The sequence below is a fragment of the Acomys minous genome, assembly GCF_964271855.1.
Source record: "Acomys minous genome assembly, chromosome: 1".
Classification (NCBI taxonomy): domain Eukaryota; kingdom Metazoa; phylum Chordata; class Mammalia; order Rodentia; family Muridae; genus Acomys; species Acomys minous.
This window is the reverse complement of record NC_140483.1, coordinates 111,704,053-111,848,231: the sequence shown is the minus strand read 5'-3', so window position 1 is coordinate 111,848,231 and position 144,179 is coordinate 111,704,053. Positions and strand designations below refer to the sequence as shown.

Here is a 144,179-nt window from a genome sequence, read left to right as displayed (position 1 = left end):
GAATCAAATAAAAAAAAAACCTCAATGCTTTTATTTTAAATATTTCTGAGATATGAAAATAAGTTTTCCTTACAAGTAGTTTTGCAACACTTTGGTTAGTTGTATCAAACTTCTTGTCTCAGGAGGGCTTACATCAGATCAAAGAGAGTGAAAGAGACTTTCCTTTCTTGTGTGTCCTTAATGTTCTTTAATGTTCTTTAATCTTTCTCCTCTGCATCAGTCTATCTTTTGTTCTCGTGAGTTACATCTTTTCACTCCTGTAGTGGCACCATGCTAGACTTTGAAGACAGGAAAGTGATGAATCCATAGCTAGTATGTGACATCAAATTTCTGATTTATTTCTAAATCAGGTTTTAAAGGTTTTAAAGAGCTGGGCATGGTGGCATTTTTAACCCTGTATCTTTTAATCCCAGCTCTGGGGATGAAGAGGGAGCAGTGATGGACCAGTCTGATTCCATTTTGTTATAAGGTCAGTATAAGTTGTTTCTATTTGCTACAAAATTTAAGTTTGACTCACATACTCTACCCTAGTAAGATAAGATGTGTGTCAAAGAAGTTTGTGATAGTGTTCTGTTTCTGGAACGGAGCTTGACTTGCATGGACTCCATCCTGATAAGGTGTTCTGTCAAGGACCCTTGAGAAATTCTTCCCAGATGACCTGGTCAAATAATCAAATCTCTCATGTGCTTCTATAAAATTCACTTGCAAAATCCTTATGGCACAAATTCCCAGTTTATACTCTTTCCCTATAAAGGAGGCCTGAAAAGTTAACTTACAGTATATTCTCAAGTCCTGCTTTAGAGTCAGTCCTATGCATAGTAAATAAGCTTGCTTAACTGACTTTAATTTGGATGGTGATTTTCATTCTCCATCCGTGGGATCTCCATAAATGCAAGGCCAGTCTGTCTGGTTTGCATAAGGAGATCCAGATCAGCCGGTGTTACATAGTGAGATCTTGTCTAGGGGAAGAAAAAAAGATTTTTAAAGAATTTCACATTTGTAGCCTAGTAAAGTACATTCTTAATAATCTAAGAAGCAGACCATTGTATAGGAAACAAACCCTTAAATAAAGGTTTGAGCATGGCAAAGAGCCATTTTTGTATGTAAAGTACTGCAATTGGCAAAGGTGTGTGGAGGGGGGGGGGCAAACCAATTATTTTAATTATACTCCTGAAAAAAACAGTTTGAATTTAATTAAAAGTGACCTCTGCAAGCTGTCATTTTGACATACTGTTTATGACCAAAAGACTTGACACTTGGTGTGGAATATTCTGACTGTTCTTTGACCATTAGGAAGCTAACATTAGCCTGTAGCAACCAAATTTAAAATGTCAATAAATATCATTAAAATTCACAGAGCCAAACTATATGAAACCTCAGACTCATAGAACATTTATAACAAAAAATGATAATATTCTTTATAAGGAAAATGTTTCCCTCTATATATCTCTATATTTAAACAAAAGAACAGTCTAAATAAACAGAAATGAAAACCACAAAATATAGTCACCCATCCATATGTTAAGTACATATGGATTCTCCTTGTTAGGGCTACTATTGCTGTGGTAAAACACCATGACCAAGCCAGGTGCAGTGTCACTCGCCTGTAATCCCAGCAGTCAGAGAGTCAGAGGTGGGAGCATCTCTGTGAGTTCTAGGACACCCAGGGCTGCACAGAGAAAGCCTAACTCTAAAAAAGAAAAGAAAACAAACAAAAAACATGACCAAACAAAGTAGGAAGGAAAGGATTTATTTGGCTTATGTTTCCATAATACTGCACATCAATGAAGGAAGTTAGGACAGAAACTTAAACAGGGCAGGAACCTAGAGGCAGGAGCTGACAGAGGCCATGGAGAGAAGCTGCTTACTGGCTTGCTTCCCATGGCTTATTCAGCCTCCTTTCTTACAGCATCCAGGACCACGAGCCCAGGGGTGGCACCACACACAATGGGCTGGCCCATCCCACATCAATTCCTAAGAAAATTCCCAATAGGCTTACCTACAGCCTGATCTTACAGAATTATTTTCTTAATTGAGGATCCCTTCTCTCTGATGATTCTAGCTTGTCAAGTTCACACAAAATTAGGCAGTACGTAGATTAATACTAGTAGACTCCAAGACATCTTCAACTTTATCTGAGTGGAAGTTTCTGAGGGGCAGGAGAACTCCTCACTCAGGCTGGGGGTAGCAGTGTGGGCTGTGCCTCTTGCTACATTGTGGCTACATCTCTCTGGGATCCAGCATCAGTACTACTGGTGAAATTTTGCTTGGCTGCTGCTTTCTCTCCTCAGCTTTGCTTTTCAGCTTGTTCTTTTTTCATCCCATATAAGTTAGAAAATGCTATAGCTGTGTTTATGCCCATCTGTACGTCAGATAGAAGAGCACACTGTTTGTCCAGGAGGATTTCCTGTAAGAACTGATGTTCCCATATCAGAAGCAACTTTGTTGCTTCCAAAAGAGCTACACTACCCAAGACTCTGCTGAGGTAAGATGACTTTGAGTGACACTTGGAGATACACTATGTGACATAAAAGCAAAGTGTTGGTAAAGGTTCCAGCCAGACTACAGCTGCTTTCAGCCAGCCTTGGAGGCAACAAAGATGGCTCTAGTACCTCTTTCCTAGAGCTGGGTGCAAGTCCATCACATGCAGAAGCAGAAAGGGAATACGCCACACAACAAAGATACACACTGAAGCTGTACGGTGGGGCCTCATGCCTTTAATCTCAGCACTGAGGAGATTGAGGCAGGTGGATGTCTCTGAGCTCAAGATCAGCCTAGTGTATATAGTAAGTTCAAGGACAGCCAGGCTATAGAGAGAAACCCTGTCTTGAAAAAACAAACAAACAAACAAAAGACACACACTAAAAATGTCTAACTCCACCAGGGAAACAAGACTCTATGCCCCAAGCAGATTTGAAAAACAAATTGTTAAGCAACCTCATGAGTCATGACAGCTTAAAATACAGACATTAACTGTGCTAGTGCCTTGTGCCTCTGGGGAAAAGCACTATAGTCAACAACAACAACAAGATAAGGGCCTATTTGCTCTATCTCTGTAAAAACCTAGAATATGAAATCAAGCCGCTGCCTTCCTGTAACCTAGGTGCATTCTGGAAGACATTGACAACTCAGGCTCCTTCACACTACCCTATGAAACCTATAAAGATCTTCTGATGTTTGCTGACACCATCTGGCTGAGTTGAGGCCTACTCCACCCAAACTTAACAGAATTCCATAGGAATTGCACTCTTTAAAACGATAATGTGCTCAACAGTGGCCTCACTTAAATTTCCCCTTAATCTACTCCACCACTGGATTCTCTCTCGAAATTGTTCTCTTTTGCTTTCTGCTTGCCTAGGACCAGTGTCTAACAGTATGTTGTTCTACAGCCCAAGAGATCTCAGTCCTCAACTCAAAAGCTAAGATGGCAAAGGCAGCTGTGTTACAACTGATTGCAATAGGCCTTGCTAGTGTAATCGCAGCACAAGGGCAGCCTGTGTAAGAATTTATACACTCCAAATCAATGCCACATTCTGCCCTACATTTTAAAGATTTACAAACACCACGGCTGTCAGACACCCTGAGATAAATAGTCCCCTCCCCCTATTTTTCCTAATAATCTTGGGATCAAGCTTAACAACTTCTGGTTGCTTTAGTGATTTTATGGTTTTGGGGTCTTAAGGGATAACACCCTCTCGTCCAGATCCCCAGTGAAGGAGAACTCTTTGACCTGTAAGCACAGAGAGGCCAAAACTCATGGTCCCTGAATAGTCAGGGTTTGTGTTTATGTTCAGCAACAAAGCAATTCCAGAAAATGGATCTTCATTCTTTAAAGCCTTAATATTGAGGGGTCAGCCTGTGAATGGAGGAAATTCAGATCAGACAGAAAGAGGGGAAATTGTGGGGATAAAAGAAAGGAGAGGGGACTCTGACTGCAGTGTTTGCCTGAAGCCTCTCTCAGGAGTTCTAGTACAACTAAACACACTCTGCAAAGGCTGCCTACATAGACAGTATTCCTTTTACACAGAAATATTCCAAATAAGAACAAATGGCTCAGGGTGATAGTATGCTCCTTGGCTCCCAGCACTTTGGAGGCAGAAACAGACTGATCTCTATGAGGTCAAAGCCTTCCTTGTCTGCATGATGAAATAGCAAGTTCTAGGCCAGCCAAGGATATATAGCAGGACCTTGTCTCAAAAGAAAAATTAAAATACAAGTTAGAGAGATGACTCAGCAGATAAAAGGGCTTGCCATACAAGCAGGAGCCTCTGAATTTGAAAGTCCAGAAGCTGCAAAAGAGCAGGTGCATGTAAGGAGCATCTACAGGGCACCACACAACTGCAGCTATATTGCTTGCTCCTTTCTGGGGTAGATCCCTCCACTTGCCTGAACTGTACAGTTCTCCCATCACCCTCCCCTTGTGAGCCCTAGTGCTTTTCCACTCTGTATTTGGAATGGAGCCTCCTCTTTGTTACCCTGACTCCTCTCACTCGCTACATCACATGGGTACAGTATCTCATCTGCTTCTAGTATTATGCCTGCAGCTTAGGTTTCATTCACAGGGTTTATCGTGTGAAAGATATATACTCTGGATGACCAGAACTTAAGTATGGTGCTAGAGAGATGGCTCAGCAGTTCAAAGCATTTGCTGCTCCAAAGGCAGTTCTCTATAGCTCTATCTCCCGAGGATCAAACACCCTCTTCTGACCTCTGCAGACCCCTGCACACCTACTAGATATACACATGCACACATATACTCATAAGTCAAAATAAGAATATATCTCTTAAAAATGTTTAACTACAGCGTTTTTTTTTTTAACAAAAGCTTTATCTTAAATATTTAAATGTGGTGGTGTGGCAGTGAGATGGCTTTATGAAACTCAAATGTTCCTGTGCTTTCAATTAACAGCCAGTACTTTTTATTTCCTCAAATGCAAACCAAATAGAAAGCATGTATGGGCAGCGTGCATGTTTTGTGGCTTTCTGTAACTTGAATATCTGCCATGTTTCCCAGCTGAAACCATTCCTTTGCAGTGTCTCTTGAGAGCTTGCTCATATTTCCTCTTTCTCCCCATGAATGTGATCTTTAAGTATAAAGACCTTTACCCTTTATTAAACACCAAAATACCCTTTATGAAATGCTGGACTCAAACCTAATTACACTTTTTAGAAACTCGTATTTCCTGTGAACCCATTCCATTTAAAATTTCTCACTGCTATAATCACTTCCTACCAAGATGACAGAGACAATGAGGTACCTTTAACAGCATCAGTAAAAACCCAACAAGCGTAACGTTCTTAGATCTGGGAAGGCGGTGTGTACTTGCAGTCTTAGACCTTAGGAAGCTGAGGCAGGAGGATGAGAAGTCAGAGGCCAGCATTTTGAATACTCCATTATTTCTCCACATTCATTATCTTCAGACTCCGTTTCCTCTTTATCTTTGGATAAAGAAACCCTCACTTATCTCTGACCTCTGCTTAAGGATCTTTCTTCTGTAAGCGGTTACTGAAACAGCTTTCTAGCATGGTGTCGGTCTGCATCCACTACGCTAAAACAATTCTACTGCTCTGCTGTCTGACTGACGCCTATCTGACCTCAAGCTGATCCCCACTCGCGTCTACAGAGCTGGAATATGGCCAACCTCTTTTCTCTCCATTATTCACGTTGGGTTTTAGTTTTCTTCCCTATCAAGACAAGCCCATCACCGTCTTAGGCGTAGGCTGCACTCAGTCTCATTTCTTTAACCTGTTACTCAGTAAGTCACGCCCTCCTGAAGAATCAGCCAGGCTGAGACTACCCCAAGCCCTCTGGGTCATTATAAACAGTGTGACCCTTTCAGACCCCTGAACACCAGTTACAGGTTAGTTCACACAACTATTGGCTAATTGCTCTTTCATTCTAGATTTAACATCATTAGCTTGTCTTTTCACTCCATTTACAAGCTCGCCAATACAAGCTTCGTTCTTAACAGATAAACATGTAGCAACAACAAATTATAAAGTAGTATAATAAAAGCCGGGAATGGTGGCTCACCCTTTAATCCCAGCACTCGGGAGGCAGAGGCGGGCGGATCGCTGTGAGTTTGAGGCCAGCCTGGTCTACAAAGTGAGTCCAGGACAGCCAAGGCTAACACAGAGAGACCCTGTCTCGAAAAACAAAACAAAACAAAAATGTAGTATAACAAAAAAATTCTCTGCCTACTATATCAGAGTAACAATCTAGACAGGAATCTGTAGAAATCTGTAAGAAAAACCTGAAAACAAAAAAAAAATGTGATATTGCCATTGTAGGAGGTTTTTTTTATTTTAAGAAGTTACAATCCCAAATTAATCTATAAGTGTAAAATAGCTTCTATTCCCCCCTATTTTCACAAGTAGTTTCTAGCTTATTTAGAAAATAAATGCAAGAATGACTCAAATATTTCAGAAAAATAAATAACTGATTAACCTATCACAGCTAATAATAGAACTTTCTGTAAGTATTCAATAATTAATAGAGTGTAGTAACGCTGGAAGAAGAGACACACGGCCCAGCCAGTCACAACCTGGCTCCAGTGTGTAAGTCCATTCTGCAAATCTTGTGCATAACTGTCTAAAGGATACTATTTTGTGTATTATATGTGTCAGTATACATTGCAATCGTATGTAAAATGTGAGATCTGCACATGGATGATGTAACCAACTACCCAAGTGTCATGCCAACGAGAACACCAAATAAACCTTGAACAGTGAAGAAAAAAAAAAAAGAAGAGACACACGGCTTCAGCAATCTGGAGTCAGAGGCAGGTGGATCTCTGAGTTTGAGGCCACTCTGGTATACAGAGCAAGTTACAGGACAGCAAAGGCTACACATAGGACCCTGCATCAAAATCCAAAATCAAACAGATGGGGGGGAGGGAGAGGGAGAGAGAAAAATCTACCTATCTTTATTTTTCTTTAAAGGTGTAGTCTTACTTAAGCAGAATGACATACACCTGTAATATCAGCATTCAGGTATTAGAGGAATCTTGCCTGAGCTCTGTAGGGAGTTCCAGGCTCAAAGAGCCAAGGCTTCATGGTGAACACAATGGTAGAACACTGGTTTAGCATGTGCAAGCTCTTGGTTCAGTCCTCATAACTGCAAAGAATACATAGTGTTACTTAATATAATTTAATGTAAATAAATAAATATCAGATATGTTAAAGTCAGATTAAACACGATAAAATAAAACTAATAACTCTACTTTCTGATTTTTGGGATAAGTAAAGAATTTGGCTATGTCTGTGTGTTTAGTTAGTACAATAGAAATAGTTAAGCATGCTATAATGCACACATTATACAATACTATGTAGCCACTACAAAAAATAGGTAGATTTATTTGCACAGATTTTTTTTTTGCACAAATCTTTAACATCTCTAAGACAGATCATTGCATAGAGAAATTGCAAGTAAGACAAGAAGACCCATATCCAAATCATTTGTGGGTTTTGTAATTCAGTTCATAGATGGATGTGTGCAAACGCACTAGGATGCTAAGGATGAAGCAGATGAATACACAGATGAGTGAGTGTGCAACCAGGGGACAGAGAGCAAAGTCAGTTTCACATGGATCAGAAAGCAAAGAGCTTTCTGTGTAAGAAGCTCAATCCCTGGAACCCATGCACAGATAGAAAGAAAACCAACTCCAGAAAGTTGTCTTCTGACCTCCAGATGGGCACTGTGACACATGCACCTCCCCAATGCACATTCATGTAAACACACAATAATAATTATGCCAATACCAACCTAAATAACTGCGATATTCTCCAAAAATGAAAACACATGTTGTAGCATATTATAGACACAATCAAGGAGCTTGAGACAAAAGGATGCTTTAATTAACAAACTAGGTAAAATTTTAGTAAGATACTTTGGTACAAGTTCCTTAGTTTAATTACATGGAATTGGTCCAGGAATGGTGACATGTTCTCTTATCCTAGTGTTTGGGAGACAGAGGCAGGTATATCTATCTCTGTGAGTTTGAGGCCATTCTGCTCCACATAGTGAGTTCCGGTCTAGTTAGGGCTAACTACATAGTGAGACCTTGTCTCACTTCCATCCCAATTGCATTTATTAGGTGTGTGTGTGTGTGTGTGTGTGTGTGTGTGTGTGTGTGTGTGTATGAGAGAGAGAGAGAGAGAGAGACTTTACTAGTGGAGGTGCCATTGCTGGGTGTGTTAGTTACCTGTCTTGTTGCTTTGAAATAAACCACTTAAGAGCCGGGCATGGTGGCGCATGCCTTTAATCCCAGCACTCAGAAGGCAGAGGCAGGCAGATCGCTATGAGTTCGAGGCCAGCCTGGTCTAAAAAAAAAAAGAACAGAAAAAAAAAAGAAAGAAAGAAAAGAAAAAAGCCACTTGAGGAAGGAAGGGTTGACCAGAGCTCATAGTCCCTCATGGACGAGAAGGCAAGGCAGCAGGCATGTGAGGCAACAGTCATATTGCCTCTCCAGTCAGAAAGAAGACAGCAATAACTGTCCATGCTCAACTTACGGTCTCCTTTCTGTTCAGTCTGATGACCCCAGCCCATGGTATGTTTAAGGCGGGTCTTCCTATCTCAGTTAACCTAATCTAGAAAATCATCCACAGACACAATCAGAGATTTGTGTCCAAGGTGATTCTAGAGCCTGTTTAAAGAACAGTCAGTGTCGACCACCACACTGGACAGGTGACCTGCCTAAATCATCTTGCCTGGATAAAAAAATTTAAAGAATGTCAATTTTGAGCCAATGCAATGGCTCAGTAGGTAAAGGTACTTACCACAGAGCCTAATGATCTGAGTGTAATCCCTGGAACTCATACAGTAGAAGGAGAAAACCAACTTTAGCAAATTGCCTTCTGACCTACACACATGCACAGAAAACACACACACACACACACACACACACACACAAAATAATAATAATAATAAATGCAATTGGGATGGAAGTGAGACAAAGTCTCACTATGTAGTTAGCCCTAACTAGACCAGAACTCACTACGTGGAGCCGAATGGCCTCAAACTCACAGAGATAGATACACCTGCCTCTGCCTCCCAAATGCAAGGATAAGAAGACATGTCACAATTTCTGGTCCAATTCCATGTAACTAAAAAAAAAGTTAAACTTAATTAAGGGCATATATGAACACAAAGATATGGGGGGAGGGTTCGGATATGAAGGGATTTCAATAATAGTTACAGCGAACGCTATGCAGTTAAGAACACACTATTTGCACAGCACAGAGTTCTGTCCCCAGCACCCCATACCTGATGGCTCACAATTGCCTGTAACTCTAGGGAATCTGACGCCTCTTATGTATTCCCTGGGCACAGTACTCAAGTACTCATGTACACACACATACACACACACACACACACACACACACACACACACACACACACACACAAGCCAAATATATTCATGTATTGTCAGAAGCCAGTCAGGAAAAAAAAAAAAGGTTCAGGAGTCATGTGGCTTTCTGGATGATAATCCAATATTTTTTGAGGTCTGTACCAGAAGCCCCAGAATTGCTTCTAGCCTCTGACACCCTTTCTTTCTGTGCTGCTATATCTATCAAAAATCTGGCATAAAGTGAACCCTCACTTTCTGAGTATTTACCCACTCTGGTTGAACAAAACTTCTACAGGATCTTTATGAAGATGTGCTGCTGTTCAGATGAATTAACTCCTGTTTTGATTCAAACAATTTTAGAAGTTAAAAAGTTAAGTAGCTTATATAAAGTTTATAGCTGAAATATATACTTTTGTAGACCTCTAGAGGCCTCACTAGCAGACAGGCTGGAGACAGATTTGTGGCTTCAGACAAGCTTTCACCCTAGAAATGGAACCAGGAATCTTGGTATGTACCTTAAGATTATACAAGTTGGTCTGAACTTTCCTTGAGCCGAGAAAATGGACTACCAAGAAATGTATAAATTAAGTACAAACCTTAATGTCGAAAAATACAAACTATTTCATTGTAATTCTGTATGCTTTGTCAGTTTATGGCATAAAATACTGTCATTTTAAATCTATTTTGTATCTTGGAACATAAACTAGATATAGAAATGTTTAGCTTAGTACCAAAACATGTAATCACCAAACCACCCCCTCCATTGTGATGGTTTTATCTGTCTCTGTGATAAATCCTTCTAAGTATGAGGTAATTCTTTCTCTGACATAGAGACAGGGTATAAAAAGTGTAACCAGGGCAATAAAGTTTGTTGGGACCATTTGCCTCATCCATTCTCTCTTTTAAGTGTGTGTGTGTGTGTGTGTGTGTGTGTGTGTGTGTGTATGTGTGTGGTCTATTTTTTTTTCTATCTCTTATTTCTTATTCCCCTGTAGATTCACAAATAAATTAACAGCCTGGGGGGGGGGGGCTCCACCATCAGCCCCTCATAAGCAGGCAGACTTCAACCCACAGAGATCTCCCCAAGAGGCCTTAGATCAAAGGACTTCATTCACACCCCTGTGTGGTTAGAAGCCTTCTCACAGCCTTGACTGCAGGGGAGAAATAGTGGTCAATGTAAGTTTTCCTCTGCAGTGGCAGAACCACAGAGGAAAAAGCCTGTCTCCCTCCAGTCTTCCCTTTCCTTTAATCAACTATTGTTACTGGTTCCCCCTTGAAGTCTCCAAATGTAAAAGGCTTTGAATCTAGATATAGAGCAGAAGAAAGAGACCAGTCACCAACAGTCCACAAATGAGAGAAAAACATCAGTCACCAGTTCTGATTGACCCTAAATGAGAGAAAGATCCTCCAGCCGCCAATGTGACTGTGGTATTGTGTGGGTTCCAGGGCTGGACCCCTGGCACACACAGAAAATCATGATTAAAAATGTTAAGATGGCCTTTCATTTGAGCCTTAAGAAAGCTCTTGTGTACTTAGGCATAAATTCTTCTGCTTCATAATTTCTCAGTTGAAATTTTGTCTATATATAACAGGTATTTTGTCCTGGTGTCATCAGCTTTCACCAAGAACACTCAAAAAATGACCCTATTGTCTAAGTAGAGATGGTATTTTTTCAGATTTATTTTTATCATTTTTTTCTTATCTGTGTGAGAATGTATATGTGAGTGCAGGTGCCTGAGGAGAGCAGAGACATCAAGTCTCCCTAAATCTAGAGATACAGGCAATGGTGAGCTGCTGGACATGCATTCTGAGAGCCACACTTGGGTTCTAAATCTGTATTTCTGGGCTTAAGTCGTTCAAAATGGCTCCAGAATAAACTATCTCTTATTCACTTTCAGATCAGAGCTGTGTGTTTTGCATCAAAAATCCCCATTGCAATCTTAGTGGCCCACTGTTGTGTCTTATCAAGTTGTAATCCTACAGAAGGCACACAGAAGCCACCCTATAATCACGTTTATTGAAAAAGAAGAAAGGCTATAAGAAACCCTTTGAGGATTGGTGAGGCGATTCAGTGGAAAATTCATTGCTACCAACCTCAACAGTCTGAATTCAACCCCCAAGACCCACCTAGTGAAAGGAAAGAATTATTTTCTGCAGCTGGTTTACTGACTTCCACACATGTATGTGTCATGGGCACACGCTCGAGCACACAAACATCTTATAGAAAGGCTTTTATTGTTTTATGTTTTATTTATTTATTTATTTATTTTTGGTTTTTTGATACAGGGTTTCTCTGTGTAACAGCTCTGGCTGTCCTGGAACTTGCTCTGTAGACCAGGCTGTCCTCAAACTCATGGAGATCCGCCCACCTCTACCTCCCAAGTGCTGGGATTAAAGGCCTAAGCCACCACTGCCCAGCTTTGTTTCTTTGTTTTGTTTTAGTTTGGTTTGGTTTTGGTTTTTTAAGACAGACTTTCTCTGTGTAATAGCCCTGGCTGTTGTGGAACCCTTCTGTGTAAACCATGTTGGCCTAGCACTCACAGTGATCCACCTGCCTCTGTCTCCTAAGTGCTGGGATTAAAGGCGTGCACAACCATGCTGGGCCAAAACTGGCTATGTGTTCAAGGAAGTATGGTTAGAAGGATGTAAATTCCTCACGCTGGACAAGTTTGTGATCAGTAGTGAACTTAGTAACAGTGTAGTAATGTATCCTAAGCTAGAGGTAAGAGCAGTTGGAGTAAGAGAAATGCCCAAAAGCAGCATCCTTCAGAGAAGGCTGAGTACAGATCCCCACCTCTGTATTTCTGCTTGCCTTTGCTGCCACAGCTGCCTGAACTTTAGTAGGCTTTTTGGCCCCTCTCACCTTCCATTTCTTCATGCATAAAATCAGGAGGTTAAAAACAGAACCCCCAGGTCTACATCTCCATAACTTTATTCTAACTTAATAGCACCATTGTCATTCAGAGCAATCTTTGAGGATAATCTATTCTCATACATGTTTTCTAAAGCTCCGAATATCTTTGCGGGTCAAGCCCAACTCCACTGATAGCTTTATGTCTTATTCACTGGCAAATGTGCTGACTGGGAGAGTAACAGAATGCCATTGGTCTGTCACATGCAGGGGGTGTGCCAAGGGCTGCAGCCTTACATAGTTTACTTTGCTCTGCAGGAAAAAGACCTAGGGGAGGAGAATAGGGTGTAAACTGGAGGGAGGGGGGAATGGGAGGATACAACAGAGAGGAAGACAGTAAAGGTGTAATCTGAATTAATTAATTAATTAATTTTTAAAAATTAAGAAAAAAAAGCCGGGTGTGGTAGCGCATGCCTTTCACCCCAACAGTGAGTTCAAGGCCAGCCTGGTCTACAGTGTGTCCAAGGCAGCCAAGGCTACACAGAGAAACCCTGTCTCAGGAAAGAAAAGAAAAAGAAAAAGAAAAAGGGACTTAAGCCAGGCATGGTGGTGCACGCCTTTAATCCCAGCACTCGGGAGGCAGAGGCAGGTGGATCTCTGAGTTCCAGGCCAGCCTGGTCTACAAAGTATGTCCAGGACAGCCAAGGTTATGCAGAGAACCCTTTCTCGAAAAACAAAAAAAAAACAAAAACAAAAACAAAAAAAAAAAAAAAAGTTCTTGCTTGTCTTTAGAAGATAAATAATGAAGTGAAGATGCATGGATTCTGGGCATTTACTTTCTGCATAAAATACCATGAAAACCAATGCATAACAAAAGAAGAAATCAGTCCTCTAACACCATAAATAATCTAAAGTAAAAAAAGTTTAAATAACAGTCCAAAAATAAATATTTATTATCAAACGAAAACCAGCACTTTTTTAACGTTTCCCCCCTTTTTCTTTTGGTTATCTTGTAGTGGGGTATTTCTCTGTGACATCAGCTGAATGCAAATTTGAACCCCTTGTGTGCCTTCATCTCCCAAGTATGTGTGGTGCGCATCCCACTATGACGGTTTTGTGCACTGCTGAGGCTTACATCCAGGGCTTCCAGTGTGCTACTCAAACTGTTCTACCAACTGAGCCACATCCCAGTCCTTGTGGGTCATCTGTAACTGGACAGTGCATTTTATAAAACAGTTTTCCAGGATTAACTTGTCCATGCACACTATACACCAGGCAAAGATAGTAGTTTAGACACCACTAATAAATACAGGGCGGGTAGATAGTAGTAGGGGGGGGCAGGGGGCGGTGGGAAGCTACATCTATACTCGGGGAAAACTTCAGTGGTCTCTCACCTACAGAAAACATGTTCTCAAAGGTGCTATAGAATCAAGTGTGTTTATACACACTTCTAATTCCAGCACTTGGGAGATGGAAATAGGAGGGTCAGAAGTTCAAGGTCATCCCTGACTACATAATGATTTGGAAGCCACCCATCGCTACACAGAATTCTGCCTTAAAACCAAACAAACAAACAAACAAAACCAAAAAAAGAGTGCTATAGACCTATTAAGTTTCAAGCAGCCAAAAGGGTTCAGATGAGGAGTCTGAAATATCTCTTCACTTCTGGTGGAACAGGCATTCCACATGGTTACATTTTAAGATTAACCAGGAAAGGATTTCACAAGGAACAAAAAGACAAATGTTACAAATGTGAGAAGCAATGGCAACAAATAGGCTTACGTTTGGAATGGTGTCCAAATAGCATAGACTAGAATCTCAGATTTTACAGCTGGGTACCAACTGGAACTCTGATGTTTTAGCCTCTTGGTATCCTGGCAAGGGTCCCAGAATGCTCAAAGTGAGCATTGGTCCTTCCTGCCCTGTGATCAGAAACTTACAGTTTGGGATTTTTGTTTTGTGTTATTTTGTTTTTTCAAGACAAGGTTTCTCTGTCTAACCTTGGCTGCCCGGACTCACTTTGTAGACTAGTGCTGGGATTACAGGTGTGCACCACCACGCCTGGCTAGGAACTTTGTTTTAAATGTACTTTTGGCACAGCCATTTGCATCATCCCCACAGACGAAATCCTTCCAGAATGCGACCTTGTCTGAGTCAGTGTTCTATTGCTGTGAAAAGAGACCCCCAACTACAGCAACTCTTATAAAGGAAAACATTTAAATGGGGCTAGTTTACAACTTCAGAGGTTTAGTCCCATTATCATCACGGCAGGGAGGATGGCGGCATGCAGGCAGACATGGTGCTGGAGAAGGAGTCTAATATCTGCTACCTGACATCTTAGTTTCTCTTTATCTAATATCTTATTTTTAAATATAAAGTTGGTGCTGCCATACCTGGGAAGGCTCTTCTAGAATTGTCTTAAGTCTGGAATCCTTTCTACCAAACTCATTCTATCTAGCACACTTCCCACAAAAATTTCCTTCTGTTCCAAACTTCATTCTAAATTTCCATTCATTCCCATCTGAACCCATCACCACCTGCCTCCTGACTGCGATTCTAAGCTGAGGTAAATTTCTACTGCTACACTCTAAAACTGGCTCTCCCTGTGTGCGCTATTCCATCCAAGGCTAGATAAGCTACCTGGAAATCTCAACCCCTACCCTTCCTTTCCCCATTGCCCATAGGCTCCTATGGGGTCCCAGGCATAGCACTTCCCCTGCTTGAGGTGGTTACCCAGCACTCCAGGACAGGAACCATGTCCTTGATTCCCAGGGAGGCCAATCACAACCCAAGGCTGCCTAGGGTCAACTGCTGGGCCCCTACAAGTTCCCGAGGCTGACTAGCACTCCCTGTACCGCCATCCTCAGGGGCCCAGATATACAGCTTGTTCTTCATATGGGTCCCCTAACAATTAGGGGAGGGAGTCACTAAATCTGACTCTGCTGCCAGCCTTTGGAGTCCTTTCCCATAGCTGGGTTGCCTTGTCTGGGCTAAGATGTGCTTAGCCCTGCTACAACTTGTGCCAGGGTGGGTTGCTAACCATGAGGGGCCTCCCTTTCTCTAAGAAGAAGGAAAGAGAGGAATGGAGGGAGAGGAAGAGTGGGACTGGGAGGAGAAGAGAGAGGAGCTGCACTCAGGCTGTAAAGTGATTAATTAATGAAAAGGAAAAATAACGAGTGACCACAAATAAATATATAACACAGTCAATACTAGTGCCAGTGCTACTAATCCAAAACTCTTCAATTTAAGTTCAAGCAGGTTTTTTGTTTGTTTGTTTGTTTGTGTACAAGGACAAAAGTCAAAGTCAGCCACATTATTTACCAAAAAAAAAAAAAATCACAAGAATTGTCTCTAGGCCACTTACAAATATTCTTCCCCTCTGATGCTTCTTGAGCTGGTCCCCCACAGTTCAAATTGCCTCAACTCTGTCTTCCAATAAGCAGCTTGGTCAGGCCTGTCATAGCAATGCTCTGCTATCCTAGTACCGACTTGTCTCAGTTAGGGTTTCTATTTCTGAGACTAATCACCATGACCAAAAAGCAAGCTGAAGAGGTAAGGGTTTATTTGACTTACACTTACATATTGTTCATCATCAAAAGGAGTCAGAACAAGAACTCAAACAGAGCAGGAATGTGGAGGCAGGAGTTGATTCAGAGGTCATGGAAAGTGATGATTCCTAGCTTGTTCCCCATGGCTTTCTCAGTCTGCTTTCTTATAGATTCAAAGACTACCATGCTTCCTGGCCCACCCACAATGATCTGAGCCCTCCCCATCAATTGCTAATTTAGAAAATGCCCTACAACTGGATCTTATGGAGGCATTCCTTAATTGATGTTCCTTCTTTTCAAAGAACTCTAGCTTGTGTCAAGTTGAGATAACACTATCAAGCACAACCCTAGAGGCAGGACATGCCTAATAATAGTGGCAGGGGTGTGTCAGTGTTCTGATACAAAACTCCTATAAAAAGATAGTGCTTGAGAAATCTAGTTTGCAGCAGTCAGGTGTGGTGGTGCACCCCTTTAATCCCAGCACTCAGGAAGGCAGAGAGGCAGGAGGATCGTTGTGAGTCCCAGGCCAAATATAGGCTTCACTGTGTATTTGCTGGTTGATCTAGTTAACACCAGCTAGAGACACCAGGGGAATAAGCCTCTTCTTAGAGAATACCTCCATCAGATTGTTCATGGGCATGCCTGGGGGGCCTTTTCTTGGTTGGTGATTTCTATGGAAGGACCCACCTCACTATAGGTGGCTGAACCTCTGGGAAGGTGATCCCTGGTTGTATAAGAAAACAAACCGAGCAATCCATAGGAAGCAAATCAACACATAGTGTTCATCTCTGGCTTCTGCTTCAGTTCTTTCATCCAGGTTCCTGCCCTGAGTTCCTGCCCTGGCTTCCCTCAGCCATGGACTGTGATGTGAAGGCAGAAGCCACATAAACCCTTTCCTCCCCCAAGATGCTATTGGTTGGTAGTTCTATCACTGAAACCAAAGTAAGGCAGTGTCCAAATAAATATGCCCCCCAAAATTATCCAAGAAGACAGTTACTCACGGGTGGATATTGATCCCTGAAAACACCAAAAGGATAACAGAGAAAGAAACTAGAACAGATCGGAAGCTAAGAGGTAAAAGTCCTGTAATTTCGTTAGAGACCTAATATTTATTTTTCCTAAACTTAAGTATAGGCTAAGTGTCCTCTCTAACTCCATGCATGTTTGGTTCCAGTTTCACTTCCTGTATTGTCACTTTCATTTTTCTGTTTTCCATCATTATTGTTTGAGGCTGTCTACGTGGTGGTTTGAGTCAAATGGGATGCCCCTCATAGGCCCATGTGGAGTGACACTATTAGGAGGTATGGCGTTGTTGGAGCAGATGTGGCTTTGTTAGAGAAGGTGTGTCACTAGGGGTTGGGCTTTGAGGGTTCAGAAACTCAATCAAACTCTCTGCCTGCTGCCAGTGGATCCAGAAGTAGAACTCTCAGCTCCTTCTCCAGTACCATGTCTGCCTATGTGCCACCATGTTTCCTGCCATGACAGTAATGGACTACACGTCTGAACCATAAACCAGCCACAACGAGATGTTTCCCTTATAAGAGTTGCAGTGGTCATGCTGTCTCCTCACCACAATAGAAACCCTCACTAAGACAGCCTCATTCATCATTCAGCCTAAAATGGCCTAGAACTCTCAATTCTCAGGCCGCAACCTCCTGTGTACTAGAATTAAAGGCTTTACCAAACTAAAAATGTCTATATTTTATTTATTCCCAGTTGGTGTAACGTGGGGGGGGGCAGGGGAAGGGAGTTCCAAATGCAGCAGGAGGAGTGGCTTATCAAATTAACTGTAGCAACTAAATGATTGCACATTGAAACAAGTCTTTGCTTCTATTCGTCTACGTCAATAATTTGGAGACATTTCAGGAAGAGCCCAGGGCCTAAGTCCCATCCCTATGCCGCTCTCTGTGTAACAGCTTTCCTTTATCTGCCTAGCACAGGAGCAGAAATCCCACTGATGGTTAATTAAACTTGGGTGTTGATATATTGCCTTCGCCTAGTCAGTATTTACTGATACACACTTTGCTGCACATGAAGTACAGGATGGAAAAGTAGATAAAGGTGGCCCATGACTCATGGGATTTATGTTTAAATGGAAAGTAGGAAAACAAATTTAACAATAACCATCTAAGCATGCGTTTTTATTGTGAATCTTCCTGTAGAAAAAAAAAACCAGAATGGATGATGTTATAAAAATGAGGCTGTGTGGGTGGGAGGAAGCTACAGAAGGCTGAAAGATGGGAAGGCCCCTCGGAGAGTCTATACAAGCTACGCCCTTCATGAAAAGAAGGAACCAGGTCACAGCAAATGAAAACGAGTCTGAAGTGTTTATGAAAAGGCAAGGTGTGCCTGCACCCTGCAGTAAGGAAGGCGTGGAGCTGGAGCCTGGGCCAGATCACAGGAAGCCACAGGGGCCATTACAGGTTTGGGATTTATTCTAACTACAGTGGAAAATATTGAACAGTTTATGCAAAGGACTGCCATAAGAACTTTGTTTAAAGAAGAGAGAGAGGGAGAGAGAGAGAGAGAGAGACCAGAGAGGTAACAAGCTGTTGCCAGTTAGAAATAGAAATAACAATTCTGCAGCTGAGCAGAAAGGAATAATCCTGGATAATGGGTACCAGCAGTGCTGAGCCAGCCTAACTGAGACAGTGCCCTGGAGGGATAGCAGATGCTGCAGGGCGCCATAGGCAGCATGAAGATAATGGGTACCCCTGTGAAAGAGGCAGAAACTCATCACCTACCTGGCAGGATGATCTGGGCCAGCACCCAATCACTGCATCAAGACATGGAAACTCTCCATTAAAGGGCATTTGTGATCCTCTGAAGGATGCCATTGTCTGGCTTCCTGCTTCATCCTTCATTCCCCTAACCCAGATCTCCTACACCAAATGGTGGTAAAGGGCAGCTGAAAACAAAGAAGATGGTGCAGCCAGAAGCAGAGGAAATAAATGGTTACCAATTTTGAAAAATCTCTGAAGAGCTGTAACTCTTACTGTGGTGCTTTGAGTTTTGAAAGTAAATGTGGAGTTCTGTAAACCAGGAAGAAGGCAGCATGGTGGTACACTTGAGTATCCTAGTGGGAAAGGGGGGTTGTTTTTTTACTGTTGCTTTATTGTTTTTCCTATCAAAGGAACTTGGTTTTTATTTGTTGTTGTTGTTTTTATCAAAGGTAGTGAGCCTGATCAGAACTCATTTCTCCTAAACCTCCTCTTCCTCTTCGTGCTGAGAGCCAGTTGTATCAGATTGTGAAGCCAAGCTCCTATCAATGGGACATGGTCATACCACCTACACCAATAATAAAAGATAGACTCTATCTTGGCTCCAGTGTGCTTGTTTGCCCAGTTTGGGTTCTGGCACATCTTTATTGAAAAAAAAAAATGATTGCCTTGCCAAGCTATTCTTACTTTGTTCCTGTGTTCCTTTGTGCAAAACTGAGATCATTCTTTGTTTTTAATAATCTGAGAGTTCATTTCAAACGAATCTGGGAAAGTGCTCTCCCTCTCATGGGACAAACACATCCCTGGCATGTTATGTGGCTCCCTGGCTCTCAGATGAACTACATTCCTCTGGATGGGTCATGACCCCAAGATAGAACGTTTCTTGGAAAAGTGGAGGGAAAGCCCAGGAAAGTACCACAGCAACCAGCAACACCACAGAGAGCAAAGTTCCTTGGTGGTCAGGGTTTCTGGAGGTTGTTTGAGAGTGAATGAGTGAAGGTTTGGACCTCCTAGGTGCTCTCAATTTAGATGTAAAAAAGTCTTAGAGGTGGAAGATGGAGCGCTAAGGATCAAAGTAGGAAGCAATCAGGCCAAACAAGCTCCAAGGGAAAAGAAAAATTCCCCTAGACAGGAAATTTGTCTTTGGCTGTCCGGAGACTCCTCCACTCCTTTCAATATACTTGGACTGAAGATACATGAACAATCTGGAAGAAGAAACCTCCTAAACATCTCTCTTTCTCTTTCTCTCTCCTCCCCCCCAATCGGATTCTCTCTTCTGCCCCTCAACCATGATTCTTCAGAGAACCTGTGGGAGCTTTTGGAGAAGGGAGGAAAACAATCACTGAGTGCGCTTAGGTCGGACACTGCCTTAGACCACATGGCCCCAAGCAACTGATTTTCTGGGTAAAATTGTACACAGGGCTATTGTGTTTTTTTTTTTTTAATCAGGATTATCTATTTTAAGGACTTGGTTTCTCAGAGAATTAAATTCCAGCCAACACAGAGGGGTACAGAACCATCAGATTTCAACCTCTTGCAATCCCTGCTTGAATGAGGTAAAAGGGTGCGAAGGTAATGCTCTCAGTTCCTGCGCAACAGCGCCATCTACTGGCAGAGGGCTTTCCAGCTTCAGTGGCATAAACAGGCAAAGGAGACGGAAAAGGCTGATGGCGTCTCATAGTTTTCTGAGTTCTGTATTCTCTGCATTACAGGTTATAAAAAAATAACAATCAAGTAAAAGACTGCTGACAGCCTGTGGTGGTCTGAGTTAAGAACGGCCTCCATAAGCTAATGAGTGTTTGATCATCTGGAAGTGGCACTATTAGGAGGTGTGACCTTGTTAGAGCACCTGTGGCCTTGATGGAGAAAGGGTGTCACTGGGTGACTGGGCTTTAGAGCTTCAAATGCTGAAGCCAGGCTTCTTCCAGCTGCCTGTGGATTCAGATCTAGAACTCTTGGCTCCTCCTCCAGCACCCGCATGCCACCATGCTTCCCCCCCCCCCCCATGCTGATAATGGACTGACCTCTGATCCATAAGCAAGCCGCGATTAAAGGTTTTCTTTTATGAGTTGCTTTATGAGTGGTCATAGTGTCTCTTCACAGCAATAGAACATTGACTAAGATACGGGAGAGAATAGAGGGGTTTCTCTGCCACTCAACCAAAATCATCATCGTCGTCGTCGTCATCATCATCATCATCATCATCTTGCAGTAATAAGTTCAGCATCATACTTTAACGTGCCTCCTTAGATGAGTTCTGCTGGACCTTGTAAAGTTCAATTTGAGGATTCACAGTGTACTGCCGTTTCTCTCTATCTGCTACTTAAATCCATGCAAAACAAAAACAAGGCTATTGGAGATCATTTTGGCCTCTATAAGGCATTTAAAATCGTTTTTGACTGTCTTGTGTTTTATGTATAATTCATCTGGGCACTTGCAAAGCCCCATAGTTTATTAATTTATTTCATTATCCCATGCATATAGTTTGGATCCAGTTTTCCCTCTCTCTCTCCTCTCTCTCTCTCTCTCTCTCTCTCTCTCTTTTAAAGCTGGTGTTACACCAGCTGTGTCTGCTCATAAAGGATCATCACAGCCAGGCTTCTTGTTTGTTCATTGATGATGCTCCTTTGTAGAAGAAATGAATGAACAAGGTCAGCACCCTCATCTGAGCAGCCAGCCACCCCTCCCAACAAGTTGTGAGCAATTATGCCCTAATTTCATGTGGCCTTTGGGGCTTAAGGAGGAGCTAGAGTGTAAAGACTATGGAAGAATATGGAGAGGGGGCTCCACCTATAACTATGAGAAAGCCATTATCAATGCTGGATAAAGATTTCCCAATGTGGTTACTTTCAAGTTACCTACACTTCTGTCAGTAACCCCTTACCAATACTCTACAAATAAACCCAATAAACTATTTATTTTCCATCCCCCCATGAAAATCTTTGGTTAAACTTACCTTTAGTTTGTTACTGGGACCTTAAGAGGAGAGATGAGCATTGCTTAATGTTACCCACACCAGGGAGAAATTTTTCATAACAGATTTATTAATGTTATTATATCTCATTAAGAACAAAAACCAAGGCCAGTTATGGCACTACATGTTTTGAATCCCAGCACTGACGAGTCAGAGACACATAGATCTCTGTGAATCCAAGGCTATCTTGGTCTATATAGCTTGTTCCAGGATAGTCAGAACTACATAATAGAGATACTCTGTCTCCAAAAAAAACCAGAGAAAGCCAGTATGTTTAAAAAAAAAAAAAGTAAGAAAGATACAAAAATGGAAATATTTTCTGCTATTTTTTTTACATTCATTACTTATTTTATGTGTATAAATATTTTGCCTGCATGCATGCATTTTTTGTTTGTTTGTTTGTTTTTCAAGACAAAGTCTCTCTGTGTTGGCCTTGGCTTTCCTGGACTCGCTCTGTAGACCAGGCTGGCCTCAAACTCACAGCAATCTGCCTGCCTCGCATGCATTTCTTACACTTCCATATCGCCGTTCGTCATTAAAAGCAGTGAGGGCAAGAACCTAAAGCAAAGTAGGGACCTGGAGTCAAGAACTGATACAGCTCGCTAACCTCTCTCTCTTCTTCTTACTCTTCCTGTCTCTGTCTCTGTCTCTGTCTCTGTCTCTGTCTCTGTCTCTGTCTCTGTCTCTGTCTCTCTTCGGGGCTCCCTTTCCCCTTTCCTTCTCCCCCCATGCTCATTTAATACACCTCATATAACCTAAAAAGAAAAAAGAACTGATACAGAGGCCATCCGTGGATGGGTGCTTCTTACTGGCTTGCTCTTTATGGTTTTCTTAGCCTGCTTTCTTATAGAATCCAGGACTATCAGTCCATTTTCTTAATTAAGAAATTAAGAAAATGTTCTGCAGGCTTGCTGACAGCCAATCTTAAGGGGACTTTTTCTCAGTTGCCGGTCCCTCCTCTCAGATGACTATATTTATGTAAACCTAGACATTGAGGGCCCTGGTCTCTGATCAAGGTTTCAAAATGATTCTTAGGTTACGTTTTCAAAAAGGAAAGTAATTAAATAGCAGTAGCTGGGCAGGGGCACACACCTTTAATCACCGTACTAAGGAGACAGAAGCAGGAGGATTACTGTGAGTTCCAAGCAAGTCTGGTATATGCAGTGAGTTCCAGGACAGCCAGGGCTACTTGGAAAGACCCTGCTTCAAAAACAAAAATAAAAACAAACAAAGATAGATCGATAGATAGATAGATAGATAGATAGATAGATAGATAGATAGATTAGCACTGAAAACTTGTTAAGACAAAATTCTTCTGGTCAAAATAGAGTTTTGGCTAGGGAGAAAAACCTCACCTTCCAGTTGGGCCAGGTTCACCTTAAAGTATGCTTAAGCTGTCACTGCTCTACATAGTGAGAGTTTATCTCAAAAAGAAAGAAAAGGAGGTGGGGGAGGCATGCATAAAGGAAGGAAGGAAGGAAGGAAGGAAGGAAGGAAGGAAAGAAGGAAGGAAGGAAGGAAGGGAGGAAGGGAAATCCTAGATAAAAAATTAGTGATGTACACCTGAAATTATACCAGGTGAGAGGCTGAAGAATGAGGAACTCATATTCAAGTTCAAGGACAACCTAAGATACCTAATAAGATACTGTCTTAAAAGCAACAGAGGGTGGAGAAATGTTGCAGTAGCTAAGGGCACTTGAAGTCCTTTTGGGTGACAGTGGCTCTGTGGCTCAATTCCCATCACTCATATCTGGCCTGTTACTCTAGTTCCAGAGGAGATGATGCCCTCTTCCAAGCTCCACAGACATCTCCACACCTGTGGCATATGCTCACATAGACACACACACACACACACACACACACACACACACACACACACACACAAATTAAAACAAGAGAGGCATGATTAGCTGAGGTCCTTTGTCAGAAGAGCCCACTAGGTCAGGCAATGGATGGAGACTCTTATAGATTGACGTTAAACAGACACAAATTCAAACTCTAGAAGCAAGGCAAATCATTTCTTTGAGTTTCATCTTCCTAACGGTTTGGAATTCCTCTGTAGGTCCAATTGCATAATGTATTAAAATCCTAGACACAGTGTCAAATAAATAGAAACTATTTAAGATGTACTTTTAGTGTGCGTGTGATAGAGACAGAGACAGAGAGATGTTGTGGAGTGTTCCGTGGAGGTCAGATGACGTCAAATCTCCTGGAACTAGAGCTGGAGTCACAAGCAGTTATAAACTGCCTGATGGGCCCTTCAGAAGCATGGCTTAACTTAATACAGCTCTACATGGCTTGCTCAGCCTGCTTTCTTATAGAATGCAGGACCACCAGCCCAGAGGTGGCACCACCCACAATTGGCTGAGCCCTCCCCCATTGGTGAAGACTTAAGAAAAGGTCTACAGGTTTCCCTATAGCACATTCTCTTACATTTTAGCTTGTGTCAAATTTGACATAAAACTACCCAGTACACTCCCTTAATTATAAAATAGAATTATACTTAAATTTTTGTTTGTTTGTTTGTTTATGTTTATGAGTGTTTCATCTGTATGGAAGCCTATGACCTGTGTACTATGTGCATGCCTGGTTCCTACAGAAGCCAGAAGACCTCCAGTTACAGATAGTTATGACCCATCATGTAGGTGTTGGGAATCAAACTTGAAACCTATGGAAGAGCAAACAGTGCTCTTAACCTGAGTGGTCTCTCATGTCAAATATTGAATGTATGGAAACCTGGGTACCTACACGTGTTCAGTACACTACTCATCTTCCTGCTCTTTCTTCTATCCAGTTATCCCCTTTCATTGTCATGAATGATATTCATGAAAAGCCAGACTGTACTGAAGTTTCCTCAGTAGTAAAATATTGTTTAATACTACAACATTTTGCCAGCATCGTGGCATGTGCCATTAATCTCACCGTTCATAAAATGAAAACATGCAAATCTGTGATTGTGAGGCCAGCTTGGTATACATAAGGAGTTCCAGGCCAGACAGGGATACTTAGTGAGTTTCTGTCTCTTAAGAAAAAGTACATTAATTTTATTAAGAAAACAAGAGGAGGGCCAGGTGTGGTGGCGCACGCCTTTAATCCCAGCACTCAGGAGGCAGAAGCAGGTGGATTGCTATGAGTTCGAAGACAGCCTGGTCTACAAAGGGAGTCCAGGATAGCCAGGGCTACACAGAGAAAGCCTGTCTCAAATACAGAAGAAGAAGAAGAAGAAGAAGAAGAAGAAGAAGAAGAAGAAGAAGAAGAAGAAGAAGAAGAAGAAGAAGAAGAAGAAGAAGAAGAAGGAGAAGAAGAAAAGAGGAGACCAAAGGATATGAAATGAAGGAAGGTGCAGAAGGGGAAGGAAGGGGAGGGGAGAGGGAAGGATAGAAAGAGAAATCAGAAAAACTGCAGAGCCATTAAGTCATATTGCCTCTAATTCCAGCATTCGGGAGACTGAAGCAGGAAGACCATGAGTTCAAGGCCAGCCTGGACCTGTAGGGAGACCCTGTCTTACAACAGAAAGAACATGAACAGCAACATTCAGTGTTGAGAACTTGTAGCGGAGGCGGAAAGAGAACCTGGCCATCGCTCCTCCTGTAGTGCTGCTCCATATGTCAATTTATTGAAAGGATGGCTGTGGCATTTGGCCCTGGTCCAGCCCTGAAGCAGCAGAGACAACAAATGTATGCAACGTTTGGCACAGATGTTCTGTGCATGGCGGAGGAGGGCCCTCCAGGTAGTCAGGCTGTGAAAACATTCCATAGTTTGTACAAGATCAAGTGACTGTGAAGCTGAGATGAATGTTAAAATCAGAAAGGCAAACTAAACAAGAATCCGGAACTGTTATTCCACTAATCCCAAGCTTTCAATCCAACTATAGAAGGTTCCACAGATTATGGACCTCCAGAGTGGAGGCTATCTAGTGATGGGTGGACTGTGACACTCTCCACACCAAGGTAAACACTGAAACTCCACAGAGGAGGGAATATACTGGCCAGAAGATTCTAACTACCTCAGGATAAACTATTTCTCCATCCAACAGATCCTTAGCTAGATTGCCACTAATCCCTCATGCTGTCCCTGAAACAGGAAAACAAAAACAACATAATGAATGCCTGTCTTATGGGACTGAAGGACAGTGTCCTTTGTAAAGGAGGCAAAAGAAAAGAAGAGATTGTATCAAACTGGGCCATTTACAAAATATTTAATACACATACTTCCTCCCAAATAGTAGGTCATCTGGACACACTGAAGAAACATTTTAGTAAAACAGAAAGCTAGTCCCTTAACAAGTATTGTGAAATTCAGCCTGAGGGTGTAGACCTGTAATCCCAGCTACTTGGGAGGCTGAGGCATGACCACAGGTTTCAGGTCTGCCTGGTCTACACAGTAAGTTCAAGTACAACCTAAGGGAAAAATATAAATACATGCATGCATACGTACACACACACACACATACATACATACATACATGTGTGTATGTGTGTGTCAATTAAAAGTATATAAAGCACATGTATATAAAGCATGTGTGAGCTCTCCTAGTCAACTAAATTGGAAATGGAGGGAAAGAAGAGATAAAGAAGTGGGGGAGGGGAGGGCAATGGTCAACTGGCCTACTAGACTAAGGCAAAGTCTCATTGTGTGTGCATAACCTGAATGCAAACACCAAGCACTAGGTGGCTGACTTAGAAGTAGCCCCCTTGCTCTTGTTTGCTGGGTTTTCTTCTTTGTTGGTGTTTTTCACGTGCTGAGATGGAATTGAAGAATGCCTCCCTGGCTTTGCATGTCCTTCCACTCGCATTCTAACGCTGAGTTCTATAATGTCCTACATTCCTGAACCAAGACGTGCAAGAGCCAAGGCAGAGGAGAAAAAGAATGACTGAAGAAAGCTGTGAGGTTAATGGAGGGGAAGTGATACTCAGGAGTAGGGTAGAAGCACTGAGGTTAAAGCTCCTCTTGTATGAGACTTGATAGGCTGTGACCATATGGTGGGGGAGGAGGTCCCCTTTGGTCCCAGACCTAGGGGAGGGGAATAGGGTGAAAGAGGGAGGGAGGGAGGAACAGGAGGATAAAAGTGAAAGGATAACAATTGAGATGTATTCTGAATGAATATAACAACAACAACAACAACAACAACAACAACAACAACAACAATAATAATAATAATAATAATAATAGTAAAAGCTCCTCTTATTATTTGGACCAAGCTGTGGCTTTCCCTAGCATCCTGGGGCCATTTGTGTCCACTCTCACAAACTGACAGTGGCAGGCTCAAAGGTTGGTCACTGGCTAGCCTTCTTCCCTGGTTCCTGATTTCAGAGTCATCACATTGAAATTATATTTAACCCCAGAACTTTCTCAACTAGCAGACACTTTGCACGTTGCATGCCAGAGGCTCCCTGCTCCTGATTTTCACAACAGGGTCTTCAGATGACACTAGTATTTGGCTTCCTTGGGTGTCATAACTAGTTAGAGGCAAATGAAAAGAAGTGCCTCCAGCCTCCATAAAGGGCCCCTCAGCTAATCTCGCTCATTTCAATTACCCTGATCTCAATTTAGAAATAAAAAGAATATCGGTAAGGGCAAAGTTTGCCTTAAAGTATTGCATTTAGACAATGTACATATTGGAGTGGTCACTTGAGGAAACAGTGTTTCACAAGGATACATTTATTACTTTCTCATACAGGACATAGTGGGACCTGTATGTGTCTAGAAGGCTAGGTTTCTGCTGGCACATAATAGCTATCAGTAGAAGGAACAGAATAGTCTAGAAGCCAACAGCCAGGTACCATCAAGATTCGCTTCTTGAGGCTAATGAAATAGTTCAGTGGCTAAAAGCACTTGCTGCTTTTTGTAGAACACCTGGGTTTGGTTCCTAGAACACAAATCAGGCAGCTCACAGGTGTCTGTAGGTCCGGTTCCAGGGGATCCAATACACTCTGGCCTTCAAGAACACCTGCACATAATCCCATGCAGGCACTTATAAATACTCACAAATAAAAGTGAAGGCTTTTACTTCCTTCCTCTATCCTCCTCCCACTTCACTCCCTTTCTTTTTGACAAGGTGTTTGTTCTCATACCTGCCCCCAGGCTGCCTAGCAATCTATGACATCATCACCTGCTCTCCAGTAGATGTGCCAGCTGCCCAGAATGTAAAAAAGGCAAACCCAGCTCATCTCCTTCTCTTCCTCTTCCTTTCCCTGGTTCTCTTCCTCTCTCTTGCTCTCTCTTTCTGTCTCTGTCTCTCTATCTCTCTATCATCTATCTATCTATCTGCTTATCTATCTATCTCTATCTCTGGGGTACCCCTCCCTTTTCCTGCTCTCCCATGCTTCTACAATAAATTTCTCCATACCACATCTGTTGCCTGGCATCTTATTTTTCATAGTTGGCAGTGTATAGCCATGATTGGGCTCAAGTTCTCATTGGTCTGCCTTAGCCCTCTGTGGTTACAGCACCGCGCCACTGCACCCAGTTGCCATACTGATTCTAGATGAATAGATATGGCTGAGGTAAGACTTAAATTGGATGGAGGCAGGGATGGAATAGAATAATGAGAATGAAGGTGAAATCCTTTTCGTAATATTTTAAAGTCAGTAGTGAAACTTTCTAGAATTCCATAATGCTAAAATGCTATCTTTTAATGACCACAAGCATCTCTCATAAAGCTATGTCTCCTTTTAGACTGTCAAAGCTACTTTTTAAATCAGAAATCAGACTCTGAAGAGAGCCCTATCCGTCAGCAGAGACACTATAGTCCTAATGAGTCAGAAGCTGCTATTCCAGAGATAGCAAGCAGAATAATAGAACCTTCCTATTCCCCTTATATTCCCTAACAGAACCTTTGGTTCCTTTGAACTTACTTGGCTCTGCCTTTCAACTCACCACCTTAGTTAAACATGATCCTCACCATCTTGTGCTGGTGGACAGTCTCTACCTTAAATCTTTATATTTCACCATACTTCTTTTTCTGATAATATATTTTTAATCAAAAATAAATAAATAAATAAATAAATTTTAAAAGGAAAGAAATTGCTTCATGACATATTTGCATGTGTGCTTCCTCTCTTTATTCTTATTGGAACCTATTTTGGTGGGGGAACAGAGCGTGAGTGGAGGGACTCAGTGGGGGAATTCAAGGTGGCAGAGGAATGATACAGCAGCAAGTATAACATATCGGGAACTTATGGCAGAAGTAGGACCTGGGCATTAGCAAGACCAAAGGATCCCGATGATTTGGGCCAGAGGGAAGAGATGTTTAGTGGTTACTGTTAGGTATGGATTGATGGAGATGTGGAAATAAAGGGAGATTGATCTCTATAGAGGTAGATGAAGTTCAGCAGTCTCTCCATGAAATTGGAGAGTGTGTCCAGCCACAGGGAATGGGGGGATGGGCCTTTATAGGGCACAAGAAGGAACATTGGGGGAAGGAAGTTTTGTCTTAGATTTGTTTGTAGCTTCAAGGAAAATCATGCCAGCAGGTGGCTTGCTTTCCTTCTTCTTCTTCTTCTTCTTCTTCTCCTCCTCCTCCTCCTCCTCCTTCTTCTTTGTTCTCCGTTGGATTTTAATAATCTGGTTAAGAATGGCCACATTAGCTGGGCACAGTGGCACATGCCTTTAATCCCAGCACTTGGGATTTGAGACCAGCCTGGTCTACAAAGTGAGTCCAGGACACCCAAGGCTACACAGAGAAACTCTGTCTCAAAAAAAAAAAAAACAACAACAACAACAAACAAACAAACAAACAAAATTGCCACATTAAAAATAAAGAATTGCCACATAAGGTCATTTACATAAAAATAATATTTTAGTGCAGGGGTCATGTCCTAATTCTGTTTGAAATCATGAGCCTGCTATTCAGCACTAAATACAGATTTGTTGAGCTATTTTTGATTAATTGTCAGAAATGGGGTTTAGGATTGAATGTCTATGTCTAGAATTTTTAGAAAAAACTTATGTATAAATTGGTTTTAAAAGTAAACACCAAAATTTAATTACTTTGGATAATCTATTGAAATGTTTTTATATTAATTTATTTATTAATCTATCTATTTTTCTACTAAATGAGTATATCCATGTTACATGTGTGGAGGTCTGAAGACATCCTTTAAGACTAAGCTTACCTCTTTTACCATGTTGGTCAGGCAGGTGTTCTTATGGGTATTCTGACCTGGCAATTGTTTCTCAGTTTGTTTGAGATTCATTGCATTAGATCATTAAGCCTTCAGTTAGGATGGGGGAGTGGGGAGAAGTAGCCCCAAGCCATATACACCTTTAAGCCCAGCAAATCTACCTGTCTTTGCACACCTTAGTCTCAGCACTGGGGAGGCAGAGGCAGGTGGATCTCTGAGTTTGAAGCCAGCCTGGTCTGCTTAGAAAGTTTCAGGACAGTGAGGGCTACATAACAACCCTGTCTCAAGAAACAAAATCACAACAAAACCCAAAACAAAAAACACAAAAATATCCAAGCTGCAACATGTAGCTGTACTAGTAAAGCCTTCAGTCGCATCCTTGGTGCTGACAGCCTCGCAGACACGTCATATCACTGTAAAGGTTTTATTTTGTTTTAGTGTGCTGGGAAACTATGGTAAGTGGTGCTGATTACCATCGCTCTGGGGCAATCATGGTGCTTTCCACCTAAGATGTCTGAAGTAGTAACATCAAGATAAATCCACATAGTGGCTTTGAAAAAGGGACAGCTCTGCTTCCCTTAAAAATGAAAATAATACCATCTTCTTGGTTCTCTCAGTGACCAAAGGACATCATATTTCTAAACAATTCTGGGTTCCCTGTGTGCAGCCTGGGTCAATAATTACAATGTAAACAGCTTGTGGGAAAGCTTCTGAAGATGGATAAGGAAAAAGTAACTCCAACAATGGAGGGTCACAAGCAAAAGAGGAGAGATGGATTTGGCGTCAGTGTCCAGGGTCGGGAGAAAATGACAAGACACATGGCTATGCACCCCAAGGTACAGAAAAGCTTAGCTGTAGAGGTGTGTCTGCGGTAGAATGGTTTCTGCATGATCTGGCTGTGGAGGTCCTTCGGTGGCTTGAAAGTTCCAGTCGAGAACTGTGAACTAATGCTCAGGTAATTTTCCAGTGCCAGGAATTGTGCCACGATTGCTATACCTTACTGAAGAGCACTTTATTAGAAAAGTTTAACATCTTAGACTTGAGCCAGCCGTGAATTCACCATAACACACACATTGATTTTGTAGCTTCTCTTCTCTCTCCACCAGAGCCTGCGATTTATAATAATAGTAATAGTAATAAAAACAATTACGAGGCTGGGCGTGGTGGCGTACACCTTTAATCCCAGCACTCGGGAGGCAGAGGCAGACGTATCGCTGTGAGTTCGACGCCAGCCTGGTCTACAACGCGAGTCTAGGACAGCCAAGGCTAACACAGAGAGACCCTGTCTCAAAAAAACAAACAAACAAACAAAAAATTACGAGGATGGAGAAATGGCTCAGAGAATAAGATGATTTTCTACTTTTACAGAGTACCCAAGTTCCCAGCACCCACAACCAACAGCTCACAACTTCCTGTGCCTCCAGCTTTGGAGAATCCCATGCCATGCCCTCTCCTGGCCTCATCAGGCACTGCAGTCACATGCACAAATGTGCACATCTGCATGCACATATACACATACTTTAAAAATAAAAATAAAAAGAGTCTGTTGTGGTAGTGCATGCCTTTAATCCCAGCATTTAGGAGGCAGAGGCAGGAGGATTTCTGTGAGTTCCAGGATAGCCAGAGTTACACAGGGAAACTGTATCTTAAAAAACAAACAAACAAACAAAAAGAGAGAGGAGGAGACGGAGAGGAGGAGGAAGAGGAGGAGGAATAGGTAATTGTGAAACGCATCTATAATCCCAGCCCTCAGGAAAACTGAGACAAAAGGAGTGTGAGTTTGAGGAATGTTGAGCTACAATATTGAGCTGCAGACAAGCACTGGGTTGGCAATTGTTATGCCCAGATCTCAAGGACCCCCAAACCACCAGAAGTCTGAAGTCATATGTAAAACCAAAAAGAGACAGAGAGAGACAAAGGGAGAGAGAGAGAGACAGAGACAGAGAGAGAGAGAGAGAGACAGAGACAGAGACAGAGACAGAGACAGAGACAGAGACAGAGACAGAGAGACAGAGAGAGAGAGCAAGTGCAGGGCATGGGGAGAGCACGAACATGCCACCGCACACATGTGAAGCTGGAGGACAACTTCCTGCAGTGTTTCTCACTTCCCGTCCTGTTGGGACAGGTGTCTCTTGTTGCTTCTGCTCTTGCCACTCCATGTACTCCAGACTATAGTGTGGGGGGGACTTTGGGGGAATCTCCTGCCTCTGCCTCTCAACTTTCCTAGATATTCTGGGATTACAGATGCGTACCACCACATCTGGATCCTTACTTGTGTTACAGGAAATGAGCTTGGGTTGTCAGACATGCGTAGAGAGTCCCATTTCTCACAGAGCCAAATGCTGGCATTAAAGTCTATTGCTTGCTTGCTTTTCCCCCCTTTTCTTTCTTTACAATTATTTACTTATTTTAATTTATAAACTAATTAATTAATTGTGTGTGTGAGTGAGTGTGTGTGTGTGTGTGTGTGTGTGTGTGAGAGAGAGAGAGAGAGAGAGAGAGAGAGAGAGAGAGAGAGAGAGAGAGAGAGAAGAGATTGGAGAACACTTTCTTTCCACCATGTAAGTCCTAGGGCATCACACTCAGGGCATCATCGGGCTGTGGCAGCACCACATCATCAGCCCCTAGTGTCTGTCTCCTTTTTTTCTTCTGATTCTTTCCTTTACCAGCTCATATAAAGCAGCCTCTAGCCTTCCATTTTGTCTGGCAACCTCTTTCTCTCTGTGTCTCTGTCTCTCTCTGTCTCTGTCTCTCTGTCTCTCTCTGTGTGTCTCTGTCTCTGTCTCTGTCTCTGTCTCTCTCTCTCTCTCTCTCTCTCTCTCTCTCTCTCTCTCTCTCACACACACACACACACACACACACACACACATACACACAAGCATTAAAAAAAAATACTGTATCCCAAAGACATAAATGCAGGAAAAGCTTCTTCACTGTTAGTGAAAAATGTAAACTTGTGGAGCTACTGTGAAATCAGTGTGAATGTTCCTCAAAAGGATAAACGTGCACTCGCTACATGATCTCACTGTTTGATATTCACCAGAAGGTCTGTGTGAGAACACACCATAGAGATACATACCACCCTTCTTCTCTCATGTGTGGATTCTGGATTTAAAATAGATATGCCATACACATTAAGTGTGTTTGTAAGCCACAACAGTAGAAAGCAGATCATGAGAGCAGAGGGAGAGACCTTTGGGGAACTGGAAACAGAAGGTAATAGAGCATATAAGCAGAAGTCGCAGCCAGCTGAGCTAAGTAAGGGGACTGGCTAGAGTGAGAGGGGATAGTGTGTAGGGCAGTAAGAGAGGAGGATGAGTGAGAGCAAAATATAACTCAATGCATGAAGGTGATGAAACTCAGTAGTTTGTATACTACTCCATCCTCCACACCCCCCACGCCCTGTCATTCCCACCCCCAGTGCCCCACATGAGAGTTAATCTATAGTTGACTGAGAGTTAATCTATAGGTGATAGACACCAAGAAAGCAAAGGTGAGCTCAGAAGTAGATGAGGGGAGCCCTTCTTCAAATAGGTCTATTTCTTTTTCTTTCCTTTTGTATTTTTCTTTTGGAGGCTGGCCAGAGCCTAAGTATACTTTAAGAGTCCCCTAGCCCAGGTTTTGGGGCTTCCTTGCTCTCTCTCGCTAAAGGTCCGGTCCTGCTCTCCCTCTCACCCTGCAGTTGTCTGCCACCTTGTGGCCAAACTCCATGGCAGCCTATCTTCTCTGTTCTCCTCCAAGCAGCTATAAGATGTATAGCTTGCCTGCTCTGGCATTTGTCTTTTAAACATTAATAAGTTGATTGTTCTGGAACAACAGAAAATACAAATAAAAAAGAAATCATTTGAGGGGGTCCGTTAAGGGAGTCCTGGGGCCTAAGAACTTGCTTTTCAGTTATGCTCCCAGGGGATGCTAATGTCTCCCCTCAGCCTGAGGCAGGGTACCAATCTCGGAAAGAAAGGGAACAAAAGAGAAAAGGACTAGGGCTTTTTTCATGCACTTCTTGCCCTTCCAGAAGATCGGATGCCATTCCCAGAACCCACAGTGTGCTTCATAACCAAATATTCAGCTCCAGGGGCCTGATGTCCCCTTCTGATGAGGCATGTACTTAGTGCACATATGTACATACAGGCAAAATATTTATACATACAAAATCAATAAAAATAGTTTTAATAGAAACTGCTGGCACAATGTTCTTGTGGACTGTGTACAGTTTCTCCTTGTTCATTCAAATGCTGATTTCTCTACCCCACTATCTGGTTTCAATCCTGACGGTGCATTGTGATGTTTATTGTATTTATATCCTGTCTCATGTTTGTGTGAACAAACACCATTTGTTCTCTATATTGCCAATAAAAGCCAACTAGCCAGTGCTGAGCAAGGCAGAGAATAGGGTGGGACATCCTGGTCCAGTGAGGGGAGGAGAAAGAGCAGCAAGAACTCCGTGGAGCCACGAGAAGACCAGGAAATATCAGGAGGAATGAGCCAGATTGAAACCAGATAGAAGGGTAGAGAAATCAGCATCTGAATGAACAAGGATATTATGCCTACGAGAAATGGAAAGAAACACCTCCTCATGCTGTAGAGATGGCTCAGAGGTTAAGAGCACTGACTGCTCTTCCAGAGGTCCTGAGTTGAATTCCCAGCAACCATATGGTGCCTCACAACCATTTATAATGTGATCTGATGCCCTCTTCTGGCATGCAGGTGTACATGCAGTCAGAGCACTGTATATATAATAAGTAAGTAAATAAATCTTTTTTTTAAAAGAGGAAAGAAACACCTCCTCATTCTTCTGGTTCAAATTCATCTCTGTTGCTGGCTGACTCCCATCAGTTTTCCACAGATCAGGCCGGGAAAAGCTGTATTGCCCCTTCAGAAAACACCACAGGTGAGACTGTTTTAAAATGAAGTGAATGGTGCCTACTAACAGGCACATAATCTATGTGTAGTCCACATCTCTAATCCCAGCACTCAGGGAGGCAGAGGCAGGGGGATATCTGTGAATTCAAGGCCAGCCTGCTCTACAAAGAGAGCCCAGGACAACCAAGGCTATACAGAGAAACCCTGTCTTGAAAAACAAAAAACAAAAACAAAAAGAAATAAAGGGAGGAAAGGAGAGAGAGAGAGAGAGAGAGAGAGAGAGAGAGAGAGAGAGAGAGAGAGACCTTTTTGTCGGGGACGGGCTACATAGCCAAAGTTCAGCCATTTTGTCGGAGCCTAGGTTCCTATTTCTCCAGAAGTCTGCCATTCACCAGAAACTAGCTGACCTTGTCGTGGGTCAGCAGTTAGACACCTGTTGTGGTTTATTGTGGGGGCTAGTCATTCCAGACCCCCGAGCTACTCCTTTTCCAGTGATACTACTGATAAGATCAGATTAAAGGCCAGCTGCCTGTGAGCAGCAGTTCCGGGAGCTTTTTCCTGACTAACCAGATCCTTCATGACTTTCCTGGAATTTCTCTCCTGCAATTATAGCAGCTGTAAAGGTAGATACCTACCTGCTGGAGCATTCCAGAGTTAGGTATCTATAGCAACCCTTGCTTACGCAAATACCCAGGCCTCTGTGCCTATATAAACTCAGTGAAATTTTTCAATAAACGGGATTTGATCAGAATGCAGACTTGCTCCCTTCTTCATGTCTAGTGTTCTGTCTCTATACAGGAAAATTCTCCTCCTGAGCGTTAGTCGAACTCCAGCGGGCCAGGGTGCCTTTTGATGTATGTTCTGTCTCTAATAGCTCTTTTCTAGCTGCACAAAGTACCCCCAAAGGGTCTCTTTAGGGACAGAATTCTGTGAATTAAAAAAAAAAAAAACATATTAGGCATATGCCAAAAAAGTTTGTCAATACATACTTTTATTTATATCTAAACTCACTTGTAAATTAATAGCTTTACAATCACATATATGGCTACCTCTAAGATATCTAGGGCTGTTCTTCTAACATACCTGACTGTTTTCAAATGCATCTCTCCTTCTCACCACCCCCTCTCTCCCCCACTCTCTTTAGTGACTTTCTTTTTTAATCAATAAAGTTCCACATCTTTCTATTCAATCAATAAACTCATTAACTTTGCTCCACTCAGAGTCATTCTGAATTCTTTTCTATGGAAGATATGAAGGCAGAGGCCACCCGAGGTTCTACAGGGACTCCTCAGGCTGCATGGCTGGCAACTGAGCTGCCTTTTCAGCTGGCAGTGACAGTTCAGGGCCCACCCTGAACCATGCTGGGCTAGGCTCGGTTTTCAAAGGACAAGCTCACAACAAATTCCATTTTTAGTCTCAATTTAAAAAATAGGATAATAAAAAGTTGCTGAGAGGCAGAGGAAAAGGGAAAGAGGTCAATGATGTTCATGTCTAAAGTGCATGAACCGTGGAGGTGTTGAGAGACGCTTCTATACACCCAGAATTCAGGAGGCTAAGCTGGGAGATTAGCTTAAGGTCAGCTTGGGCACATAGTGAATTCTAGACTAGCCTTGAAGAAGAAGAAGAAGAAGAAGAAGAAGAAGAAGAAGAAGAAGAAGAAGAAGAAGAAGAAGAAGAAGAAGAAGAAGGAGAAGAAGAAGAAGAAGGAAAAAAAGAAAAAGAAAAGAAAGGCTTGTTGGTATGAACTGCTGCATTAGAGGACTTGCCGGGACTCTTTCACGTTCCTCACGTGGGCCCCTAACTCCCTATGTACCAGAGAATGGCCTTTAACCCATCTTTCACCTCTACCTTCTGAGTACTGTAATTACAAGAAAAGGACACTAAGCCTGGCTCATTGGGGCGGATGGGGGGGGGGAGGTTTCATTTCCCCTGTTTAGTCTTATTTTATTGAGACAAGATCTCTTTATGTCACTCTAGAAGTCCTGAAACTCTTTTTGTAGACTAAGTCAGCCTCAGACTCATAAAAGTTCTCTGCCTTCCCAGTGCTGGGATTACAGGTGGGCACCACCATACATACCTAGCTTTGGTGTAATTCCTTCATAAACAATAGCTACTACTACTCTGGAGCCCTGGGTTTCAGCTCGCTCTGATTCTGTGAGTGTGATGTTACTCACAGGTGTAAGACTGTGGAACAGAGAAAGACACTGGAGCTCTGAAGTGTGTGGACAGAAAGGCCTGTCTGGAAAACAGAAACCAAAATAATGCTCTGTGCCTTTGAATGTGGATCTGGGCTCTGGTCATACCTGTCTACATGATTTTTTGTTACTGGAACAAACAAACAAACAGAAAATGGCAGGCTTCTTACCACTGCCTTTCAATACAGTTTAAACTCTTTCGTTCTATTTTAGACTGGCTTCATATGTAGCCCAGGATGGACTCAAACTCAAGATCCTCCTGCTTCAGCCTCTGTGAGCTGGTGTGCAAATCTCCCAGACAGCAGTTTATTCTTTCCTTTCTCTGTAAACTACAGAGCTCTTCTGTCCTTCCCTCTGCCTTACCCTCAGCATTGCAGAGCCAAGAGCACTGTCCAACAGGAGTCTCTGCCTTCACTTTCCCATTTCTTCAGTCTCTCATTTTACAGAGATCTTCAGATCGCTCATTTTTTAAAAAATGATTTATTTGTATTTATTATGTATACAGTGTTCTGCCTGCATTTGTGCCTATCGGCCAGAAGAGGGCACCAGATCTCATTATAGATGGTTGTGAGCCAACATGTGACTGCTGGGATTTGAACTCAGGACCTTTGGAAAAGCAGCCAGTGCTGGTTTGTTTGTTTGTGTTTGTGTTTGTTTTTCAAGACAGGGTTTCTCTGTATTGCCTTGGCTGTCCTGCACTCACTTTGTAGACCAGGAGGGCCTCAAACTCACAGAGATCCACCTGCCTCTGCCTCTGCCTCTGCCTCCCAAGTGCTGGCATTAAATGTGTGCACCACCGCCGGGCATGGTAGGTCCACTTGCTGTTAATTAACTTCTAAAAAAAAGTAATCTTGGAGGTTATACAGCTGAGCAATATATGATTAGCTTCCCTAGAGATTGTTTGTTTGTTTGTTTGTTTTCTTTTTTCCTTCTGTTTTTTGGGGGGATGGGGGGTGGGGGTGGGGGACAGGGGAGAAGAAGTTGAATCAAGGTCTCAGGCCAGGCTGGTCTTGAACTCAATGTGTAGCTGAAAGTGACAGAACTCTTGGTCCTTCTGTCTTCATCTCCCTGTGCTCTGCAAGAGGGCGTGTCACACCCAGCCATCCAGCTCTGAAAACAGCTCTGATCTGTGGATTGTGACAGGAGTTGCCTAAATTAATTAACAAAAACTTGAAGGCCACTTTTTCTTTACTAGATTCTATGGCTATATTGTGGGTGACTAAACTAAAGCAAAGATGCAGTATCTCTGACTTCATAGTTATATCTCTATCCATTTTGTCCTAGCCTTAGAGTCAGACTCTCTTCTGTTCTGAACTTAATCCAGTAGAAATGCTTCAAGATTTAATACAGGAGCAATGAGGAGGTATATATACACTGAAGGAGGTATATTTCTTCTGTCGCCCCCTCATGATTCTGGCAGTTCAACACCCCTGGTCTTTCAGCCTTATCACAAAGACCAAACCAAACCATGAGATCAGATGCAAAAATGACAGTGCCAGCAACAAGAGAGATTTAGAAATTCCTTGGTTAAAAACTCAACAACCCCTTAACCATCATGTATAAAGTCATGAGGTTTGCATAGAATAACTAATAGACAATTACCAAACTTTAGCAGAGGTGGGTGAGGGCAGGAATCGGTCTTTGTTTAGAGCTGTCAGTCGTCTCATTGGCCACTGTTAGCATCCTTTTGTGCTCATGAGATATAGTCTTGTTCATAACGTAAGGCTTGATCTCCTGTCTACTATGCAGCCATGACATAGGTTCCCATCACTCTGTAGAAGCAAAAGCCATAGAGTTCTCTATCTTCTCTGCTGTCAAAATTCTACTTCCTTTCCCCTAGCCTAGTTCTGAAGATACAATGGTCCACTCCCTATGAAGCAAACTTAACTACTTTTTAATAAAACTCTGTATAACTCAGACCATACAAGAATATGGCATTTTGGCTGGGCGTGGTGGTGCATGCCTTTAATCTCAGCACTCGGGAGGCAGAGGCAGGTGGATCACTGTGAATTCGAGGCCAGCCTGGTCTACATAGTGAGTCCAGGAGAGCCAAGGCTAAACAGAGAAGCTCTGTCTTTTAAAAAAAGACCAAAAAACAAAACAAAACAAAACAAAACAAAAAAGAATATGACATTTTTTTAAACCTCATAAATGGGGGCTGGAGAGGTAGCTCAGAGGTTAAGAGCACTGCCTGCCCTTACAGAGGTCCTGAGTTCAATTCTTAGCAATCACGTGGTGGCTCACAACCATCTATAATGAGATCTGATACCTGCTTCTGCTGTGCAGTTATACATACAGGCAAAACATTGTGTTCATAATAAGTAAATAAATCTTAAAAATAAGAAAACATCATAAATGTTAAGAAAATACTAGATGGAATTGGGTTATGATAGTGGACAAGAACATCATGAAGATGGAGATTACACCAGGTGGTTGTGGAGTAGGGTTGTAGGCCTTTAATCCCAGCACTCAGGAGACAAAGACAGGCAGATCTCTGTGAATATAAGGCCAGCCTGGTCTGCAGAGTGAGTCCAAGACAGCCAGAGCTGTTACATAGAGAAACCCTGTCTCAGAAAACAATCAAGGAAAAGAGATGGAGATCATTGTGAGGTTTTTTTTCTTTTTAATTTTATTTTGTATTATTTTCTGAGACAGGTTTTCACTATGTAGCCTGGCTGGCTTGGAACTCAATGTAGACTGGGCTAGCCTTGACCTTACAGAGATCTGCCTCCCTAAGTTCTGAGATCAAAGGCATCATGACCACAGCCAGCTGGGGCATATGACTATGATGCTAGCACTCAAGAGACTGAAGAGAACAATCATAAGCTCTAAGCCAGCCTAGGCTACATTGTGAGATGTTGTCTTGCAAGAATAAAAAAAAAAGACAGACAATAAACGAATCCCTGTACCTCAGTGATGGGCACCCAGCTTGCTGCCTTGCTCCTGCATCACTCCATCCCCTTCTCCCATCCCCAGGAGGAAACATTTTGAAGGCTGGAGCCAGCACTGCACCCTGCTTGATTCATAGCTTTTAGACCAAATGCCATTTTCTCATCAGGAGGTACATCCGATATTTTCAAGATTTTGAACTATTCATTAATCCTCCTGTTCGATAGTGCTTCTTTGAATTCCCTGAACAGAGGACTTTGATGCTTTTGTGGCTTCTAATCTCACTAGTTTCTTTATGCAATGTGAATATGACACATAAAATGTTAGAATATTGCTGCATTTAGTAAAAGATTCAGTTCTGCCACAGAAGCCAGGATCTCACTGTTAGAATGGGCGTGTTACACATAACCAAGAAGAGGATGCCAGAACACACGTTCTCGAAGATAGAAGTAGCAATGCAGTTTTTAGTTCATTGTAGAGACAGATGCTTACACATGAATATGAATGTTTATATATGTATGCTCGTAGTATGTTGTGTACATGTATGTCTCGTTGCCCTTGTTAGCTTAAAGAACCTTTGAAGCAACAAAAAACCCTAGAACCAACAATTAGATCAAGGTAATACTGTCTAGTAAAAGATCCTGGGAGAGAGGGTTGGCGAGATGGCTCAGAAGCTAAGAGCGCTCCCTGCTCTTCAAGAACCCCTGAGTTTGGTGTCCAGCATACACATTGAGACGCTCACAAGCAGCTATAACTCTAGCACTAGGGAATCCTAAGTGCATATACCCACACATAGACAGACATACATGCATAAGCTAGGAGTTACAGAAGGAAGCAGATTCTCAAAGAAACAACTTAAAAGTGAAAGACCCCCGAAGGGAGACCCTCACTCAAGCCTCGGGATGGCGCGCACCCAAAGACACACAAATGACCGTCTTGCTGTAAACACATGAGGCAGTTTATTGGCGGAGCTCCGGGTCGACAAGTATTTCATGCAGGAGACAGAGGGGTCGACCCAGAAGCCCAGGAGCTTAGGGTTTATATGGGCAAGGGTGGGGGGGGGGAGCGGGAAGTTTTGGCGCGGCCACACACGATTGGTTGTTTCAAACATTTGAACATCAGCAAATTGCGTAGGCAGATCTGGGGTAAGGTCAGACTTTTTTTTTTTTTTTTGGTTGTTTTTGTTTTTTTTTGGTTTTTCGAAACAGGGTTTCTCTGTGTAGCCTTGGCTGTCCTGGACTCGCTTGGTAGACCAGGCTGGCCTCGAAGTCACAGCGATCTACCTGCCTCTGCCTCCCAAGTGCTGGGATTAAAGGTGTGCGCCACCATGCCCGGCGGTAAGGTCAGACTTAATCACACGGGAACAGTCTTTGGTTCCTGTTTTTCTCAGAACCCGAGGGTAGATGTTTATCTGAGCTAACGACACATCTGGTTAAACTCAAACCTGGAACATTGTGTGTGGTCCTCAAGGGGGGATTAAGCAAACACTATACGATCGGATGAGGGGTCTTAGCTCATTACTCACTCGACCATGTCCGGTACCTGTTTCTCTCAGGAATTTGTCCTTGTGTATCCTCCCTATCTTTTATGGCCAGCCGATCCCTGGAACACTCAATAGGCCTTTGTCTCCTATCTCAGCATTCTTTGTGACTTATCATCTGGGACCCTGGGCTAGCATACCTGCCGACCTGCACTTCTGAGTTAGAGAGCTCTGCTGTTCTGGTTGCTTTAATGCTAATTAAAAATTCTCTTTCAAAAGCTTCTAACCCTAACATTTCAGCATGCAGGCCTCAAACCTCTTGCTGTTGCTTTGTGAAAAATGAACCAATACGGTTGGGCATGGTGACACACACCTTTTATTTGAGCCCTTGGGAGGCAGAGGCAGGTGGATCTCTGTGAATCTGAGGCCAGCCTGGTCGACTCAGTGATTAGCAAGATAACCAGGGCTGTATAATAGAGATGACCCTGTCTCAGCCAACCAACAAAGTAAAAGAGAACCAAAAATAACTTAAAAAATGAATGCGGGGGGGGGGGGGCGGGGCATGATGGTGAAGAGGTGGTCCAGTGACTATGAATGAACACTTGCTATGTAAGCATGATGACCAGAGTTCAGCCCATGCAACAAGCTAGGCACCCCACATGCACCTGTAACTAACCCTTAGGAAGGGTGGAAACAGGAGGATGTCTGTCTTCATTTCAAAGCCACTCAACCATTCCTACCAGTACACACTGGTAGAATATTTAGCTTCTTCTTTGGGTTATGAGTCAGTACTACTTGATTTCCTTTTTCAAATTGTTTTTTAGATTTGGCCACTGAAAGCTTTTCAGTTGGCTGTGGAGGAACGCTGAGTGAATGTATCAACCGTCAATAAAACTCTGTTTAGCCAATCAGCTGGGCAGAAGGACAGGAAGTGGAAGGCGGGATTTACTGGAAAAGAGGGAAAAGTTTGACGGTTGGAGAGGGGGAGGAGGTTTTTTTTGAAGGTTGGTGGAGGACGGTGGGAACTTGATAAGGACTGGCTCAGGGGTCATAGTGGCAAGTGCCCGGAATGTATGTATGTTATAAGGTTTAGAGAAGTTTGTTTAGAGTAGATTAGAATCAGTTCAGATTCTGCCCGGCTAAGTGCTGGCAGCTTTAAAGTACTTTTCAGTCTCCCTGTGTCAGTTATTTGCTCTGTAGGCCTAAGGGATACATTACAATGCCCACAGAGAAGGGGCACCCCCCCCTCACCCTCCCACCCACGCCCCGAGAAACCTTTTTTTTTTAAAAGAATAACTAAGGATTTTTTAATTACTAAACTTTGTTGTTGTTGTTGTTGTTTTGACAATTCCATACATGTACATGATAAATCCTAGTTACTCTTACCCTCGATCTTCTCTTATCTCCTTCACACTTTCATTAACCTCCTGGCTGTGTCTCTCTTTCCCATTCTCATAAATTTTTATCTGGTTTTTGTCACCCACTGGTTTTATTTTACCTGAGTGACAGTGAGTATAAACCCCATCGGGGCCTGACGGGTTCTGCAGGTCCCACTGAGCTCACACTCTCAGCTCTCTCCTGTCCCTGTCCTTTTAGTATTTGAGAGGCTTGTCCCCTTGATTATTTCTTTTTAGTGGTGCTAGGCAGGGAACCAGGGCCTCACAACTCTCTAGGAAGCTCCCTGTCTCGGAACTAATCCCCAAAGGCCATTCGGCATTCACTGAGATCCCACTGGGCTGGCAGAATCCAAGCGTAAATCCTGGACAAACTGTGGTGAAATGCTAATGGCCTAGGAGTCCTAGCAAGGCCTGGCCAACCTTCTCCTGGGATCTTTGAGTAGACTTTTCTCCTGGATTTGGGCAAGATCCCCTCTGAAATGACAATCTTATGCTCTATTAATCAAGGTCAGTCAGAATTTCTTTGTAGAACTCCAAGACAGAAGGTAAAAGGAAGGTAAGAGTTTCTGTGCTACTCTTCAAGGAAGAAAAATAGTTCTATAGCCTGCCTTAGAGAGAGAGAGAGTTAGAAGTTAGAGACTACAGAAAAAATAGGTGTGCTATGAAAGTGTGTGTGCACATGTGTGTGTGTGTGTGTGTGTATATATATATACATAAGTCATATAAGATATTCATATAATTGCCAAAAAAGGGAGTTGGAAGTCAAAGGAGATCATTAAACTTGCAAATTAATAAAAAGACCAAGGAAACTAAAGACAGAACTAAGTTACTGCTAAGAAGGTAACAACAGAAAATAGTAATATCCCTACCAATTGGTAAAAGGGGAAACAATAAGTAAACTTAGAAAAGGAAAAAATATATTTATATATACACCACATAGTAGGATAAAAATAAGTATATGGTTTCCATAAACCAAAAGCAACATGACAGAACCCAGGCACCATGGCATATACCTACAGTCTTAGCACTCAGGATGCTGATGCAGGAGGACCAATATGAATTAAAGGCCAGTGTAAGCTACATATCTATATATGTATATATGTACATACATATACACACATACATGTTCTATTGTATATAGAGGGAGGAGATAGAATACACACACATGTACAAATTAGAGGCTAGGGCTGTAGCTCAGACTTACTTACCTACCATGTAAGATTAAGATTAAGCCTCTAGAGTTGGAAAAAAAACAAAGAAACAAATGAAGTGTTCGCATTTGTACTGCTGCACTTGAAATATCTCACAGAAGTACTGTACAAGGTTTCAGTCCTTTGTGGCAGAGAACATGGCACATTCATGGCCGTGATAGTGTGTGGTACCAGCTTCTCATGTTACTGTAGATCATGAAGCAGAGGTGGTTTGTAAGGCTTGCCCTAGTGATATTAATTCTTCCAGCAAAGTTTCCTTTCCTAGTGGTCCCAAGGCTTCACCAGCAGCTGGAGAGAAAACATTTGAAACATGAACTAGTGAGGGACATTTCAGATTCAAACCATAATAAATGTGTATATTTATACATAGATGCACTTATATAATATATGCATAAATACTCATATATATTAAATTACCTTAGAAAACAAGCAACCACTAATATGATGAAAACTAAGTGATGTGTTGACTCTGGGTGTGGAATTCAGCATCTTTTGATTTTAATGTGTCTTTAGGTTTTGGGGTTTTGTTTTGTTTTTGTTTATTTTTAGAAACAGACCTGTAAAGCCAGGCATGGTGGCACATGCCTTTAATCCCAGCATTCGGGAGATAGAAGCAGGTGTATTTCTGTGAGTTCGAGGCCAGCCTGGTCTACAAAGCAAATCCAGGACAGCCAAGGCTATGCAGAGAAACCCTGTCTTGAAAATCTAAAAAACATCCTTGCAGTGTGTTTACCTTGTCCAACACTGGGAATGGTGCTGAGTGGTAAGCTAGTTTTTATGCATCAGCAGGTCCTTTTTGTTTGTTCATATATTTCCTTTTACTTGCTGTTTGGTTTGGTTTGGTTTTGTGTGTGTGTGTGTGTGTGTGTGTGTGTGTGTGTGTGTGTGTTTGTTTTGCTGTTGCCCATAATTTCAGTCCTACTTCTTTAGACTCCATATTTTTTCCCTTGCACCAAATAATTTCCATTGCTTAACTCTCTCAAATTTTTCCATTCTGTCTGAAGTTAGTCCTGTCTTGTGGACAGAACATATAATGGCAAACCAACTCCTATCCAGGGTTGGGGTTTTTTGTTTTTGTTTTCTCCTCATCTTTTTGCCTCTTGGACTACAAGTGCACACCATCCTCCTAGACCTTTGACTTGAGTCTCGGGCTGCTGCTTACCTGTTCTTACTCTATGCCCTCGATTTCAAGCTGTCAGAATCTAGCCTCAGTTCTCCAGACTGCTTCCAGACCATTCCTGTGGGCAAACAAAATAAAGATCCCCAGGGGACGTGGTCAAATATGGGCACCAGAGATCTGGTGGCACTCAGAGGAAGGATAGCAGGCTACCAAGAAGAGACTTGATACCCTATGAGCATATGCAGGGGGAGGTAATCCCCCTCAGTCACAGTCATAGGGGAGGGGAATAAGGGGAAAATAGGAGGGAGGTAGGAATGGGAGGATACAAGGGATGGGATACCCATTGAGATGTAATATGAATAAATTAATAAAGTAAAAAATACATAAAACCAAAAAATAAAAATAAAAATCCCCAAACACCTAACCAGCCCTAGTTACTACAGCACTTTCCCCACCATCCTGCCTTGATGTCCTAAAAATTAAGTAACATGGTCCATGTAGAGTTCTCAGCCATGCCCAAAGGACACTTCATCCTACCACAAGGACACCTACTCAACTACATTTATTGTGGCTTTACTCAGAATGGCCAGAAACTGCAAAGAACCTGGATGTCCTTCAACCAAAGAATGGATAAAGAAAATGTGGTATGTCGGGCGTGGTGGCGCACGCCTTTAATCCCAGCACTCGGGAGGCAGAGGCAGGCGGATCGCTGTGAGTTCAAGGCCAGCCTGGTCTACAAAGCGAGTCCAGGACAGCCAAGGCTACACAGAGAAACCCTGTCTCAAAAAAACAAAACAAAAAAACCAAACAAACAAACAAAAAAAGAAAATGTGATACATATACATAATGAAGTATTGCTCAATTGTTGTTGTTTTAATGACATTATAAAGTTTGCAGACAAATGAAGGCAACTGGAAAAAAGATCATCCTGAATGAGGTAGCCCACACCCAAAAAGACAGATATGGTATGTATTCACTTGTAAGTGTATATTAGCTGTTAAGTAAATGATAATTAAGCCACAATCCACAGACCCAGAGAGGTAAGGTAATGGGGAGGCCTTTAAGGGGGAAGCATGGATCTCCTTGGAAAGAGGAAGTGGATTTTGTGGGTGAAGTGGCAGCAGGTGGGGATAGAAGCAGGAGAAATCAGATGGGGGCAATGGAAGGAGAGAGTAAACAGAGAGACAGCTGGAATTTGGGGATATTTTGGGGGGGCACTGTGGAAAATTAGTTCAGTGGACACCCAGTAATAGAGATACGGAATCTGATCTTTTACAGCCAGGCAAGGCTTCCTGTGGTGGGCTGGGGTTGCATTCGGTCAAGTTGTCGGCCAAAGGGGTCCAGTGGACATCAATAAAACCAAGGCTGATGCTAGACTGTTGGAGTACGGTCTGGTGCTTTGTGTTTGCTGATTGCTTGCCCCAGGATCCTTACCGTTTATGAGCAAACTGTCACATAGCCCAAGTATTGCTGTTTAAATTTGCCTAAGAAATTATTCCTGATTGGCTGATGAAAGGGCCTAAACCTGGGCAGGGAGGAATGGGGTAGGTGCGACCAAAGTTCTGGGGCTTTGGGAGAGAAGGATCTTGGGAGGGAGAAGCCGTCGGGTACTGGCGGAGGAAGAAGGAGAGTCGCCTTGGGATAGGAAAGAGCCACGTGGGCCCAGAGGAGGAGCGCTGAAGTTCCACAGGGAAAGACGTGGCCCCGAGGTTGTTACCTCAGGAAGTATTTTGGGATTGTGAATAGTCTGTAACCCAAATAAAAATAACTAGAAGCAGATGGCCTGGGGTGAAGGCTGGGATATAATGGAAGGTAGCTTAGGAGTTACTATCGGCCATGATAAGGCTATTCTAAAACATATCAGGTGTCTGTGTCTTTATTGATTGTGAAATCAAATTAAATAATACCACCGTAATAACTATAAGCCTAATAATAAATGTTTATTAGGCCATACCATTAAATTAACAGCAACACAAGACTGACAGCAGGGCCCCAATCAATCCACATTGAAAGTAGAGAGGTTGACCTGGTACCTGCATGGAAACTTCACCCCCATGTTCTAGTCTCTTTATTACAGGAATGTACTCTGCAGGCTACTGAAAGAGAAACTCCAAACACAAACCCAGCTTTGACCTACAATCTGTCCTGCTTGTGAGCTGTGCTGGGGCTGGTGACACAGAAGTTGGGGGAGTCTGGTTTAACTTGAGGCCCATACCAGCAGAGGGAGCCCCTGTCACACACTGCCTGTGTGGCCAGGAACTGGAGACTGGAAAAGCCAGAGACCCGAGATAGAGGCAAACAGAACTGACCAAGAAATAAAATTTTTTAAAAATGAAATGATTCCTAATGATATTCTTCTATACTCACAGATTAATGCCTTGTCTAGCTGTCATCAGAGAGGCTTCCTCCTCTGGCAGTAAATGGGAGCAGGCACCGAGACCCACAGCCAATGAGGAGAGAAAATCTAAATTGGGCATCCTCTCTGGATCCATCCCCTCAGAGCTCAGGGAATCCCCTGGAAGAGGGGGAGAAGAGATTGTAGGGGTCACAGAGGGATAGAGGACACCGGGAGAGCATGGTCCACTGAACTAAGCAGGGCTCACATGGACTCACAGAGACAGAAGCGACAAGCATGCTGCCCGCATGGGTCTGCAGCAGGACCTCTGTTTATGTGATGGCTGTTAGATTGATGCATTTGTGAGACCCCCCCCCCCCCCAGCAGTGGGATCTGGTGTGTCTGTTCTGAGGACTGTTCTGACGGCTCGTTCCCTCCTATTGGAAGCTTTGCTCAGCCTGGGTCTGAGGGTTTTTTGCCTTGTCTGATTGCCTCTTGGAGGCCTGCTCCTTTCTGAAGGAAAATGGAGCACAAGAGGATGGACAAGAAACTGTGGTTAGAATGTATTGTCTGAGTGAAGAATATATTTTCAACTAAAAAAAAAAAAAATAAGCCTTGTTTTTGTTGGACAACTCCTGGCTTCACACAGGGGTTGAGAAATAGACGGAGGAAGACTAGTGGGCAGTGTAAGATCACCCCAGGGCTTTCCTGTCCACAATCCCTCCAGCCCGTCCTTCCCAACTTGGGCTGGGCAGAATGGCTCCTGTAAAGAAGGGTGGCAAGAAGAAGAGGGGCCACTCTGCCATCAATGAGGTGGTGACCAGAGAAGACACCATCACTCTTCACAAGCACATCCCGGAGTGGACTTCAAGAAGCCTGCTCCTCGTGTACTCAAAGAAATTCAGAAATTTGCCGTGAAGGAGATGGGAACTCCAGATGTGCGCATAGATACCAGGCTCAATCAAGCTGTCTGGGCCAAAGGAATAAGGAACGTTCCACATCACACCCAAGTACATATCTCCAGAAAATGGTAATGAAGATGAGGATTCAGCAAACAGACTCTACATATTGGTAACTTATGTGCCTGTTACCACATTTAAAAAGTCTACAGCCAGCTGGGCGGTGGTGGCGCACACCTCCCAGCACTCAGGAGGCAGAGGCAGGTGGATTGCTGTGAGTTCAAGGCCAGGCTGGTCTACAAAGCAAGTCCAGGACAGCCAAGGCTACACAGAGAGACCCTGTCTCCAAAAACCAAAAAAAAAAAAAAAAAAAAAGAGAGAGAGAAAAGAAAAAATCTACAGCCAGTCAAGGAGGATGAGAACTAACCTACTAAATGTCAAATAAAGGTGCATAACTAAAAACAAACAAACAAAAACAAAACAAAAAAGGATCAACCTCAGCTACATAGTGAGTTCAAGGCTAGCCTGGGCTACAGGAGAGCCTGAGGTGGGGGCAGGGAGGAGGAGGAGAAGCAAAGAAAGTACAAGGACACGGTTTGATAAGTTTCCCCCACTGACAGGTACAGGAATGTCAGGAGGGGCTCACGAACTTCTTACATGGTCATAAAATAATCTGGGTTTATCCCACTGCTGGAGCTGATGCATTCCTTACACAATGCCAAAGGTGTGGCAATCTCCTGGGATAAGTCTTCTGGATCTGAATTTAAGCTTTATGACCAAGACTAACCTTAAACTCCTGACCTTATGTCCACCTCTGCAGGGCTGGGATTGTAGGTGTGCACCACCGTGCCTGACTTTCCTGAAATAACATCAGATCCAGTTTCCCCAGTGACAGAAGTGACTTGTTTTAATTTAAGTTAGCCAATGGGAAAGAGGATGTGAATAAAACCCCTAAAAAAGAATCTCAGAAGTTCCAGAGTTTAGAATTAACACAACACAGATGGCTCCCTTCTTCTTAGTATCCTCCAGAAAACGATAAGAATTTTACTTGTACTATTTTGCTAGATATGTTTGCCAAGTGCCATGTATTTTAAACAGTAAATTATATTTTTCCTAATTTAGTAGTATTTATTATTTTTACACTTGTATGTATATGTGGTTTATGGGCGTTTGTGGCAGGCATGCGAAGGTCAGAGGGTAACTTTTAGGACTTGGTTTTCTTCTGGCCTTGAGCTCATAAACATCCCCCTACATCTGTCTCCCCAGTGCTGAGATTAAAGGCAAGTGACACCACCACCTAGCACCTCTCAACTTCTATCATAGTTCCAGGGATCAAATGCAACCCACTGAACCATCTAACTGGCTCCAGAATTTCTTTTATGCCAGCATAAAGAAGTGAAAATGGGCCGGGCATGGTGGCGCACACCTTTAATCCCAGCACTCGGGAGGCAGAGCCAGGTGGATTGCTGTGAGTTCCAGGCTAACTTGGTCTACAAAGCTAGTCCAGGATAGTCAAGGCTACACAGAGAAACCCTATCTCAAAAAACAAAACAAAACAAAAAAACCCCAGTTTCTCTTATAGATATTATATTTAATTGATAACTAATTTTTAAATAAACATCATTTATTTAAATGTGAGAGCTAATCTTTCTTAGCTTTCCAATAAGCCTTCAAACTGAGTCTTAAATTACCCCAACATATTTGTATTAAAATAGTTTTAAAGTAAAATTTGTTCATGATCATTGTACAGACACGGGCATGGGGAAGTTACATTTTTCTTTTGGGGCACGTGTTCAAATTGTTACAGTCTTTTTGAACATAGGAGAGAGAAAGTGGTTTTGTTTGTTTGTTGGTTGGTTGGTTGTTAGACTCCCCAACCAAGAAAGGACAAAGGGAATTTATACTTTCAACAATTCCACTAGCTGTTTTGAATGTTCACAGCTGTGTGAGTTCCCAGACTTTCAGTGTGTTTGGGAAGTGAGTTAAGAATTGTTGAACCAGCCTGATTCTATCTTAAGTTTGGAAGCTATTTTGCTACAAGGTTAGATTAAGTTTCCTTTTTGTTTACTGCGAAGCTCAAGTTTGGCCATGCTTTAGCCTATTTCTGACATTTGACACGTTCCTTACCCTATCGAGTTTAATTCATACTTTGAACATAACCTGAACTCTGCCCTGATAAGATTAAGATGTTCTGCCAAGGAGTCTTGAGATATCTTGATATGTTATGCCAAAATGGCCTGTCAAATAATCTTATCTGCTGTCTGCTTCTGTAATTTGCTTGCCAAGTCCTTATGCTACCAACCTTCTCTGAAAATCCCTAGTTTGCACCTTTTCCCTATAAAAGAAGGCCCAAAAAGTTCACCCTCACTGCTCTCTCAAATCCTACTTTGGAGAGGCAGTCTTTCTTTCTTTCTTTTTCTTTCTTTCTTTGTTTTTTGAGACAGGGTTTCTCTGTGTATCCTTGGCTGTCCTGGACTCACTTTGTAGACCAGGCTGGCCTGGAACTCACAGCAATCCGCCTGCCTCTGCCTCCCAAGTGCTGAGATTAAAGGCATGCACCACCATGCCTGGCATGGAGAGGGCAGTTTTATGCATGATAAATGAAGCTTGTTCAATTGGTCTTAATTTGGGCAATAATCTTCATTCATGCTTAGTGGTATCAACATTCTTAGAGGCTGCAGTAAAATCAGACTCCAACCCAATCTCAGGGACCCAAAGAGCTGCTTCCCTTTGGGGTGCAAATCTTGAGGAAGTTCTGAGGCCAAGGATATGCTCTAGGTCCCACAGACTACTGAGATGAATGACAGAGATAAGAAGAAATGAGCAAACATCTGAGAATATCTCCATTCATAAGTGATAGTAAAGCTTCTCCTTCGGTAACATCTGGCACTGGTTCTGGTGGGATCCTGCTGTCTGGGGGCTGAGAAGGCCCTGACAAGGTGCATGAATTCCTGTCAAGTGCACATTGCTCTACCTATCTCATTTTTTGGGTTGGGTGATGGGTTGAGTTTGGATTTGTGTGTGTGTGTGTGTGTGTGTGTGTGTGTGTGTGTGTGTGTGTGTGTGTGTGTGTGTTTGTGTGTGTGCATGCGTAGGCCTGGTTCTTGGTCCCCTATGTCTTGCTCTGTATTTTTGTTTTGTTTTGTTTTTATCTCTTCTGTTTCCTTGATTTCAATATTCTGTAGTCTGAGGTTGGGGTGTGAAGTGGAAGTTTCTGGTTTCTTTAAAAACTCAGTTGTGTCATTTGATGTTTTTCTGGAAGCTGTCTTGTGAGAGGGCACACGATGCTTTGATGGAAGCTGTCTTGTGAGAAGACATACAATGTTTTGCTTAAAACAGACACATGAAGCCAGGTGTGGTGGTGTATGCCTTTAATCCCAGCACTCAGGAGGCAAAGGCAGGTAGATCGCTGTGAGTTCAAGGCCAGCCTGGTCTACAAAGCAAGTCCAGGACAGCCAAGGCTACACAGAGAAACCCTGTCTCGAAAAATCAAAAAGAAAGAAAAGAAAAGAAAGGAAGACTGCCTTTGGAAAAGCAGGCAGTGCTCTTAATCTCTGAGCCATCTCTCCAGCTCCCCTGACACACCTTTTAACCTGTCTTTTAAAGAACTTTGACAAACTTTACTGTCCTATAATTAAGCAGGATTATGATTATCCTATCACCATGGGTCCAATCTTTTGGTGAGCTGGAGTGCCCTACATTCCCACTTGAATGGCCCCCAGGAGGCACCTTTGACTCCCAAGTGGCCTGGGCAGTGGTCAGTGCCACCCTTGGCATGCCCAGCCACCTGACCAGCCATGGTGCATTCTACCCTAGGCAGAAGCAACATCCAATCTGCCCCCATGGATGAAGGTTTGTGTGGTCTGAATGGGCAAGGTAGCTACGCCCTGGTCATAGCAAAGAAGACTCCCCAGAGCCCCCTGGCTGGGAACCACATCCCTCCAAAAGATTCTGTCCTACAGGACTCTCAGGAGGACTGTTCTTTTCCCCCATCCTCTTTACCCTCTGATGCCCCAACTCTCCCCAGCCCATTGGCTTCTCCTCAGCCTTCTCCCACTCCTCAGCCTCTGCAGCAATTATCCCAGTGGACTGCTCCTTCTGTCCCTGCTCCTACACCAGAGCCACTTTTCACCTTCTCCCCTCCTGATAACTGGCAGGGCTTTCCAGACCTTGTCCCCACCACCAGCTGGTGGCTTCAGTCTTCTCCCCAGGAGGCCCATGGCTTCTTTTTCCATTCCTCCTCCTGAAGCAGAAGCAACTCCAAATTCAGTCTTCTCCCCCATCAACGTGCAGCTTCTGCTTCCAATTCTATGGCCAAAGCAGAAGCAACTCCTCTAGGCCCCGTCCTTCCTCCCTGATGGGCCCCAGAAGGACAATACTTGTATATTCCATTTACTTTAATGAATCTTTACAACTGGAAAAATCAAAATCCCCTTTCAGCACAGACCCAAGTTCTCTGATTTCCCTGAATGATTTTGTTTTCTTTGACCATCTCCCCACAGGGGATGACTGCCAACAAATTCTCTATACTCTCTCCCTGTGGAAGAAAGAGAATCCTAGCAAAAGCAGGATTCAGCCAGAGCACTGCCAGAATTAGACATTCCTGACAACGACCTGAGAATGACAGCCACTAACAAGGCTGTACTCAGAAGGAAACCATATTGGAACTATGGACAGAAGGAGACAGGAAGTCTCCCAGCGAATGCCACCAGGCTCTACTGAAGGACCTCAGGCAGGCAAACCTGAAGTAGCTGATGTCAAATTAGGTATCAAACAAATCACCTTCAGTGTTTCTGGAGTGTTCTCTGGAGCATTCTCTGGAGCATATGGGCCATATACTTAAAGATCTGTAGGACCCAGCAAACCTGTAGACAATTAACCTGGCCTTTGTAGCCCAGCCAGCATTAGATATACATAAGAAAATATAAAAGATGGGTGAGTTTGCAGGAAAGAATAGGTCAGAATTATTAGAAATAGCCCAGGAAGTGTTTGACAATAGACAGAAAAGATTTCCCATAAAGAAAATACATCAGGCCGCGGTGTCAGCACTACATGCTCCTGGCACTTTTAACCCTGGACAAGTCACCTACAATGAAAAGAAAAAGCCTCTAGAAAAGGACCAGTGTGCTTACTGCAAGGCGCTGGGGCAGTAGAAAAGTTAATGCCCCCATGGAAACAGGTAGACCCTTCCCAAGCACAGAAGAGAGTTCCTCAGCCAAAACCAGTCCTGACTCTGGAAGAATTGGGGGCAGGGCATGACTTTTTCAGTTTAGGTCCCTGTGAGACTATGGTAACCTCAATTAGTGGCCAAACTGCAAACTGTTTGGTATATACAAGAGCATCACAGTGTGTATTACTGAAACCCTGGAGACACCTTGGAAAAAAGAACAATGGATGTACAGCGGGTTACAGAGGGAATTTAAAACTATAATTGGACTACAAAATAGAGTATTGCTCTGGGAAAAGGAACTGTGACTCATTCTTTCATTGTTATTCCTGAATGTCCCTTTCCATTGCTTGGGAGAGATCGCCTGAGTAAGTTCCAAGCAACTTGTTCCCAGGTTCAGGGGAGATGCCTAAACCACAAATAGGGAACCTAGCCACAGTCACCTGCCCCTTCAGCAAGGAATATATCCACTTCTAAGACCCAGAGGGAGAGCTAAAGGGAAAACTGATAAAAGATATTCCTAGTTTCTGAGATGAAGATGTTCCTGCTGGCCTAGCCAGACATGTGCCCCTGGTAATTGTACAACTGACTTCTGGGGCTATGCAGTGCAGTTAAACACTACCCTATCAGCTCAGAGGCCAGGGAAGGGATAAGGGCCCATGTCAGATCCCTCCTTGAGGCAGGCATACTCAATCCATGCAAGTAAGCATGGAACACTCCTTTATTGGCAGTTGAAAAAACTAGGAACTCAATACTATAGACCAGTACAAGATTTAAGGAGGGTTGACAAGAAGATACAAATTTTATCTGGTGCTATACAGATGGCTGAGTGGTTAGGAGCACTGGTTGCATTCCAGAGGACCCAGGCTCAATTCCCAGCACCCACAACCCTCTGTTCCAGATTCCAGGGGATATTATGTTTCTTCTGATCTTCAAGGGCATCAGAAACACACGTGGTGCACATACATACACACAAACAGGCAATACATTCACATACATAAAATAAAATAAGCCTATTTATAAAAAGAAAGAAAGAAACTGGGCGGTGGTGTCGTGCACCTTTAATTCCAGCACTCTGGAGGCAGAGGCTGGCGGATCTCTGAGTTTGAGACCAGCCTGGTCTACATAGTGAGTTCCAGTATAGCCAGGGCTAAAACAGAGAAACCCTGTCTCAAGAAACACACACACACACACACACACACACGCACACGCACACGCACACGCACACGCACACGCACACACACACACACACACACACACACACACAAACACCCTACAGAGTCTGGTCAGAATGTGACCCCTTGAACATAAGGTTAATACTGTACTTGATTTAACAGATACATTTTTCTTTATCCCTCTTTGTTTTGTTTGTTTGTTTGATTGATTTGTTTGTTTGTTTTTTGAGACAGGGTTTCTCTCTGTATGTAGCCTTGGCTGTCCTAGACTTGCTTTGTAGACCACGCTGGCCTCAAACTCACATAATCTGCCTGCCTCTGCCTCCCAAGTACTAGGCTCACCATCCTGGCCCTCTGTCAAATTTAAATCAGCCCACCTTTGCATTTTAATGGGCAGATCCTGAAGTAGGAATATTGGAACAACTGACTTGGACCCAATTATTTCAAAGATTCTGGAATTCACGTATCATCTTTGATGAGGCCCTTAAGCAGACTCAAGCTGTTTTTGCAATGAATATCCAAAGGTTACCTTCCTCCAGTATTTGGATGATTTATTATTGGCTTATTGGCTGCCAAGGATAAAGAGGACAGTTTAGGGCTACTTAAGGACTCTGAAGGACTCTGGGTCAACTATGCCACTGGGCCTCCAAAAAGAAAGCTCAGATTTGTGCTTCACAGGTCATCTATTTGGGGTATGAATTCAAGAAGAGAGAAGACTATTGTCAAAGACCTGCATAGACCTGTAGTAGAAACCCTGTCCTAACCTAGCCTGAGAAGAACTAAGAGAAACTATTTCCAACAGAGGGTTTCTCTGTGTAGCCCTGGCTGTCCTGGACTCCCTTTGTAGACCAGGCTTGCTTTGAACTCACAACGATCCGCCTGCCTCTGCCTCCCAAGTGCTGGGACTAAAGGCGAGCGCCACCATGCCCGGCCTTTATGCCATTTTTATCTGTCTAGTTTTACAGGATGGTCCTGCTCACTATACAGCTTTTTCATAAAGAACAGAGACTAACACTTTTTCATTGACTCATACCATTTCTTCGTACTATGCAAGCCTTTGTCTAAGGCAAAGATAAATCTATCTAACTCGTGTTTATTTTAATTTGAGCATAACAAACTTTACTTACTAACTAACCCTAAAATATGACCTCACTTGCCCTGAGAATGAACTCTTACTGTTAACCTTTAGGCTGTATCTCTTTGAACTGTCTTCTCTTAGTAGGTACTGAACTTTCCCTTACTCCAGTGTATCAGCATGCTTAGGTCCTCAGAAGAAGTAGCTGACATTTCTGAGCCCTTTCCTTCTCCCTCATATACTTGTATCAATTTTTTGAGACCTTCTACTAAGGAATCTTTTTCAAAGGTCTTGGTCAATCATGGCTTTACTTAACTTATAAGTAAGCAGGAATCATGGCCTCATCTCCTGAGGCGTGACAAAGTCATTCCAAATATCAATCTCACTGGTCCTTGCCAGGTGGAGAGACGCTCCAAGGGCCTTGCCTTGAGGAGGTCCCTCACAGAACATTCATGCACCTTTCCTAGGAGAAGCAACATGGCTCCCACCACTACACCTCACCTAACAGGATTGTTGGCTTTGTCTGGACACAAAACCCCTTACTATGTAGGGATGGCTTATAGCCTTTTACCGCAATACCACAAGCTAGTGCTGGTACCTGTCCTTGGTCCTAGCCCAGATTGTCCTAAGGTGATATACAGGGACAGGAACTATGCATTATGTTCAATGCATCAGATCATTTATTATCTCTTATTTGGTAAAATGTGACCATTGTATGGAACCTACAGTTATTGGCATAGAGAACAAACAGCTATTTGTTCCTGCTCCTTCCGGTATCTAGCAGGCCTGGACTGACGGAAGTATGTGTTGCTAATCAGTCTCCTGCATGCTACATGGGACACATCCCTTATTTTATTTTATTTTATTTTTTTAAGATTATTTATGTATTTATTTATTATGTATACAGTGTTCTGCCTACACGTACATCTGCAAGCCAGAAGAGAGCATCAGATCTCATTATAGATGGTTGTAAGCCACCATGTGGTTGCTGGGGATTGAACACATGACCTCTGGAAGAACAGTCAGTAAGTACTCTTAACCACTGAGCCATCTCTCCAGCCCCAGGACACATCCCTTTTTAAAAATGCATGTTCACTCACATTATCCCTCAAATTTATATTTATGATGGGGACGCAGATCACATACATCGAGCTATAGCATTAGACCATCTGAGAGCCAAGTGGTGGCTCCTAGTTTAATTCTACTTTTGGCGGGCACAGGAGTAGTTGCTTCTGCAGCACCACTAACATCAACGTTAGATCTACATGATCAAGGGGTCATGACCCGAAGTTTCCAAATTAAACAGGATCTGGTTTTGGAAAATTCAGTCCCTACATTAGACCAAGTAGATGCTTTGGCAGAAGTAGTATTATAAAACAGCAGAGGTCCACCTTACTCTTTATGAGACAAGGAGGGCTGTGTATGGTCCTGTGAGAAACTTGGTGCTTCTATGCCAACCAATCAGGAGTAATTAGAGAAACCATAGCTATAGTAAGAAATGATCTTAAAACCCAATTCTTACACTATCAAGGAGGAAATAATTGGTATCAATCCCTATTCAACTGGTTGACTGTAAAAGAAAGTTGTTGTTTTTTTTTTCCTGTTCCCATCCTTGCCCCAAATAATGACATGGAAACCTTTATATTTATTAAAAGCTTCAGGCACTATAGCTGGGTAGATACTTAGCTATTCTAACTCGCCAATAGTGGCCTGGCCTACTTCCCAGCCACATGGCCCATTGCTTGTCCTGGTACCTCCTTCATTTGTGTCTGGATAGTGACTCCTCCTTTTTCTGGTCCCCACCTGAGACCATCTCCCTGGATTCAGAACTCCCACCTTATCATCTCATGCCCATCTTAACCAATCAGAAGGCGATGAAAAACAATGTTTACAACATACCAAGACAGAAGATGCTTCATAATGATGACAGTGCCAAAGTCTGGACTCCTACCAGATCTATGGTACAGAAATCAGCATTTGAATACAGTGCACACAAAAATATCCTCCAGGGCCCAGTGTGGTGGCACATACCTTTAATCCCAGCACTCAGGAGGCAGAGGCAGGTGGATCCCTGTGAGTTCAAGGCCAGCCTGGTCTACAAAGCGAGTCTAGGACATCCAATGCTACCTGTCTCAAAAAAAAAAAGACATCCTCCAACAGTCATCTGCCTAACCACTCTCATCTCCTCTGCTACAGGCACAGAAATACTCCTGATGCTGCACAGAGTCAGGCAATGTACCTTCTGATGCATTACAAATTTCACCTACTGCCAGATAAAAACTAACAAAATTCCCACACTCTGCTGGCATTATTAGCCCATGCAATAGACAGAAATGATAGTTCCCTATCAAGGATTTGAAAGGGACTCATAAAAGAAGGCAGAAATGATAGGTAGGCCAGCCTGACTCCATCTTAAGGTTGGAGGCCATTTTGTAACAAAGAGTTTGTTTCTATTGACTATAAAACTGAAGATTGACCATGCTTTCACCTATTTCTGGAATTTGACATGCTTCCCACCCTACAGAGTTTGGCTCACATTTGGAATTTAACCTGAACCCTGATAAGATGCTCTGCCAAGGAGTCTTGAGGTATCTTGAGATGTTATGCCAAATGAACTTGAAATAATCTTGTCCGCTACCAAATTCCTCTGAAAATCCCCTTTTCCCTATAAAAGGAGGCCCAAAAAGTTCACCCTCACTGCTCTCTCAAATCCCACTTTGGGGAGTCAAATACTACGCATAGTAAATAAAGCTTGCTTAGTTGCCCTTAATTTGAGTGGTGGTCTTCATTTTTGCTTGGTGGGATTAATGAATGTCTAATTTGTAAATTTATTGCAAAGTCAACACTGCAGAGTCTATGGAGAGTTGTCACAGGAAGGCTAGCAGCTACACCTCCTTTTTTTTTTTTTTTCCTGAGACAAAGTCTTGATATGTAGCCCTGACTAGCCTGGATCTCCATTATGCTGACCAGGCTAGCCTAAAACTCATAGAGATCTGTCTGTTGTTACTTCCTGTGAGTTGGAATTAAAGGCATGCACTACTTCTCCAGACTTCAGTTTGTCACAAAGCAGTTGCCACTGAGCGTAGTTGTCATGCCTACAATCCCAGCTGTTGACTGGAGGAGACAGGGGATCTGGAGTTCAAGGTTATACTCAGCTACAAGGTGAGTTAAAGGCCAGCCTGAATAACACAAAACCCTGGGTCTTAGTTAGGGTTTTATTGTCGAGGAGACATGGACCATGGCAACTCATAAAGCAAAACCTTTAATTAGAGTTAGCTTACAGTTTCAGAGGTTTAGACTATTATCATCATGGCAGGAAGCATGGCATCATGCAGGTAGACATGGTCCTGGAGAAGGAGCTGAGAGTTCTCCGTCTTGATTCACAGGTAGCAGAACTGAAGACTCAGACACTCTGGGCAGATATGAGCTTTTTAGACCTCAAAGCCTGCCCCCAGAGACCCACTTCCTCCAACAAGGCCACACCTCCTGACAGTGCCACTTCCTGTGACCAAGCTTTCAAATACACGAGTCTATGGGGGACATTCCTAATCAGAGCACTGTTCCTTGTATCAAAAGAAAAATAGACCTCACCGAAAAAACAACAGTTATTAAGACGCTCATAATTGTATGCACTTGCAATCTCAGCACTTGGAGAGCAGGGTCAAAATAAGAGGTCTGCCTTAAGTTTGCAGCCTACCTGGATTACGCCCGTAACGACTTCCTCAGCCTGAGGTCATAGAGTAAGATGCTGTCTCAAAATAAATTTGTTTTTCAAAATAGGTTTCTCTGTGTAGCTTTGGCGGTCTGGGACTTGCTTTGTAGACCAGGCTGGCCTCGAACTCACAGCGATCTACCTGCCTCTACCTCCCGAGCCTGGCTCTGCTTACAATCCTTGTGATATTACGTAGACTCTTTCCCTTATCCCTTTCTGCCAGCAGCGTAGTGCTGCCAAGGGGTGAGGACATATAAGCGTATTCTGCTCCGCCCCTGGCACGCACACCAACTATCCATCACACTGGATCAGAGTAAGTAGTCTCTAGTTTAGTTTTCAAGATTCCTGTAATCTCAGGCCCCTTTTTGGTTCTCTCTGTGTCTTATTGTTTCCATTAGAAGTCCTATGAAAGTTTTATCTGGTCAGACACACTTTACAAGAAATAAAGAAAGTAAAATTTTTGTTCATTCGTTTTTCAGAGATAAGGCATTGATTACACACCCCAGACTGTTTTCTATTTTTGGAGACCTCCAGCCCAAACTCACCAATGCTGTGTACACCAAGCTGGGTATATTTTTTTTCTTTCCATTTTGGAGACTAAGTCTCTTGTATCCAGGCTGGCCTAGAACTCATTGTATCTAATCTCCACCTCTGATATTCTGTTTTACATGCAAGCATTACCAGACCTGTCTCTTGCTAAAGTTAATCATATAATTTTGAATGTATAAATTGTTTCAACAGGTATATGAAGCCATGTAATTACCCCCCCCCCAAATTACCATATAAAAGGCTACCAAGCTGGATGTGGTGGCACATATCTTTAATCTCAGCACATGGGAGGCAGAGGCAGGCAGATCACTGTGAGTTCAAGGCTGGCCTGGTCTACAAAGGGAGGGCTACACAGAGAAACCTTGTCTCAGAAAAAACAAAAACAAAAACAAAAACAAAAACAAAAGAAGAAGAAGAAGAAAGAAAGAAAGAAAAAGAAAAAGGCTACCAACAGACCGAGAGCACAACTCAGCTCAGCTAGGAGATTAATTGCTTGGTGTAGAAGAAAACCCTGGGTTCAATTCACAGTACTTAAAACCCATTATGGAGAGGTATGCCTGTGACTCCAGTTTTGAGTTCAAGGCCATGATGGGTTACAGATTGAGACCTCATCTCTCTCCACCCCCAAAACTTACGTATCTTGCCCTTACTCAACAAAGTCCCACTGAAGCCAGTATCTTGCCTGTCCCTAGAAACCACGGTGTGTTCTGCAGTTATGAATTTTCCATTCCTGGAGTGTCACAGAAACAGAATGAAATAGTTTACAATCTTTCATGTAGGGGTGGGTATAGAAGGAGCAGAGCCCTTGTGGTCTGCTTTCTTTTACTCTTCAGTGTTTCAGATGCCAATGTTTCATTGCCAGATTCTGTGGGTTGGACCAGTGATAGTCCCAGAGCCACAGGAGTCTGCTGGCTCTGATGACTCACTCAGGTACTGAGGGCCACTCTTCCTGCTTGTGCCAGGAATGTACCCAAGGCCTTGCATGTATTGAGGAGATGTTCTGCCACTTGAGCCAGATCCTCATCCTGACACTAGTGAGTAAAGCTTTGAGGACCATGCTCCATTGTGTGTGGATGTATGAATCCATTTCTCTAGACAAAATACAAGCACAAGAGCGCTGAGTAGCATAAAATTTTAGCTGTCAAATTTGATCCCCAGTGGCTGTAACATTTTCAGTTTCAGAGGAACACCGAGTTGCAGTTGCTTTGAATCTGTGCCAGTATTTCATATTTGGAGTCATTTTAATATTTAGTTGGGTGCAAAGTAATTTGACTATTGTTTCAAATGATATCTCCTTGATGACCATACTGCACACTGGTGGCTTTAAGTGAGAAATGTCCTCCCTAGGACCTGGCATTTGAACACATGGTTCCCACTCAGTGCTGCTGTTTGGGGAGGCTGTGGAACTTTTGGAAGGTAGAACCTGGCTGGAGGAATTATGTTGCTGGGTCGGGCTTCGCATGTTTATAGTCTAGTCCCCTTCCATGTTTGATCTCTGCTTTGTTCTGCAAGCCTGCTACTCATTGCCACGTTAACCTGTCATGATAGACACCTAGACACCTAGAATCAGAATCTCAAGTAAGCATTTTTTTTTCCCCTGTAAATTACCCTGGTCATGCTGTTTTATCACAGCAACAAAAAAGGTGGCTAACATACACACCGATTGTTCTTTTGGTTTTATGATGGCTTTCTGTAGCCTGTGCTGGCCTCCAGCTGGGAATGCAGGCAAGGATGGCCTTGAACTCCTGACTCTGGCAAGTGTCCCCACCAGGTCCCAGCTCTTGTACATGTTTTCCCTTTCTGTACTTTTAATTTTTAAAATTTTTATTAGCTCTTTGAGAATTCTGTATGGTGTTTTGGTCATATTTCATTTTCCAAAATCAAACAGGAGGTTTAATAGTTTTCCTAATGCTACCCAGTGAAAATGTGGCAAACCCAGAATTAAATAGAACCTACTATTGTAACAAGTTTCTAATATGTACTATATACGTGTAGCATATCTGGAACACTTGGCAATCCTCTTGTGTGGTTTTCCTACATGCTGAGATTACATATGTGATTCACAACGCATAGGTTAATATTTTTTAAACAATATTTTTTAAAGATTTATTTATTTATTACATATATAGTGTTCTGCCTGCATGTACACCAGAAGAGGGAACAAGATCTCATGATAGATAGTTGTGAGCCACCATGTGGTTGTTGGGAATTGAACTCAGGACCTCTGGAAGAGCAGACCATGCTCTTAACTGCTGAGCCATCACTCCAGCCCCCTTAAACAATATTTTTTTAAGATGCTGGAGATTGAGTCCAATGGCCACATGTGTGCTAGGTATTCCTCTCCATGCATTTGAGAATGAGGCTCATTGCACAGCTAGGCTGGCCTGGATTCCTCCACCTATGTAATACTCCTGCAAGTCTCTGCAGTGCTTAGAACTCTAATCAGACTAGAAAGACAAAGGCCCCAGTCTCAACAAGCTTAGCTTGGCCTAGGCACCAACCCTGCAATTAAAGAGATAAAAAACAGACAGAGGTTTAATCAACTTGTTGAGGAAAGGAATAAATAAAAGGATCCAACAACCTTCATTTTCCTCTTTTTGGGGCTCTGACATGACAATTAGGCTAAAATATAATATATAGTTCCTGGGGAACAAGGTGACATGTGTACATATTAGAAGTCTTGGTCATGGTGTCATCTTTGATATGTATTTCAGCTCTGGCTCTGCAAAGTGGTCCAAAGAAGTTCTGACTTGAGCAACCTTGTTCTGACAAGTTGATTGCTTAAGCTAGAAGGAGTGGCCTCACATTCTCTGTTAGTTATCCTTATCTTCCTGTGGTCTGTCCTGAGGTTTTGCTGTTCCTGAAATCTAAGGTGAATGCAAGTGTAGGAAAAGGAGAAGTCTATACCTTTAGCCTTGAAGGAGTAAGCCCAGCTATGTAAACAGACACTCCTTGAATGATTAACATGCCTATGCAAGTTAAACTTGAGCCTGAGAGTGACACAAACACAAAATGACTGCAGAGATGCTAAGCTTCTATCTTGCTGTCAGTTAATCTTGTTGGCCCAAGTTGTGAGACCCCCAAAGACCACTAGGAATCAGCCAAATGCAAATCACACAGGGTCTCCTTTATTAGTCAAGCTCAGAGCCTGGACCATCAGCCCCCTCGTGAGGAGGGAAGATGGCGGTCCCTAGTGTTAGGGGAACAATATTTTTAAAGGAAAAAACTGTAAGGGAGGTGGTATTCTAAGCCATTTCCAAGCCTTGCTGTTACATGATAGATTAGAGAAGTACAGGAGAGTTGTTCTTTAAGTTGATAGGCTGAGCCAGGTGTGGTGGCCCATACCTTTAATCCCAGCACTCAGGAGGCAGAGGCAGGTGGATCGCTGTGAGTTCGAGGACAGCCTGTCTACAAAGTGAATCCAGGACAGCTACACAGGGAAACTATGTCTTGAAAAAACAAAAAACAAAAGAAAAAATTGTGTTTCTTTTGAGATGAGAATTGTGTTTTGTTTCATGGATTTTATACTCATCTCCTTTCTTTTTTGTTTATGACATTTTGTTCAGGACATCTAATGGGCAGGAGGCAGAACATGGTGTGTAACTGATGCAACACAGGGCTTCCTTCCCAGCCCCTCCCCACTTATGCTCTGCAGTAGTTCCTGTATACATTTAAGAGTGTTGGTCTGAAAGAGGATCTGTTTATCAAACTCATAAAACGCACAATATGAATATTTTTAAATGCTTTTTGTTTTTGTTTTCTTGATTTTGAAAGACAGGGTTTCTCTGTGTAGCCTTGGTTGTCCTGGACTTGCTTTGTAGACTAGGCTGGCCTAGAACTCACAGTGATCCATCTGCCTGCCTCCTGAGTGCTGGGAAAATATTTATTTTTTTTGAACAAGTGTATGTGTGTGGGTATGCAACAGCCAGAAGGACTAGATTCCGCCAGAGCTGGAGTTACAGGCAGTTGTGGGCTGTCTATTGTGGATGCTGAGAACCAGACTCTAGTCTTCAGCAAGAACAACCTAAGAGGCATTCTCCAGATCATCAAGTCTTTTAAAAACATTTACTTAGTGTGTAGGGTGATAGAAGTAGATTGGGAAAAATCATGATTTTAGAATTATAGTTCAGAAATATGAGCTGGGTCAGGAGTGGAGAAGCACATTCAGTGAATTTAAAAATTCATGTCTTCTAATTCCAAGTCTGGCTTCATCTATGGAACTATAAAATTATACTAAATTTTTGCTAGAAAAGGGACTCTGAAGACACTTCAAGGAAAACTACTTTGAAGTAACCCTTTTTACAATCTTGTTTTATTTTTAGTTGAATTAAAATCAGGCAGCCGGGTGTGGTGGCACTGGCCTTTAATCCCAGCACTCAGGAGGCAGAGGCAGGCTGATCTCTGCGAGTTCAAGGCCAATCTGGACTATAAAGTGTGTCCAGGCCAGCCAGGGCTACACAGAGAAACCCTGTCTCAGGGGAAAAAAGGGAATCAGGCAATTTAAAAATATTTAAATGTAATCATGAAGGAAGGCTAGAAATAGTCTCATAAATAAGTAGGTATGCAGATAAATCTTGTCAATAACATCAGCTTAACACTTTTAAGAGTGTTGGCTATTTCTAGCTTACAGTGACCTCTAGTGTTACAAAGAAAAATATACTCTCCCCCTCTGCACCCCCTCTGAAATCAGAGTCTGGCTTAGTACCCGAGGCTGACTTTGAACTTCTGATCCTCTTGTCTCAAAGCACAGAGCACCAAGTCTGTCCAGATCTCGATAATCTTTTATCTTTTTGATACACCGTCTCACTGCATAGTCCTGGCTGGCATAAAACTTATTTAGACCAGCCTGGCCTTAGAACTCAGAGATCCTCTTGTCTCAACTTCCTAAAAGTGCTGGGATTAAAGACATGAGCCAATGTACCAGACTTACGTGGTGTGAGGGATCAAACCCAGGCCTTCATGAATGCTAGGCAAGCTCTCCATCAACTGTGCCACACTTTTCAGGCTCCATATCTGTAGTCTGACCATTTTGGGGCAGCTGGGAGGCTAGATGCTGGGAATCAAATCCATAGCCTATGCCATGGCATGCATGCACTCTACCGCTCAGTTACAGCTCCAGCATCCAACGCCAGCTTTGGGACAGCTTCTGGCAGGAATGGACAAATAATACTCAAATTCATTTTTGCCAAACTTCGACTTTTTACTTAGCAATTCACTTAAAAATAAAATTATAAGGTAAGGCAGTGGTGGCATACGCCTTTAATCCCAGCTCTCGGGAGGCAGAGGCAGGAGGATCGCTGTGAGTTCAAGGCCAGCCTGGTCTACAAAGTGACTCCAGGACAGCCAAGGCCATACAGAGAAACCATGTCTTGATAAACCAAAATAAATAAATAAATAAATAAAATTATAGAACTGGGCATACATGACAGTAATCCCAGCACTCAGGGAGGAAAAGGCAGGCAGATTGTTGTGAGTTTGAGGCCAACTGGATCAACAAAGCAAGTCCAGGACAGCCAAGGCCATACAGAGAAACTCTGTTTTGAAAAGCCAAATAAATAAATAAAATTATAGGAATTCATTTAATGTGAAATATAGCAATATATTAAATGAATGATAGAGAAGATTCTATATTTAAAAAATCACTGGTAGCTCAGGCTATGTGAGGAGGTATAACCCTAGGTATAAAAACTTTTTTTTTTCAGTTTTTCGAGACAGGGTTTCTCTGTGTTATCTTTGCTGTCTTGGACTTGCTTTGTAGACCAGACTGGCCTAGAGCTCACAATGATTCATTCGACTGCCTCTGCCTCCCAAATCCTGGTATTACAGGAGTGTGCCACCATGCCCATCTATAAGAACATTTTTTACTTAAATCTTTCATAGGACATGGTGAGATGAGGCAGAAAGGCAAAGGGGAAAAGTGGCAGAAAGGAAGAAAGAAATAAATTCATTTTTTCACAAACTGCATTATAATTGTGTAACAATAAGAATAGGATATACCTAAAACAGTTCTTTTTAAAGTAATTTTTATTATTATTTTTCTTTTTTTACATATACATTTATATTATTATACATATATGCAATAAGCTACATACAACAAGAAGAACCACAAAACAATCAGGAATTATATAAATATTACATTCATAGTATTTTGGCTATTTGTATTTGACAGCCTTGAAGAAAATAGCTTTCCTATCTTGGAGAGTCTAAAATTCTGAATATAAATCAGTATCTATCATTATCAACTTAAAATATCTATCTAGACCTAAAAACATCTTAATCCCTAAACAACTAAGCTTCATTGTAAAACTAAACTATCTGGTCTTCAACTCCATCAGAGACTTGAGAAGGTATACAATTAATTACCTGAGTAAACAGGAAGTGCAGGTTAGCAGCTTCCAAAGTGAAAAAAAAAAAAAAAAGACAGAGTTTGCTACCTGAACAATCACCCAACACACTCTATAACGTTGGAGCATCATCTTCAGCCTTCAGCCAATATATCTGACAGACATATTTGTGAGGCAGGAACTACTGAGGACTTGCTTGCTTACCCTGTATTGGCAGAATTTGACTGTAGGCTTTGCCTGCATACTTGTATCGAAGCCTGCCCATTTTGGGGCAGAATTCTCTCTGTGGCAGAAATGAGGACATTTTGCCCAGAGGCTTGTTTGCCACATCCTAATAAGTTTTTGTTCTATTTTCATGCACAGAATCTAAATTCCATTGGTAATATTTGATTTCTACTCCCAATAAGACAGTGTATTAAGACCGAGTCAGATAAATGACCTTATGAAATATAACTTATACAAAAGGACTCAGTTTGCTTTTCTGAGACCAGGTAGGCCACACTGCCCTCATATTTGTGATACCGCTGACTGTCTCTCAAACACTAAGTTATGGGCATGTGCTATCTATCCATTGGCACTATCGCCCCAGCCTAAAATCATTGTTTTTAGAAAACGTTTTATTGTTTTGTGTCGTGACCTGGTAGAGACATCTTTGAAGAGACAGATGCCTCAGGCAGTGCCAGCTCAGACAAAGGCAGACTAGAAGCTGGAGCTGGCCTCAAACTCAGGGATGTGCCTGCCACTGCCTCCCAAGTTCTGGGATTAAAGTCATGCACTACCACCGCCTGGCCCTGGCTAACACCTTTAATTCTGTTAGCTGTGGCAGAGAGATCACGGATTGGAAGGCCCAATGGAGCTATATAGACAAACCCTGACTCAGAAAAACAAACAAACAAAATAGGCTAGAGAAATGGCTCACTAGTTAAAAGCACTGGCTGCTCTTGCAGAGGACCCAGGTATACTTACCAGTTCCAGGGGATCCAATGGGCACATGGTATACAATACACATATCCAGGGCTGGAGAGATGGCTCAGAAGGTAAGAGCACTGCCTGTTCTTCCAAAGGTCCTGAGTCAATTCCCAGCAACCACATGGTGGCTCACAACCATGCAGGTATAGATGCAGGCAGAACATTGTATACATAATAAATAAATACATTTTTTAAATACACATATTCAAGGAAAACATTCATACACATAAAATAAAAGTAAATCTTTAAAAATAAAACAAACCCACAAAACCAAACTGGAAACAAAAAAAATGATAAGCAGCATAGGATGAACCTACAAATAGCTTGTACTTCTGTGAAGGTTCAGACAACAAAGAGAGGCATGCAGTTGGTAGACTACACAGCCCCACCCCCACACACACACACACACACACACACACACACACACACACACACACACACACACACACACACCAAACAAAACAGAATGATCCTGGGTGGATTGACAGTTTGGGGGAAGAAAGTAAAGAGTTCCAGAAGCAGTAAAGGTTTTTGGAAGAGCAAAAGGTATCTATCTAACTAGTAATGGGCCACGTTAAACAAGCACCCACTACATGCCAGGGCTACATTCAACTCTTTATAAGCATTATTGTTTATAGCGCAATCACATTTTAGAGGTGGAGAGACTAAGGCAGTCAGAAAGTTAGGTCCTTTTAGTTTTATAAGACAGGATTTCTCTGTGTAACAAGCTCTGGCAGTCCTGGACTCGAATTGTAGACCAGACCAGGCTGGTCTCTGCCTCCTGAGTGCTGGGATTAAAGGCATGCACCACCATGCCCTGCAAAGTTAGGGTTTGTTTTGTTTATTTGAGATAATTAATCTGCTGAGAGATGTGGGTAGGGTCCAGGGTTAGCTTCAGCTCTTGGGCTCTGCATTTTTATTGCATCTAAGTCAGGAGCACAGCAACCTAAGGCCACTTAGGGAAGGAAGCATGAGATCTGAGAGTTTCTCTGCTGCTGCTCATCCTGAGAGTCGAGCTTTGTGAGGTGCCACATTTCTCCTGTCCCCAACCTTGTGCCCCACCTCACGCCTTCCCTCCAGCCAGGGGAGGTCTTTTGTGATAACTTACTAAAAGTTTCTGATGGACTCAAACATTTCCATGGCAAAGTGAAAAGTTTCCTTTTCACAAATTTACCCCAGGTGCCTAGAGAAACTTCCTGGAAATAAGCAAAGTTTAAAGCACTTCTGTTTTCTAGAAGTGCCTTAGGGCTAATTATATACATTGTATAGACTCCTTAGTTTTTGTCCTAGATGCAGAGCACTTATGTACCACAATTTAATGAGTCTCTTTACTAGTGATGGACAGTCTTTTGTCCCTAAACAATACTGTATTAACTTGTTATTTTCTGTGCATGCAAATACTTGTATAGGATAAATTAGATTTGCTACTTTTAATTATAATATTGTAACCAATTGCCAAAATCTTCTTGCTTAAGGTTGCAGAATTTGCATGCTCTCTTCTTTTTTTTATATTTTATTTAATTTTAATTTATGTGCATTGGTGTGGGGGTGTCAGATCTTTGAGTTATAGATAGTTGTGAGCCACCATGTGGGTGCTGGGAATTGAACCCGGGTCCTTTGGAAGAATAGGCAGTGCTCTTAACCACTGAGCCATCTCTCCAGCCCCTTGCATGCTCTCAAAAGAAAAAAAACAGTGCCTGACTTTTTCATTCTTCCTAATATATCATCTTACTAAATGTTCTTACTAATTTTTCACTTAAACGTACTTTCTACATATCCATTACTCATGCATGTGGCTCTTGTTTGTGTCTTTTATTACAGACTGATGCTCAGTTGTATGAATGTTCTACACTTTATCCATATGCCTTCTGATGGGCAGTTAATGTTATTCTCTATAGCATGTTTCAAGAGCTCTGTCAGGACTCGTCATAGGATGTGAACAAGGCAGGCTCCAGTATGCTATGAGGAGAGGAGGAAGAGCATGCACAGCGTAGCTGTAATTACACAAAAGTACCTGTTAGAGTGTCTGATCCATGACAGGTACTTGTTGAGTGGACTAACCATGAATCAGCAAGACATTGAGTGCAAGGCACACTGGGTGTCCTGTGTGGCCTCTTGGCAGACTGCAGTTGATATCCTTAGGAACTGCAATGCCTAAGGGAAATCGTCATAGACACAGCTGGTATTCCCCAGCAAGCTCAACTGTCTGTGGCTGGTGTTTCATGACGAAGATGAACAAGTTGCCAAGGAATAGCCCTTTTGTTTTTGTTTGCAATGGTAGCTTGAATCTAGGTCCTCATATTTGTTAGGCAAATGCTATACCACTGAGCCACATTTCCAAGTCCTGTATAACCATTTTTTGTTTGTTTGTTTGTTTGTTTTTCGAGACAGGGTTTCTCTGTGTAGCCTTGGCTGTCCTAGACTTGCTTTATAGACCAGGCTGCCCTTGAAGTCCCATCGATTTGCCTGCCTCTGCCTCCTGAGTGCTGGGATTAAAGGCGTGTGCCATCACGCCCAGCTTCCTTTAATGTTCTTAGAGTCTGGTCATTCTTTTTTTGTTTGTTTGTTTGTTTTTGGTTTCTTCGAGACAGGGTTTCTCTGTGTAGCCTTGGCTGTCCCGGACTCACTTTGTAGACCAGGCTGGCCTCGAACTCACAGCGATCCTCCTGCCTCTGCCTCCTGAGTGCTGGGATTAAAGGCGTGCGCCACCACGCCGGGCTAGAGTCTGGTCATTCTTTTTTGGTTGGTTGTTGTTGGTTTTTGAGACAGGGTCTCTCTATGTAGCCTTGGCTATCTTAGAACTGGCTCTGTAGACCAAGATGGCCTCAAACTCACAGAGATCTGCCTGCCTCTGCCTCTTCAGTGCTAGGATTAAAGCCATGTTCCACCACCTTTGGTCACTCTTTCAATTCATAATTTAAAAAAAAATCACTAGTTAGTCAAAGAAACTACACCAAGACTGGTTTTTCTACTCTAATGTAAACAGTGTCCTGTGAGTCATCTTCTGAATAGAAGAAATAGTCCACCCTCCCTCAGGGCCAGCACACCCAGCTGTATTTACAAGGAGTTAATTTGTCTGCCTAGGTTGCTCTGTGAAAGTGACACACCAGTTTTGTAGAGCTCAAGTTCAAGTTCACATACCATGACAAAGAGGCAGCTTCATTTAAGAACCTTACAACTGTACACTGGCATTATTTAATATTTGTGTCATGATGTGCTTTGAGGCTAGGACAACAGAACATGCCATGTGTTAGAATTCCTGAGGCAAAGTGACTCCACTAAACTGAAGTGGCTCCAACCTCCACTAAAATCAATACATTCCATATTTCCATAGCTGTAGATTTAAAGAAGCTACAGTTTTACAGAGCAAAGCTTTTGTTTGTTTGTTTCTAGTTTGGCTTGTGTGTGACTGAGAGTCAAGCACAGCTATCACTGTCAACACGTGAAGCACTAAGTCCTAAGAGCTGATGGTGTAGCTCAGAATACCCTACTTCTCTCTTGCGTGGGAGACACCAGGTTTCACTGTCAGCACACCCCTATCATCATCATCATTATCATCATCATCATCATCATCATTTTGGTTTTTCGAGACAAGAGTTTCTCTGTGTAGCTTTGGCTGTCCTATACTCATTTCCTTATCATTATTAATTGGGAATTCACATTTCAAATACATGGAAAAAATGGATCACTTACAAACTTTAGCCCACTGCCTAAATACATATCAAGGCAATAAAGCAAGGCATGATAAACACAATCTGTTAATTTTGCAAGTTAGCCATATCCCTTTGTGGTCTCGGCCTCTCATTTCCGTCTTTCTTATCTTAAATTCTAAGTTCTTATCCACTTCTCAACTACTCACTTTCATTTTAAAATGCTCTTTTTGTTTTCTCTTTCTCTGAAACTGGTGTGCCCAGTATAGGCCATTTTTAGCACTTTCTTCCTCTATTGTTAAGTATTAATGTTCATCATCATCATAATCACCACCACCATCATCATAAAACACAGGGTCTTGCCGGGTGTGGTGGTCCATGCCTTTAATCCCCAGCACTCAGGAAGCAGAGGCAGGTGGATCAATGTGAGTTTGAGGCCAGCCTGCTACAGAAGAGCCCAGGACAGCCAAGGCTACACAGAAACCCTGTATCAAACAAACAAACAACCCACAAGGTCTTACTATGTGACCTAGGCTAGCTTGAAACTTGCTTCCTGCTTTAGCTTTCCAGGTCCTGTAATTATAGGCTTTCCCACCACACCTAGTGGGTTTTGCTATTCTTTTCCAATGGGGAATGGAACATGAATTTTTTTTTTTTGTTTGTTTTGTTTTGTTTTGTTTCCGAGACAGAGTTTCTCTGTGTAGCCTTGGCTGTCCTGGACTAGCTTTATAGACTAGGTTGGCCTCCAACTTACAGCAATCCACCTGCCTCTGCCTCCCAAGTGCTGGGATTAAAGGTGTGTGCCACCACGCCCAGCCTGGAACATGAGTTCTTCAGCATAGTTAGCATACCCTCAAACATTAGCTACATCCCCAGTCCAAGAAAATTATATTCTGAGACAGGATTTTTAGCCTAAGCTGGTCTTGAACTCCCTATGTACCTTAACTTCTGATCATCCTGCTCCCATAATGAGTTCTGATATCATAGGTATGTGCAACAATGTCATTCTGTCTAGAGTCAAAGGAGCTCAGGGCTCTGAATCCCAAGCCAGGTGGCAAGGAAGGCCAGGGTGAGTTGGTGGCTGCTTCTCATGTAGCCAGTAACTGTGGCTCCCTCTTAGCTCCAAAACCAAGAGAAGCAGACACTGGAGTGGGGTTTTGTAGGTCAGCTGCTTGCTCCTGCAGATGGGCCCTGATGTGGGCAGAGCAGCGCTAGGAAGATGCTTTCATGTAAGCTGGCAGTGGCCTAGCAGCACATGGTGGCCTGGCCAGCAGTCAAGCTCTGGGGGCCCAGCAATGAATTCTTTGGGGAGAAGGGGAATCCACCCTTCCTCAGAATAAGTGATGAGTCTCAGCCAAGACATGGTGAAATAGATGATGCTGGCCTATTTATTTTGTGTGAAACAGGGGGTTATAAACTTTGGGCAGAGAGAGGTATTTTGTGGGTGAATGTGTTTGATTCTCTGGGGCTAGGGGAGCCAGGGATACTTCATTTACATGTGACAACACAGCCCCATTGTAAGAGGAGGAAAACAGTACTTCATTATCCTATGGAGGGGGGAGAACTCCAGGTATGATTAAAGGTCCTTGGTTGAAAGCCAAGGCACAGGGTGGGTTTTTCCAGGAATCCCCATGTGAATACTGAACAGGGTTCTTTTTTTAACTCTTTTTTTTTCTTCCCAGACAGGGTCTCTCTGTGTAACCCTGGTTGTCCTGGACTCGCTTTGTAGACAAGGCTGGCCTCAAACTCACAGCGATCCGCCTGCCTCTGCCTCCCGAGTACTGGCATTAAAGGCGTGTGCCACCACACCCGGCTTGAACAGGGTTCTTATCAGGAAAAGTTTGGGCCTGTGGTTTCCCTGAGAGCTATCTCTTTAAGGGATCTGGCATTCCCCAGATCAGGCAGAGAGGGAACCCAGCTGAGAAAGGGAATCTATCATCGGTCAGAGGCTATGGGGAAATGTCAGATTTTCACTTTAACAGCAGAGTCCCACACCATAATAGCCAGTTTGACAATTATTTTTCATATTTGCTGGGCACGAACTCAGAGAGCTCCTCCTGTCTCTTCCTCCTGAGTGCTCTGATTAAAGGTGTGTACCACCACGTCCAGCAAATTTTCATACTTAGGATACAAAATGACAACTAATCTGAATTAGCAATATTTTATTGGTTTTGATTACTATTACACAATTCAAAGTTTTCCCAGTAAATTCAGACAAAGTGAAAAAAGTGAAACAGATCATTCATTTTTTATTATGTAGATATTTTGAAGCTAGGCTGAGGTAGTCACAAGATGTTTAGGAAAATGCTGTAGTTTTAGGGGGCATCTACACAGAGAATAGTAGGACTGACCTTCCTCAGTTTGTGGTTTGTCCATTTTACAGTCATGGTTTGCTATCATTATTTTGAATATGCTGTTGAACTCTGTGATTTAAGGCGACTAACTCAATTTACAGCCTTGTGAGTGTACTCTATACCCCACCATGCATGGAAAGCTCTGTGTGTGTGTGTGTGTGTGTGTGTGTGTGTGTGTGTGTGTGTAGGTGTAGCAACTATGCCAAGACTTCAGATAGAGTAAAATGAGGCTGGGTGTGATGACACACCTGTAATCCTACATGCACGTGGATCTCTGAGTTCAAGGACAGTCTGTTCTACACAGTAAGCTCCAGGACAGCCAGGGCTACACAGAGAAACCCCATCACAGAAAAGCAAACAACAACAAAAAGTAAAAAAAGAAGTGTAAACCATTTAATAGGAGATGATAAAGCTGGCAACACAGCTCAGCACCAAAAACAAAGATTAAAAAAAAAAAAAAGTTGGGCCAGTGGTTCTCAGTCTTGTCAGTTTTGAATCTGAAGGGCTATTCTAACACTATCTGGAAACACTAACGACTATTACTAGAAGGAAGGGGCTGTTACTGAAGTTAAATGGTGCGGGGGCCCAGAGCACACTTAAGGACCCTAAGTCACATGACAGAACTGTGGAGCAAGATCTATTTAATAGGCGAAGCAGAGAAATGCAATGAGGTCTTGTCTTCAAGCCCCAGAGTATTTTTCATGGATGCTGTCCTGTTGGGATGGGTGCCACACACTCATCATGCAAGCAGGAAGATTCCTCTTTGCTATTTTTGAGACCTACCCCAGTCCGGAGTGTATCTGAAGTTACTACTGCTTTAGCCCCTAAGTGCTGGGATTCACAAACCTGGGTCACTATGTCTGCCTCTTCATGACAAGTCAATAACTTTAGACAAGGCCACACCCAGGGTAACCATTCCCATCCAACTCCAGAGCTCTCAGTCACTACACCGGTTTGTTTTCCTTAGTGTAGAGGACACGTGAAAAGTTAAATCAGAGGGGCTTTTTTTTTTTCCTTTTGTCTTTTGGTGTTTTCAAGACATTTTCTCTGTACAGCCTTGGATGTCCTCAACATGCTCTGTAGACCAGACTGGCCTTGAACTCAGAGACCTACCTGCCTCTGCCTCCTGAGTGCTGGGATTAAAGGTGTGGGCTCAGGCTAGAGGTTTGTCTTAAATACCACTCAGTGGTGGTAAAATAACACAGAGCTTACTTAGCAAGGGTGGTTACCGATGTCCAGTAAATGTCTTTCTTATCTCTTTTTCAAAGCAATTGCACATATCATTCGTCAATTACTGTTTTGATGGATTCTATGCTAAAATGTTCTCTCAACATTTAGTTCTGAAAATTTTGTATTGGTGTTTGGTTTTCTTGTACCTTTATTTAGTTTAGTCTGTGGGCATGGACATCCTACACTGTGTATGTAGAAATCAAATGACAAGGTTGGGGGGCAGCTCTCACTTTATGCTATGTGGCTTCTAGAGCTCACCGTCATGAGGTCATCAGGCTTGGCAGAGGGCCCTGACCTGTTGAACTAGTCCAACAGTCCTTTTTCCCCCCACTTAATTTAAAAGTTCCATTTATAGTGCAATAGGATGAGGTGGTACATACCTATAATCCCAGCACTCCTGGAGTTTGAGGCCAGCCTGGTTTACAAAGTGAGTCCAGAACAGCCAAGGCTACAGAAAAACCCTGTTAAACAAAACAAAAACCCAACATTTACAGTGAGGCAGTGGTGGCTCACACCCTTAATCCCAGCACTCAGAAGGCAGAGGTGGCCTGATCTCTGCGAGTTCCAGGACAGCCTGTTTTATAGAGCAAGTTCCAGGAAAGCAGGGACTACACAGAGAAACCCTGTCCCCAAAACCCAAGTTTACGTTTCTCTTGTTTTCACACATTTCAGGTGCATGTGTGGAAATCAGAATTAGTTATTTCCATCACGTGGTCTCAGCCATCAAACTCGGGGCCCCGATTTTATCTGCACAACTGTTGGTGCTTTACCAACTTAACTCTTGTGTGTCATTAAATATTGAGTTATCCTGAAGCCTATTTCATGTAAAAGTAAAAGCTTAATTTCTTTTTCTTAGTTTTTTGTTTTGTTTTGGTTTGGTTTTTCAAGACAAGATTTCTCTGTCTTGACAACAACAACAAAAACAAAAACCCCAAAACCAAAGTTCACTGAAACATTTATGGATATTAAATTTAAAAAAATTAGTTGAGGCCAAAAAAATAAGTAGCCTTCTCATCTCACATGCACGCAATCTCTGCCTCATCATCCACAGTATATTTTAATTACTTGAGAATTGGCAAAGGAATCAAGTAAATGGACCGTGATTTAGAGGCAGCAGGAAGGAGTCAAAATGAGAAGGGAGAACAAAGGATGGCCCATTCATTGGTAAACTTAAGTATAGTTTCAGCACTGCCCATAAAGCATAATTTTAAGGTCCTTGTAAATCTGTTTCGGTTTCATTGAGAAAGCTCAGAAGCCAAAAATGAGACCAGATTAAGATGCTTCAAATGGTGTTGCTGGAAGAGTTTGTTCCTTTTGTTATAGAGAATAGTGTCCAAGAGGAAGAGGGAAAATGGCTTGTGATAGAAGACTTTTGGAGATGGATAACTAATAATATTCGTCTCCTATGTACTCAGAAGTATATTTAACAGAAATTCATATAACACATTTCACATCAGTCTCAGTAAATTGAAATGTATGTAAACGCTAAACATTTACTTTGGAGAAAGTATAAAGTAGCAATCAGGCATTTATAGTAAGTCAGGGAAAAGTGGGTCATTATTATTTTTTTTAGTAGGTGGTCGTGAGGATATGTGGTACTTTAACATTTGCAAGTGGACTGCATCCATACTGATGAGTGGCACCGATTAACTGTGGGGAAACACATGATCTGGTGTGCTCTTTAGTGTATATGAACTTGCTCAAGGAGGCGGTCTCTCCTCCCACATTGTGGGTCCCGGGACAAAACTGAGGTTGTCAGCTTTGGTGGTCAGCAGATGACCTTATCCTCTGGGCCTTCTCTCCAGCCCTGTTTTTCTTTTTTGTTCTTTTCTTTTGGGTGTTTTGAGACAAGGTTTCTCTGTGCAGCTCTGGAACTCACCCTGTAAACCAAGGCCTCTGTCTCTGAGTGTTGAGATTAATGATGTGTGCCACTACCACCTGCGCAGCCCTGTTTTTCATAGTTTCTACCTAGGCCTTTTCATATCACATAGCTTACATGTGTTAATTTGATGTGCTAGTATTTTTTTTTCCTTTTCTTTAGTTTTGCCAATTCAACTACTTTCCCTGGTGCATAACAATTTAGTGCTTTCTTACCCCTGCTTTTGCTTTATTTTGATGGATAATAAACTAAAATTCCACTTTAAAAATACTCAACGTGTAGTTGGGCGTGGTAGCACACGCCTTTAATCCCAGCACTTGGGAGGCTGAGGCAGGGGGATCGCTGTGAGTTTGAAGCCAGCCTGGTCTATAAAATGAGTCCATGACAGCCTTGGCTACACAGAGAAATCCAGTCTCGAAAAACAAACAAACAAACAAAAATACTCAACATGTATAACAACATGTCAAAAATCATAAAGACAAGATTTTCCTGGGATATGGTAGAAATGCAAAGTTAAAAACAAAGTGATGCAAACAACAGGCTCCTCTCCAAACAACTTTGAAACGCAGCTGATGTTTACCAGTCAGTGTTTTCCATTCTCCACAATATCTAAAGGACTGCGGAGCTCATTCCGTTTTCTATCCCTTATGTTTCATTTTGTGGAGAACCACTCATTGTTGACTTAGAGACGGCAGTCCTAAACTTTTACCTGTACCAGGCATTCCTGGAAACAGCAATTTAACAAGTGTTTATGCCACATAATTAGTCTGCATGTAACATCTGCTCATCAGATTTTAATACTAAAGTTTTGTAGCTTCAAGTCCTTGCCTGAGCAGCAATACACAAGGGCAACATTCTCTCCAGCTGACATTCTCTCTCTTCTCTAATCTTGATGCTGTTGACCCAGTACCGACTTCAGTACACTGTACGGTTGTGGTGCTTACAGGCCAGCGCACTTTGCTTCGGTTCTTCTCCGCTGGACGTGCTCTTTACTTACCTGGTCTGACTCTGTGCCGCCCCACCCCTGCAAAGATCCAGGCATACTTTCCAAGTTGCTTGCCACCCTGGCGGTTGGGGTATGAGTGGCCCAGATGACAGTCGGCTGACCAGGTCCCGGTGGCTGTGTTAAGAGCTCACACTTCAACCTCGGGTTCTCTGGTTGGGACAGCTCCAGGTTTCGCGGGGTCGACCTGCAGCGGGCCAGAAGGTCAAGCTCACCTTGAGGCGGTCCAAGGCAAGCACCGGAATACCTTCCCGGGTCAGGGAAGGACACATAACCCGCCGCCAGCCGGGCACTAGGCTCGCCCTAGCGAGCCGCGCCCCGTCCAGGCGGCCAAGCGACTTCCGGATGTGCGCAGAAGCCTGGCCGCGCCTCCCAGAGCGCCCCTCCCCCGGCTGGCTCTTTCCCGGCGTGCTCTGCGGCGGAAGGGCCGAGTCGACAATAACAAACCTCACGGCAGCCGCGACCCAGCCCTGCCAAGCTCCGGCTGCCCTAGGGTCCCAGTGCCTCTGCCCGGGGACTCGGGTACCGGCGCGGAGCCGAGGGGCCTGAGCGGCGGCTGCGTCCCACTCTCATCCCCTCCGGACCTCCGGGCCGCGCCGGGCGCTCGGCGGCCGGGCGCCGACGGCTGTGTCGGTTGGCGGCGCCGCAGGGGCGGTTGGTAGCCGCCGCCGAGGCCAGGGCGGCGGCAGAAGATGGTGCGGAGGGCCGCCGGCTGTGTTGCTGCTGCCGCGGGCGGAGGAGGCGCTGCCGGGTAAGTGCCGCCCCTGCCCCCCCCCCCCCCCCCGGTCTGGCGGCGAGCTCGGCGCCGGCCGGTAAGACACACACCTGACGGGGTCGCGAGAGCGTCGGTCAGCACCGGCTCGCGGGGTCGCCACGCCAGCCCTACGGGGGACGGCGAGGCTCGCCGGCCGCTGACAGGCTCGCGGGAGCGGCGGGGCACAGGTGCCCACAGGAGGCCTGAAGCGCGGCCTCCGCCGCCAGGTCTCGGCGCAGTGGTGCGTCGGGCTCGGGAAACCCGAGAGGATTTGGGCCCCCGGCCGAACAGAGTGTACAGAGGGGAGGAACCTAGAGGTGATGCCTTTGTCCCGACCCCAGAGTGCGAGCATCGGTGTAAAGTTACTCCTCGGGATGACTCAGCCTCCTCCTGCCCCACAGATGGTTTTGAGGTGGGGGAGTATACGGGTTCCAAAAGTTGGTAAAAATGACAGCTTCCGAACGTAGCGTCTATGGGTTCTCTGCAGAGTTGTGGATGTGCTATGGTGACTGTTTATATGGTTTCGTAATCCTGTCCTTTCCGTCATGAGTCTTTAAAGTGTGATCGTTTCATGAACTGGTATAGGCTTGGTGCCGCGGAACACTTGTGCACTCACTTATTGATAAAGTCACTGCAAGACGTTCAGTTGGGTGGGGATGTTGTCAAGTCTGTTTGTTATAAGCATTAAAAATTGCCCATTTTAGTTAACCATTTTCTGTTACGGATTTTAGGCTGATCAGACTTACTTATTTGACGGTTTGCAAAACTAGGAGTTTAGAAGCAGCCTAAAAATGGACTGGCATATGTGCTTAATCAAGCATCATTAGTTTGTCTTTAATGCTGCTATTATTTTATTTAGTGTTATTACAAAATATGGCATGAATCTTCGGTTTCCGTTTAAAATTTTGTCTTGGGGGGGGCGTTTACATCTGTGTTTTAAACTTTGACTAGAATTTAGGGTTAGAATCTAGTTGCTATATTTATCTCAGCATTCCTGGAAGCTGAGACAGGAGGATAGCTTTAGGCTATTTACGTTACATAGGGAGTTAAGGTGGCTTTGGGAAACATGGTCTTAAAAAGAAAAGCAATAAAGATGGTATCTAGATAGTTAAGCCATGGGTGTATGGGCACATACTGTAGTGTTTGCACTGATAAATCTATTAATGTAGTTGGTTAGTGGACTTAGGTCACATTTTAAAAGTAGCTTAATTTGTTTTGAATTAAATTGTGAGGTATTATGGGCCTGATTCTATGTTGTTGCTGGAAATCAAAGAAGACAATGAAGCATTCTGCCTAAAGAGAAGAGTTTTTTTGTTTTGTTTTTGACTCTTTATGACAAACATCAGGGTTAGAATACATAGCAGATCTACTTTACACTTAAATCCATAAAAGCCAAAGGTCAAAAGGTATGAGAACCAACCTTCATTGTTTGTTTGTTTCTTGCCTTATTTGTACTGCTAGGAATAAAAACCCAGAGTTTCCAGAGTGTTCTACAAAGTGCTATATCCCTGAGCCACTTTTAGGCCTGAGGAAAAAAGTGTTTCTATTACTGTATTAGTAAGCAAGGTTTGTGTAAGCCTAGGTTGGCCTACGACGGCTCTTGGTTTCTTTTTGCTGGAGCTGTTATAACTAACACATCTCAGAGTTTTGATAAGCTTTGGTAAATATTCATTAGTGATAAGTTTTGGTAAATATTCAGCAGCAAACAAACTCAAGTTGATCTTTCAGAAGAAAAAACAAGAACCAAATGGGTGTTTAGGCAAGGCAAGGAAGAAAGGTTGCGAAGTGTGTGTGTGTATTTGAGGGTACGTTTGAAACTTCAGGTAAGGTGTCTCTTACTGACTTGAGCAAACACCCAGGACGTATGGCAACTTGATCAGAGGACCTTTTTGGAGGCCTGAGGGGGAGAAGAAATGGAAATTATGAAAAAGACTTTGATTGAAGGCATTCCTTGAAAAAGGTTACTGAGCTGGGTGGTGGTGGCACACGACTTTAATCCCAGCACTCGGGAGGCAGAGGCAGGCAGATCGCTGTGAGGTCAAGTCCAGGACGGCCAAGGCTACACAGAGAAACCCAGTCTCGAAAAACATATATATGTACATTACTTAGCACATTTCTCTAATATTCTCTCTGCATTGTAGACCTAGGAAGTCTGCTTTGCTTATTGTCCAGGATCCTAAGAGCATTAGTTTTTCTTTCACACCCTTCTGTAAAATTAAGATTCTAGTGAGTTTCTACAAGTGTATGCAGAACTTGAATGCTCACGAGCAGCCTCTTATGTGCAGTTTCAGCTTTCTCTGTTTTAATAAGTGCCGTGAAGATTATAAAATGACACCTTTTTTTTTTGCACCTGTAGAGGAATTTTAATTCAGAACATGGCTGTTCTGACAAGAAATCACATCCAAAGACTGTCTAGGTCTGTGTGATCCGCTGGAATGCAGACAGTGTTGGGCAGAGGTGCCACAGAAGTCAGCAGATCTCTGCGTTAAAGGCCAGCCTGGTATAGAGCAAGCTTCAGGTAAAAAAAAAGCTTAGGTCCAGGCATGGTGGTACACACCTTTAATCCCAAACAATGAAAGTAAAGATAGTTTGTGGAAGGAAGCACCCATGTTTGAAAGTGTTGTCTAGGGCCGGCTGGGCGTGGTGGCGCATACTTTTAATGCCCGCACTCAGGAAGCAGAGGCAGGTGGATACTGTGAGTTCAAGGTCAGCGTGGTCTACAAAATGAGTCCAGGACAGCCAAGGCTAACACAGAGAAACCCTGTCTTGGAAAACAAACAAAAGTGATGTCTAATTGAGAGGCAGACAAAGTGGCAAATCAGAGAAAGATTTGTTAGTATAAAATATGCCCAACTTTTGCTTGTACTGGATATGGTGGCACAAGTCTGTAATCCCAGCGCTTGGGAGGCAGAGGCAGGTGGGTCTCTGAGTTCGAGGCCTGCCTGGTCTACAAAGTAAGTCCAGGACAGCCAGGACTACACAGAGAAATCCTGTATTGAAAAACAAACAAAAAAGATATGCCCAATTCTCATGGGAACAGCACAGAAATGGGAGACTGAAGAGAGAACCAGCCAGTGAATGAGAAGGACCCAGAATATTAGAACACTGCCAAAGCTAGGATGAGGCCAAGCTGAGTAATCAAGTCAGAAGCTGAGAGAAGCCAGTTTGAATCACTCAGCTTGGTGAGGAACTTGAGCCAAAACAGCTGAGTTCAACCAGCCAGCAAGAGTTCAGAAAGAGCTAGAAAAGGTGAGCTTATTTAGCAGTAAGTCTCAGAAGCTGGAAACATTCTAGGCCTAGATTAGATTGTATGGAGGCTTGAAGCTTCCAGGGCTAGGCCTAGGTTAGCAGACAGGCAGAAATCCTCCAAGGTGACAATTAATAAAAGTTACATTTACATATTCATGCATGATTTTGCTGTTTCGAATATTACTGGATTATAATTACGAAAACATGAAAGTAACAGTGATTATGTTCATCTTGTTACCAGTTTGAGACTGTACACATCAGTTTTTCCTTCACTGTCCATACAAAAAATTGATCAGTATTTGCCCACAGAATATGTATCAAGACTATAATTCAGTACAGTACTGTTTTTTCCATGGCCTTTGGTGACTTTGATTGCAAATGCCATTTGAGCATGCTGTTTTTGATAGTGCCCTATGTTTATAGTCTTGGTTTAATGGAGTAAAAGCTAATTCAATATTATACAGATAATTTGCTTTCTTTCTTAAAATAAAATATGCAGCTAGAATTTTTTCCTTAAGTCATAGATTTTATGTAGTTTGGATGAATTAGGACAGCAGAATGAATAATATGTTGAATGTCTTGATATGAAATGATCTCTGTATTATACAGTCCAGGCTAAGTACACACTAGCATATCTGGTGGGAAGAACTGAGTATCATTACTTCTGTGACTTTCACTGGACTATGGCAAATGCACTCATAAAACAAGCGAATGTAATCTTTAAAAGTTTGTGGCAGGAAATATACCAACACTTGTTTTTCCAGAGGACCCCAATTTAGTACTAGCACTCACATTAGGTTGCTCACAATCACTAGTAACTCTAGTTCTAGGGGATCCAGCACCATCTTTCTCTTTAAGTATCTGCACTCATGCTCACTTTATTTATTTATTTGTTTATTGTATATGATATAGAGAGGAGAGAGAGAGAGACAAGACACAGACACTTTTTTGGGGGGAGGGGGGTGGTTTCAAGACAGAGTCTCTCTGTTAGCATAGACTCTCCTGGGCTCACTTTGTCAACCAGGCTGGTCTTGAACTCAAAGCGATCCACCTGCCCCTGCCTCCTGAGCGCTGGGATTAAACGCACACCGGGCAAGACACAGACATTCTTAACTATGTATCCCTGGTTGGTCTAGGATTCTTCATCTTCATAAAACCAATTTATTATATATGTGTATGTACCTTCTGTATGTTCAAGGAATAAATTGCACGAATACACTCCTGAATTCCGTTTTTATGGTTTAAAAGTACTTCTGTTCTGGTTTGATCACAGGTTTTTCTTGTTATCTCCATTTGTCGCTTATATGAGCATGCTTGTCTGGTGTCAGAGAAGGTACCACACTTAGACTATGAACCTTTATGAAAAAGGCTTTCTTTTGTGGAATGTGGTGAAGATGTGTGTCCTATTCTTTTTCTTTTTTCCCTTGGCAGATAAATAGTGGTGTTATGGGGTACCTCCAATTTGCAGAGTCTGACACCTATATGGCCTTTGTGGTGGATGTTATTTTCATTGATGCAGCAACCAGTGATCACCAAAGTGGTAGAATTGCTAAGGATTGCATTTTGCAGAATTAGAAATGTGACAAAATTATTTCAAAGTGCTTTCTCCCTGAGGCCTTTAGTTTGCTTTCTCGTGCTCTATTAAACTTGAAAGCAATTTGAAAGTATTTATATTCCTAGCACCTAGTACCATTCTTGGTTTATTTAGCTTCCCTAGCCCCCCAGTATTGGGATTCTAATGAATGTTTAGTTTTGGAAATGGAAGTTTCTAATTTGGGTTTTTCACTTTAATTCCTCCATGTAAGAAAGTAATTCTGAGGTTTTAGTGTTTTAGAAAGTTGATGGTAAGGCTAGACTGATGGGCCTTATCACCTTATCACCACAGTGGTTATTTTCAAGAAGAAATTTTGAATTACCACCGTTGAAAAGTTGACTAGACAGTTAATAAATTAATCTTGATTTTTTTGTTTGTTTGTTTCTTTCTTTCTTTCCTCCTCCTCCTCCTCCTCCTCTTCCTTCTTCTTCTCCTTCTCCTTTTTTTTCTCCTTCTCCTCCCCCCCCCTTTGAGATAGGATTTCTCTGTGTATACTTGGCTGTCCTGGACTCACTTTGTAGACCAGCCTGGCCTCTTACTGAGTGATCCTCCTGCCTCTGCCTCTCAAGTGCTGGGATTAAAGGCATGTGCCACCATGCCTGGCTGTTTTTTAGTTTTAGTTTTTTTTTGTTGTTGTTGTTTGTTTGTTTGTTTGTTTTTTTGAGAAAGGGTTTCTCCATGTAGCTCTGGTGTACTGGACTTACTTTGTAGACCAGGCTGGCCACGAAGTCACAGAAATCCACCTGCCTCTGCCTACCTAGTGCTGGGATTAAAATAAATTAATCTTGTAACAGGTGCTCACAGAGTAGTTCTGGCTGGCCTGGAACTTGCTATGGGGAACCAGGCTGGCCTCCAACTCTGGAATTTTACTACTTGTGCCTTCTCAGTGCTGTGATTAAAAGGTATGCAGATGTGTACCGCCACATCTGACAAAGAAAAACATTTTTTTCTGAGATGATTTCTGGTTATTTTATTTATATGGAAATCAAGCATATCACCCATATATTCCATATAAGTATAATGAGATCATTTTTTAAACATTTTTATTATTTTAGATTATTTTATGTGGCATTAGATACCCTGGAATTGAAGTTGTGGAGTGAAATAGAAAGCTAAAAGAATTTGCATACTCTAAAGGTTATGCCATGGAAGATTAGGAGTTACATTCTAAAGGAAAAAAGATGGACAGAGTTTAGATGGAAATGAGTTTGGAAACCAGGGGAGTAATGGTTTTGCATACAATAAAGTGAGGGGAAAGATTTACAGGAGAAGCATCAAAGTAAATATAGACCTTTTTGTCTGGGTATGGGTGTGTAGCTCAGCAGTTTATGTGTAGTTTTATTTTTTTGTTTGTTTTAGACAGGGTCTCATAGAGCTCAGCCTGGTCTTAACTCACTGTGTAGGTGAGCGTAGCCTTGAAGTTATGATCATCCTGCCTCCAACTGCCCAAGTGTTGTGATTACTGAGATATTCATTACCACCCTGGCTTCCACCCTGTCCTGGGGAGTAAACCCATAATGGGCAAGCTCTTTATACTACCAAGCCCTTTTGGAGTCAGGCACGTTGTGAGGGCCAGGCTTTCTCCTGTGTCCAAGTGCTAGAAGTCTTTACATGCCCCACCACACCTTACTGGTGAGCAGTAGAGCTATTCCTTAATCAGGAAAAAAAATTTAGAAATGTGTAAAAGTAACTTTTATTTCCCTGGTTTAATTGTCTCTGAGGTTTACTACCTCCATCTGCTAACCTAGGTCTAGTCCTGGAAGCTTCTAGCTCCATACAGTATTATCTAGTAGGCACAGAATGTTTCTAGCCTCTGAGACTTAATGCTGAATAAGCTCACCATTTCAAGTTCTTTCTAAACTCTGGCTGCCTGGTTCAACTTAGCTCTTCTGGCTCAAAAACTTCTTTCTAAGGTGACTGATTCAATTTGGCTCTCTCAGTTTCTCACTGAATTGCTCTGCTTGGCCTCAAACTAACTGCTCTAATCTTGCAGGTGTTTCTCATTCTCTGGTTCGTTGTGTCTTCACCCTTATCTAGCTTGTTCTCTTTACAATCTCGCTCTGAAGCTCTCTGGTAAAAGGTAAAAACCACCTCTGAGTTCCACCCACTGCCTCTCAGTTTACTCTCAACCAAACTGCAGGACAGAATTCAGAGACCTGCATGTCTCTCTGTCTCCTTAGTGCTAGGATTAAAGGTGTGGTCCACCACACCCGGACTTCAGCTCCCCCCCCCCCCCTGAAAATTTCTCTACACCTGGATGGCCTTGAACTCAGATCTGCTTGATGCTGTCTCCTGGGATTAAAGGCCAGAGTAGTCATGTTTCTGCATTACAATTCCTCTTCAGACATGTTTAACAGTAAGATTTGTAGTTGGAAATATTTTGCACAAGCCAGTACTATTTTTGAATTGGGGACAGGTCTGAATTTGGTACTTAACATTAACTGATGTTGTTTTCATACACATGTGGAAGAGTTTGTATAATTTTACCATATACACGGAGATTTTATTCTTTAACTCCTTAGAACTAACTTGGTGGGGATGGAGAGATGGCTCAGAGGTTAACAGCACTGTCTGTTCTTCCAGAGGTCCTGAGTTCAATTTCCACCTGGTGGCTCATAACCATCTAGAGTAAGATCTGGTGCCCTCTCCTGGTCTGCTGGCTCACATGCAGGCAGACTACTGTGTAAATAATAAATAAATAAATAAATCTTTTTTTTTTTAAAGGACAGTCAAGGCTACACAGAGAAAGAGAAACCCTGTCTCGAAAAACAAAACAAAAAACAAACAACAGCAACAAAAAAGAACTTAGTGTATTTTTGTTGTTGTTTTGTTTTTTCCTCTCTTGAGACAGGGTTTCTTTGTGTAACCTTGGCTGTCCTGGACTCACTTTGTAGACCAGGCTGGTTGCAAACTCAGAGATCTGATTGCCTCAGCCTCCCTGAGTGCTGGGATTACAGGGTATATCACCATGCCTAGCTTTAGAACCATCTTGGAAAATAGATGTTTTATTTTATCAAATGAAAGAAAATTGGTAAATGAAGCCAGTCAAGGTCACATAGTAGGGAGGGCTTGAATATAGGCTTTCTGAGTCACCTTTTCTTAGTCTCCCTGAACCTAACAATTAGAGGAATAAATAAGAGTGGCCATTTAGGACAATGAAGGTAGAACAGAGATACATATGGTCTACACACCAAGTTTCAGGACAGCTAGGGCTACATAGAGACCCTGTCTCAAAACAAACAGGCAGCTTCCCAACCCCTGCCCCCCACCCTCAGGTGTGGTGGTATTAAGCGCATGCCTTAGGAAGGAGGTGGAGTCAGGGGAGTGGAATTGAGTTTGAGGTTAGTCTGAGTTATTTGTTTTGTTGGTTTGGTTTTTCGAGACAGGGTCTCAGTATAGCCTTGGCTGTCCTGGACTTGCTTTATAGACCAGGCTGGCCTCGAACTCACAACGATCTGCCTGCTTCTGCCTCCCAAGTGCTTGGATTAAAAGCATGCCCAGCTACTCTGAGTTACTTAACTGTTTTTTATGGATTTTCAAAACAGGGTTTCTCTGTGTAGCCCTGCCTGTCATGGACTCACAGAGCTCTTCCTGCCTCTGCCTAGGATTAAAGATGTGAGCCCAGCATGATATTATCTAAAAACAGACAGCCCTCCCGCCCCCAAGACAGTGTTTGTCTGTGTAGCCTTGGCTGTCCTGGATTCACTTTGTAGACCAGGCTGGCCTTGAACTCACAGAGACCCTCCTGCCTCTGCCTCCCGAGTGATGGGATTACAGGCGTGTACTACCACTGCCAGGCAGTTTGTGCATTTTTAATATACATTGCAGATTGTTTCCTTAAGAGTTCCAATAATTTATATTCCTGTCAGAAATCTACAGGTAGAGCCAGGTATGGTGAGCAGTTTGGACAGGAAGACCAGGAGTTCGAAGCCAGCCTGCTATCTAGGAAGTTTCAGGCCATGGGACTAAAAAAGACTCTTTTCTGACAAAAGGGGAAAGGAAAGGGAGAAGAACTGAGCAGTGGTGGCCCACACCTTTAATCCCAGCACTTGGGAGATGGAGGCAGGCGAATCACTGAGTTCAAGGCCAGCCTGGTCTACAAAGTGAGCCCAGGACAGCCAGGGCTACACAGAGAAAAGTCGCTCTTATCAGCTTATACCATTGGGACTGCTCATTTTTAGTTTGTTCACTGTGTTTGTATGTGTTGGAGTGCAGTGTGTTAAGGTCAGAGGATAGTACTCTTGCCATGTGGGTCCGGGTCAATTGCTGAGCCACTTACTATAGGAGACTGCAGCTACCTTTACCTTCTGAGCCATCTTGCCAGCCTAGAATTAGAATTGTTTAGTAGTTAGTTCTGTAAACTTAAGTTTTGATCATGTGCTCAGTGAAGATAAACTCAGTTTTTACTTGGACTTGATTGTATATATGTTAATAGAAGAAAGACTTGATCGTGGCTCACAGTTTGAGATGGTGAGCCCATGGCTGTAAAGAGAGCTTTGCAGCAGGTAAGCAAGCATGGCATCGAACTTACATACTTGTCCACAAGCAGGAGGCAGAGAATTGCTATTGTTTTAATCGTGCCTTCTTTGTGGTTTTCCTGAGACAAGTTTTCTCTGTAGCCCTGGATGTCCTGGACTAGCTTTGTGGATCAGGCTGGCCTCCAGCTCAAAGCAACCAGCGTCCTGCGCGCCGGGATTAAAGGCACGCAACAGCTTTGTGTGGACTCTGTGTCGTGGATTCTTGTCTGCTACTTTTTATTTTTGTGATTGTTGTTGTTGTTTTTCCAGACAGGGTTTCTCTGTGTTACAGCCCAGGTTGTCCTAGATTCTTGGTATTTAGTCATTTTATTTACTTATTTCATATTTTTGTTTTTTCAAGGCAATGTTTCTCTGTGTAGCCTCTGAAATCACAAAGATTGACCTGCATCTGCCTTCCAACTGCTGGGATTAAAGGTGCTTCCAGCCATAGTCACTTTCTTAGATGAGATTTTAAAAGATAATATGTAGCCTAGTGTGGTGGTGCACACTTTTAATCCCAGCACGCTGGAGGCAGAGGCAGATGCATAGCTGTGAGTTCAAGGTTAACGTGTTCTACAAAGTGAGTCCAGGACAGCCAAGACTAACACAGAGAGACTCTGTCTTGAAAAACAAAAGCAAAACAAATCAAAACCCTTCCTCAAAATAAACAAACAAAAGAATATAGAAGTTGGTGCTACAAATAAGATTTTTTTTTAATTCATTGAATGACTACATAAGAACCTTGGTTTTTATGCATAGTCTGACTGTATAGCAGTTTTTAGAATATTGGATGAGTCGTGTACCTCTTGACTTTTGCAAAAAGGCATTTGGAAAAACTGGCTAGCTTGCTAATAAGCCAAGACTTTAAATTACATATGTACTGGGTTACTTAGTTCAAAAGTGTTTTTGTTGTTGTTTTTGTTTGTTTGTTTCAATGTGTAGGGGTATTTTACTTGAATGTATGTCTGTGCACCTGTCTGGTGCCATTGGAGGCAGGAAGAGAGAGAGACAGAGAGAGCACGTACATCTAATCTCCTAGAACTGGGATTTCCGATTGTTAAGAGCCTCAGTGTGGATGCTGGGAATCAAATGTAGGTCCTCTAAAGAGCAGCCAGCACACTACAAACTGCTGAACCACCTCTAGTGATACTTGACTTTTTGGCTTTTTTGAGACAGGATTTCTCTTTGTAGCCTTGGCTCTCTTGGTCTTGCTTTGTAGACCAGGCTGGCCTCGAACTCAACAGAGGCACCTGCCTCTGCCTCCTGAGTGCTAGGATTAAAAGCATGTGCCATCACACCCGGCACAGTTTCTTATTTAATGCGCATGTCTGAAAATATATTGGCTATGAAAGAAGCTGCCCCAAACCAGAGGTGGTCTGTGGAAATGGCAGCCTTAGAAAGAGGTCCTGTCATGGGAGATAATGTCTGTGACAGAAGCTGGGTAGTCTTGATCTGTCAGTGACAGAGTGCTTGTACTCCCAAGTAAGTCCCTCAGTGTTACTGACACTGAGCTTGCCTCCCCCACACTTTTTAAAAGCTAAAGATGGTACATCTTTCAATCAGGTAGTCCCAGTTTTGTCTGCTTCCCTACAGCTTGCCTGAGGATATACATACTTTACCTTGTAGGTAGGCACCAATCAGTCAAAACAAACCTTTCATTCTTTGTGTCTGATTTTTAAAAAATACTAGAAAGCTGGATACTACAGGAAAACAAGAAAGTCTTATTGCCTCTTACATTGCTTAGGTATTGATGCACAGATGCACAGTGGAAGTGTGATTTATATATAATGTGCTTATAGGAAGGTGAGATTATTAGTTCAACTATTACCAAATATTTTTTGGTTTTTAGTTTGTTTGTTTTGTTTGAGATAGGGTTTCTCTATGTAGCTTTGGCTGTCCTGAACTCGCTTTGTAGAACTTACAGAGATCCACCTGCCTCTGCCTCCCTGAGTGCTGGGATTACAGGCATGTACGACCTGGTCCAGTTTACCCCTTGTTTTTAGTAAATTATATTTATTGCTTATATTCTGCCTTGGATACAAGTAATTCATAATCCCTTTGTGTTAGGCATTACTAGATATTATTTGTATTTCTGCTTATGTTCATAGATTGAGCTTTATTTTTGTTTGTTTTGTTTTGTTTGAGACAGGGTTTTTTTGTGTAGCCTTGGCTGTCCTAGACATGCTTTGTAGACCAGGCTGGCCTGGAACTGACAGCAATCTGCTGGGATTAAAGGTGTGCAGGACACACCTGGCCATAAAGTCAGTCTTAAAGAATTGAAATGTGTTTACTATGTCTTGCTGTGTAGCCCTAGCTAAGCCTGGAACTCACTTTGTAGACCAGGCTGTAGTCCTCAAACTCACACGGAAACCCATCCGACTCTGTTGGGAATAAGGGTATGTACCACCATGCCTGTTTGGAGGCTTTTAGAATGTTTGTATATCACATAAGTAAAGGTGGCCAATAAGTGTGGGAAAGAATTAGTTTTGTCCATCATGAAAACCGGGGTGGGGTCATGGGGGTGTTATGGAGTACATATTTAATATATATGCCTAATATACAGACACTGTGCCAGGTTGTATAAGTATCATGGTAGACCCAGTTCTTTTCAGGAGGCTTTTTGAACATGAGTTTGCTTTTTGAGATAAATCATTCCTTTGGCCCTATCAAAAAACAAATAAACAGACAAAAGGGTAATTTATTGACGGAAATTTCTACCTATATCATTTTTGTCCTGTAGATAGGAGCAGGAACTTAAGAACTTTTTGTAAGCTTTGCTTTTATGTTGCAGGCTTTAAAAAATTTTCTCCAGAAATGAAACAAAAACGTGGCCATAATGCTAATATACCCACACTGCATCTCAGTAGCTTCCGTCCGTTCTCATCTTGCTTTAGCTAAGTATTTGCCTTCCTTTTCTTTTTTGGCACTGCAAGGAAGTGGTGTCTTCTTTTGAGAAGCTAGCTGGAAATCAGAATACTTTGCTGTTAGAAATAGTAGAAATAGTGGTAGAGGGATTTGAAAGATCAGTCAGTTGTTTCTATGCCTACTAAGGGCATATTATAACCAGGGAGGTAACAGACATAGCGGTACATGTCTGTAATCCCAGCATTCCTCAGATTAGGGGACAGGGAGAGATCACAAAATCAAGGTCAGACCCTGTCTCCAAAAAAAAAAAAAAAAAAAAAAAAATTATAAGCACCATAAGCATGAATTATAAACATCAAAAGCAGTTTCAATAGAAACTGGCTGTGACTGTTGCTAACTCAACCCTTAAAAGATATTTGTCATTTTTGCAGTTTTCTCTCTATAAACACTCACCTTCTCAATATTTTCTCTACCCATCAATGATTTATTATTTATTGGGGATTGGCAAGAAACCAAGATTCCTGTCCTGCTTCAGTCTTCCTAGTGCTGAGATTATAGGTGAGAGTGATCACACCGAGCTGTGCTTGTGTTCTTTAACAGCATTGTTAGGCCTACCAAAAACTATCTTATGTTTCCTCAGTATTTACAGGAAAAGAATGAGATACCCCAGGTTTATTATTAATGATAAAATATTTTTAAACTAGGCATGGTGGCGCACGCCTTTAATCCCAGTACTTGGAGGCAGAGGCAGATGGATGGCTGTAAGTTCAAGGCCAGCCTGGTCTACAAAGTGAGTCTAGGGCAGCCAAGGCTACACAGAGAAACCTTGTCTTGAAAAACAAAGCAACAAACAAAAATGGTCTGTTGCTGTGTAGCTCAGCTACTTTATTGCAAAATGACTATCCTTGTATTTCCTCTGCACCATTGTTGGTGTTCTTCAGTGTAAGTCTTCCGTGTGTTATCAGCTAGTGGGTTATCTTGAAGTGCATTTCATGTAAGAAAGGCAAGAGCTTAATTTTTCTTCCTCCAGTTTTTATGAGTTCTTAAATGCATTCAATGAGGTGTTGTATTTATTTTAACTTTAAAATTACATTTGTTTTGTGTACGATCAGAGGACACACAGCATATGTCTGTGGGAGTCAGAGGACAACTTGGTGGAGCCAGTTCTTTCCACAGCTTGAATCCTGGGGGTTGACCTCAGGTTGCTAAGCTCAGCAGTGGCAGGTGCTTTTTACCCTCGTTAGCTACCTCACTAGTTGGGGATGGAGAGGTACACCAGGTTTTGTTTTTGTTTTTAAAGGTATTATTATAGACACATGGCTTTTTATGGCTTTGAGGTTATTCAGTTTCTTGTAATATTAATTTTTTTGATGATTAAACTGTACTAATGAAAGCCATTATAATGGTTTCTTTGCCTTTATGGCATGGCCTCAATCGTTTTTCTTGGCCCATGGCACATTAAGATGTTCTAAGCATACGTGATTGGGATATGTGATTTAGACCTTTTGGGGGGGGTCTTTAAGAGGTTTCACAGGCGTGATACTTTATATTTCAAAGAAGAAAATCAAAGAAAATTTTCAATTACGTTTCTTTTTAAAAAATTTATATTTTTACATACACATTTACACTATTAAACATATACAATAAACTGCCCATAGCAAGAAAAACCATGACACAATCAGGAATTATATAAATGTTACATTCTTAGTGTTTTGGCTATTTGTGTTTGACAGCCTTGCAGAAAACATCTTTCCTATCCTGGTGCATCTAAAATTCAGACTGTAAATCAATCTCCATCATATCTTGTCCTTATCAACTTAAAACATCTATCTAGACCTAAAAACATCTTAACCCCTAAACAACTAAGCTTCATTGTAAAACGAAGCTACCTGGTCTTCAACTCCTTCAGAAACCTGAGAAGGAATAAACTTGATTATCTGAATATGCCAAGAGTGTAGGTTAATAGCTTTCCAAGTGAGAAGATGAGAGAGTTTTCTACCTGAATAGTCACCCAAAACTCTCTATTATTATGCTGGAGCATCTTCTTCAGCCTTCTGGCCTAGTATATCTGACAGACAAATTTGTGAGGCAGGAACTACTTGCTTACCCTGTCTTGGCAGAGCTTGGCATCTGCCTGCATCCAAGCTTGCCCTTTTAAAGGCAGAATTCTGTCTATGGTAGAAATGGGGACATTTTGCCCAGTGTCGTCTTTGCTACATTTAAAGCCATCTCCATAAGGAGGTTCTTTGGTGTTCATGATTTAGACTTTTAAATTCAGCCACTTTAATAGCCTTTTTAGAAACCACAATTTGAGTGGTCAGTGAGGTTACCCAACTCTAGAGTTAGAAAATGTTCTGAATACTTCTTTTACCCTGGAGACTGACCAAAAGCATGGTTATTTTCAGGCCCTTCCTTGCTTTAGGTCAATAGACAAAACTCCCAGCTCCTGATAAACACCACCACGTAGGAAAACACTATACCTAATTGCAACTTTTGCTATAATAAAGGATGCAGATTAAAACCAAGCTGTTGCCTACAGAGCCGTGGCACTGCAGCTTCAGAAGTCTGCCTGCTCACTTTTCCGAATCACTCAGAAAACCATACTTTTCCTTTTCTTCTTTCTGTCTGTTTTAATCATGCTTTCCCTAGCAGTTTGGAGCTAACTTTTCCAAAGCTTCCAACTCTTGTTATGGCCTCCACCCTCCCTTACCTTAAATGGCATGGCTTTTTTCTTTTCCTTCCTCTTCTTCTAAGCAGCTGCTGAGATTTACTTGCTGCCCTGAGATTCTTTCCTGCCCTGCCCCAAAACAAAACAAAACATCAAAACAAAAAAAACAACGGAGGGTAAGCAGTGATTAGAGTATCTGGAAAGGATCCAGACTGAGATTCTCTCTGACCGTCATCTTCAGTCTGTAGTACTGCATGGTGTCAGAAGGTCATCAGTTCCTTTAGAAGACAGTGGTTATTTGAAGCCCGGTAAGTGTGAAATCCCAATCATTTGATAGATGGTGAGGCCAGCGATCAGACCTCTTTTCAAATGAGGTTAGTTCTTCACTACAGTGGGTGTGTAAAGCTGTTTTTGCTGCCTTGCTTTTATGTGTTAACATGTTTTCCTTTCTCTGAAAGAAAAATTTAAAATAGTACTAGATATTGAACATAGGTTCTTGCAGTGTTGGAATTGCAAGTATGTGAGTGCCAACTTTCTTAGACCTGGAATTTTTATTTGCTTATTTTTAACTCTTATGGCCAGTAACTTCTGAATATTCATTTGCAAATAGAAACAACAGTAACACTGTCTTACATGTTAGTGATAAATGAGGCAATGTATATAAAGCTATTTAGCACAATGATCTTAACAGTTTCTTGGTGAGAGCAGTGATTGCTAACCTTATGTACCACATTCTTGGATGTGTGGATAAATAAAGCATTTGTGACAAAAATACACCCACTGTCAATTTTAGACCACAAATACGGGTGGAGCCTTATTATGGGGCATGGTTTCTATGTTGTTCTTGGGCAGGACTTTGTTAGCTGCAGTTAATTAGCATGTAGAGAATGAGGTGCAGATTCAAGAGGGAGCTTCTTAGAAAAGCTGCCAAGCTTGGAGTTCACAGTAGCCACCCCCAGCCAGCTTCCTCAAAGCTGACAATCTTACAGCTATAAAACAATAGATGAAGCCAGGTGCTTTAATCCCAGTACTTGGGCGGCAGAGGCAGATGGATCACTGTGAGTTCAAGGCTAGGCAAGTCTACAGAGAAACCCTATCTCAAACAACAACAAATACAAACAATGGATGAAAGTTTGGGCTCTGAGTAGGTCAACGGTTGCTTCTCAATATATCTTTGGAAGCTTTTGGATTGAGCTAAATAACAAATGCCTTACACCTCTATGTGTACAAATTATGAAGTATGTGTGTGTTTCTGTAGCCTTGCCTAATCTTTAATTGAGATGGCCCTATACAGTGGAGTTTTATATTTTTTCTTTTCTAGTGATTGCAGCTTATAGTCGTTTAGATGCCATGTGTGTCTTGGTCATTGCATTGTTGCTCTCCGTTTAATATAGTGCCTGATATGTTTAGGAGATATTTTATTGCTGTGAAGAGACACCATGGCAAAGGCAAATCTTATAAAGGAGAACATTTAATTGGGGCTGGCTTACAGTTCAGAGGGTTAGTCTATTATGGCAGGAAGCATGGCAGCTTACAGGCAGATAATGTTGCTGCGGTAGCCAAGAGTTCTACATCTTAATCAGCAGGTAGCACAAGGAGACTGTCTGCCACTCTGGGCGTGTAGGGAACCTCAATGCCTACCCCGCACAGTGGCACACTTTCTCCAATAAGACCACACCCCCTCCAACAAGGCCATACCTCCCAATAGTGCCGTTACCTGTGGGCCAAGCATTTAAACACATGAGTCTATGGGGCCATACCTATTGAGACCACCACAGTAGGGAATCTGTGAATAAGTTAAAACATTTTTGGCACTCAAAGATGACATGTAAATATAAAGAAGTGAATTATTACTGGCAAGCTATGGTAATGTTGTAAATGGGATATACTGCCCGAGGAGTATGGATTGGTAAAAGCAACATAATCTAGTAGCTGTGAAATAGTGTTTGGAGTCAGGAATAGTAGTGTGTCCCTGTAATCCTAGCACTTGGAGTTTGAGCCAAGTTTAGGGCTTGTTTGAGCTGCACAACATGCTATTTGTCAACATCAAACCAACCAACAAAAATTGAGTGTTTTGATATAGCAGTTTTACTTAAGAAATTAGTATTTTGAAGTAATCCTAAACACAACAAGTGAGTATATGCTGAGAGATGAAATCCCGAGTGCTAATAGTAAATATATAGTATAGTCTCAAAGAGGAATACTTTGTTAGGTATTAGTATTTTATTGTTGACTATGAAGCATTTGTGATACTATGAAAAATGGTTAAATGATAAATGAAGAGGAAGTGGTTCTAAGATCAATGATGGACTTTTTTAAAAATTTTATTTTTTAAAAAACTATTTATTATGTATACAAAGTTCTGTCTGCATATGTGCTTGTCCACCGGAAGAGGGCATCTCATAGATGGTTTTGAGCCACCATGTGCTTGCTGGGAATTGAACTCAAGACCTCTGCTGGAAGAGCAGTCAGTGCTCTTAACCTCTGAGCCATCTCTTCAGGCCCACGATGGGCTTCTTTTTTATCTTTATTTTTTTTAGGTTTTTTGAGACATGGTTTCTCTGTGTAACAGTCTTGGCTATCCTGGACTCACTTTTGTAGACCAGGCTGGCCTCAAACTCAACAGCGATCCTCCTGCCTCTGCCTCCCAAGTGCTGGGATTAAAGGCGTGCATCACCACACCCGGCATGCTGGACTTCTTGATGCTACAGAATCTTCTTTGTTTGTATTTTCAAGACAGGGTTTCTCTGTGTAGTCTTGGCTGTCCTGGATTTTGTAGACCAGACTGGCCTTGAACTCACCAAGACCTGCCTGCCTCTGCATCCCCAAGTGCTGGGATTAAAGGCCTGCATAGATGAAAGCGTTTATTTTGGCTTATAGTTCCAGAGGGCTAAGAGTCTATTATGGCGGTGAGGCATGCAAGAGCAAGGAGCTGAGATGATATTTTCAAGAGCAACCTGGAAGTGGAGCAGACTTATAAATTCTTAAAGTTCTCCTGCAGCGATGGAGGTCCTCTAGCATGTCTCCACCTACTAAAAGTTCTGTAACCTCCCCAAATAATACTACCAATCAGGGGCCAGTTGTTCAGATATGTGAACCTGTGGGCCATTGCTTATTTAGATGCTACCACATTCTACTCTCTGGCCCCATGTGCTCATGGCTGTATCATAATGCAGAATGCATTAAATCCAACTCCAAACGTCCCCAAAGGCTTTCCCAGGCCCAACAGTTACAAGTCCAAAGTATTCTAAGGCTGGCTCAGCCTTTCTAGCTTTGTTCTGTCTGCAGTAGTTGGGTATGTAGTAACATGTTTATGCTGGCCTGAGCCAAGTTGAAGTCTCTGCTTTGAAAAGCTCCCTTTTATGCCAGGCGTAGTGGCTCATGCCTTTAATCACAGCACTTGGGAGGCAGAGGCAGGTGGATCTCTGAGTTCCAGGCCAGCCTGGTCTACAGAGTGAGTTCCAAGACAGCCAAGGTTAAACAGAGAAACCCTGTCTCAAAACAAAACAAAACAAACGAAAAGAAAAGAAAAGCCCCCCTTTCAATAGAGGTAAAACAACAACAACAACAACAACAACATTGTAATAATGTCTATAGAGTATAAAGCATAACCAATGAAGTGATTGAAGATATGTGTATTATGAGCTACTTGGACATGTTGAGCTTCAGAAGGACGTTCATAGATGATTCAAAACGTGGGCTGGGGTTGAGAGTTGGTAGTCAGCAGCGCAACATCTGCAGCCACAGGACTTGTCCACATTCTGTTCTGCACAGGGAGTCCTGACACTCCCACCCAGACACTGGAGACCTGTGTTATTATCTGCCTCACATAGCTTTTACATTAATTTTTTTCTTTCCTATTCTCATAACATGCCTGTGACGTGGTTGTACTGCATTAATTACTTCTGCTGAGTATGAAATTACTATAAATATGTTTTATTTGAAGCAACAAATATATTATTATATCTAGGGCTTGTATTTTGTAGGATGATCAGCTGGGGAAAATGTCTGTTTGGAATCATGTAGTTGTCAAAATTCAATTCATTGAGCTATAGGGCACTTAAATTTCTTACTCTTGTTTATTTTGTGTATATGGGTATGTGCACTGTCCCGGTTCATGTGTGGGAGGTCACGGGACAATTTGAGGGAGTCTTTAACACTATCTACCTTCAGGCTTGGCAGCATGTGACCTTTTGTAACTCCAGCCATTTAGCCAACTCTAGGTGCTAAAATGGTTAAATAATATGTTTAAGTTTCTAAAGTAATGAGACTGCATAGAGAGACAATCGTCAATCAGCATGTAGTACTCAGGCACAGTTGGTTCCCAGCACCTATTCTGTGCGGCTCACAGCTGCCTTGCCTGCAGCTATAGCTCCAGTGAGATCTAGTGCCTTTGACTGTAGTAGGTCCCTACATGCACGTGCACAAGCACGTACACATACATACACAAACACAAATGAACAATCATTTTTAGAAAAACTTTATTATGCCTGACCCTGCAGCCTGGGCGGTTCTTTATTTTACCGCTGTTACTCTAACTCTGTCTTTAGTGTAGCCCAAGATGATGTTGAACAGCTCCTGGCCCTCCCTCTTCCAGTCACCATACATGTCTGGTCATTACATTTTGAGATGTGAAAGATGGCTGCATAAAAAGCAGCTGTGAAAGTTCATTTGGTGTCCTTAATGCATTATAGGAGCATCATAATTTTGTCTTTAGGAACATTGTAAGTCTGCATGTATTGTCAGTCCAGTGACTATGCAGACGGGAAAGGTACTGTATAGAGGATTAGAATGGAGTACTGTAGTATATAGCACTATATAAAGCCAAGAGAATAATAGAGAACCATTACTATAGGTGATAAGGTTTTTTGGTTTTGGTTTTATTTGATTGGTTGGTTGGTTTTTCGAGACAGGCTTTCTCTCTGTAGACCAGGCTGGCCTCGAACTCAAAATCTACCAGCCTCTGTCTTCTGAGTGCTGGGATTAAAGGCATGCACATCATCGCCTGGCTTATAGATGGCAGTTTTAAAAAGAAAGAACAATTAACTTTATATTGTTTGACACCAGATTATTTCTCTATAATGACTTTGAAATTTCTTTTTTCCAGTTTTCTGAGTTTCACCAGTAATGCCACTCAGTTGCCAATATCAAGCAAGCACATATAAGACACTTGTACTCTTTTAAGAAAAGTAGTAGTGATCTTCATAGTACCTGTTGGTAAGTCATACTTAACCTTCATATATATGTTTTTGATTCACTGATAACACAGCTTCAAAACCTTTATTTGGCTTTTTTATGACTTAGAAGGGAAGGAAATAAGGGTACCTAGTCTGAGAGGTTAGTTTTATCACTTTCATTTGTCTATAGGATTTCTATCTCCTACTTGTTAAGAAATTAAAATAATGAAAAAAAATTTGGAGACAGGGTTTCTTTGTGTAGCCTTGGCTTTTCAGGACTTGTTTTAGACCAGGCTGGCCTCGAACTCACAGCCATCCACCTGCCTCTGCCTTCCAAGTGCTGGGATTAAAGGCATGCACCACCACCGCCTGGCAAAATACGAAAATCTTAAAGTCCAGTCTTCATCTTTTATTATAAAATTTTCATAAATGACTTTTTGAACTGAACAAGCTAATGGCAGAGTAGCTTTAAATATTCTTATTTTGAGATCCCTAGTTTATAGTTAGTTGTAAAGGGTGGTCTTTTGTTTTTGCTTTTAAGGATGTGTTTATTTTGATTTTCTGTGTCTTAGTGTTTGCATATATATCTGTCCCCGGCCTTTTCAGGAGCCAGCAGAGAGCATTCAGTCTTCTGGAACTAAACCAGTTAGTTGTGAGTCACATGTACGCACTGGGAATTGAACCTAGGTTTTACAACTACTGACCCACCTGTCCAGCTCCTGGCTGCTGGCTTTTAGGGGTGGGAAAGGAGAGATTGAGAGATGGTTCCAGTCGGGAGTCTAGTTCAGTATGGAGGTGAACACAGATTAAGCAGCAAGCAAGTAGAAGTTACTAAGGGCGGGTAGATTTCTTCAACTTGAAAATCGTGGCCATTCTGTCTTTGGGTGTGTGCGCACACAGTGTGTGGTGTGTATGTGTGGTCCTGTATCCAGGCATGGAGGCCACAGGAGAATGGTAGCTACCTTGCTCTATTATGTACTCTTCTACCTGTTTCCTTGAGACAAGATCTGTCCCCAACCCTGGGGCTGGGCTGTCATTCTATCAACCCAGCGAACGCCCTGTCTCTTCATTTCACAGTATTTGGGTTTCCCGCTTTCCCATGGCCTGCCCTGCTGTTTATATGGCTGGTTTGGATCTGAATTCATCCTCTTGCTTGAGCAGCAAGTGCTTTTACCTTCCCAGCCTAATAAGAGCTAATTGTATTTTTTGTTGACTTCCTCAAATAATAGGAAGGAAGAGGAGCAGCGCCCTTGGGGATTAGGTTTTTTTTATTTGTTTTGGGGTCAAAATCACTGCTTCCTAGGCTGGCCTGGATTAATATGTAGCCCAGACTGGCTTTGGACTCCAAGTGATCTTCCTGCCTCAGCCTGCTCAGTGCTAGGATTACAATATGTAACCCCCACCCCGACCCTAGAGCCTTTCACATGCAAATCAATTATTCTGTTGAACTTCAACTCCAGACCCCTCTTTAATTTAAAATACAGAAAACAAGAAAAACTATGCGCATTTTCTAGTGGTGGGCCTTGATCTTCTATAAATAAGATTACTGTCCAGTGTAGAACTGTTAGGCTTTTCACTGGTCTCATTTAAAATAAAACAAAACATGAGCTGGCTGCACTGTCAAATTCAGTTATTTTAAGATCAACACACACTTTATTTTTGTATAGTAAGACTGTTCTGACATAGGGATGAAGGTATTTGAACTCATTCTTGAATTATTTCCTTTGTTTTTCTGCTTAGGAGCTGCATCAGAGAGTGAGGATTTCAGAAAGATCATCATGAAGTTATATGTGTTTCTGGTTAACACTGGAACCACGCTGACATTTGACACTGAGCTAACTGTGCAAACGTGAGTTGTATTTCACCTTTCCTCTGGTTTTGCATTTTGACTTAGTGGAAAAAATACCTTATTTTAAGAAAACATTTCACTGTTGTAGGAATGGCATAGTCAGTAAGAACACTTGCCTTGCAAGCACAACCTAAGTTTAATGCCCAGAGCCCACACAGGAATGACAGTTGTCATGGTGTGCTCTTGTAACCAAAGTTCGGCAAGATCCCTGGAACTAACTGGTTAGACAGTCCAGCCTAATTTGATGAAATTAAGACCACGAGAGATGCTGTCTTCAAGGTGGTAAATTACGTTCCCAAGGACAACACTTCCTGCAGGAAGCTTTCATATAACCTTCTGTGCATGCGCATATGTACCCACACACATGCATACACACACAAACATTAAAAACTCTGCTTCTAAAACAACTTGGGGCTAGAGAGTTGGCTGAGCACTTGTTGCTCTTGAAGAGAAGAGAGTTTGAGTCCCAGCACCCTTACAGCAGCCCACAGCTATCCGTATCCTCAGCTCCTCTGCAGGCACCAGGCCCATATGTTGTGCACAGTACACATAAAACTAACGAAAACCAATAAATGAGTGTTTCTATTTATTATTTTATGTATGAGAACTCTGTCCGAAGGGGGCATCAGATCACATAGATGTCTGAGCCACCATGTGGTCGCCAGGGATTGAACTTCAGGGCCTCTGAAAGAACAGACTGTACTCTTAACTGCTGAGCCATCTCTCCAACCCCAATAAATCTTATTTTTAAAAATAATCCACAATGAATGAAAAAAATTGCCATCTGGGAATGGTGAACACACTTTTTGTCCCAACACTCACCTTGGTGGATATGTGAGTCCCAGAGATGGTCTGTCTCAATACAAACAAACAGCCATATAGCAAGCCCCAAATCTTTTTTCTTTTCTTTTTTCTTTTTTTCGTGTTTCAAGACGGGGCTTCTGTGTGTAGACACGGCTGTCGTGGACTCACTTTGTAGACCAGGCTGGACTCAAACTCACAGTGATCCACCTGCCTCTGCCACCACCGCCCGGCGCAAACCCCAAATCTTAAGTATCATTTCGCTACTCATCACATATAACCTATCATTCTGAGATGCTAAAATTAAATTCTGAATTGTTTGATTTTTGCGTGACCATATTATTCACAAAAAAACAAAAACAAAACCAAAACAAAACAAGGTAATTTTACAGCAGCAAAATGCATCACTTTGTTTTTGGTAATTTTGATGCAGTTTTACTTACCAGGTTCCTTCTGGTATTACACATGTAGCTAGGAATTATTTTTTTTTGGGGGGGGGGGAGGGTTGTTTTTTGTTTTTTTGTTTTTTTGTTTTTTTAAAAAAGATTTATTTATTATTATATATACAGTGCTCTGCCTGCATGTACATCTGCAGGCCAGAGGAGGCCATCAGATCACATTATAGATGGTTGTGAGCCACCATGTGGTTGCTGGGAATTGAACTCAGGACCTCTGGAAAAGCAGTCAGCTCTCTTAACTGCTGAGCCATCTCTCCAGCCCCTGTTTTTTGTTTTGTTTTTGTTTTTAAGGTAGGAGAGTAAGACTTTCTCCATATGGTTTAGATTTAATATACTTTCTATAACATATTTTGAAAATCTTAATACAAATCCTAGGTTCTGAGGCGGTCTACCAAATTAGATGCGAGCGTAAACATACATGTATTTTTTTTATACCTTTTGCTATTAGGTAAAAATCAGGAAAGTAATTGAGTGTACTGCTTGTATTTTATTGCTCACTTTTAGATGTGACAGAATAGGCATCTGTTTCACAGTTAGCCAGTTGATTATAATATCTAATTTGAAAAATGGGAAACTTAAGATTACAAAGAAATTCAGAGTCCTATTTCTGGTGTGTGTTGTTTAATGAACTGCTTTTATAAAGGCACGAGGCATATGTAAATAACTGGATTTTGTTTTTCTAAGTGTGGCTGACCTTAAGCATGCCATTCAGAGCAAATACAAGATTGCTATTCAGCACCAGGTGCTAGTGGTCAACGGCGGAGAATGCATGGCTGCAGATCGAAGAGTGTGTACTTACAGTGCTGGGACGGTAGGTGTCAACGTTCCTGCGCTGCATATTCTGCCTCCTCAGCATATGGGGGCAAGAACTCTGTGCAACTTTATGATTTACAACATTTATATTTCTATCATTTTCACATCTTTTGATACAGGACACAAATCCGATTTTTCTTTTTAATAAAGAAATGATCTTATGTGACCGTGCACCTGCTATTCCTAAAACTACCTTTTCAACAGAAAATGACATGGAAATAAAAGTCGAAGAGTCTCTTATGATGCCTGCAGTTTTTCACACTGTTGCTTCAAGGACACAACTTGCAGTGGTATGATATAAACAATTCTTTTAACTAATTGTTTCTAAAAAGCATTCAAGTCTAGCTAGCAAGGAAGTCAAAGTTACATAGGTACATGAAAAACACTCAACTTTCTTCTCTTCTTACAGGGCTTTTATTATTTTTATGTTGTATTTTATCATGTGTACACCTGTGTGCACATGCACACATGCGAAAATCATAGAGGTCAAAGAACATCTCATGGCAGTAGGTTATCTCCATCATATAGTTCCTTGGATTAACCTAGCTACTTGGGTGAGCACCTTTACCTGATAGCTGTCTCATAGGCCTCTTCTTAACGACAGGCTTCTACATAAGTGTAAGGTTGAGGGTTGGGGCTAAAGTTAGGTAGTTTCATGTTTAGGAGCATGCATTGTTTTTCAAGAGGAGCTGAGTTGGGACCCCAGGACCCATTTCGGGTGCCTGAAACCCAGCTGTGGGGCACCTGATACTTCTAACTTCCACAGGAACCTGTACTTACCCGGTGTACACACAAATACATAATTAAATTAATAAAAAATATTTATTCATTTTTATGGTTAACATATCAAGTTTTAAAAATCTTAGTCTTCTGAATTACTAGATAGTGTGAGAAGGTTGTTTTAAACATAGATTGGTCTAACTGGACGTGGTGGCACATGCCTTGAATCCCAGCAGAGGGAGGTTGATCGCTGTGAGTTCGAGGTGAGCCAGATCTACAAAGCTAGGCCAGGATAGCAAAGGCTACTAAGGAGAAACCCTGTCCGAAAAAAAACAAACAAAAACCAATAACTTGGACAGCATCTCCCCTAGATGGAGATATTCTGATAATTACTTTTGAACATTCTTTAGTCAAATAATACCGGTGTTAAAATAGACAATAGACCCAGATGATTTCAGCAGCAATTCTTTTTCCTTACTCACTTCTAGTTCTCAGAGAAGGTACCAAAATTCCTCCCAGGCTATACAACCTAACCATTACTCACAATTCCCATATATTGTGGCTAATTGCTTGGTTTTCCTGCTTTCTTCTAATTCTAGTTGTTCTTAGGTAGGATGTTTCTGTGTAACTCCCAATATCCTCAAACTTTGAATCCTCCTGTTTAGCTTTCCCAGTCCTAGAATTCCAGGCATGCACCGTGCATTGTTTTCTCTTATACTTTACTGTAGTGCCATTGACCCCAAATTGTGAAGAAGCAGTTGTGTTTACTTTTAGATAAGAAAATATTTCTTAGAACTTGTTAAGTAACACAGTTTATATTCTATTTAAAAGAGCACTACTTTCAGTTGGCTAGTAAACTGTTTGATGTGCTATGTAATCCTGGACAGAAGGTTCTTGTAGCAGGGAAGCAGGTGAGAACAATTTGTGTGTTACGGTCACAGTGGCATACTGGTGTACTGGAAGCAGAAGGGAGAGGATGCCGAGGAAGCTGCTGTTCAGTCTAATAGTGAGCAGCAGGCTTTTATTTGACTTTCTTAGAGTGGGCTAACCTTTTGATATTTGTCCATATATTATTAGTCATGGACTTTCAAGATGTTTTTCTTCTTGTGCACAAGCATTCTGGTTTTTTCATTGGCTGGTAATACGAAGTGACTTAACCCAGGATTGCTGAGTCCCTTTTGTTGCTGTTGTCACCACCATGATAAAAGACTTGGTAGTTCTTGAGTCAGGCTGAGGTCAGGTGGCATCATCTTTTTGCATAAACCTTCATGGTCTCCTAAGAAAATATAATACAAAATATTAAATATATTTTTAGCTGAGTAGGGGCATCAGCAATAAAATGTAAATCAACAAAAGCATGAAAAACAAGTATACAAAAAAAAAAGTAGGATTGTACTCATGCTTTAAGGATCATATTGTGAACTTCATGGTGGCGGCGGAGGTAGCACGGGCTTTTAATCCCATTACTTTGAAGGTAAGAGACGAGCGGATTTTGGTGAGTTCAAGGCCAGCCTGGTATACAGAGCGAGTTCCAGTAGACCCATGGCTACGAAAAGAGAAACAACAAACAACAAAAAGAAAGAAAAGAAGGATGGATAGATCATATTGAGTGTGAGCTAATGTGATTTCTTTATTGTAATTTTAAAAAATATTAAAAAGTAGTTGAATTTATGACAAATATTCCCAACCTCTTCTGGTCAAAAGTTCGTGGAGACAATTCCATCAGCTTTAGCCAGACAGAGAATGGAATCATCTGACTCACCCATCCTGTGAATGGCCCCGCAGATAGCATAGGTTTTAAACTGGCCATTAAACCCTCCCGCAACCCTGTCAACCTCGGCCACATTCATCTGGATGGACGAGTGCTCCTTGGCACCAATGATGTGGTTGCTTGCAGAGCATTTCCACCGCACATACAGGTCCACGAACTCGCCGGCGCCGTTCTGCATGTGGAGATCCGTGCCTGCTCGCTGATCCAACGGGAACGCAGAAAGGATAAGGAAGTAGCTTGCTCCCCGGCAGCACTAGGAGGATAATTTTAAATTGCTTTTAAAGTTTTGTTCGTTTGATATAGGGTTTCCCTGTATGACCTTGGTTGTCCTGGACTCACTTTGTAGACCAGGCTGGCCTTGAACTCAAAACAATCCGCCTGCCTCTGCCTAGTGCTTGGGATTAAAGGCGTGCACCACCACGCCCAGTGCTTTTAAAGTTTTTAAAGAGATGATTTTAAATACCTCAGCTGCTTAGGCAACTTACCTTTGTTAAAGGAAATTGGTCAGCTGTTATCTTGTAGTACTGAGGTAAATTTCTCTTGCCCTATGGCTTTGGTTATTTTCTAAATAGTAGTTGTTGTTGCTGCTGCTGCGCGTGCGCACATCTCATGAGACAGGGTTTCTCTGTTTAGCCCTGGCTGTCCCGGAACTCTGTATAGACCAAGTGCTGGGATTAAAGGCATGCACCACCACCTGGCTATTTTCTGAATATTCTTTGTATTCTGTCATTTCTAGTTTTCATTATAAATTGACACAGCTAAGGGTGAGCAGATGTCATGGGTGATCCCTGAGCCTGTTGATCCACTGATACTTACTTTATGCATTTTGCACAATATTAATAAGTTCACCTCTAGGTTCTGTGAGCTTCCAACCAGAGATTATCCACCAGATTTATGATACCTGGCACGCACGTGTGTCCTCCTGTGTAACTTAGCCTTAAATCTGAACATGGGTGATTACTGCAGAAATATTTTGCACATCTTATAAGATCACCATTCTTAGTCATTGCAGTTCACAGAGCTTACCGCTGGGTGAGAATGTTTATTGTCCCCCAATCCCCAGTACCAGCCGCTTAAATATCAACTAACGGCACTATGCGAGCTAGTCAGCAGGAAAGACGCTTCCTGATCAGTACCAGCGTTTCCTCATTTCCTGTGATGCATGCGTGTGCTGTCTTCAGCAGGAAGGTCCTAAGGCCCCACCACAAATACTGATGGACAACCAAGAGCGCTGGTAAACCTGTATTGTAGATTTTTGGGGGGAGGGTCGGTCCTCTGGCACACTCCTCCACTGACATTTTAATGCATACACTCAGTATACACTGCTATGTTTGTTTTATAATATTAAATGCTTGCTCTCTCTTTCTCTCACTTACCCCGACACACACCATTGTGTGTGTGTCTGTCTGCCTGGGTTTCTCACACTCCTGCCACTCCAGTGCTAGTATTACAAGTATGCACCATTATGCTGGTGCACAGGAAAATCTGATTCCTTTTTTGTATTATTTTGTGAGTCGTTAGGCATGTAGCCCTCTCTTCTTTTTTCCTCTAGAGTATTTGTTGCTAAGTATATCTATTTTATGTTTTCTATTCTTTGCCGCTTTGTTCTTTCCCATCCTTAGGAATTTTTCTTAGTTCATGTCCATGTTCTCTTTGTACCTTCATAAGTAAGTGGTCTGAGCTTCTGAAAATCTTCACTTTTTTCCTTTTTGTTTGTTGGCTTGTTTTAGTGGTTAAGACAGAATGGTGTTATTTATTTTCTGCAGGTACAGAATCTTTTATGATAGGGAACGTCTCTTATTCCAAAATCTCTTACTTTTTTTTTTTATCAGTTTGCACTTAATACTTCTTTATAACTGAATTCTAGCCATCTGTTCTTAAAAACTATTTGACTCCTAGGGCTGCAGAGTGGGCCAGTTGGTAAGAACACTTTCTGGTCAAGCATGAGGAGTTGAGTCTCCAGTAACTGTACAAAAAAGCTGGGAATAATAGTGTGTGTTAATGCCAGTGATTGGGAGTCAGTAGACAGAAGTATCACCAGTGCTTGCTGGACGCGCCAGCTGCAGGCTCAGACTTTGTGTCAGAAGGATAAAGAGGACAGTGAAAGGACACCCAACACCCTTTTCAGACTTCAATGCTCATAGTCTTTCACATGTAAAACACACGCACGCGCGCACACACACACACACAAATTATATGTTTTGAGGACTCCTATTCAAATTAGATGTGTTTTATTAGTCTAGAATTTTTGAGGGTTGTTATTTCTGTGTAGCCTTTGCTGTCCTGGATCTTAAAAAATTCTCCTGCTTCTGCCTCCATTAGCTGTGGGATTACAGGTGTGTGCCACTGTGCTGGCTAGTGGAGATTTTGATAATGAATGGATTTTCAGTCTTTTATGTTTTGCAAAAATATTTTTGAGAATGTTTGTATATATGTGCACACAGATGTTGCTTCCTTATATCCTTTTCCATTTCAAACAGGAAATGTATGAAGTTGCCAAGAAGCTTTGCTCTTTCTGTGAAGGCCTTGTCCATGATGAACATCTTCAGCACCAAGGCTGGGCTGCAATCATGGCCAATCTGGAGGACTGCTCAAATTCATACCAAAAACTTCTTTTCAAGTTTGAAAGTATTTATTCAGATTATCTGCAATCCATAGAAGACATCAAGTTAAAACTCACTCAGTATGTTTATCATTAAGTGGATGTTTAAAATGTCTTTAACAGTATTTTGTTTTGTCAGTAGATACTTACTCCTTGAACACCATATCTTTATTTAAATAATGATTATTCTGAGATCCTCTTTAAGCATTATTATTATTGTTGTTATTATTATTATTGTGTATATAAGTACAGGTATGAATGTTTCATGGTTCTCGTGTAGGACAAAATTTGGGTGTTGCTTTTCTCCTCCCATTGTGGGATTCAGACTGTTCCTGTTACCTACTCAGCCATCTCACTGGCCCATTTTTAGAATCATGCTTTAGTTAAGTTGTGGGGTTTTGTTTTTGCTATTTTTTTCTTTTTTTGATACGGGATCTTTCTGTGTAGCACTGACTGTTCTTGAACTCACTACATAGATTACACTATGTAGATCATGGTACTCTCCAATTCACAGAAATCCACCTGCTTCTGCCTCCCAAGTGCTAGGATTGAAGGCATTCGATGCCATGCCTGGCTCTAAATTGTGCTTTTTGTTGTATCTTGGCTCCACCCCCCCCCTTTTTTTTCTTTTTGAGTTGAGAAAGTATATATTAGAGGTCAGGGGGGAAAAAAAGAACAGAACTTACATCTCATATAAATGAAAAGGCCAGAAGACATGGAAAAATTTCCTTCTTATAAAATTTTCCCATCCTAGTATAAGTTCTTTACATAAGTACCATTGGGTTTTGGAAGGAAAGGACTATAATCTGTAATTACTGTGCAAGTGAGTAATAATTCAACGTTAGAATAGCAATTGTGAATATATGCTAGTATATATACTTTACAGATTTTGTCTTCAGGTTTTTGTGTTTGTTTTTCTTTAAGTGATGATGGGGACTAACCCAAGTCCTTTCCTACGCTAGACAAGCATTTTTTACTCTTAAGTTGCATCTCAGGCCACAAGCTGAATCTCTGCCCACATGATTCCTTCTTTCAGTTTTCTCAGTATTATAGATTGACTGTTAAGACAAGTTTTGGTCTTGGTTGAATTTGGAAGAAATATTGGTAGAAAAGAAAATAAATGATCAGCATCAAAAAGATTAGTTTTCTCTGTGTAGCCTTGGCTGTCCTGGACTCACTTTGTAGAACAGGGTGGTCTCAAACTCACAGAAATCTCCCTGCCTCTCTACATCCCCAAGTGCTGGGATTATGGCAAAAGGATTTTAAAAATGTGTATTACAATAACCTTTCCAAGTACCTGTTTTGGAGGGAGTCCTCTTAAGCACACCAACTTACTTTAAGGACCTAAGTCTTTTTATATACAGTTTTATTAAATGTGAAAGATTTAATGTTTTCCCCAGTATCCTTTAACTGCTTATCTCTTTCAGTCCATTCCCCTTATATGGTGAGTGTAAGAGTTACCCTAAGGCTAAAGCTGTCAGTCTTATTCTATGCTTTCAATACATAAAATATATTTGATTGGGTTCAAGGCAATTTTAGACTATGAGCAATTGCTATGGTCATTCTTCATAAACTTTAATGTTTTTTTTTTAATAAAGAGGTTTTATTTGAAAAGTGTTTGATTTAATGCCTACTTATTTAGTATAATCTAACTAGCTTATGTATCAATTGATATTTTAATGTTAATGGTCACCTCTACTAAGCTGTACTTTTAGCTGGCTAATAAATGAACTTATATGTGAGTAATACATGGAGCAGTTGGTAAGGCTGGTGTTTTGAAGTACAGTGTGATTTCATTGGATGATATTGAAGTGCACTCGTTTTACTGACTCATGTTTTGTATATTAAGTTTAGGAACTGCGGTTTCAGTAATGGCCAAGATTCCACTGTTGGAGTGCCTAACCAGACATAGTTACAGAGAATGTTTGGGAAGACTGAATTCTTTAAATGAACATGAAGGCTCAGAGAAAACTGACATGAAAAGATCCACTGAACTGGTGCTCTCTCCTGATATGCCTAGAACAACTAACACATCCTTGTTAACCTCATTTCACAAGTCAGTGGAGCATGTAGCTCCAGAACTCACCGATGCTGAACGTGGCAAAGAACTTAGGGAATCCTGTCAAAGTACTGTCCAGCAAGAAGAAGCTTCAGTAGATGCTAAAGACAGTGATCTGCCCTTTTTTAATGTTTCTTTATTAGACTGGATAAATGTCCAAGATAGACCTAATGATGTGGAATCTTTGGTCAGGAAGTGCTTTGATTCTATGAGCAGGGTAAGTTGTGTGTGTGTGTGTGTGTGTGTGTGTTGGGGGTGATTAAGTTACAGTTGAAACAGCCTGCCTTGTGTTGGAACTTGGGAGGGTGGATCATATTACTTGTAATCATGCTTTTGAGTTGATTATAAATTAGATTATTTGTGCATACCAATTTTTAGAGAAGTTAGAAGGGTTTACATAAATAGGTTTTGAGTATTCAAGGATAAATCACTACCAACCAAAATCCATCATCCAGAAAGATGTCTTTTCCCAGTGAGCACCTCCCCACATGAGAAAGTGTAACTATTCCATCTCCTGGAAAACACGTCTGTAATACATTGTGCTTTCAGTTACAGTTAATTCAAGAAGTAAACTTGGGATAAATGTCTCTTCACATGTGCTCTGTAAGTTGATGCAAAACATTTACAACAGGAAGGAAGTTGTTTTAGTCACACAAAATACTAATGTTTTTAAGAGTCAGTTGTCAGAATACAAAGGCTAGAATAGTTTGGCTTTGCTTAAAGGTACACAAAATGTAGTCCTCAATTCATTCAGATTTCCAAAGTCTAGATTGCCTGGAACAGCATGTAGCCACCTCATTTAAGTTAATAAATAAGTAAAGTAATAAGTAAAGTGAGAACCTCTGAGATCTTAGCTTCCTAATATGTTTATCATCTTTGTACTTGATAGTATCCAATAGGTAGGTATTTAATTCAGTTAAGGGATTTGCCACAGCAAAGATTATTATGAAAAATGAATGAAAGCAACCAGGTGTGGTGGTGCACACTTGTGGTCCCAGCACTCTGGAGGCAGAGGCAGACAGACTTAGTCTGAGTTCAAGACCAGCCTGGTCTACAAAGTGCATCCAGGACAGCCAAGGCTACACAGAGAAATCCTGTTTCAGAAAACAATACAAAACAAAAACAAAAGACCAAAGAAACACACAAAACAAAACAAAAGAACGAAAGCTAGACTAATGTTTGTGATTTAGGATTAATATTTTAGTGTCTGAAATTTCCTTTTGTGACTGGATGATTGACCATATAATAGCGGTCCCAATAATCAGTGTCATATTGATAACTAGAACTGTGCTGGAATTGAATAATTTTACATAAATCTGGATGCTTGCTAGGGAGGCACTGTTATCACTGTTGCATCCCCTGACTTGTATAGGCAGAGTCTCTGTACAAGGCTGACTAGGAACTCACTGTATAGTCCAGTTTAGTCTTTTTGCAATCCTCTTGCCTCAGCCTTTTGAGTAGTTGGAACTACAGGCTTTGCTAACCAGATGCAACACGAGACATCTCTCATTTAGTGAGTACTGTTTATCTCAGAGCAGTACTTTTGTTTGCCAGCAGTATAACAAATAAAAAGGTGCTTAGATTTGATACTATTGTTTATTTATTTAATTTAAGTTTTTTGTTTTTCAAGAGTTTCTCTGTGTAGCCTGTGTAGACCAGGCTGGCCTCAAACTCACAACGATCCACCCGCCTCTATCTCTCAAGTGCTGGATTACAGGAATTTGCCACCATGCCTGGTTGATGCTTTTATTTTTTTAAAGGATTCTATTTAATGTTCTTAGTTAGTTTTATCGATTAATCCCACTTCTTTTGTGAAATTCCAGTAACTATATCTGGAAATGAGTTTGGACATAAATTTTGTTTGTTTAATTTAGTGGTTAAAATTACTAAATTCCACCCAGCCCGGACACTTGCAGATTACTCCTGCATTTCTTAGAAATTTTAATCTCTAGTTTTATATTTATATAGACTAATAGATAATGATTTCCATAGTTATTTTTGCAACCCAATTTGGTTTTTGTTGTTGTTTGGTTGCTTTTGGTTTTTTAAGACAGGGTTTCTCTGTGTTGCTGTGTAGCCTTGGTTATCCTGGACTCACTTTGTAGACCAGGCTGACCTCAAATTCAGAGATCCACCAGCCTCTGCCTCCTCACGTGCTGAGATTACAGGCGTGTCCCACCTCATCTGGCTTTGCAACTCAGTTTTATCTTATGTTTAATATTCTATCTTTGATTCTCTTGCTGATTCATTTTTGTAAACTTCTGTTTCACAAATGAAGAAGACTTATACTTGTGATTAATACTTGGGCGACAAGTATACTTAGCTCAGTTTAAACTTCCCAGAGTTTATTGACCCTTAGTATCTCTAGTATCTCTTTCAAGCAACCTATTATTTTATCTGTCTGTCTATCTATCGTCTATCCATCCATCCAAAACAGCATTTCATTATGTAGCCCTGGCTGGCCTTGAAATTCTTCTGTTTCTCAGGTGCTAGGAATAAAGGTGTATACTGTTACATCCAGCTATTTGTGTATTGTATGGAGGGCAGTTTGTTTGAAGTTGTATAGTTACAAATAGAGATTAGAGTTGGTTTTAAAACTTCTCTAATACAACTGTTGTATGTAGACCATACAGATGTCAAAGAGAGCTCTTGAGTCAAAATTAATGTAGCTCTAAATGCTAGTGATGGAAACCTGGACAAAATATTAAAAACAATTCAAGATTAATCCATTGTTTTTCTCTTTCTGACCATATCTTTCTGTTTTACCTTCTCTATAACCCCATTTAAAGGACCTAGTCAGATGTCTCCTTTATAGGTCAGAACAGTAGTCAAAAAGACCTGTCAGTAAGATGGCTTGAATATGATATCTAGGTCCAAGACGGCAGTGGGAGGGAATTGACACCCACAAGGTGACCTTTGACCTCCACATGTATGTCATAATTTTTGATAACTCACATTCATGCACACACCTGTGCATTTGCATGTGCTTGCACACATAAAAAATAAATGAAGTTGAAAAAAAATAACTTGGTGATATCTGCATGTTGATATTCGCAGGTGTTCAGAATTCCATTGAAAAGCTGTGCTAGTTTTCCTTCTTTAAAAGTTGAGCTTTTTGCTCAGAGGTAGAACACTTGCCCACCAGGGTCCCATTCAAGCTATTGGCAGGGGCTCCCACCTATAATCCCAACACTGTGAGTCCCCGAGGGAGATTCTGCCTCAAAACAAACAAACAAATATATTATGCCTAATGCTAAAACCACATAGAGTAATCAGAGTCTGAGGTTCACAGATTTCTATCTGTGAAGGAGCCAACAGAACCTGAGGATGAGGAGATTGGCAAAGGCAGTATGCTATGCAACAGTTCCAGGAGCCTTTAATGAAGTCTGTGACCAGTTTTTGCTAGGGAACAGTCAACATCAAACGCAATCCGGACAGTGGTGGCACACGCCAGTAAATCCCACAACTCAGAGAGGCAGAGGCAGGAGGATCTCTTGAGTTCAAGGCCAGCCTGGTCTACAAAGCAAGTTCAGGACAGCCAAGGCTACACAGAGAAACCCTGTCTTGAAAAACAGAAAAACAAACAAACCAAATGCTAAAACAAACAAACCAAAGACACTGTAGAATTAAAGTCAGAAAACCAGAAGGATTAAAGATTAAGAAAGTATTGATGAAGCCATTCCTTGCCCCACTTGGGAAGAAACACCTTTCCTTTTTAAAAATGGGGTCTTGCTTAGTTGCCCATGCTGACCTTTTGGTCTTCCTGCCTTGCCTCCTAAGTTCTGAATTACAAGCATATGCCAACATGCTGGCTATGGGAGATGCTTAGAGAGAAGTGAATTGATAAAGAACACCAAAGAGTGAGTGTGTCACTAGCTGCATGTGACCTTGATGTCCTTGGAAATGACATTTTCTTTGGTATATTGAGAATTGAGGCATTGAATGCGATTTGTGATTTCTGAAGTTACACTCTTGATTGATGTAGTTTGTTTTGCATCAGTTTTTAAGGATGAGATTAGTGCTGTTAACCTTCCTTTGGAAGTATAACTTGATTTCCTGTACAGTGTTTTTCTGTCACTTTTCTATCACTCTTGTTTTTGACTCTGTATCCAATTACTGTAAAATATAGTTCAAATTATCTCCAGAAGAATTCATTCATGTTTCTTTCTCATTTAGCTTGACCCAAAGATTATTCAACCATTTATGTTAGAATGCCATCAAACTATTGCCAAACTTGATAATCAGAATATGAAAGCCATTAAAGGGCTTGAAGATCGGCTATATGCTCTGGACCAGATGATTGCTAGCTGTGGCCGCCTGGTAAACGAGCAGAAAGAGCTTGCTCAGGTATTGTGTTTGGCTGTTTGTGTATATGTTAAGTGCAGTATCTACTTCTATTTGGTGTGCACCATTTATTCACCTTTCCCCTGACTGTTGGCAATGCATTATTTCCATGCGAGTTCATTAGGTTCACCTGCTACTATGACTCTGTAGCTAACAGTTAACTTTTGAATTTATTTATTTATGTACACAGTGTTCTGTCTGCACGTACACCTGGATGCCAGAAAAGGCCATCAGATTACATTATAGATGGTTGGGAGCCACCATGTGGTTACTGGGAATTGAACTCAGGACCTCTTGAAGAACAAGCTGCACTCTTAACCTCTGAGCCATCTCTCCAGCCCAACAAAAGTTAACTTAGGGGAGAAGAGGTTTATTTTGATGGGTTCAGAAGGATGCAGTCTGCAATGATGGTAAAGTTAGGACAACAGGAGCAGATTCAGGAGGAACAGAAGTACAATTCTAGAGTAACAGAAGTACAACATACCTCTTGGCAGGTTAGAAAGAAAACAGAATCCAGAAGCAAAAAGTGGAAAAGGCTGCTCTTGGCTAGAGATCTCAAGCCCATACCCAGGGATTTATCTCTGCAGCCAAGCTTTATCCACCAAAGGTTCCATGTCTTCTTAGAACAGCACCAAGGGAGGGACAAGCACTCAAAACCTGAGCTTGTGGGGGGACAGTTCAGATTTATAACAACATACCTCATAATAGTAAAAAAAAAAAAAAAAAAAGACACACTTTAGCTTGTTATTCCCATTTGAAAACAGGGTCTCATTTTGTTACCCAGGCCCCTGCCTTCTTCTCAGTGTTGTAATTACAGGTAACTATTATCACACATACCCAAGGCATGCTTTAAATGGTTGAGTTTGATCAAGTGAGTTCAGGTACTGTGGATGAAAGCTGAAGCACAAACCACGAAAGTACTTTATATAGCTGGAGTGAAAGTGAGTGTGTGTGTATATATATGTATGTTTGTATTTAGTTAGTTTTTTGAGACAGGATTTCTCTTGAGGTCCTGTCCATCCTGGACTCAATTTGTAGACCAGGCAAGCTTTGAACTCACAGAGACTCACCTGCCACCTCGCTGCTGGGATTAAAAGTGTGGGCCACCATGCAGGGTGTGAAGATTTTTTCCCCTGAGACAGTGTTTCTCAATCTTATCTTGGCTGTCCTGGACTCACCTTCTAGACCATGCTGGCCTTGAACTCAGAGCCATCTGCCTGCTTCTGCGCCCGCGCCCCCCCCCCCCCCCCCCAGTGCGGAGATTGAAGGCGTGTGCCACCATGCCCAGCTGAAAAATTATTTTTAATATATTAAAAATAAAATAATAGGATAAAATAAGTTGTATCAATAAGTACCTTGTATTCTCCCTCAAAAACACAGAACAATAAATAAAAGAAGAAAAATGAGAAATCTTTAAAAATTGATTAATCCTTCATATTTATGACCATTTGTTTTCCGACCCTCCAGAGCCAGGTAGCCAAATTTCATTTGGTGCTACCATACCTATGTCTCTCTTTCCCTCCTTCCTCTCTTCCTACCTTCTGTATTTCATGGGCTAGAGTTTTCCTCTGTAGCCCAGAATGTCCTGCATTTGCTTTTGGAGTGCTTCTGTTGGTTGGTATATTTTTTATTGCTTATGATGTTGATGTTTCATGTGCTTATTTTTAATAAGAGAACTTGCTTTTGGCTTGTGTTTGGGTTAGTTATGTTAATCTATACCTTTCAAGATACAAGTTATTGTAAGTTGGTGTTCCATCCTTGCAGTGGCCGTTTTCTATTGTTTCCCTGTTCTTGTGAGAAGCAGATTTTAGGGATCCAAATGGAAAGTGGCCCATTCTCTTTCAATTGAGTGCTTATGTCATTTATTTAACAAAATTAAATATTCTTACTTTTTTTTCTCTAAGGGATTTTTAGCGAATCAGATGAGAGCCGAAAACTTGAAGGATGCATCTGTGTTACCTGATCTGTGCCTGAGTCATGCAAATCAGCTAATGATTATGTTGCAAAACCACAGAAAACTGTTGGATATTAAACAGAAGTGTACCACTGCCAAACAAGAGCTAGCAAACAATCTACATGTCAGACTGAAGTAAGAGATTGTATCATACTTAGTGAGGCTCCTTAGACTTCATATTTTTATCTTCCTACTAATAAGACTAATTTCCTCTTAAGATTACTTTGAAATGCATATTGACTAAACCTGAGACCAGACTTTATAGAGATTTGTTCTTCATAGCTTACCTACAAGATGACTTAGCAAATATTGGCTGTTGAAAAACATTCAATCTTATTCTGTAGGTGGTGTTGTTTTGTTATGCTTCATGCTGATCAAGATGGAGAAAAACTGCAAGCACTGCTCCGCCTAGTAATAGAGCTATTAGAAAGAGTCAGAATTGTTGAGGCTCTTAGTACTGTTCCTCAGATGTATTGCCTGGCTGTTGTCGAGGTTGTAAGGAGAAAAATGTTCATTAAACACTACAGAGAGGTAAGCAATTCCATTTGTTGAATTGTATATGAACATTAATAATTGCTATTTGTTATTAACATAAACTTTCTTCTTCTAAGTGGGCTGGTGCTTTAGTCAAAGATGGAAAACAATTGTATGAAGCAGAAAAGTCAAAAAGGGAATCCTTTGGTAAATTATTTAGTAAGTTAATTTATTTACTCATTTCCTTTTCAAATTTTTTGGCCTTTAAATAATTTGTAAAATAACCATATTTCTGATTTCTTTATACAGGGAAATCCTTTTTAAGAAATCGTCTATTTAAGGGACTGGACTCCTGGCCTCCCTCATTTTGTGTATGTATTTATTTTCTAACCATGACTAAATTTCTATATTATAAAACCTCTTTTTTCAGGATGAGAATCATTTATCAGAAACAGAATAAGTTGTGATATGGGTAAATCAGCATAAAATGGTTTTGGCTTTAAAGGTTACCTGATGTACACTCTACTATGTGTTAATATTTTTTATTATTAACTTTTGAGATGTATTTTCCTTGATGTGAGGTAAAGATATGTTCACTTATCTGTGGCTATAAGGAAAAATGTCTATAGATTATTGTTAGGGACTATGCTGGCTTAGTAAATTAGCGGCTTTATGAGCAATGAGTAGTTAGCTAGGTTTCTAGTACCAGACATCGCCTTTCTATTGAGCAGGTCTTAAGTTTGATTAGAGAGTTGTTAGTTGTTTTTTAAGGGAGGCTTTCTTTGTTTTTTGGTTTTTTTTTGTTGTTGTTGTTTTGTTTTGTTTTGTTTTTTTTAAAGACAGGCTTTCTTTGTGTAATAGCCCTGGCTGTCCTAGATTCACTTTGTAGACCATGCTGGCCTCAAACTCACAGTGACCTGCCTGCCTCTGCCTCTTGCATGCTGGGATTAAAGGTGTGCGCCACCACACCTGGCAGTAGCTTTTCTTTTGTCTGTTTCCTTTTCATGCTTTTATCCACTTCATTGTTGGATGCGTCAGAGTAGCTTAGGTCTTCAATAAATCTTGACTAAAATTAAACATGAACATTTTATATATATATATTTTTGTTTGTTTGCTTGCCTCCCAGAGTGCTGAGTTTACAGGAGTGCACCACCTCATACAGTATCATTTCATATATTTTAATACTCTGTGTCCCTCATCCGCATTAAAATTTCTATTTCAAACACACAGCAGTATTTAAGAATGCATATACATAGCATATTTGGAAACTACATACTATGAACCTGTTTTATGAAGATTTATATCCTGACCTTTAAATCTTATTGACTAGTGATTAAGATAATCAGAGTTATTCTTTAACTTGCTAGTATTATAAAAACAACCAGTAGGACTTTAAAAGCAATAATTTATATTTATCGTTTAAGTTAACCCAAAGTAATTTTTAAACTGAGAAGACCAAAGAAAGGAATCTTTCTAAGGTACAGCAACAAAGTTTGCTATAGAGAGACCTTTTTTGATCATTCTGTAAACCAAGGGAAATTTTGGGTATAATATATGCACAGTGCAACACATGTCATGTCACCATTTGGTGTTGATGGGACAGTAGAGTTTCTATAAAATGGTGCTAAGGACAAAAGAGAAAGAACAAGTGTTAGTTTCCTCCAAGCAGTTCAGTGTCCAGATATTAAAGGTTCACAAAGCTGGTGTGCACGTCTCTCTTGCATGGTCTCTGATTTAATTCTTTTTTTTTTTTTAAATTGTGATCATACCAATTGACATGTTTTAAAGTCTCTTATGTTGTACTTAATTGTAGCAAGGAGTCATACATAAATTCATTTTTTATATTTACATTTATAGACTCAGAAGCCTCGAAAATTTGACTGTGAACTTCCAGATATATCATTAAAAGATTTACAGTTTCTTCAATCATTTTGTCCTTCAGAAGTGCAGCCATTCCTCAGGTAAAGACCATAAGTATTTTTGACTTGAGTTGATCTTAAAACGGTCAAAGTTGTGGTTTGTGTTCTTAGAGAATCTCCTAAGAAAAGGACTGTATAAGCTTCTTTCAGTTTGCCTGTCTTTGCTTAGGAAGGGCTGGTCATGCTGTTTTATTGTTTTTAAGAGAGTGAAATAATTTGTTTGAAATTTTTGTAAGAAACTAAAAACTCGTTTGCATTCTTTTTCAGGGTTCCCTTGCTTTGTGACTTTGAACCTCTACACCAGCATGTACTTACTCTACATAATTTGGTAAAAGCAGCACAAAGTTTGGATGAAATGTCACAGACCATTACAGATCTACTGAATGAACAAAAGGCAAATGAGTTGTTTTAAATAGTTTTATAAGTATCAGATGTTTGCATTGTTATAGACCTTTAGAAGTTTCACTTTGTGTTCCAGGTTTCCACAAGTCAGGCTTCCCCACAGTCGGCTGCGTCTCCAAGGATAGAAAGTACAACAGGCATTACAACTACTACCTCACCAAAAACTCCTCCTCCACTAACTGTTCAGGAGACATTATGCCCGGCAGTATGTCCCTTAGAAGAATTATCTCCAGACAGCATTGATGCTCATACATTTGATTTTGAAACCATCTCCCACCCAAACACAGAGCAAACGACTCACCAAACTTCAATAGACTTGGATTCATTAGCAGAAAGTCCTGAGTCTGATTTTATGTCTGCTGTGAATGAGTTTGTGATAGAAGAAAATTTGTCATCTCCGACCCCTATAAGTGATCCACAAAGTCCGGAAATGATGGTGGAATCACTTTACTCATCAGTTATCAATGCAATAGATAGTAGGCGCATGCAGGACACGAGTGCACGTGGAAAAGAGGGCTTTGGAGATTGTGCTGCTCTGCATGTCCAGCTGGAGAAATACAGAGTTGCTGTCCAAGACTCTCACATCAGTATACAAACCATCAAGGAAGACTTGTGCCACTTCAGAACATTTGTACAAAAAGAACAGTGTGACTTATCAAATTCTTTAAAATGTACAGCTTTAGAAATAAGAAATATTATTGAGAAAGTAAAATGTTCCCTAGAAATAACACTAAAGGAAAAACATCAGAAAGAACTCCAATCTGTAAAAAGTGAATATGAATATAAACTTGATGCTCTAGTAAAAGACAGTGAAGAAAATGTAAATAAAATTAAAAAATTGAAAGGAGACTTAGTATCCCTTGAGGAGGCATTACAAAATAAGGACAACGAATTTGCTTTGATTAAAGATGAAAAAGATGCTGTTGTCTTCATGCAGCATGAAAAGGATCAAAAGTTGTTAGAGATGGAAAATATAATGCATACTAAAAATTGTGAAATTAAAGAACTGAAGCAGTCACGAGAGATGGTGTTAGAAGACCTGAAAAAGCTGCATGTTGAAAATGATGAGAAAATAGAGTCATTGAGAGTTGAATTTCAGTGCTTAGAGCAAAGCCACCTAAAAGAATTAGAGGACACACTGCATATCAGGCACTCGGAGGAGTTTGAGAAAGTTATGACAGACCACAAAGTGTCTTTGGAGAAATTAAAAAAGGAAAATCAACAAAGAATTGACAAGATGCTAGAATCTCATGCCTCAACTGTCCAGGAAAAAGAACAACAGTTGCAGGAATTGAAACTCAAGGTTTCTGACTTGTCGGACATGAGGTGTAAGTTAGAGGTTGAACTTGCATTAAAGGAAGCAGAAACGGATGAGATAAAGATCTTGTTGGAAGAGAGCAGAACACAGCAGAAGGAAACTTTGAAGTCTCTCCTTGAACAAGAAACAGAAAATTTGAGAACAGAAATAAGTAAACTAAACCAAAAGATTCATGATAATAATGAGAATTACCAGGTGGGCTTGTCGGAGTTAAGAGCTTTAATGACAATTGAAAAAGATCAGTGCATTTCAGAGTTAATTAGTAGACATGAAGAAGAAGCTAATACACTTAAGGCTGAAATAGACAATGTAACATCTTTGCACCACCAAGCATTTGAAATAGAAAAAAAACTGAAAGAACAAATAGTTGAACTGCAGAGTAAATTAAACTCAGAACTCAGTGCTCTTGAAAAACAAAAAGATGAAAAAATAACCCAACAAGAAGAGAAGTATGAGGCTCTTATACAGAACCTTGAGAAAGACAAGGAGAAATTGGTCATGACCCACGAACAAGACAAGGAACAGTTAATTCACAAGCTTAATTGTGAAAAAGACAAAGCTGTTCAAACTGCGCTAAGTGAATTTAAGCTGGAGAGAGAACTTGTTGAGAAAGAGTTATTAGAAAAAGTTAAGCATCTTGAGAATCAAATAGCCAAAAGGTAAGTATTAAGCTTAGAATGTAATTTAAATACTGATGAGTCAAATGTATGTGTTAATCAAAGTACCTTGATTTATTTACTGTAATTAAATAGGGTAACTGGGATATTTTCACAAAAAAGTTACTTTTAAAGAGCACCATTTATCATAAGCATGAAAATAATATCACATAAATATACTATAGTTAGAGTTGGTGTGATAGCTTGTGCCTGTAATCTTAAGAACTTGGGAGGGGAGACCGAGGCAGGAGGAGTGCTATGGGCCCAAACCCGGGCTCAGAGTGAACTAGTTCTAGGCCAGACCTTGTCTTGGAAACAAGTCACAAAATACGTCAGCATTTAGAATTTGCAGAAAAATGCTTTTTTGAAATAGTAATTCAAAAAATTTTTTTCCCAAAATTTTTCAATTGAAATTACTTTCGTTCTGTTCCTATATTTGTATTAGAGTTTAGGCGTGAATATGCAGAATGTTCCTCACTGTTGCTTTCTGGATAACTACAATTTCACTTAATTTTTTTTTTTGTTTGGAAAGATAATTTTTAAATTAATTTTAAATTCCAGACTTAAGGCTTAAAATTTTTTTAAAAAATCATTTTCTGTTATTTTTTTTAAATTATCACAGACGGGTTTAGTATTTTTATTTTAAACTTTTTGATGGGATTTTGCCTAGTAAACAGTTTGTAGAGTATGATTAATGTATCATTTAGTCCTATTGTTAGTTATCAAAGTGAATATTTTGTGTGTGTGTGTGTGTCTCTCTGTTTGTTTAATCCATGCCACTTTTAAATAACTCTTCGGGTATTCCTGGGAGGTGGGAGGGTTTAATAGAGGAAGAATACACCTCTTGGAAATGCTTATGGAACTATGGAGACAAAACAGTGTAATTACCGTGGAAAAGCTCATTAAAGAACCGGAACTGAATGGTAAACTATTAACAACAGATTAATTATATTAAGGAATTATTTCAGTAGGGTAAACACTGTAGAACCGAGCCCATGCTCTTAGTACAGCATGGGCTAGTTCAAGTGTATTTTAAGTAACAGTGTCAGGATCAGTAGATAGAGCCTTATAAAGAGAAACAATCAAACGAAAGGAAATTTTAGCCAAAGTGACCTTCCAAGATTCTTGCTGATAACAAGCTAGAGTGATAAGAAACCAAGAGTAGCAGATGAAGAATTTGATCCAATATTCAGAGAGACCAGCTTACAGGAGTGAGGAGTTTTCTCCAAACTGACCTACCAGACTTCATGCTACAGCCGGGCAGTGCAAGCTTGACGAAATTTGGAGTCAAGGTTGGAGTCTAAAAGAGACTAATATTTAGTGAGTCTTTGTCAAGCTCTAAGTGAAATATCAAGAAGATATTCTTTGAAGCCCTCATCAAAATTGATTTCTCCATGGCTCACTGGGAAGCTTCCACAGTACTCAAGAACCTCCTAAAAGCACCAAATGTTGGCTTAATCTGCAACCTAAAATGAGTAGCTCTCAGTCACATGCCAGGAAGTTACAGTGAGACAACTGGCCACTACTGCTTCTGGAGAATAGGACTGGGCCTCTCCTCTCTCTTCCAAACCCTGCAGCTGTTTTTTTTTTTTTTTAATATGCTATCCTTGAAGTTCTTCCTTCAAGGGATATTTGGAAATACGAAGTCTCTGTCTTGAAGTTTTTTTGTATAACATTACAAAAGAGGTGGTAGTAGTGTTGTGGGGGAGCAGGCTAGCATTGTACCCTGCTTTAAACTTAGTAGTCAGATGTGTATATTTCTTTACCGGCATTGATTGTCTAAATAAAAGCAATTTAGTTGATCTCATGTTTGTTTCACGTGATGCAACTTCTGTCCCACATAATCCTGAGATTTCCTTATCCCCTCTCTTTTTAAAGGTAAGACTCAAATTGATGTTATTCTATCCATCTTTGATTGGCCATGTGTTCCTTTTACTTTTGTTCTGTCACAGTCACTGAAATTCTGTAAGTTATAAACTGGGGGAAAATTTCAGGGTAACTACCATTATCTTATTTCATAAACTATCGGAGTAGGAAAAGGGGTTATAAAACCCCAGAAAATGTTGTATTAATAGTGTTTTCTATCCTTATTCTATAAGACAGTATGAAATTAAATCAGCGATACAGCAGACTACATTTTAACTTACTGGGTTCAGTATAACTCACTGGCCTTCAGTGGCCAAGTAATAACAAAGTTGAAGAAATGCTTGGGGGAGGAGGTCATATGTGCCTTATGCCACATGTGTGTGGAGATCAAAGGACAGCCTTGCTTTCCACGTTGATTGGGACAGTGCCTCGTGTTGCTACCATTCGCTGTAACTAGCCGTGCAACAAGCCTCCAAGGATTCTTTGTTCATCTCCCATCTTGCCAGTAGGTATTCTTGGCTTAGTGGTGTGTTACCACAGCTGGCTTTAGTTCTGGGGATTCCAACTTTGATCAGCATTGTATCCACTGAGCCTTTTCACTTACCCTCAAGAAGTGCTTTCTGTAAAAGTAATCATTTTCTAAATGAGCATAGACCAAAATTATGCTGCTTTTCTTTGCAACAATAATTATTATAATTGTCACAAACTGGTCATTGGCCCAGTGCACTACTATATTTGGACTTTACTTCATCCTTACAAAATGGCACTCTATGAGTCATCAGTAGTTTGGACTACAGTCTTATCAGACTAACTGCTTTAGGAATTGACATATGAGGCAAAGCTTTTATATAGGCTTATATAGACACGAGGCTATGGCTACATATCTTTGTCTGGAATGGCCTTATTACAATACAGCATTTTTATTTTTATTTTTTCTTAAGTAGAGGAACAATAGTTTGGGCTTAAGTAGGGTTTAGTATAAAAAGTTCAGCTGACACTATGGGGACAGATGACTGTTCTTTTCATGATAATTGATTCTCACCCTGTCATCTGAAATGTAATTCCTAAGAGGTTCCTTGCTTTGGAACATTTATCCTCAGAGTACATAAAGCCATTCACATTTTATTCCCATTTTCAGAGGTAAATCCATGCCACGCCTTACCCCTTCAGTACTGAGAATTGAACCAGAGCCTAGAACATGGCAGGTAAATGGTTGTAATACTGAACTGTATCTCTAGCCCCTGCTTTTACAGCTTTGTTTTTTCAGTGTAGGTAAAAGGAATATAGGGCTTCATTATGTAGTCCCATCTATCCTTGAGCTCAAAATCTTGCTTTAGTTTCCTGTGTGCTAGCAATACAGTTCTATAGCACTATGAATAGCTTTGTCACCAATTTAATCCAGCTCCCCTCTAAGTCCACTGTCTGGAAACTTTAGGGGGTGGGGGGGTGGGTGTAGGGCGTTTGAGATAGGGTTTCTCTGTGTAACAGCCCAGGCTGGCCTAGAACTCTCTCTGTAGACCAGGCTGGCCTCGAACAAGATAGATAGATATCCACCTGCCTCTGCCTCCCAAGTGCTGGGATTAAAGGTGTGCACTACCGTGCCTGGCCTGGAAAATTCTTTATCCAGGCCCCATTCTTCTGCAGTATGCTCTGTGCTTTTGAAGGATGTCAGCATTTATGCAGAATCATTAGGAGCTAGGCTTGCACAATTTCCTCCTCATTTTGAGTGCCAGTTATAGGTACCAAAAAAGCAAAGTTGGAGAAACCCGTGTCTCCTGTATGCTTGGTTAAGAGTGTTGCATTCATAATTCTGAGTTAAGACAGCACAGTGGTTGAGAACCGCACAATCCTGGGCACTTCAACACTTTGTCCCCAGTTTGTGACAGTTTTGGCAGTTGTGGCAGTTAGGGAGGTTTACGCGCTGCAGCCTTGCTGGAGAAGGTGTATCACTCTGTGAGCTGGTTTTGAGATTAAAGGCCTTGTGCCATTTCCAGTTCATTCTGCACCATGAAGGTGTGAGCTCTCAAGTTTATCTCCAGCAACCATGACTGCTGCTTGTGCCATACTTCCTCTCCCATCATCAAAAATTCTTGTCCTTTCAAACGATAAGCTAAAATAGTCTTCTTTTAAGTTGCCTTACTGTTGTTTATCACAGCAACAGAAAGGTAACTAATGTAGACATAACTATGATAAGCAGCCATGATCTCTCATAGTAACTTAGAAGACCACTGTAATGTTAGTAGTCTGTCCAAGCATCAAGTAGAGAGTTTGAAATCTTTGCAAAAGGAAAATAGTGGCTCACAGTCTCTCGGGTCTTAATTGTGATTAGCCTTTAGTACTGAGCAAATTTCTATGCACCATCCATTCATACATCAGGTATCTACTAGGGTATGTGGCCTAAGGGAAAGCAGCTTACATGCTAATCTGTACCCACTAAAACAGTGGGTTTTGCTTTGGACCCTGCACAGATAGGCAGCCTTTATAAGTTTTTGGTAAATGGCTCAAAACAACATACTCAGCTGGGTGTGGTGGCGCACGCCTGTAATCCCAGCACTCAGGAAGCAGAGGCAGGCGGATCTCTGAGTTCAAGCCCAGCTTGGTCTACAAAGCGACTCCAGGACAGCCAAGGCTACACAGAGAGACTCTGTCTCGAAAAAGAAAAACAAAACAAAACAAACAACATACTCAAGCAGGAATGAGTTACCCTCAAAATTCAGAGGCTTGCTTGGCAATATTTTGCCTCTTTAGAGAGAGGACTGACTAACACTACACATGCTCATGGCCTTTTTGTCCTGCATGTCTTGCCTAAGTAGTTGCTACCTCCTAATTACTAGGTTTAGCCAGTCTTTGCCTTTGAATGTGTTAGACCAGTATGATGCCCAGAAAAGGAAGCAGACCAGCATCTCTGCCAACTAGATTTTTTGGGGGAGTGGCAAAAATTGCATAGTTCTTCTAAGTACAAAAAAATTGTATGTGTAGGGCATGCCTTTTGTCATTGCTAGTAAACCACTAAGACACCTGTGCAGTAAGGCTAGCTTCTAATAAAAATTTGAAGTCAAACATTTGATTTCTGCTAACTGGGTTCTATCTAAAGACTGGAGAATTAGTATAATATCAAAATAGGCAGCATATCGTTTATGTCATGGATTGACAGGATGGAATCTAGGAATCTGTCCACCAATTGTCTTCATAAGTAACATGTACATTGTCTCACAAACCACATACCCCACCCCCAAACGTCCTCATCTTGTCCTTAGTTCTAGCAGCATTATGGCCCACGATCCCTCTTCTAATGGAGGTGAAGAACCTTGCTTTCTGACACAGTGGCCACTTCATTTACCTCATTTCATCTCGCCAGGTACATATTCCCATCTGTGCTGACTGTAGGGTGAGTAAATTATGATAGAAGATCTTTAGAGCACATTTACACTTTACTACAAAATTATTTTCTTTGCCTAATTTGTATATTAAACTTTACCTCGTTTTGTGTGTGTGTGTGTGTGTGTGTGTATAGAAACACAGTGTCTATAGTGTCAGGAATCCATTGTATGACTTGAGACGTTGATCCTGCAGGTGAGGGGTCTTGTAATATAGCTTTATTGCTGGACAGCCATGCAAATTCATGCTTTTGTTGCCAGTGACTGCTTTTGCAAAAGTTGAACAGTTAGAATAGAGACCATTAGGTTAACACTTTTACCATAACAGAAGGTTTAGGTTCCTGTTTCTATACTAATAGGAGCTTATGTGGGGAGGCTGGCCTTCCTGCCAGTTAGTAGGAGTCTTGCTGGCTTGAAATGACAAGTTCCGTTTGAGTTAGCCCTATGAAAATGGGAATTTTTCATAACCCATTGCTCATTTCCTTTGCCTTCTAGCTCTAGAACACATAGATAAGACTACTAGATTTTACTTGATGTTTTTGAGCACAGTTCTTGTTCCATGAGTGAGGAAACAAATAGGAATTTTGCCAAGTTGCTTATGTCTATTTAGCTACAAATTGGAGGGTAGCTAGCTCAGGTGAGGGACTTACTGGCACAGAGTCTTCTCATTATCAGTCTCTTTTTAAAAAGATCTTTATTTTTATGTGTTTTGGTATCCTGCCTGCATGCATGTACCACCTTTTGTTTTTGTTTTTCAAAACAGGGTCTCTCTCTGTAGCTCTGACTGTCCTGAACTCACTTTGTAGACCAGGCTGGCCTCCAATTCCTAGAGATCCATCTGCCTCTGTCTCCCAAGTGCTAGAATTAAAGGCGTGTGCTGCCACCGCCCGGCCGTGTACCACATATGTATCTGTGTGTCTGTACATGCCAAAAGAGTTTTGCATCCCCTGGAACTGGAGTTACCTCCAACCCCAGTGGCCAGGTTTGTTTTTTTGTTTGCTTGTTTTGTTTTAACAATTTGTGTTAAAATACCTTTTGAAGGAGGTATTTTAGGAATATTTTGAAAGTTGAAAGCAAATTAAGGTTTAAAATTAATAACCGATGTGTAGCCTCGCCTGAGATTGTTTTTGTTTCACTTGGCCATTCTCATCTGCTGCCTTGCTAAAACAAAGATTTAATTTGTGTGTATGACTGTTTTGGTTGCCTGCATCTAAGCGCACCACATATGTGCCTGGTGCCTACAGAGTTCAGAAGATGGAATTAGAGGTGATTGTAAACTGCTATGGTGGGTGCTGGGAATCAAACCTGGGTCCTCTGCAAGAAGTCTCCAACCCCATGGCTGAAGGAGAGATAAACGTGTTTTTTAGGATCCCAAGTGTGGGATTGGAATGGTCTTGTGAGAGAACAGGTGAGGTTAATCCATTAGAAGACCAACCACCTGGTATGGGAGCTTGATTGTTTTCAGCTGCAAAGATCCCATGAGCAGACTCTGGGAGGAGCTATATAAACGAGCCGAAAACTGGAGGCGGGGCTTTTTGGAGACTTAGGATAGTTTTGGCTGTTCATCACTTCACTTTGAGATGCCCCTAGGGAGAACCGTTCGAGGGAAGGCTTCAGGGCTCCAGCTCTTGTTGAGGTTCAGGGTTTTGCTTACTCCAGGTTTCAGCAGAAGAAATCCTGCTGATTACGTCAGGAGAATCAATCTTCAGAACTGATACCCTGATGGTTTTGTTGTTGTGTTTCTTAATCCTCTTTTCCTATTGTTTTGGTTATTCGAGTATAAGTGACGTATGTTCGTTTAATAAATTGTTAATAAAATATATTGGATAAAAAAATTGAGCCTACACATGGCACCTAGTCTCAGCATGTAATGTCTTCTTGGTGATCCACAGTGGGTTCAGGAGGCTACTTAGGTGTACTGTATCCTCCCAGATGTCTAAAGAAGGATGCAGAGTTGATTGCTGGCCCAGGCCTTGTACTTCAGTGGAAGATATGACTCTCCCCTGGTCTCTGCGTCTTAAGCCACCCCCACCCTCTGGGCCATTGTGCTAATTGCTCAGAATAATCCTTTTGGTTTGAGGGATCTTAGGCTTTAGGCTCTTTTCACAGAGAGCAAATGTAATAGCAGTACATGCTTGCTTGACTAGAATCAGTTCTTCTACCTGTGTCATCTCAGCATTTATCCTGAAGCAGTACACATGGCAATCCAAAGATGAAGAACATTTAGAAATGATAGGTATTTGCTCTTGTACATGTACAACCCCAGTCACACAGTTTGAACTATATTGCTTCATTTTTAGTAATCCAAACCCCCTCTCCTGCAGACTTACCTGTTCTGCATTCTGCTCCATTGTCATGCCGTCATTCAGAAAGCATTTTGTTTATAGTAAAACTGGAGTGTATGCCTGGTCATTGGCAGCTGTGCCCCCACTTCAGGACAGTCCATACAATGTGCTGCTTGGTTATCTGCTCTATCTGTGACCTTCTATATTCTAAATTATTGCCACTTATCCTCTAGCTGTCGGAATCATTCTTCAGGGAGTGCATTAGGTGATTAGGATTACCTCTCAGCCCTGCCTATGCCTGGTTTTATCCAATACTGCAGCCCTGAGTCCTTTTTATATTTTCTCATCAACACATCCAGTATACAGCTCTGCTAACTGCACACTAGCTTTGGTAAAGCTTTAACTTGCACAGTTCATTTCTTTCAACTCAAAGGAGAAACAAAATAAGTCCTTCACCTTTTAATTAGTTATGTATATGAAATAGAAAATTCCAGCCTTTCTGCACTTAGCCATAAATTAGACTGTATCTCAAAGTGCTTATGAGGAAGATTTGCCTGAGTGAGTGTTCAAATTGAAGTTAGTTTCATTTGTAAATTTGGATGTATGAATAAAAGGTTCCCAGTAATTTTTCTGTATAGTTTTAGTTGCTACAGAATTGATTGTTCACGGACACCATAATTATAATAGAAAACTCTTTAAAGTGTGAACAAACTTTTTAATCTAAAAACCCTGTTTATAAATACACCTCTATTCCAGAAACATTCCATTGTCTTTTAAAATCAAGCAAATGCATGCTGAAAGTTGGTTCTCTAGCCACAGAACCGCCTCTTTTTTTGTAGGATGTCTGAACACTACTTAACTAGAGAGGAGTTGAGACAGAGTCTTGCCATGTAGTGCAGGCTTACTTGATACTTTGTAAAGCTGAGGCTGGCTTGTATAAGAAAGCTTGGAGAAAAATTGAGCTGGGATTATAGACATGAACCATCACTTTTGAAGGAGGTATTTTAGGAATACTTTGAAAGTTGAAAGCAAATTAAGGTTTAAAATTAATAACCAATGTGTAGCCTCGCCTGAGATTGTTTTTGTTTCACTTGACCATTCTCATCTGCTGCCTTGCTAAAAGATCAGCAAGTTTTGACTAAAATGAATCAGTTCAGGAATACCTAGATTTTCTTTGTATGGAGAATTCTGTTTTAGCTTCATGTATTTATTCATTGGGCATCACAATAAGCCAAAATCTGTTTTATGGAAGGTAAAACTTTACTTTCTAAGACGTTACCAGACATGTGTTTCCTCTTCAGTGTACAGGGATAGAAAGGCTGAGTCTTGCTCAGTCCCCTAGAAGTACATTGGTTTCATATGTGCGGAAGGAAGCCCTGATTATGCCATGTTATTTCAGATACCACAGACTTCCTAGTTTACTTTTCAGTTAGAAGAACAAGATTCATACAGAAGTATGTATCTTAGGTTTCTGGGAGGTAAATAACCTATGATATTTGATAGTTTATTGGATAGGTATGATATTGTGATTGTATCTGTAATTGTTTCTTAAAAAGTGTTTTCAATTTTTAAGTCCTGCCTTTGAATCAGCCAGAGAGGATTCTTCAAGCTTAGTCGCTGAACTTCAAGAGAAGCTTCAGGAAGAAAAAGCTAAGTTTCTGGAACAACTTGAAGAACAAGAAAAAAGAAAGAATGAAGAAATGCAAAATGTCCGAACATCTTTGATTGCTGAGCAGCAGGTGTGTTTGAGAGCTGAGGAAAATTAGAAAAAAGCCAGCCAAGCTAGTTCTCAGTGCAGCTGAAGGTTCTTGTATGCTGTTTGTGTTCCCTTTACTTGACCTTAATGTTTGTCTGACCTTTTCATGATAAAAGCATTTATTTATTTATTTAAGAAGAAAGTTTAACAATAATCTGTCACATTAATAGGTAACAATTTTATGTCTTACAACTCACGGAAATGTGGAGTCTATGCTTATAGCTTCTTTGACACAATTCATTTCACATATAATTGGGACTCTTTCGCTGCAATTTTTTCACTGTGTTCTTTTACAAAAACAATCAATTTCAGATTCACATAATAAATTAGAAGGTGAAGTAACTGAATTCAAACTTGTAAAAGCAACAACTATCCAAATTTACTATTAGTTTTAAATTATTCAAGTTATCCAACATTAAAACTTTGTTTAAAAAAAAAGTGTGAAGTAAAATGCCAGCTGGTTCTTCTTACTCCTTTTTGCTTAATCTAAGTTTGCTTATTATAAATCATGATACAGAAATAGCAAATTCATGAAAATAAACAATGGTTAATTTCCCTTTATACATACTAACTTTCTATATGTAAGCAAAAATAATAAAAGTACTGAGCTACACTGTGAAGGTTCCCTTTTAAGAGTACTTCCAGTTTGCTTACTAGCCTGAAACTATGTTTTAGTTTGTTCTTTACTGTTAGATTTCTGTCTGAAGCCACCAAATAATTTTCCTGTTAAATCTCTCTATTGCCATTCATGGGTTTCTAAAAGGTTTTGAGAAAATGCTAAGCAGAGGAAAGAATCAGGTTAGATAATTTTCAATTTTCTCATGTATATATTATGTTTTGATAAATTAATATATTTAATGAAATTCTATAAATAAAATGTTTTTAAAAATTTCATCTCCTTTGTAAATGAAACTGTAGTTAAAATTATCAGTTCTCGTATAAGGTCCCTCTATGCAATTGGATATGTGAACATTATCCAGCGAGAATTGATGAAACCTAGGGAATAATAAGTCTTGTCACTATAGAGGTCCAGTGGCTATTACAAATGTTCAGATAAGAGAGAAAGAGAATCACATTCTAGTATGGTAATTAAGAGCTAGCTAAAGAAAAGAGATTTTAGAGGAAGGAAAATTACCCGGTGAAAAAGTCATGTATACAACAGCACTCTGTAAATTGTTAGTAATTATTTTACTTCTTTCTCTAAAATCTCAAGCATTTGCTGATGTTTTTCTTCTGACAATACAGAACAATGAGAAACTAAAATTTGTTTTCAGGATACTAATTTTGAACCAAAAAAAATATAACCTTTACTGGAATACAAATAAATACATAGTATTTCACTGTCACGTGACTCCATAAATGTACCTCAGAAAAAGAGTACTTGCAGTGTATTCATAGCATTGGCTGATTAGTGTATGCAGATAACTGACTATTACTGTTGTTTCAGACCAATTTTAACACAGTCTTAACAAGAGAGAAAATGAGGAAAGAAAACATAATAAATGATCTTAGTGATAAGCTAAAAAGTACAATGAAGCAACAAGAGCGGGATAAAGGTTAGTTTGACTTACACTACTATTTTAAAATATTTGTGAAGTGTTTTCAGTAACTGATCCTATTTTGAACTTGGGGTCTTAGATTTGATAGAGTCACTTTCTGAAGATCGAGCTCGTTTGCTTGAAGAGAAGAAAAAACTTGAAGAAGAAGTGAGTAAACTGCGCACTAGCAGCTTTATTCCCTCAGCACCTATGGTTGCAGCCCCAGAGCTTTATGGAGCTTGTGCGCCAGAGCTCCCGGGTGAGACAGAGAGGTCAGCCGTGGAGACAGCAGATGAAGGACGAGTGGACTCAGCAATGGAGACAAGCATGATGTCTGTCCAGTAAGCAGGTCTTTCTTTTTATTGAATTCATCAGAGGCCTTTAGATTTGTCAGCGCTACACTGGGCATAAGCTGTAAACTCAGCTTTGCAGGATGCCAAGGTTGGAGAACCCAAGTTAAAGCTCTGCTTGGGCTACGGTGTGAGTTCAAAGCCAGCCTGAACAATTTAGCCGTGGCCATATTAAAAATTAAAAAAAAAAAAAAAAAAAGGCTGCAGTGCTAGCCCATTAAATTAGAAGATTCACTAATTGTTCTTAGCCCATATAGAAGTGTAGTTTTAAAAAACAGTGTATGAACATGTTAAGGGAATTGCTATTAGAAATTATAAGTAATAGAAATTAATGCAGAAATAAATCCAACTATCTTCTATGTACAGGAGAGACAGTTAAAACAAAACAATATAGAAAGCTCAGTGTAAGGCCAGGCACATTGAGCATGCATCTAATACCCTAACAAAATGGTGGTGGGGCAGAGAAGCAGGCAGATCCTCAGCTCATTGGCCAGCTAATCTAGCCGAGTTAATGAGCTTTAGTGTCAGTGAGAATACTCAAAAAAGGTAGTAAGCAGTCTCAATGAAAACTTCTGATCATTGACCTTTGGTTTTCACACATATACACAGTTCCATACAAACACATGTACAGCAAAAATAAATAAAATTTAACAATTAGTTTTTCCAACTTTTCTTATTAACAAAAAGATGTTTCTACAATTGGAAATTTTAACACATCTTTATTTAGATGTATAGACTATTTTGTTTTAGTTGTCTTTTGCTTTTCAAAACAAGGTTTCTCTGTGTAGCCCTTGGCTGTCCTGGAACTTGCTCTACAGACCAGGCTAGTCTCAAACTCACATAGATCTGCCTGCCTCTGTCTCCTGAGTGCTGCTGTGCCACAACTGCCTGGCTATATGTGTAGATATTGATATTCCTAAGTTAATACTTATGTATAATGCAGATATACAAGTAGAAATTCGACCATTTTGGAGTAAACAAAGATCTAAAGCCAGGTATAATCAATGTAATATTCTGAGAAAGCTATATAACTTCATATACATTCCTTCAAGGTGAATTTAGATAGGGAAAGAGTGCTTAATAGCTGAGAAAATATGAATTTTGAAGATGAAGTTATTGTTTATAATAGGAAGTGTGTGGGTTACTTTGGAAAATGTAGTACCAGCTTATAAGTAATTACCCTACTAAAGTTATCTGAATTAATATTTAAGCCTCTGAGGTTTTGTTTCATTGAGATTGCGTCTTTCTATGTAGTCCATGTAGACCAGCCTGGCCTTGAGCTCACAGATGTATGCCTGCCTCAGCTTCCCAAGTGCTGGGATTAAAGGCACGCACCACTACACCCAGATAAAGTTCTGAAAACTCTTGTTGATGATGTGCAGTTCAGAGTGTACATTCTATGAAAGCGCTTACAGTTTAAGAACAACCACTCTCTCACTTTTAGAGAAAATACGCTGTCTGAAGAGAAGCAGAGGATCATGCTCCTAGAACGGGTGAGCAGACTGTGAAGTGCTGTGTAATACGATGGGTGACCCTGGGAAAACATGTAAATGCTTTTTACCTCCAAACATTGCATCTGGGTGGGCATCGATGAGTTAAGGCTTTTATGATTAGCTTTAACTGTGGTGTTTGAGAAGTCATTTGTGCTCCTAGTGGTGGGATAGTTGTAGGTTCAGGTCTCTCTGTCTAACGTCACCTGGGACTGACATCTGTAGAAGGCAGAAATGATATATTTTATAAATTCAGCACATAAGATAATGGCTTTACTTAATAACAGCTCAGAAGTCAGTAGTGTAATATCATTAAGATTTTCAACAGGAGTGAATTTTGAGATGAGCAAGAATATAAGAAAAAGTAATGATGTTTGAAGTCATTAAGTGTTTAATAAATATTGAGTGAGCAAGACAAAGTTGGCAGTAAGGAGCTCCCTTCTAGTTGTATACAAATTGTATACATGCACCCACAGAAACACACATAGACCATATAACTAAGAACATACACATTTGACAATTTATGAGGCAGAAGTACTTTGAAAACAGAATGAACTGTCAATGGCTAGTTTTTTCATTCTTTGGATCACGAAGATTTTTCTTACCAGTGTCTTTACTCTTTACAAGTTTAGATATGTGACAATAATCCAAAGCCAGACTGCCCAATTTTACTCAAATGTATTAGCCATCTTTTGTTTTGTGACTAAGCTCATTAGAATCACACAATATGTAGCAATACATTGTAAGTGGAGGTCCAACCTCTAAACTAGCAAATATTGGGAGATAAATGTAGATATTGTGTGTTTATAAATAACACAGCTAATGACAAAATTTGAAAAGGTAAGGAGGCCCGTCTTAGGAGAGTGAGTGCAGTGTTCCTGTTCTCATTAAAGTGGTCAGAGGAGTGAGAATAGACTCTCCGCACTCAAACTCCGTTAAATGAGAGCCTTGCTAACCATTCAAGGATAAACCACGGTCTCTCTTTTACCTATAGACATTGCAGTTGAAAGAGGAAGAAAACAAGCGGTTAAATCAAAGACTGGTAAGAGTTTTCTGGTTATGTCTCTTTTTAAAAAAGTATTTAGTAGTTTGGTATGGACATCATGTACCTGAAGGATATATGTTTTTCTAATTTTTAAAAAATGCGTATATAAGCTGAGAAGGGAGCATGTGTGCCACCATGATGTGAGTAAGGAAATTGAACGACAGCTTTCAAAAATAAGTTTTTTGCCGCTTCTTCGGTTTGGGGATTGAACCCAGGTCCATAGGCTTAGTAGCACATGCCTTTAACCTGCTCTGTCATCTTGCTATCCCAGAATGTGTGTGATTTAGTTATGCTAATATTTCTTCAGCCATTTTACACATTGATCATCAGTCGTTCTCTAGGGATTGGAGTCAGGTCCATTGATTGATTATAGAGCCACCCCACCCCCTTTTCTAGACTTTTGTTTTATGTGTATGAATGTTTTACCTGAATATATGTATGTGTACCTTGTGAGTGCTTCGTGACCCATCATGTGGATGCTGGGACTGAACTCAAATCCTCTGCAAGAACAGCAAGTGCTCTTAACCACTGAGCCATCTCTCTAGCCCCTATCCTATTCTTGACTTAAAAATAAGTGTATCCTCATGAGAATTGAACCAAGTAGGCTGACTGCCTTACTATGACATTAAAAAAAAAAATGAATATAGTATTTATTATTAAAGAAATCTGTTATTTCTTTGGATTCCATATTTATGCTTGTAGTCTTTGCATGTTTAATTTAGTGAGTTAGAAGTTCTTTGTAACACTGACATATACTCTGAATATGTGTAAGTGAAGATAATGGCTGTGCCCTGACCTTCCCCCACCCCCACCAGACAGGCTTCTCTGTGTAGCAGTCACTGTCCTGGACCACTTATAGACCACGCTTGCCTAGAACTTACCTGCCTCTGCCTCCCAGAGTGCTGAGATTACAGGAGTATGCCGCTATGCCCAGCTGCCCTGTGACTTTTAAATTCCTGCAGCAGCCCACTCTAGAGGCAGTCATGTTTTAATGCAGCAATTATTTAACTTCCCTCTGAATCAGATTGTATGCCTGGCACCTACAACCATTATTTTCTGATAATTGTGTATTTTAAAGGAGACACATAGTTTCAGGTTTATGTTCAGTGGTTTAAACAAAAATAAATGCCCACATATCACAGGAGGTAAAAGTTGTTTCTCTCCTTTACCGTGGTTCCAAGGAGCGAACTTAGGTCATCAGGGCTTATGTGACAAGCACTTTTACCAAGTGAGCCCTTCCACTGGCTCCTGCTAATGATTATTTTAGTAAGTATGGTAACAGTGAACCATTAATCCCAGCAATCAGGAGTCAGGGCCCGTGTGGTTTACATAGAGAGTTCCAGGACAACCTGGGCTACATCGAGTGACCCTGTCTCAAAAACAAACATACAAATCAACAAATAATTAAATAGAAGTGGCAGTGGAGCACCGCCTTTTTGTTTTCTTTTGCTGGGTTTTGAGACAGGATCTCTGTGTAGGTGACATGGAATGCATAGTTCTACCTCCAAAATGTGGGGGTTCCAGCTAGGTGTATGTTACCATTTCCAGCCTCTCTCGCCTTCACAGAGACAACACAAATTAGGTGTTCTATACTGATAGATAGTACAGGGCGTTAAAGAAGAGTGGCTAATTTTATGTAGTGTCCCAAAGGGAATATAAGCCCTATTATGGCTGAGATTTTTACTAATATTTTGTTGGTTTTCTTTCATATAAGGCAGTTGAGTTCAAGAAACATTTTTAAACTGCTTTGTTCTAGTGCCTAGAATAGTAGTAACCAGAGGAGTAGAAATGCTCCCACATGACCCAGAGAGCTAGTGTATGCACTAGAGCCGGTGTCCAGACAAGTGTGTTTTCCTACACATTTACTGTCTTCACAAAACAACGTTGTTCTCCAAACTTAGACCCTTTCTTACAGAGTGAGCTTTTAAAACATTTGAATGAAATTGATCATATGTTAAAAATGGCTAAATAGTTTTAACTTCACTGGTAGAATATGTGTCATTTTTCTGGTTAATTCTGTCAAATCTCTGAAAGCTGTTAGGCCTTCTACTCAGATAGTGTTTGGAACAGAGTGGATGAATTAATAAGTAATGTATTTAGGAGTGGACTTTTCAGCTTGAGCATAGATTGAACTGTGTGGAACAGCAGACCTTTTTGGTGAGTATGGTGCTTTAAATGTGTGTAGCTCATAGCTCATACATGAATGGATTTATTTATTTTTTTCCTAGATGTCTCAGAGCTTGTCCTCAGTATCTTCAAGGCATTCTGAAAAAATAGCCATTAGAGAGTAAGTATTTCATTTTTATTTGTGGTTTTTGAAGCAAATGAAAATGTGTTACATGCATTCACGGTGATCATTAGATCTATGCTCATTGAATCGAATGTCTTGTGCATAATGGTAGCGGTAGCATTAAAGCCCACTGGAAGGCAAGGTGCCTTGGGGACTGTACCGTGAATCACTCCATTAGAGTTCTGTCTTTCACACAGAAACCCTTGAAGCTTTTCTCAACGCTGGCTAACATTCAGCTGCTGTTCATTTTGAAGACATTCTTATGTTCTTAGCCCACATTTCATAGTAAAAGATCTTGACTTTAGGTTGCTGTGCTTTCCTCTGTTTTATATTTATTTTATGTGTAGGAAATTCAGAGAATACTTAGAAATTTTCATCCATTGGAAGTTTAGCATTATAGCTTTACTAGATGAAACACATAGAAGTAATTGTATCTCCCCTGGGTTGTTTGACAGGAGCAGTTCAGGAACTCTGGCTATTGAGAGCATGAGTTAGTGACTTTTATACACATACTTACTTGATTTTTGTTTGTTTTGTTTTGTTTTGTTTTTTCAAAACAGGGTTTCTCTGTGTAGCCCTGGCTGTCCTAGAACTCACTTTGTAGACCAGGGTGGCCTCGAACTCACAGAAATCTGCTTGCCTCTGCCTCTCAAGTACTGAGATTAAAGGCGTGCGCCACCATACCAGGTTCTTACTTGATTTTCTTTCTTTCTTTTTTTAAAAATTATTTTATTTTTGTACATATACATTTATATTATTACACACGTATACAATAGATTACCTATGACAAGGAGAACCTTGACACAATCAGGATGCTTATCCCATCATAGTAGTATTATTTAAAACTCTCCTAGACTATGCTTGTAGCATCTGCCTGCAGTCCCTGTGCTGATTAAGCGAAGGCAGGAAATCATTGCAAGTCAAAGGTCAGCTTATGCCACATAACAATATACTGTCTTTAAAAAAGCTTCATAGCTGACTTTGTCAGCTGGAGAACGGAGTACATAAAATTACTCGAGTAACTAAAATCTGGGCTGATCTTCAGAACCTGTTATGTTTGAGCAGGTTTGAGACATAGACAGTAGGTTAAGTGTGCATGTAGGCAGTTGTAACTGTTTCTTCATCTGATCCATAAGATCAACACTGAGGCTTTCTGAGGCCTCATTAAGCACATAAACTAAGTTCAGTTGCTTTTTCCTTTGAAACGAAGTGTCACATTTAAGAATTCAATGCCAGGAATGTTTCTTGGTATGAAATGAAAGATTAGGGGAAAAAATTATCCTGTAACCAAGTATTGTTTTCTACCCCATGCAGTTTCCCCACTTTAATTAGATAATGTAAATTTTATTAAGGTAAATTTTGACCTCTAAAAGTTGCTGGCAGTATAGTATGCCTTCTACATTTGTACAGTTATATGAAAGAGACTTGCAGGGACCAGCACGCCCTCAGTGGGCAGGCAGCGTGACAGGGGACGCTTCTGTGAACAGCTCAGTGCAGAGACAGGCCTTCTTTCCCCAACAGTTCTGCCTGAGTCATTGGTTGAGTCCAGCGTACAGAACCCACAGATTCAGAGCTAGCTGGATACTCTGACGTTTGTATTGCATATGATGGACTCTCTCTAGGACAATAACCTACCTCTCCTTAGTTTTCAGGTGGGAGATTTGGTTCTCATCATCCTAGATGAGCGGCATGACAATTATGTGTTGTTTACTGTTAGTCCTACTTTATATTTTCTGCATTCAGAGTCTCTTCCTGCTCTGGATCTCAAACCAGGTGAGGGAGGTAAGTGCCAAATACTGTTCTAAAGTATTGATCTTGAATGGAGGACACTTATTCCATCCTGTTCTGTATTATAAAACAAATTAAGTCATTAGGAGGGAAATCTGCTTAAAGTTCTTTATGAAATCTACACTAGCTACATAATTTTAATGGACATAATTGATAATTGTAAATTTGATTATACTGTTCTACAGTGGATCCGCTGACCAGAATGCATTCAAACATCATTGCAATAACACCACCAGAATTCTCACGTTCATTCTGTTGACAATTAGTATATGCTTATTTTCTCAGAGATAGTACCAATATTTGTCAAATAAGTAGTTTGTGTCTTTCCTATACTCTTTATGATTTTTTTCTACCTTGTTTTTCATTTTGTTCATTGATTCATCATCATCATTATTGTTTTGTGGGGCTTTGTTTTATAGAAACAATGAGCTTTGTTAAACATACTGAGTAACAATGCCCATTTTATGTTAGATCATTAAAGAGTTCAAAGAGAAAAGAATGGCTATTCTGGAATTCTTAGACTAAATAGAACTGCTTAGAAAATCATTTTACCAAGATAAGCATGGTGGAACATGCCTTTGATTCTAGCACTTGGTCTCAGCAGAAATAGGCAGATCTCTGAGTTCTAGGCCAGAATGTGTTCCAGTACAGCCAGGGTTACACAGAGAAACCCATTTTAAAAACAAAAAAGGAAAAGACACACCAGTTTATCCATATGTGCTTATTTGGAATGAACTGTAAACAAATCCTTGTTCCTGGGCGAGGGCAGTGTCACTTGACTGCTCCTGGCGTGTGATGAATGAGCTATCGAGAATATCTTACATAACCATGAACAGTGAGAAGGATACAACTTAATTTATTTTCATGTTGAAATTTATGAAGTAGGCAACATTTTTCTTATTGTTTATTTTTTGGCCTTTTGACACAGAGTGTCATATATCCCAGACTGGTACCAAACTGCCCTGAATCTGAGTTTGGTCTTGAGCTCCTGGATCCATCTCTCTGTACTCCTCCAGTGCTGGGTTTACAGGCATGAAGCACAATACCTGCCCGCATTTCCTTTCTGGCCTTGTTCTTGTTTAAATGTTATATTTGCTTGTAGAGGTTTTGGCTTTCACAGTCTGGGGATCAAATCTTGTGTCTTGTGTCCAAGTTGTATCCCAGCTCCTTACATTTTTAGATGAAAATAATTCTGTAAAAACTATATGAAGATCTGCACTGGAGGGATGGCTCAGAGGTTAAGAGTACTGTCTACTCTTCCTAAGGTCCTGAGTTCAATTCCCAGCAAGCACATGGTGGCTCACAACCAACCATACTGAGATCTGGTGCCATCTTCTGGCTTGCAGGCACATGTGAGGGCAGAATACTGTATAAATAATAAATCTTAAAAAACAAAGCAAAAAAGATGTATAAGACATAGAAAATCCACATATTTACCCAGGTTCAACTGCTAGCATTTTGTCTTATGTGCATTATTTCCTATGTATATTTCTAAACATGTAAATCTGAAAATGGGTGCAACTACTACAATGAATTTTAAAAGAAAGTGCTTGCCTCTCTCGTTAGTGTTCTTGTACTCTCCATTGTTCTTGGTCTCTGTGCACAGAAAGTCCACTTGTATATAGACTTAATTTGCTTTTTTCCATTATTGATAGCTTACTGGGCCCAATTGTGCAGGTTCCAACCCACCCTGAAGTGTTCTTCACTTAGACCCTAGAAGTGGCTCATCGTGGTTCTTTCAGGAGGTGGCAGTGTGGGATTAGTTATTGGTCATGACTGCTACTTAGATCACTAGTGTTCCCTGAGTAAGGAACACTTTTAAAGCACGCTTTTTTTTTTTAAACATCATTTTCTGTTGTTGATTATTTGGTTTTTTTTTTTAATTTTTTTTCCTCCTTTATTAATTTATTCTTGTTACATCTCAATGGTTATCCCATCCCTTGTATCCTCCCATTCTTCCCTCCCTCCCATTTTCCCCTTATTCCCCTCCCCTATGACTGTCTCCACAGTAGAGTGGAGAGTGGGATATTACTTTCTCACATACTCTGGTGCCTCACCTTTGACGCTTTTTTTTTAATACAATTTTTTCAGTGAGTTCAGTGTTTTTACAAATCTTTACACATTTTTATGAGAACTCCATTACTGTTTTGATTCTGAGGTTCTTTTTTTCATGAATGAACTTTGAAAAATAAACGAACAATTTATTCTTTAGCTTCAGGTACGTCTAGAAGACCCTGGGTCCTTGGAAAAGTAATGGAAAAGGAATACTGTCAAGCCAAAAAGGTAAGAACTATACCCTGTAATAGTAAAACTGGGAATTTTATTATATGGAAATGGTTCCAGTATTTTCAGATTTGTGCTCACCTATAACTTGTTTTTTGTTAAATTGAGTTTAAGCCAGAAATCATATAAATATTGCTATTACCTTCAGATAGAAGAGGTAGATTGCCAATGGTCCATTCACCTACAAAGGAGAACAGCTAGTATAACTCATGTTGAAAGCACACTCCATAACTACTAGCAGCAGTGAACTCTGTATTAGAGATGGTTTGTATTCATTTTTCATATGCTACCTCACTGATGAAAGATGCTTTCAAATCTTTATTTGGAGGCTTAAAATAAAACTACAAGCCAGGATTGGCAGTATACCTGTAGTCAAAGCACTTGAGAAGCCAAGGCAGAGACAAAAGGATCACTAGTTGAGCCATCATGAGCTATAAATTTATGCACCTGTTTATTCCACCCTTTCTGAGGCAGGGGCAGGAGGAACGCTGCAAATTTGAAGCCAGTCTAGTCTGCACAGTGAGTTGCAGGGCAACTGACATATATATTATTCAGACTGTATTAAAGGGTGCTACACTCTTCTACCCCCCCTCCTTGCACATGTGTGTGCACATCAGTGTTAGTTACCCAGTGTTTTCTCACTTAGTCAGAAGCATCTCTTTTGTGCTTCGATAGAGAATAACGACTCCACTTCACAACCCTCCCAGTACTCCAGCACTAAGCAGTACGGTAGAAGAACAGTTGTGTAATTTGGTTCGGTCATTCAGTGATTCCCTGTTTTCTTTCCTTCTTAGGCACAAAACAGATTTAAAGTTCCTTTGGGGACAAAGTTTTACAGAGTGAAAGCTGTGTCATGGAATAAGAAAGTATAGCTACAGAAGAAATCTCTACAGATGATACCATTTTCCGATTTGTCCTCTAGTGCTCATGAATCACTCCAAAAACGACTGATCATCCTTTTTACAGAAGTCATCATGACAATATACTTCACTTGTGGACTGCACTTACCTTTTAAGTGGCTACATCTTAGGAATAATAAATTTATTAAAATTCTTGGCTGAATTGAAATGGTTTTGTTTTGTTTCCACCCAAATAACTAGAAATGCGGACCAAACTAGATGTTCTCCAAGGGCAGAGCCTGCACTGTGGCTTGTGACTAGCCTCATTAATTGCCTGTTAATAAACATTAGCTGAATAGATATCAGTGTTGTTACCAGCATTTGTCCTCTTGTGAACTCAAGAGTCCTTGCACTCTTTAACACGTTCTTTATAAAATGTATAAATCTTCCAAACTATTTAAAGAGGAGTGTTATTGCATGCAGATAATCGTAATTTTGAGTTTGCCTCAGAAGACTGCTAAAGTAAATTCATTATTCGTTTTTTAAAAATACCCTTTAATGTTTCAAAAAAAAAATAACAGTGTAATTTGACTGACTTTAAGATCAGCCATAAATAATGAGCAATCTTCAAAAGCACTTTTCACACAGATCATCTGGGCTTTCCAGAGAAGAGGAGTCTGCACCACTCATGTTTTCAAGTGCAGGACTCAGACTTCTCAGCATCTTAGGACTGAGTCAAATAATCATATTGATGAACTCGTATTTCATGGTTGAGCTTCAGAAAAAGATATTCATTGTACATTAACATTCAGAGGTCATTTAAACTACAAAATTCTGTATTGTAAAGGACCTGTACAATTTTAAGACAATAAAGAATTGAAAGTGTAAATGTGTGCGCCTTTTGAAGGTTACATTTTTAATATATTTGCGTGATTGCTGGGAAGGGTGAAAATTATTCTGTATCAAAGAGAAACATGTTTATTACAAAAAAAGTTTGTATCCTATGTAACAGGGTGAAGTGATGTTCTGTGGAACAGAACAGTGTGAACTGGAGCTTTAGAAGCTGGCACTGAGCAAAAGTGTTGAAGTAGCCGAGTGACTGGAAAGAGTTTCTTCAGAGTTGTTAAAGAGCAGTAATAAAATGATTCTTTTTCAGAAATATTTAATTTCTTCATAAAATAAGTTGGATATTTTTATAAATATGTAATCTAATAGAATGAAAATGGAATAAACATCATAGTGTATAGAATACCAAATTTGACAAAATATTAATGAATAAATGAACAAATGATTTCATATGTTTCTATTTAATCCTTCAATGACATCTTTATGCACAGACTAAAAATGTAACAAATGACTATGTATTTTTTTAAAGTTGTGTTTGTGTCTGAGTCTGCTAATGCAGGCCATTTACTTAATTGGTGCTCTTCAGACTTAATATTTGATTACTATGCTGTGGAAATATTTATGTTTTCTGACACTAAATCTCTTTCCCTAAGGTAATTGATCTAATATCATTTATGTGCATTGGTGTGTTTTGCCTGTATGTATGTCAGTGGAGGCTGTTACAAACAGTTGTGAGCTTCCACATGGGTTCTGGGAACTGAACCCAGGTCCTCTGGAAGAGCAACCAACGCTCTTAACCACTTGTTGATTGTTTTTGTGCTTTCATATTCATCTCACCAATGTTCACTAATACTTTTCAATAGCAAATGAGAACTAAAATGATTCTTAGAAGAAAAACAAATCATTTCCAGAAGCTTAAATTCACTGAGTTCTTAGTTTTACATAATGAAAAGCATTATGAGGTTTGCAGCTAGAACGCCTAGCTTCCAGTCTCAGATATAGCTTTTAGAGTTCCATAAACTGACATATTTGTTTGATATTTAAAACAGGGTAATGGAACCTATTTAGTATATTTTGCACTTTCAATGCAAATTATAAATATTAGTGGCTTAAGCAATCTTAGGCGTGTGTTCAGTACTTGGTAAGTGTTAGCTATTATAAAGATCTCTTTGTACAGTATAGTCCTGAGGTGAACAGAAATGTAGCTTTATAGGGGCCACATACAGTTCCAGTATCTCAGGAGCCTGAGGTAGGCGTGCTTGAGCAACAGGGAAAGACCCCATCTGAAGAGCCCATGGGAGAAAAAAGTGTTTACTGTAAACTTTTTAAGGATGCATGTGTTATATATGTTTATTGTGATGCTGGTAATTTGATATAATAAAAGCACTGTATATGCCTGGCTCGTGCCTATAAATCCAGCATTTCACAAACATCTGAAGAAGACCCAAAGTTTAAAGCCAACCTGGGCTGTAAGACCCTGTCTCTCAGAAAAATAGCTAAAAGCAGTGTGCAGAACTCAAATAGCTAATATTGAATTGTTTTGAAAAAGCGAATAAGGTATAAAAGTGTTTTTTTTTTTAATAGACTGTACCACCTAATTTCTTTAGGTTTGTCACGTCACATTAATTTTTTGTTGTTGCTCAGGACAGGCTTTCTCTGTGTGGCTTTAGCTGACTTGGACTCGCTTTGTGGTCCAGGCTGGTCTCAAACTCACGGAGATCCTCCTTCTGCCTTCCTAAGTGCTGTTATAGGCGTGTGCAACTGGGCCCAGCCGAACATACGTACTTTGTTTTTATTTTTTGAGACAGGGTTTCTCTGTATCCCCGGCTGTCCTGAAACTCACTCTGTAGACCAGGCTGGCCTCAGACTCAGATTCACCTGTCCCTGCCTCCCAAGTGCTGGGATTAAAGGCATAGGCTGTCATGGCTGCCTAATGTGGGTTTCTGTGTCCTGTTCATTCTGTTTCTATGCCTCTTTCTCACCAACTTGAGTTTCTATGCCCCCTTTATTCTGTTTCCATGCTTCTTTAACTTAGGATTTCATGTTGCAAGTGTTCCAAGACTCTGAGCTTTACTTGTTCCTTCAAAATTAAGAGTAAGATATTAAAATCAGATTGTGAACTACAGTTACCTTTTTGTTGATTGTGATGACAAGAAAGGCAATTAATAGAAGAAAGGTTGTTATTTGGCTTATAGTTTCAAAAGAATAGTCCATGGTGATGATGGAGCAGAGGTGGCTCGTGGCAGATAGCTAGCCAGCTGAGAGTTCACATCTGAACTGTCTTGTTCATTACCACGTTAAACTAATGATGATAGCATTGGCCCCTCTGGCCCACAGCTTCTGAATGTTGACCCTGAGGAAACACTTTCCAGAAGATTTTTTGCCTCCATGATGCTG

At 41.1% G+C, this 144,179-nt stretch overlaps 3 protein-coding genes across 5 annotated transcripts; 1 reads left to right on the top strand and 2 right to left on the bottom strand.

The window, feature by feature from the left end:
• Window positions 1-43,119: 43,119 nt before the first annotated feature.
• On the bottom strand, window positions 43,120-97,787 carry LOC311599131 (uncharacterized protein). 2 transcript variants are annotated; one of them, XM_084784773.1, is made up of 4 exons: window positions 77,891-97,787; window positions 77,060-77,252; window positions 74,564-74,644; window positions 43,120-43,892 (listed from the first exon to the last, which is right to left on the bottom strand). In XM_084784773.1, exons 1-3 carry the CDS (start codon window positions 78,169-78,171, stop codon window positions 74,564-74,566), a joined length of 555 nt encoding a protein of 184 aa, XP_084640899.1. In that variant the 5' UTR covers window positions 78,172-97,787; the 3' UTR covers window positions 43,120-43,892. The 2 variants fall into 2 exon arrangements, with proteins under 2 accessions (XP_084640899.1, XP_084640900.1); XM_084784774.1 differs by lacking the exons at window positions 43,120-43,892; window positions 74,564-74,644 and having other exon boundaries at window positions 75,657-77,252.
• On the top strand, window positions 77,470-141,825 carry RB1CC1 (RB1 inducible coiled-coil 1). Of its 2 annotated transcripts, none has more exons than XM_084784725.1 (24): window positions 77,470-77,816; window positions 97,820-97,929; window positions 99,630-99,738; window positions 101,682-101,808; window positions 101,930-102,100; window positions 106,782-106,984; window positions 108,753-109,179; window positions 113,139-113,309; window positions 115,211-115,395; window positions 115,605-115,791; window positions 115,872-115,953; window positions 116,044-116,105; window positions 117,592-117,695; window positions 117,921-118,047; window positions 118,132-120,032; window positions 129,131-129,296; window positions 130,761-130,869; window positions 130,952-131,192; window positions 132,646-132,694; window positions 133,686-133,733; window positions 135,965-136,023; window positions 137,672-137,799; window positions 140,027-140,097; window positions 140,892-141,825. In XM_084784725.1, the coding sequence occupies exons 3-24, from the start codon at window positions 99,668-99,670 to the stop codon at window positions 140,967-140,969; spliced, it is 4,767 nt and encodes a 1,588-aa protein (XP_084640851.1). In that variant the 5' UTR covers window positions 77,470-77,816; window positions 97,820-97,929; window positions 99,630-99,667; the 3' UTR covers window positions 140,970-141,825. The 2 variants fall into 2 exon arrangements, with proteins under 2 accessions (XP_084640851.1, XP_084640850.1); XM_084784724.1 differs by having other exon boundaries at window positions 137,672-137,808.
• On the bottom strand, window positions 104,197-106,764 carry LOC311599145 (small ribosomal subunit protein eS21-like). The gene has a single exon (XM_084784805.1). The coding sequence runs from the start codon at window positions 104,477-104,479 to the stop codon at window positions 104,228-104,230; it is 252 nt and encodes an 83-aa protein (XP_084640931.1). The 5' UTR covers window positions 104,480-106,764; the 3' UTR covers window positions 104,197-104,227.
• Window positions 141,826-144,179: the final 2,354 nt, after the last annotated feature.

Coding starts and splice junctions, on each gene's coding strand:
- LOC311599131 (XM_084784773.1), bottom strand. CDS start 78,171: ATGCTCGCACTCTGGGGTCGGGACAAAGGCATCACCTCTAGGTTCCTC. Junction 77,253..77,890: donor CGCTCTCGCGACCCCGTCAG/GTGTGTGTCTTA, acceptor GGCCCGCTGCAG/GTCGACCCCGCGAAACCTGG. Junction 74,645..77,059: donor GCGGCACAGAGTCAGACCAG/GTAAGTAAAGAG, acceptor TTTGTTTAACAG/GGTTTTTCTGTAGCCTTGGC.
- RB1CC1 (XM_084784724.1), top strand. CDS start 99,668: ATGAAGTTATATGTGTTTCTGGTTAACACTGGAACCACGCTGACATTT. Junction 113,310..115,210: donor AGCAGAAAGAGCTTGCTCAG/GTATTGTGTTTG, acceptor TTTTTCTCTAAG/GGATTTTTAGCGAATCAGAT. Junction 140,098..140,891: donor AATACTGTCAAGCCAAAAAG/GTAAGAACTATA, acceptor TTTCCTTCTTAG/GCACAAAACAGATTTAAAGT.
- LOC311599145 (XM_084784805.1), bottom strand. CDS start 104,479: ATGCAGAACGGCGCCGGCGAGTTCGTGGACCTGTATGTGCGGTGGAAA.